Raw genomic sequence first — 143,359 nt, forward strand, 5'->3', positions numbered from 1 at the left:
GATGGTGAGGGAGTATGTAGCCGATCGCACGACCGTCCTCGGTGACGCCTCTGCCCCCTACAACTACTGGGTGTCGAAGCTGGACACGTGGCCTGAACTCGCGCTGTATGCCCTGGAGGTGCTTGCTTGTCCTGCGGCTAGCGTGTTGTCGGAGAGGGTGTTTAGTGCGGCTGGGGGAATCATCACGGATAAGCGTACCCGCCTGTCAACCGACAGTGCCGACAGGCTTACACTCATCAAGATGAACAAAGCCTGGATTTCCCCAGACTTCTCTTATTCACCAGCGGACAGCAGCGATACCTAAGCAATACGTAGGCTGCACCCGCGGATGGAAGCATCGTTCTCTATCACCATCAAAAACGGGGACATTTTTGCTTCATCAATCTGTGTATAATATTCCTCCTCCTCCTCCTGCTCCTCCTCCTGAAACCTGACGTAATCACGCCGAACGGGCAATTTTTCTTAGGCCCACAAGGCTCAGTCATATAATTTTTCTAAACAATTTTTATACGTTTCAATGCTCATTAAAGCGTTGAAACTTTCACCTGAACCAATTTTTATTTTAACTGGGCTGCCTCCAGGCCTATTTAACAATTAAGCCACATTAACCAAAGCGATTAATGGGTTTCACCTGCCCTCTTGGTTGGGCATGGGCAATTTTTCTGAGGTACATTAGTACTGTTGGTACACCAATTTTTTGGGGCCCTCGCCTACAGTGTAATCCAATTAATTTTTTGCCCACCTGCATTACAGCTGACGTTACATCAGCTCTGCTGGGCACTGCAATGGGATATATTTATGTACCGCCGGTGGGTTCCAGGGAGCCACCCATGCTGTCGGTCCACACAGAGTTGTAATTACATGTGTCCACTTCTAAAGAACCCCAGTCTGACTGGGGCATGCAGTGTGGGCCGAAGCCCACCTGCATTAAACATGACATTACCTCAGCTGTGATGGGCAATGCTATGGGATATATTTATGTGCCGCCGGTGGCTTCCTGGCACCCACCCATGCTGTCGGACCACAGGGACTTCACAATAGGGAGTTGTACCTGCCTGTGTCTATGAATTAAAAAGCCCGGTCAGGTTGGGGCATGCAGTGTGGGCCGAAGCCCACCTGCATTTAATCTGACGTTAGCTCTGCTGTCCAGGGCAATGCAATGGGATACATTTATGTACAGCCGGTGGGTTCCAGGGAGCCACCCATGCTGTGGGTGCACACGGAATTCCCATTGCGGAGTTGGGGATTCCCAGTTGTACCTGCCTGTGACTATTTATAAAAAAACGCTGTCTGACTGGGGCATGCAGACACCTTGACAGAATGAATAGTGTGTGGCACATAGGTTCCCCATTGCTATGCCCACGTGTGCAGCTCCTGATGGAGGTGGCACAGGATTATATTTCTCATTGCTTCTGTACAGCATTGTGGGCTTTCGCCCCGCCCCTTTTAAAGAGGGTTGCTGCCTAGCCGTGCCAACCCTCTGCAGTGTGTGCCTGCGGTTCCTCCTCATGGCAGACGCACTTATAAATAGACATGAGTGTGGCGTGGCATGAGGGCAGCTGAAGGCTGCGCAGGGACAATTTGCTGTGCGCTGTGGACACTGGGTCGTGCGGGGGGGGGGGTTGGGCAGCATGTAACCCAGGAGAAGTGGCAGCGGAGTGTCATGCAGGCAGTGATTGTGCTTTGTTGGAGGTAGGGTGGTGCTTAGCTAAGGTATGCATTGCTAATGAGGGCTTTTCAGAAGTAAAAATTGTTGGGAGGGGGGGGCCCACTCTTGCCACTATTGTGGCTTAATAGTGGGACCTGAGAACTTGAGATGCAGCCCAACATGTAGCCCCTCGCCTGCCCTATCCGTTGCTGTGTCGTTCCCATCACTTTCTTGAATTTCCCAGATTTTCACAAATGGAAACCTTAGCGAGCATCGGCGATATACAAAAATGCTCGGGTCGCCCATTGACTTCAATGCGGTCCGTTACTCGAAGCGAACCCTCGAGCATCGCGAAAATTTCGTCCCGAGTAACGAGCACCCGAGCATTTTGATGCTCGCTCATCTCTAATCACAGTATGATGTAATGGTATTACATCATACTGCAGGAGAGATCAAAACATCCCGATTTCTTGTCTCGCAAGGGGACAAAAAAAAGTAAGACTATGTTTAAAAAAGTTTTACTAATTATTAAAAAGCAATAAAAGTTTTTTTTAGGAAAAACCTTTTGCCATATTTCTAATAATCAATAAAAGAATCTTAATAATAAAACAAAAATACATATTTGGTATCGCTACGTCTGTAAAAGTCCAATCCATCAAAGTAATGCATTACTTACCTCTCACGGTGAAGGCCGTCTGAAAAAAAAATAAAGAAGGCCAGAATTGCACTTTTTTAGTAAGCCAGTCTCCAAGAAAAAATGCACTGAATGGCGATCAAAATGTTGTACGTATTCCAAAATGTTACCAATAGAAATTACAGGATGTTCTGCAAAGAATGAGCCCTCCCACAACTATGTTGACTGAAGAATAAAAAAGTTATGGCTGTCAAACGATGGTGGCCGAAAATGATTTTAAAAAATGTAATATCTTTGAAAAAAAATAAAAGTATTGCAGCAAAAAAACCTACATAAATTTGGCATTGTAGTAATTGCACTGACCCATAGAATAAAGTTATCAAGTCATTTTTGTCGCAGTGTCTATGTCCGTCATTTAAATGATGGATTTTGGTTCACTTTAAACTCATCCTTCAACCGCTGAAAGTCTGAGCAAATACATTCCATTTGAATGCATTTTGCTCATCTTTCAATAGACTGCAGGATGTTCTTCCCGTGGCATGTTTACATTAGCCAGGAGGAGAACAGTGTTGGCAACTGTTTGCACATGCTGAGCTCTACAAACAACTTGTGGAGGTCCTTTTACATGCAAATGAAGATGATAAAGTGTTAATGGCCAATAATGGCCATTAACACTTTATGTAACTACCTCGCTAAATCTTTCAACCTTTCATTTGTTTCAAAGAATATCTTTGCCTGTAAAATGGGCTTAAGTGAAGCCACATTACCAGCAAGAACTCCTCGCAAAGCCTCTGTGTTGAAAAATACACATCCTGAGTAGGTTAAAATTTGCAAAGTAACACCTTGACTGTTCCAAAGAGATGGCACAACATGTTCTAGACTGATGAAAGCAAAATTGTTCTTTTTGGGTCTAGTAGCTGCAAACAGTATGTCTGATGACTGCCTGTGAAGACAGTGAAGCAGAGTTGATCCTATTTTTTGCATACGAGGGATCATGAATCAGTTTGAGTTTATACAAATACTTGACAAGGTCGTGTTGCCCTATGCCAAAGATGAAACACCCTTGAAATGGGTGTTTCAACATGACAATGACCTAAAACACACCATTAAGCGAACAACTTGCTAGTTACAGACAAACAGGATTGAGGTAATGGAGTGGCCAGCCCAATGCCCTGACCACAATCCCAAACAGAGTTTGTGGAGTGACATCAAAAATGCAGTTTATGAGGCAAAACCAAAAAATACAGCAGAACTGTGGAATGTAGTTTATTCTTCCTGGACTGGAATACCTAGAGGTATTAGAGGTTCCCGAGGTTGCTGGACTCCATGCAACACAGATGTCAAGCAGTTCACTAGAATGCCAAAGTGGTGTGATTTCACCAAGGCCAAATCCTCAGCAAAATTCTGCCATGTGAACAAGGTCTTACGTGGGCAGACATTTATCATATTACATGGCTGATGCAGTAGAAAGGTTGGCTTACTGGCATTGATCAGCTGATCAATATCCATCAACTGAGGAAAGAGAGTCTGTGGCCTTCCATAATGCTGTATGGGGCTGCAGTTCTATAAATCTTCATTAGGCAGCACTATTAGGTAAGATACTGCATACAGAGTTTATTGCTGAACCTCTTAAAATGTACAAGTAAAAACGGTCTAAACATGAAATAACATGCAAGTTAACAATAACCAATTTCAGCACGGACTGCACTGTAGCCTTTACATTTAATAACTTAAATGTAAGCACAAACTAAAGTGCAATCTGTGTCTGAATTTGGTTATTGCTAACTATGATGTTATTTTATATTTAGATTGTCTCTGCGTGCATTTTTTTTCTAAAAGTGTAACTTTACTTTCAAAAAACTTTTGGCATGTCATAGGGAGATATCAAAAGCTTTGATCGCTGGGGGTTCAGGTGCTGAGACTGCACTGATAGCTAGAACAAAGCAGCAGAAGTGCTCATCCAAGACTCTACTCTGCTCTGTTGAGCCCGTCTTCAGCTAGTGGGCAGTGACAATGCTTGGTTGAGCACTTCTGCCAATTCATTCTAGTAATCAGTAGGGTTCTCAGCACCGGGTTCCCACTGATCAAAACTTTTGACATGTCAAAAGTTTTTTGAAAGTAGAGCTACTCTGTAAATGAAGAGGTTCAATGCTAAACCAAGTGTGCAGTTTCTTATCCAATTGTGCCACCAAGTGGCGATTTACAAAACTGCAGCCCTATATTGAATAGCAATTAATTGCTTATCCCTGTTAAGACAAAACTGTGTTTTCTTGTAAATTAGCATCTGATTTATTGAACGGGGGAACCTCTAAGAGGACAAAAGGAATTAAGTTCTGGATGACTAGAATAACTGTTATACTTCCTGATTGTAGTTGTAAGAGAAATAAATACTTCAGTGCTACAAGAATAAGGCCTCACTCATACGGGCAGATTTCAATTGTGGAGGATCCACAGCAAAATGCAGCCATTCTAAGGCATGTACTTTTGCTTTTTCGCTTACTCTTGCAGATACAAATTGCATATTCCACGAGCGGTGGAAAAATCTCAGCATGCTCTATTTTGCTGTGGACTCCATGTGGACGGCATCCATTGAAGTCAACGGAGGCCATCTGACCTGCAGCCCATACGCAATTAACATTGTGTGCTGCGAATACCCACGTCATCGCTTAGCAGCAAAATACAAACATTTAAAAAAACCTGTTCTGCACATGACCGACTGTGAGCCGCTGCGGTCATCTGCAATACAAAATATGCCCGTGAGGTACACAGGGTCGCCAGGCGGGCTCACAGGTGGAATACCACTGCAGGTCTCCTGCATGCGGAATCCAGTCTGCCCGTGTGAGCCCAAGAGCTTTTCATTATTGTGTGGGTGGTACTGTACCCTGCTCATGTGCGATACCATGCATTACCGATAGTTATATGATAAATCACATTGAATTAAAAGTTGCATTATTCTCTCTGTGTCTTTTATACAGGGTAAAGAAGAATTTGAAAAAACTCAAAAGGAACTGCTTGAAAAAGGAAACATTATACGACAAGGAAAGGGTCATCTAGAGCAGCAGCAGGTAAGATACAGATATGTACACTGTAAACTGGACAATCAATGCATTAGGAACGGCTAGTATGTGATCTTGTGATCAGTAATACGGTGCCATGGTATCACTGCGTCACGATCTACTCTCAGATAATATGCCAACATCTCCTCTGCGCAGTACAAGAAAATATTTGGCAGTCACGGATAAAAGTGGGGACTTGAGTGACTGACTGCAGGCAGATTGTTGGCGCCCAGAGGTGTGGTGCCAGGATTTCTGAAGCAGTCGGACTTGTTGGCTGCTCCTAAACCATGATATCAAGAGTGTACCAAGCCACGGGTGGTTTATCCCGGAAGCGAGCATGTGGTATCTCAGCAATGACATGCCACAGTGGACCAACCAACCCAGCAGTAGAACAGCGGTGAAGTTAGAGACAAATTTCTATAATGATCATGTGGCATCATATCTTGCATTGACTGGGGTTCAATAGCAGAAGACCAATATAGCTGCTCCTGATGACCCAGTGTCATTGTCAACAACGCCCTGCATGGGCATAGGAAAGATATCAATAGCCCTTGGACATATGGCAGAAGTCGTCTGGAATGACGATTCCCATTTTCTGCTGAACCATATGGATGGCCAGGTCCACATCTGCCGTAAACTGCATGAAGCTGTGTCCCACTGGTGCACTGTTGGGGTTCAACAGGCTGGTGGTAGTGGCCTAGAACCATTGGTCATCTTACCACAATCCTTGAATGGTGAACGCTCCTCAAGAAGAGCACAAAAAACAAATGAAGCGCACATGGATGAGATCCGAGTGCACTCCATTCTTCACTGATAATTGCTAGGGAATTTTAGAAAGAAAGCTAGGCTTTGTTCAGTTTTTTATGCATGTATAAAAAAACAGATGGCACATAAACAATGCGCACACAACGCATCTATATGTCCAAGCATATACACACATAGTGAAATTTGTCCATTTTTCATGGATTGAAATCGCACACGCCCTTGTGAATGAATCCTTAGGAGAGTCTGATAGAATCACAGATAGAGATCCAGGGAATTTCAAATTCACTGTAGCAGCCGAGTGGACTCATAAGGCACCGGCTGCAGTCATTGAATGGTCTAGCCCTGAGTATCAATATAATGGATGGATAATTGGATGGACGAACAAATAGATAAATAAATTAGACCTAGATGGAGCTATATCACTCCAATTGTATAAAGGATATCATGAGAGAATTTCCCTAAGGATCCATGCTCATAGCCATATTATGGAGCTAAAACCAGGGGTTTTATTCATGGATTCTGTGAAAATCCACCCCAAAAAAGAGTGCAATGCTTACTGCATGTTATATTACAGAAGGCACCATACAGTGACCGGCAGAGATTCAGTGTGTTGTTGTATTGGGCCCTTACATAAGATGTTGATGGGTGTATGAACCCTTAAGTTATGTTCACATGTCACTAATTTGCTGCAGATTTTCTTGCACATTTTTATGCAGATCTGCAGCAGATTTTACCTTCTCAATTGAATTCAAATTGAAGGGATGAAATATGCTGCAGATCTGCACCAAAGTCCGTGACAACATTTTCAGCACATCAGTGACGTGTGAATGATCCTTACTGCAATTTGATGTGAATATGAATAGAATGATTTTTGCAATGCGACAACCCACAGACCAGTTTGTTCAGTGGTTTCCACATGTTGCATCTGGATTATTGCCTCTCTGTAACTGATGGCTTAGTTTACCCTTGTGACTGCCCGCACCTCTGTGATTCTCAAAAGACTAAGATGTATCTGTTTTTTTAAATGATAGAAATAATAAGCTAAACGTGTTACAACTAAGAAAGTTTTCTAATTTATTCTGGTCTTAATACTTCAGCTGAAGCAGTTTGAACGTCTGGAAGAAGAGGTTGCACGGCCCATTGAGAACGATCTGTCAAACTGGACGCCACCACAACACTACAGCCAAGTTCGTAGCACCCTGAGCAACTCAGACCGGCAACTGCTTCTCTTCTACCAAGAACAATGCGAGGCAAACGTCACTACTTTGACCAATGCCATTGATGCCTTCTATAGCTCCATCAGTAGCAACCAACCTTCCAAAATTTTTGTGGCCCACAGCAAATTTGTTATCCTTAGTATTTATATGGGACACATTGTCACGCCAAGCCAAAGCTCAGGACATCCGAAACAAAGTCACCCACTACAGCAATCTTATGTGTGACAAGCTCAAGGAGATAGTTCTTTCCACCAAAACAGAAGCACTTCAATACCCATCTCCATCAGCAGCCAAGGATATGGTGGAGAGAGTCAAAGACCTCAGCAACAGCACTCAGCAGTTCAGGATGGTTCTTGGGCAGCTAGCCGCTATTTGAAGATGCAGTTGACTTTATTGTCTGGAGATCTAGTCCAGGTGTGACAAAGAGATACTGTGAGGAGCTGTTGGCTCAGCGAGTCAGCTGTAAATCCTCTGTAGAGACGTTTGATAGACTTTGATGCCATCTCTTTTAAGTAAAATTAATTTTAAGTGAACTGCAATTGGGATTTATCCATGAAACTACACTACAGCCTATGCTACATTTACGGAGGAATGTCGGACTACAATTAGCTCTTAGCTAAACTTGTAAATATTATTCTTGGATATCAGATTGAATTACTTGTCCATTCCATGTCCCTAATTGTCACCAATCAGACCATTTCTGGGGCAGTTCATTTCATTCTAAATTGTGTTTTGAGCTGCTTTAGCATAAACGCTTTCCCACTGGAAGACCTCCACCGCTGTGGGAAACAGGTGAAATACAGAGTCCGAGGCACTCATTCATTCTTCATAATAAAAGGGTTGTTATTTCTTCCACACTTGTCAGTGACGTACTATAACAGTTACCATCTTATGATATGTGAGACTGTAGGGTAAATTATAAGAAATGATAATGACTTACAACCAGAAGATGCATGCTTTGTGAGTTTTGAAGATGAAGGTTACTGTACTAATTTTTAAAGAGGTTTTCCATCCAAAGGTGAACATACTATAGAGGCAGCTATGGGGTCCTGGAACCAAAGATCCAGTCTAGGTCTAATAGCACCAGAAGGGAGCCCAATTTTCAACCTTCAACACCCTCCCCCCCCCCCCCCCCCCCTCCTGCTCCTGCTCCTTTCATATATGTAGGTTTGGTCTCCACCTAAATGTATTGATTAATATGGCAATAAGTGATAGTGAAAAGTATGGTTTCAGCACTGACAAGCCTTCTCTGCCCTTGGCTTAGTACCAATTTTCTTTAGGATAAAGCCCTGATAATTGGAGACTAGTTGCTTTGGTTTATGTTGCCTGGCATCCCTTATGTAAAAGGATGCAGCTTGTAGGCAGTATTTTCCTATCAACTACTCTGTCTTAAGTTGGCTTTACATTTTAGAAGGCTGTTGGCCAAATACTTTTCTAACAGCTATATATCCTGACCCCTCATAGAAACGTTGGCTTGTCCGGGTGTGTATGTGTTCTGAATAGGAAGAGGAGAGTCACTGTCAGACATCCCTCTTAGCAGCTTATCGGGTTGGGCATGTTGAAATCCAATTGCCTGATCCTTTTCTCCTCTGCAATTGGGAGAAGGTTGGGACTCCCCCATACACATTAGATGGCTACCGACTCCCACCAAAATCAGTGGGTTCAGCTGACATCGCTCTAATGTGTATGGGCAGCCTTAAATGTCAGCAGGGTTGGCGCAGTAGAGAAAGGACACAGCTGGCAACACTCAGGACATGCCATTCCCCACTCAGCCTGTGATATTTAGCACATTTCCAGTCTGAAAACCTCTTTACGGGTGCCTTTTGCAAACTATAACATTATATTTTTTTCCCCAAAATTGCGATTGAAGAGAATAGAGGTTAACATCTCTCCTCTATGTCGGTCCGTTTAGACGCTGGAGACCATATGTGTTTCCTTGGTATTTAGTCAAATAGGAGCAAATGTCTTCAAATACAGGTGCAGCTAAGAGGGGTTTGTCATTATAGTGATACCATCTATTGTTTTACATAAGAGTGCAGGTATCTGTACTGTACTGCAATATTTTAACTCGGAGAGTTATTACAGTGCATGCACAAGGCGGCTGCAAAAGTTAATTGACACATTCAGCTTTACTATGTCTATACTTAAAACCAATGCCATATGTAACTTTCCAAGATGTTCTTTGCAAAACTTAAAGGGGTCGCCTGGGATTAAGAAAAGCAAGTTTGAATTTTATTCCAGAAATAGCACCACTCTTGTCCATGGGGGGTATCTGGTATTGCATCTCATTCCCGTTCAACTGTATGGGGCTGAACTCAACAACCGGTACAGTCCATAAACTGAAGAGAAGATTTTATCAGTAATGAAAAGCAAAGGTTTTTTTTCTTATTCTGAGCCACCCATTTCGGTTAAGTGTTACTACAACAACAGCACAGAGTGGAGTTTTGGTTCATGCGTAAATGTTCATAGCCTTAAATGTACATATGCCAAATGCAACTATATCAATCTACACCAACATACATAGGCGTTTCTCTTTCCACTAAACCCCCACATGATAATCCAAGAAATCACACAGCCCTGCCACTCAGTAATAAAACTAATCAGTAATTATTTGGATTCTACACAGGCTATTACATGACAAATTACCTGGACATACATTGGTCTGTCACAATGCCTTAACCCTTTCTAATCCGCTGTCTGACGTCTAAAGACATTCTGATTGAAGGCTGTACAGCTCCGATGTCGGAACACGTCCGGCAGGGTATTCTTACTGTATATTACTGGCCCGCTCTGTTGTTGGGGGCCTCTCCAGCATGTCCCATACCGCAGTACTGGCTCTAGCCAGCAGATGGTACCGTTGTATATTGGCAGAAAGAGAAAACCACCTAGGAAACCCTGAATCCAAAATTGGATTGCAAAGGGTTAATCCACTTTTAAGAGGTGATGACTTAAATTAAGCCTTAGCCCATGCGCCCCACCATTACATTGACTCTCTAAGGCCACTCTCACACATGGCCCCAGCAAAGAGCTGTGATTTCAATCACGGCACTAGGCTGTGATTTTACTTTGGTTCCTGCCTCCGACAGCGGCTTTAGCACACCCCATTATCGATGAGGTGAACTAAACGCAAAAAATAAAACAGACAACGCTCGAAAATCCAGCGCCGCGTTCGAGCACGTCTGCAAGGCTTCATTGGAATCAATAACAGCGTCATACCGCGGTGTTCAAAACACTGCGGTAATCACGGAAAACCGTCTGTGTGAGTGTGGCCTTAGGGTGTAATTTTTCTTCTATATTTGGGATGACTTTGGTGTATTCTGATGTATGGATGCTATAGATTTTCTCTTTGTAGAGCAATATATTCTGTGAGAAGCTGATGGAAGGTAAAGGAAGTATTGCCAGGATAGAAGAACATATCTGTGTGCTGTGAATTCATTTGCTGGAAAACCAATCCCATATATTTTATTCTGAACTGAGGTCTAATGTCACGCAGAATCTCCTGTCAGTCCTGATTGTTGGGAGCTTGAAATGCCATCTGCCTGTATAAAACACATTTGTCGAATTGTGGTTTGGAAAAAAAAAAAAACATTCTCATGAATAACCTGCGGATGCCATCGACTAGAAACGTGGTTTATTGCTTCCTGACGTTTAAAGGCTTTACTGATGACGGATCTTTAGGCCTCATTGAGGGATGAAAACCAAAACAGAGTTGCTGAGATGTGTGAGATGTTCCATTGTACATTGGGCAACATTATGCTGGGAACCTTGGGTCCTGACATTCATGTGGATGTTATATTGACATGTACCACCTACCTGTTCCTTGTACAGACCATTGTACGCTCCTTTACCGCAGCATTCCATAAAGGCAGTTCCCTCTTTCACCAGGATAATGTGCCCTGCTATACTGCAAAAATTGCTCGAGGATGGTTTGAGAAACATCTCAAGGGGATGATTTCACTTCCAACTTCCTCCAATGACTTGAATTGGCATCACAGGAGCCTTATTTCGCAACTTACAGGATCTGCTGCAACTGGCTCAGAGATAGAAAGCAGAGGGCGCTAATAAATGGTTCATACTCTGATTGGGCCACCGTTGCTAGTGGGGTGATATATAAAATGAGGCAGCTCGGTCTGGGTGAAAATGTGTGTATCTGGGTAATAAACTGTCACAGGGATAGAAAGCAGAGGGTGGTAATAAATGGCTCATACTCTGATTGGGCCACCATTACTAGCGGGGTGCCACAGGCTTCAGTATTGGGCCCCATTCTGTTCAATATATTTATCAACGACCTTATAGAGGGGCTGCACAGTAAAATATCAATATTTGCAGATGACACAAAGTTATACAATATAATCAATGCAACGGAGGACAATGTGCGGCTACAAAAGGACCTAGATAAGCTGGGGGCTTGGGCAGAAAAATGGCAAATGAAGTTCAATATTGATAGATGTAAGGTTATGCACATGGGCAGGAGAAACAGATGTCATCAATATACACTAAATGGGGTACCGCTAGGGAAAAGTGATATGGAAAAAGACCTGGGGGTACTAGTGGATTATAGATTAGACTGGTGTAACCAATGCCAGTCAGCTGCTGCAAAAGCTAATAGAGTCTTGGCGTGTATTAAAAGAGGTATAGGGGTGAAGGATAAGAACATTATTCTCCCACTATATAAGGCACTTGTCAGGCCTCACATGGAATACTGCGCACAGTTCTGGACACCGGTGCTCAGGAAAGATGTTGCAGTGCTTGAAGGGGTTCAAAGGAGGGCAACTAAATTAATAAATGGAATGGGAGCACTAGAATACCCAGAGATGTAATCAAAATTGAGATTTTTCACCCTGGAAAAATGACAACAAAGGGGCAACCAAATAACAATGTATAAATACATTAGGGGACAATACAAAGATCTCTTCCATGATCTGTTTACGTCCTATGTCTAGAAGAAAGCAGGTTTCATCGCCAACATAGAAGGGGGTTCTTTACTGTAAGAGCAGTGAGACTGTGGAACTCTCTGCCTGAGAACGTGGTGATGGCAGAATTGATAAAGGAGTTTAAGAGGGGACTAGACGTCTTTTTAGAATGCTATGATATTACACGATATAGACATTAAATAACCAGCAGGGTTGTTGATCTGGGTCTTACAGACCGATAGGAACTATCAGAGGTTGATCCAGGGATTATTCTGCCATTATAGAGTCGAGAAGGAATTCCCCCAACCCCCAAAATGGGGCAAATGGGCTTCTGCCTCAAAGAGTTTTAGAATCAACAAGCAAGTGGGGAGGGGGGGGGGGAGTGGAAACAGACAAAAATGGATGGAAATTTGTCTTTTTTTCAGCCTAACATACTATGTTACTATCTTACTACCAGTTACCACCTTGCAAGGTCTTGTGGAGTCCATGCTTTAATAAGTCTAAAGGGCTTGTTCGCACCAGCACTCAGTCTGTGTTCAGACTTTACGTTTTTGGAGCAGAGAAATGGAATTAAACGATTCAATTTTTTGCCCATTGATGTCAATGTTTTATTTTTGAGCTTTCAGTTTGCTTCCATTCTGTTAGGTTTCTGTTTCTAATGGAATAAATAGCATAGTCCTTCTAATAGTGTCCGCAGGATTGTGTGACTGTGGACAACTTCAGCTGGGCAGGCTTTCGCCACAAGCTATTTTGTACGTGTGTGAACAAAGCCTTTGGATGGTTTTCCCCTAACTGACTATTGCCACATTTCGAAATGGCTGGGTTTCCATGGCAGTAGGGTGCTGTTTGGGCAGCTACTGCGTGGCAAAAACTCATGCATTTTACCACTGTTTTGTGATGTGGTTGTTGGCTACACGTTTTTTTGTAGGTGAAAGAGGTTAAATACCATCTTTCACCTGTAAAGAACGTATGGTTAATAAGCACAATTCACAGTAAAATATGTTCCTTTTTGCTACACAGTAGTTTGACGCCATTACCTGTATATGAAAACCCAGCCTAAGGCCAGATTCATACATTTGGGTGCGCAATACACAGAAAATAGAACCCTATTGATTTCAATGAGTTCGATCACTGGCGCATATTTGGTGTGAGCAATTCCATCGCACCAAAAAACAGCACACTTTTCTTTCTTACGCATTTATGCAGGCAAAGAGCACATATTAAACTCATTAGACTAATTGGCCATTTCAATGACTGGATCCATGGTTGTGTGTTTTTTTTATGCACGCACAAATACGCCACAACAATGCCACAAAAAAGCACAGCAAATGTGTATAAATATGGATATGTTCCTGTGAATCCAGCCTAAGACAAGTCACACTCTGATTAGTGGGGAACTTCTCACCATTGTATTGAATGACAATACAGATGTATCCTCCCTTAACATATGAAATGTGTAGCACAAATTAAAAAAAAAAATTGTACTGACATGAGAATTTTACATCTTTGTGTCATATGAGCCTCGTGTGGTGCAGAGTGTTAAGGCTGCAGAATGCAGTCCTAAGCCCTAACTCATGTCCTGAAGGTTGCAAATTCAATCCCCACGTGGTTCAGGTAGCCAGCTCAAGGTTGACTCAGCCTTCCATCCTCCTGAGGTTGGTAAAATGAGTGCCCAGCTTGTTGTGGGGGGTAATAAACGAATTACCTGAAAGCGCTGCGGAATAAGTTGGCGCTATACAAATAACAAGTCCCTTCATAAGAAATTAGAGCCCTTTTACTGTCAGAGGATTTTGGACATTTTGCCAGGACAATTTTGACACCTTTGATATGTACAGACAAATCCTAAAATATAAAATATTCATACTAATCTTCCATACCTATGTGTTTTATGGGAATAGACAACATGGTGACTGCAGCTGTCTTGATGATCTACTATTGATGACCTCTTCTGAGAAATACTGAGGAATAGGTCATAACAGTCCGTCTCCCATTGATTTCAGTGAGACCTGCACTTGTAGTTACAAGCGCAGGCCACTTTACAGAGGTCGGAGCAGAGACTTCCGCTGCTTCTGTTCCAACCCCTGTGAATTTGCGGTGCTGTCAGTGGGCGCATAATCAGCTGATCGGTTGGAGTCCCAAGTGACGGACCCAAGCAGATCAACTATTGATGAACTACTGTGAGGATAGGTCATCAATATTCTCCCTTGAAAACACCTTTAATGGAACTTCATGAGAAACTGGAATAATTTTTTTTATGCATTTGCACCTAAAACCCATAGCAACTTGCTTTATCAACTTCTACTTGCTGCACAGTATCTCAGGTCGTATTACTGATAGAGCATAGATTTTTGGTGCTTTTTTTCTAAACCAAGTTTATTATCTCTAAACCAAGAACTAGAGATGAGCGAGCATACTCGCTAAGGGCAATTACTTGAGCGAGCATTGCCCTAAGGCCTTAGTCAGACGGGCGTTTTTAGCCGCGATTTGCGCATGCGTCCGGCGATTTTATAAAACCATTGCTTTGCAATGGTATCGGACACATGAGCGCTTTTTATGCGCTCGTCCGATAAATTATAGAACAAAAAAATCGCAGATCGCACCTATCTGCGATCTGCGATTCCTGTTCTCTTCTCTATATGCGCTCAATGGGGCCGGTGGCAGCAGCGCCGACCCCATTGAGAACATATAGAAGACAAATCATTCTTCTCTGCCACAGCTGTAACAGCTGTGGCAGAGAAGAACGATGTTTGCCCATTGAATTCAATGGAGCGGCAATACAGCCGCTCCATTGAAAGCAATGGGCTGCCGGCGTGAATTGTCGGGAAGGGGTTAAATATATAAACCCTTCCCCGCAATTCATCCTAAAATGTGTTAAAATAAAAAAAAATTGCAGCCGGAGTCTAGCCGCGGCCGCTGTCAGTTCTCCTGAACTGCTTCTTGGCACTATTCAGCCGGCGGGGCTTTAAAATCCCCGCCTGCTGAATGATCTGCCTCTGATTGGTCAGGGCCCTGACCAATCGGAGGCAGGTTTCACTCACACACCGATTCATGAATTCATGAATGGGTGAGTGACTGCTGCCTCTCAGCGCTGAGCCAATCAGGGGCAGGTCTGACTCACATCCATTCATGAATTCATGAATGGGTGTGAGTGAGGCATGCCTCTGATTGGCTCAGTGCTGAGCCAATCAGGGGGCAGGTCTGACTCACACCCCCTCCACACCCACTGCAGGACGGCCGCGCGGAGCTCCGGCTGCCGGGAGAAGGTGAGTATACAATTTTTTTTTATTTTAACACATTTTAGGATGCATTGCAGGGAAGGGCTTATATATTTAAGCCCTTACCGACAATTCATCCCGGGCTCGCCTGCAGCGCATTGCTTTAAATGGAGTCGGCTCTATTGCCGTCTCCATTGAATGCAATGCGCTGGACAGCTCCGGCCCGTTTCTAATGAAACGCGGCTAGGAGCAGATTTGCGGGCGATTTGCGGGCGACTTGCGCGCACCGGTCACGCGATTTGCGGATGCGCATCCGTCATGCGATCCGCAAATCGCGCAAAAAAACGCCCGTCTGACTAAGGCCTTAGTGAGTACCTGCCCGCTCGAGAGAAGAGGTTCGGCTGCCGGCGCGGGTGACAGATGAGTTGCGGCAGTGAGCAGGGGGGAAAAAGAGGGAGAGAGAGATCTCCCCTCCGTTCCTCCCCACTCTCCCCCGCCGCCGGCGACCGAACCTTTTCTCTTGAGCGGGCCGGTACTCGCTAAGGGCAATGCTCGCTCGAGCAATTGCCCTTAGCGAGTATGCTCGCTCATCACTACCAAGAACACAATCAAAGCTATCTGTAATACAGCCTGAGATACTGTCTGTAGAACTACAGTTGAAAGTGGGGGCTACAGTGAGAGCTACAGGCATATGCAACTCCTACTTCAGCTATATCACAGGATGCATTGCTGATAAAACCAAGAGTCTTTTCTTTAAAACAAGAACACAACCAGGCTATATCTGCAATAGGTAATGGTGGACACATCTGGAAGGCTGTATTTACACAGGCATTACAAGTTTTGCCCTAGATTCTGGTGAACAACTTGCATTGCACAACACATGGATACTTGTCCCAATAGCTGAACGATGTGTCGGACACTGTACATTACATGTTCTATTCTCATACTTGTACAAAAACGGGACACGCAGTGATTTTTTCAAACGCGGACCATCAGTCTGATTGACAAAACACTCATGTACATGAACCCATTCACGTGAATTGTGATATGTATGGAATTAGCACAGCTAAAAAAACAATCAGATGGAACTCAAGAATATTTCATGTGCAAATATCCCTATGTGTGATAAAACTATCATAAAGGTCAGTAACAAAATTAAAAAGTCAATAACAAAACATGCCGTAAAATTAATTTATGGGTAAACTTCAAGCCCCTATTTCTATGGCTAATGGAGCTTTAACGACTGACTTAATCCTATGTAGGATCTGACAACCAGAACTTGTAAGAAAATAACTTTATTTTCATTAGAACAGGTGTATTGCTGACATACATTTCCATTAATACTTGTTTCTGTCTTTGGATTGTAATACCGTAATTTGTAATAACAGAATAATACACAATTTAAAACATTTTTAAAATATTCAACTTCTAAAACTAGTACATGGGAAAAAATTGGCACAGTTGCCCAGAGCACCCAGATTTCTACTTACATTTTCAAAAGGGTGTCTTAAGAAATGGGAGCTGGACTGTGACATGGGCAACTGCACCACTTTGCACATGCTCTAGTTTCTATAAACCTAACCCAACATACTTAAAACTATGTTTTCGGGTGGCTTCACACAGGCGCATGCGTAGAAATGCTCGCAATAGCGTGACTTTTTGGGTTATAAAGGTCGTGCTGTTGCGTGGAGTTTAAAAAGTATGAACACGCTTGTGTGAAGCCGCCCTTAGGCTGAGTTCTGATATGGCAGTTTCACCACAGGGGTCAGATGTCAGATGTACAGTGTTCCTGAATGAGGGCCTTTCAATTCCCATACATGCTTAGCAGCAGTTGCCACATATTAATGCAATGTGGGATTTTATAGCCTTTCTCCCTGTAAAGCCTCCAACCCACTGGCCATGTGTCCCAGTTGCGTTTGAGAGGCTTGGGCACAACTTGCATCCGAAACCAATATCCAAACAGCCTGAATATAGATGTGTATTTGCACGTCCTAATTCTTGTCTATAGGACATGCAATGAGGTTTTTTTTGTCCATGTGACAAAAGCAGCAGTGTACATAGTCCTATAGGCTATAATGGGTTTGTGTGCTGTTCGTCAATTAACACAGACAGCACACAGAGCCAAACAGCAGACTTCAAATCTAAAGTATTCCATTGATTTCTTAAGGGAATCCCCACCATAGTCTATACAGTGGAGTCATAATCCATCCATTAAAGAGGAAATATCTTTACGATTACAATATGTATAAAAATGATTTTTCAAAAAAAGACATTAAATAACAGAACGACGCATATACAGGACCCAGGTTCACCAATGGGTAGAAGACATTGATGTTTACTTACACATCAGTATATAGCTATCATAAATGTGCCTGTCGCATGAATAATAGAGGCATCGCTGTGTATCCCAAAAGTTGTTATAATAGAATACACAACATATAAAATCACTGCACTAAAGCGATGCCAGAGTATGCTGCCCACAGACAGATCCATGTGAGCCCCACATAAATGCCGCATGCATGTAAGCTAGCACTATTAGATGTTAGGAAATAGCTAGAGGGGTGTTTGGTGCCGGAGTTCAGCTCACTAAATGGGTATGGTCATATTATGTAGTGCTATCTTCTTTATCCCATACGTTTGTTTGTTCTGCAGGGATAATTGAACTACCTGTGTCTGTTGATGTGATTGAATTCTTTTAAGGCTAACTTCACCCGGCGAGTGCGATATCGCGCTCATCAACATGGTTTTCTCGCCTGTGTGCAGTTGGCATATGGGCAGTGTGTTATAATGCTGCTATTTTGTATATATTGGGTTAATTACTGCTAGTAGATAATATATATATATACTATGTGGGGTTTACTTGGACATGTTTGTGGGCATACACTTTTAGTTGCCACTGCAGCGTACTAATCTATATTCTATACATTGCCATGAGGTGGAAAGATAAAGGAAATAAATCCCTTTGAGCGGCCTGGCTGGATGCATGCGACAAGCATGTTTAGGATAGTTTTTTACTAATGTCTAATGCATTACATTCATGCGGTGGGATCTATTCATGTGCGACACACCGTTATACCTCTTTTATACATGTGACAGACACATTTATGATAGCCATTGGTGAACTGGGGTACTATATATGTATCATTTTGTACTTTATTTGAATGTCTTTATTGGAAAATAATTTTTATACACTTTGTAATAAAGATACTTACTCTTTAATGGATGGCGTATGACTCCATTGTGTGTTCTGGTTTCTAGTTTGATGGGAGTTGCTACAATATGTACAAGAAGGAGGTTATTGATGCACCTAGCCATGTTGTACAATCTCATGTCCTTGAGTTGTTGGCAATCATTACTTAGTCTATACAGTGCAGATGTTTCAATTTACATCCTTGATTTAAAAAAAAAAAAAAAAGAAACCTCTTCTTTATACAGAATCTGCATGCAGATTTTTTCCCATTGACTGGGCTAAAACCAGGACCTGCAACAAATTAGAACCTGCAGCAAAATTTTTGGACATGGCCAAACCGTGTCATTACTATTTTTACAAAAATACAAAGTAAACATTCAGGTAAAAACTGTTGGAGTATTAAAAGTTGAAAGAAGCCAGTCATTATATGATGTCCTTTGGTTTCTCGGCCAGGAACAGGCCCCAGCGCTGATCACCCAGGCTACAGCGATGAAGCTTTTCCTTCCAGCCTTCAATAATGTAGTTGTAATCCTCTTCAGAGAAACTCTACATGGAAGAGGAAGTGACAATTACTGGACATTACCGAGTGTTGTGTCAGGCACATTACACCGCCCAGGACTTTAGGCCATTACCTCTAGAAATTCCTGCTTTATCTCTCGTGTATGTGCAAGCTCCTTTTTCAGCACTTGTACAAATTGTTCTGTCCGATCCTGAACCTGAACTCTGACAAAACCAACTTTCTGCAAGAACTGAGGAGAGAAGTGAAAGGTTACAAGTAGACGGTCTACTATGGCACATCACTGCATGAATCCAACAAAGTGTTAGAATGAGCTTTATTAATCCAAGAACGTAAAAAGAACAAAGAATCAGAGTAGTGGAAGGATTCTGTACGGGAATGATAGATCCAAAGTATGCGGACAACATCAAGCTGGTGCAGATGATGTTCCATTAGGATGTCAAGGCTCTGGACAGAATGAGGGCAGCACGATGTCCTCATTGAGGGGATGAAGGGCTGACCTGGTCGTCTCGAAAGACGATTTAGCAAAGGATTCCAGTCGTCTATCGTGCTGTTCTTTAAAAGATGACGCATCTGCCAGGGACAGGGTAGTGCGTTTGGACAGTTGTGACGCTGGAGCATTCACCGGTGGTGAAGACCACCACCTTTTTAACTATGGGAGGGGTATAGCTGGTAGGAGGAGTCCACTCTTCCTTTGCTTAGTGTCCATATCCTAGTGGCAGGAGCTATACACAAGGTCTTCACTGTGTCCCCCAATGGCACAGCTAAGAAGTTAAATTTGTCTTATAATGTATGCCAATTTCTAGCATAAATTATAATAAATCTGTAAAGCTGTCAAGGCCCCACCTTCTGCAGGCCCCACACACTTTATGATTAGCGACAAGAGCAGTGTAAAATTAAAAAAGGTTCAAATTTTTGCATCATAAAGCTAGCATAAAGCCATTTATATATTGCCCCCCTCTAGCACAAATGTATTCCAGTTGCCTGCTTTTCAGTAAACTAAAAAGAAATGTGGTTCTTCAGATGGGAAAAGTCTTTTACCTTTGAAATACTAAGATCATAGCTACCATGTACTGAAAGATGAGCACCCATAGCAGCCCTACGTGTGTTCTCGAATTACCTTGCCATACTGCTCAGGTGTATATAGAACATAACCCCTCTTCTTCACATACTCCTCAAACACTGAAGACCACGGCCGTCCACCACAACAGTAATCTGTTATTAAGAGTTTCCCTCCTGGTTTCAGCCAAGACTGTAAAAGAATGAAAAGAAGAAAAAAAACATACCACATTTAAAGGGAACCTGTCACCGCTCTAATTCATCAATAACTAACTTATGGTGCTGTTAGGCAAGGTGACAGTGGCTGGATGGTGCATTTTTATACTCACCTGCTCCCTGCGGTGCCTGCCACTGAAGTCCACACTTTGCACAGAAATCTGAATCTTTTCAGATTGCGGTGCACATGCTCCTCCATAGACTTGTATGGGTGAGTGCATGCACAAGGCACTGAAAAGAGTCAGATTTTTGTGTACCGCACGACTTCAGCGCTGGGCACCGTGGGAACAAGGAAGCAGGGGAGTACAAAAAATACATCATTCAGATCCCTGTCACCTCGCCTAACAGCATCATAAGTTACTTTATGGTGCTTCAGGCAGGCCACCTGAGAGAAAAGACAAAATTAAATGCAACAGTCCTTAATGGGGTTGTTCAGCATTAACTCCCCTACAGTTTAGAATGAGTGTTGTTCATTCTGCAGAAGAGAGATATTACAGTTTTGGACAAACGCAAGTCGTTCTACTTCAAAGGGCTGTAGCTCCGGCTCTATCAGTGCTTTTAGTGTTGTTTAAAGGCATCTAAAAGTTTATACAGAAAATTTTAAAAAGTTATTTTTCCCTTACGCAATGCTTTAAATATTGAAAAAATAAAGATCCACTTTTGGAAAAGCTATGCATAGATGGTAAAGATAACTGCATATACTGTATCTAATCACTACCACTTTTATCTGATAATACAGTAGGAAAACTGGGAAATGGGGGAGTGACATTTCTGCCCCCCCCCCCCAAGGTCACTTAAGTTTTCATTTGGTCTTACATAGAACTTCCTGAAAAGTGCTCCTTTGTCATTGATGTGCAGAATGGTGTCTCGGCTGTACACCACATCAAATGATGCTTCAGGGAAGATCCTTCTTGTGGCATCTCCTATTTCAAACTGCACCTGCTAAAATAAGAAAAGGTTTTATAAAACCTTAGAAGGGCATCTTCACACATAGCAGAAATGCTGCAGAAAATCTCATAGCAAATCTGCATCATTTCCGCATCACAACCCCCATCAAAATCTATATAATTGGTACAATTTTGACTGGAAATCAGGTGCATGCCTGCAGCTGATTTCATCCTCGCCTGCTATCCTCTCATCTCAAAATACTGCGTGCTGCAGTACCCAGAACGCAGTGCATATGGGCAACTGCTAATGAGTGCCACCATCACCAATCATGTGATACTGAAGTGGCATCACAGGACTGTCTTAACACATGAAAGCCAGTGGTGGCGCTCAGCAGCAATTGCCAGTGCATACTGTGCTCTGGGTACAGCAGCACACAGTATTAGGAAGTGAGAAGAGCGTAGCGCAGGCTGAGATCAGCTGCAGATCCACAGCTGATTTTGAGTTAAAATCTGCAGCAATGGTGCAGATTTTGACAGGGTTTTTGATGAGGAAATGCTGGTAGTTAGGTCTACCAGAACACATGGTTCTATCACTGATTAAAGAGTAACTGCGCTTTTTCAAACTTTTGACATGTCAGAGGAACATGTTAAAATTTTTGATAGTGGGGGTTCTGCTGCTGAGACACCAACTGGTTGCTAAAACGAGGGGGATGCAGAGCATTGTGTCCCTTCATCTGTCTGTGCTGCCTGTTGGTTCCTCTCAGCGGCTGAACACGGATGCTTAGAGGTCTATAGAAAATATTGTAGGAGTGCAGTGTACAGATGGCTTGGAGAGGGCGATAGACAGCGATTCTGATACCTGAGAGAAAGAGAACATCTGTGAGGGTGGCAGAAACTAGATAAAAAGATCAGCTCCTACCACACACAGGGGGAAAAAAGCTGGCTGCTAGCCAGATAGAGACAGTCTGTAGGAGCAGCCATCAGAAACTTGGAGCCTAAGGTGCAGTTTGGACCAGTATGGGCCTGTCACCCATCTGAAAGAGGAGGATGCCCTTTAGATGCCCCGGGTGGGAGGTTTGTGATGGGGACTCTGTGGGTTGTGAACCATGGATATTGTATGTACCACAAGTTTTGCTATGCTTTGATGTGAAATAAAACTGGCAGGTGCCAGATTTTTAAAAAGTTCCTGTCTCTGGAGTGTTTGTACATTAAGGCCTTAGTCAGACGGGCGTTTTTTCGCGCGATTTGCGCATGCGCATGCGTCCGGCGATTTTTTAAAACCATTGCTTTGCAATGGTATCGGACACATGAGCGCTTTTTATGCGCTCGTCCGATAAATTATAGAACAGAAATCGCAGATCGCGCCTATCTGCGATCTGCGATTCCTGTTCTCTTCTCTATATGCGCTCAATGGGGCCAGCGGCAGCAGCGCCGACCCCATTGAGAACATATAGAAGACAAATCATTCTTCTCTGCCACAGCTGTAACAGCTGTGGCAGAGAAGAACGATGTTTGCCCATTGAATTCATTGGAGCTAGCAATACAGCCGGCTCCATTGAAAGCAATGGGCTGCCGGCGTGCGCGGGATGAATTTTCGGGAAGGGCTTAAATATATAACCCCTTCCCTGCAATTCATCCAGAAAAATGTTAAAATAAAAAATATATATATACTCACCTGCTCCCGGCAGCCGGAGTTCCGCACGGCCGGCCTGCAGTGGGTGTGAAGGGGGTGTGAGTCAGACCTGCCTCTGACTGGCTCAGCGCTGAGCCAATCAGGTGGCAGGTCTGACTCACACCCCCTTCACACCCACTGGAGGCCGGCTGCGCGGAACTTCGTCTGCCGGGACAAGGTGAGTATATATATATTTTTTATTTTAACACTTTTCTGGATGAATTGCAGGGAAGGGCTTATATACCGTATTTTTCGCTCTATAAGACGCACCTGATGATTAGACGCACCTAGGTTTTAGAGAAGGAAAATGGGGAAAAAATGATTTTGAACTCCCCCAGACCAGGCAGTGAGGGAGGTATTACATTAGGAATAAAGAGCAGTAGTACTGCCTCGGAACGAAGTATATACCATCAGATCAACCTGCCATTAAGGATCCAGGAAAGCTGAGTGTAAATGTAATGGTTATCTTTCTACTTGTCACCTAGCTTTCCAGGAGCCCTGAATGCCATGTTTGACTAGTTATAGCAATGCATGTTGTATACTTGCTTGAATAACTCTGGAGTTGGCATTCAGGATCCTGGAAGAGCTGGGTGACAATGTAATGAGGATTCCATTAGTTGTCACCCAACTTTCCAGGAGCTCTGCATGGTATGTCTCATTATGGTTATGTATGGAGTAGATATCTGTGCATAAATAGCCCAAAATGTATACAACATACAAGCAGCTCTCTCCCCTTCCCCCCTGCTATGTAGCCGGCAGATGTGATAGCTGTCTTTAACTACAGCTGATAGATAAGTCAGAGGGGGGGGCAGCAGTTCCTCTTACTAATCAGCTGTTTTATGGGCGCTGGGCTCTGCTATGGCACGCTGTCTGTGGGCTTCATAGCAGGAGCCGCTGGCTGCCCGACCAACTGTCGAGCTCCCTGCTGCTCCCCACCCCCACCAATCAGCTGTTTTATGAGCGCTGGGCTCTGCTATGGAGCGATCATTATCACACTATCTGTGAGCTTCATAGCAGGAGCCGTGGCCGCCCGTAAAACAGCTGAGCTCCCTGCTACTTCCCCGCCCCCACCAATCAGCTGTTGGGCCGGCCGCTCTGCTCTCCTGCTGTGTTGGCTTTGTACGCCGGCTGCACATTCGCTCTATAGGACGCACAGACTTTTTCTCCCCATTTTGGAGGGAAAAAAAGTGCGTCTTATAGAGCGAAAAATACGGTATTTAAGCCCTTCCCGACAATTCATCCCACACTCGCCCGCAGCGCATTGCTTTCAATGGAGCCAGCTGTATTGCCGGCTCCATTGAATGCAATGCGCTGGACAGCTCCGGCCCGTTTCTAATGAAACGCGGCTAGGAGCAGATTTTCGGGCGATTTTCGGGCATCGGTCACGCGATTTGTGGATGCGCATCCGTCATGCGATCCGCAAATCGCGCGAAAAAACGCCCGTCTGACTAAGGCCTAAGTGCCCATTCCCGACGGAGAGGTCGGCGATCTAGGATGCAAGTAACCCCAATCAGCCACATATGGAGGAGGATGCAGGCAAATGGGATGGTGCACAAAGCTGCAGAGTGCAAGCGACGTGTAAAATGGAAGTCCGCTACGAGCAGTGTTGCTAATTCTCCAACCTACCCAACAGGCTTAGTTACATAACTCACCTCAGGAGCATTCTCCTTCACAGCCCTCTCCATGGCAATTTCCACCATGTTAGATGACAGATCCATCCCTAGGACTTCAACCCCATACGTCTGTCAACAGTAAAAGAAAAAAACAAGCATATGTGGCCTAAGTGTTCAGAAAAGAGCTACTATTAATAAAGTGGAACTAACCCAGAGACAAAAAACGAGATTTCTTGCACTTACCATAAAATCTCTGTCTTATCTCATTCTTTGCAGTACACAGTTGAAGATCATGGGTATAGGTACTGCCACTAGGAAGCGGACACTAAACAGAAGAGTGTCAACTCCTCCTACCAAGCTTGTTAGGTTCTGCTGGAGTTTGCTGTTCTACAGGGTTCCAGAAGCACACCTGCACAGGTGAAGGTTAATTGAGCTGGCTGGGTGTGGTTGTACTGGTCAGCCAATCCCCTGTGTTTGGGGGTAGATATATACCCCAGCCCCCTGCAAGAGGAAGCTGTATTTCCTCAGTCTTTGTGCCTGTGTCATGTCAGCTTGTAGCTTGCTGTGTGTGTAGTGTCTGGTCAGCTTGCAGCTTGCTGAGTGCTTGGTGTCCTGTGCTGCCTGTTTTGTGTCATGCTAGAGCAGTGACTGCAAGACACAAGGAGCTTTGATCGCAGCCTTGCAGTTTAAGTTCATTGGCCAATGTGCAAACCAATCCCTCGTCTTTATATTCAGCTTTATCATCTGCTGTGGTAAGTGAGTTTGTGCATTTGTTTGGTCGTACTTGTCCTGGTTCCGTGTACCAGCAATTCTGGGAGAGCCAGGGCCGAGGTTCAAGCGTGGGGCCGCCTTTATTGGGACGATCGCTCTGCTTGTTAGGTAGAGTCTAGTCATCTTCCCTTTAGCACAGGGTCAGTTTCCCCTTCCGCGTTTTGTATGCCAGTACTGTCATTTTCCCCAGTCTGTTGCTTAGTGCTTAGGTGCCCACACTAACAAAGCTAATCGGTTTGTATGCAAGCAGTAGCAGAAGCAGAGTAGGATGAAAACAATGATACATTAAAACAGTAAACAGTAGAACACCATGCGGGTCACCGAGAATAAACACTTCAACAAAGAGCCAATTGCGTAGGTGCTGTGTTCCCAAATGAACAAGGTGAGAAAGATTTTATGGCAGTGCAAACAGTCTCATCCATGTCATTAGGGGACACAGCTGAAGACCAAGGGGCTTTCTAGAGCAGTCTGCAGGGGTGGTAATTTTAGAGAGGAAATCATGCAATCAATTATATAGCCATCTGCAGCACACACCGAGGAAGAGAGGTGTCAGCTGATGAAATTTGTGAACTTTGTAAAACTTTTGAAAAGTGTATAGAGGTCCATGTGGCAGCCTTGCAAATTTGAAGAGCAGAAGCACCGTTGCGTTCCACCCTGGAGGCGCCCACAGCTCAGGTTGAATGTGAAATGACACCCTCGGTAGCCTCAAGGTCACGTCTCGTACCATTAGGAATCACAAAAAAAGGGTCAGGACACTTGAAGGTGGATGTCTGAGACAAGTAAATTCACAGAGTATGAACTAAATCCAACCTATGGAGAGCTTGTGCCTTCGATGAGTATGAAGGACAGAAAGAGGGTAGAATAAGGTCCTCATTATTGTGGAAAGACAACACCACCTTCAGCAGGAAGGAGGGCACAGGGTGGAGGACCAACTTTTCCTGATGCAATACAGTGAATGGGGACTTGACTGACATGGCTGCAAGTTCGGAGACTTGGCGAATGGATGTGACAGCCAGCAAAAACAATATCTTGCAGGCCAAGCAGCAAGCCAGAATGTTATGCAAAGACTTGAAGGGATGTGACTGCCAGGCATCTAGGACCAGATTAAAGTCTCAAGATGGAACTGAAGAATGGTAGAGAAGGGCGGCATGCGCGACTCCATGTATGAACGTGCGAGCAGTCAATTTTGACACCAAAGGACTCCGAAAAAGAATAGACAAGGCCGATACCTGACCTTTTAAGGAAATGAGGCACAAACCCATGTCAAGACGCTCTTGGAGAAATTACAGGAGGTGGGACAGACAAAAATGCATGAGATGTAAATGTCATTGCTCGAACCAGAGGAAGAAAGCCTTCCATGCACAGTGGTAAACACGAGCGGATGTGGGTTTTCTAGCATCCATCATAGTATGGATGACAGGTTCCGTGAAACCATGGGCTCCCAAGATCACAGCTTCAACCACCATGTCATTAAACAAAGAGTGGATAAACTCGGATGTAAGTGGGGTCCCTGTAAGGAGATCTTCTCAAAGATGTAGACGCAACAGAGTACCACGTGTGTCAAGCGTGTCCGGAGCCACAAGGATCACTGAAAGGCCTTCCAGTTTGATCTTTTTGAGACGCTAAGAGATGAGTGGGACAGACAAACGTGAAATTTGACACGAGCATTGATTATGTCATAAATAGGAAAAGCTAATGGGTCCCAATTCGATTATTCAATTGTAAGTGCAAAACAATTAGCGTCAAAATTTTACGTACATAATCTAAATCTCTCACTTCCCAAAGTCATAGAAACATGTCGCCAGTCTTCAGTGTTTGTTATTTTCTCTGAATCTCAGAATATAGGGCTGGCATTAGACTTTCCCTGTTACCCTATGGAGGAGGCCGAACAATGTGGCGTTAACCATCCTTTTGCCTGTCCTACCCTCAGAAGAACAGGAGGCATGGTCGACCGCTAACTGGACCCTGACCCACCAGCCATAGTGTTCCTCTAGAACCAGAGAACTCCCTTCTCAAAGGCAGGTGAGCACTGGGGTGCACACTGCTGGACTCTCTACCCATCCCTTTCACTAGCAAATTTCATGCCCAAACTCTCCAGTGGACAATCCTCTCTAGGTGGAACAAATCTGCTCGCTTACTCAATAGAAAGATCCATCTACATTTGACACTGTGATGCTCCCTACAGTGATGCCTAGACTTCCCTCAGGCTCACCTGGGACAATCCTTTCGGGCACTTCAGTGGCTGGTCCTCACCATGGATGCCAGTCTTCTCAGATGGGGGGATATACAACACAATCTCACAGCACAAAAAGCGTGAAAAATGGCAACTACATCCCAATGTGTTTCAAGAACTTTGCCGAGGTTGGGGTTGCCGAGACGTCGACGTCATGGCATCCTGAGTCATTGTTCACACCTGAAGTCTGCTCACCTCACAGACAGAAGGAAACCCCACTCAGAAACACATGCATGCATAGCTAAAACAGGAATTAGTTCAAGTGTCCACACACCAAGAAATGGACTACAGAGTCAGACCCCAACCTGACGTAAAAGGAAACATGTTGTCAGATATCACCACCTGACATCATACAGGATATCAGATGTCTGGAGGCCGCACCTGATAAAAGGGAAGGGAGCAGGGGCCCATAGAACATGCAGACAGTGAGATCAGGTGTCCAGACCGTCTGCTAGGAAGGTGGGGAAAGCAACTCAAGATAGCAGCATACATGACACCAAGTACTGAAAAGATGATAATGGATTAATGACCAGCACCCTCTAGTAAGAGGGGCTAGTATTTATGTGCACAAACCGATGGCGATTGGCTTGCTGGAGAACTCCACACCGTCATTCAGCCAAATCAACCACATCTGCAACAGTGTGCTCCTGGAAACCAATAGAACTACATGTCCCAGGAGTGCAATGTGACAGGTAGGTCTTGCAATTATAAATGAAACCTTTTGGAAGCCCAAGTCAATCTATTTAGAATACATTTTTCCCACAGAATATAAACAGTGTTATGTAGATAAATAACTAGGACAATGTGGACCTACCTTGGCCATGTAGAAGTCTCCTCCACCAATGCCACAGCCCACATCAATGACTCGCTGACCAGGGACAAGGTTTAGCATGGCAATAAACTCCTACAAGTGAAAAATTGGCGTGTTTACAGAAAAGAGAATATTTCTTGCATCTTCTTAAGAAGAATATTACGTCCTACACCCCTAACTTTCTTCCCCTGAACATGTCTTACCTTAGTTGTTTCCAGCCCTCCGGTGCTCACAAAGCCATCCCCAAATATCTTTTCATATCTGAGTATTCCTTTCCGGGAATACTGCTGATTATCAAGGAACTGCTGGAATGTTGTATAACCCTGGTGACTATCAGTGCTCCGTGGGACCTTCTGCAGCATCCAGCAAACCTGGTTCTGATTTTTCTTTACCTGTAACACATAAATAATATGGTTATGATATGGAAGCAGAACAAAGGACGTCAAAGAAAGAACTAGTGTGATTACAGCGATATAAGAGGTATAACACAAAGGATAGAGAATAATAGGCTGCTCTGCTAAGAAAGAAGAAATTCCCGTATTGACATGTGGAGTGTATTCTGATATAGGGGAATACAATGCAAGTAAAATAATGCAAAAACATTTTAATTACGTGAGGTTTTATTCTTCATTCATGCTATCCAGCATTGTGGAGCTTGAATGGCAGCTAAATAGTTTGAGCTAAGATTCTGGGGTATGTTCACACATGGTGAAATATACGGTGTTTTTGTTTTTGCTATGGATTTGGATGCAGAAAATCTGCAGCATATTACAGTAAAGGCCACGTGGGGGAGATTTCAAGAAAAACAATCTGCAGTGTAAAGTGATATGCAGTGCAGATTTTATATCTGCGACATATCAATTTATGCTGTGGATTTTCACTGCAGATTTCACTCCCAGAAATAAGCGGGTTGAAATCTGTTGCAAATCTGCACCCATCATCCGTATTTGCATAAATTGCCCAGAGGAGCTTGCATGGCCATATAAGTCTCCTCACTCACCTCTCAGGTGCCTTCTCACACCTCTTCAGGGTGCTCTCCTTGGGAAGAGACAATGACATCCCCCGACCCACTCACCCCGTAGGTGTCCCCACACACATTTTGGGTGCTCTCCTTAAGGAGAGACAACACCCCTCTTGGCCCACATCACAGGCCTCTCACCAGCCAAGCCACAAACCTACTGCACACTGAGGAGGGGCAAACACCGTGAAACAGCTGTAAGTATATGGTTTTCTGGCTTGGTATCTAATTCCCAATTATTGTTATAAAGACCTATAAAAAGGGTCTGACATTGATTTGAAGGAATCCTGCCATCCAGTAGGTGGCGCTGCAGAGGTATTGTTCCATCTTTCTTACTTCCACAAATTACCCAGAGGGGCTTGCATGGCCGTGTAAGTCTCCTCACTCACCTCTCAGGTGTCTTCTCACACCCCTACTGGGTACTCTGCTTGGGGAGAGATGATGACATCCACTGACCCACTCACCCCCTCGGTGTCTCCACATACTTTTGGGTGCTCTCCTTAAGGAGAGATAACACCCCTCTTGACACAAATCTGCACCAAAATCTGTGGCAAATCTATATGCAACATATGTGGGCTTTACAGAAGATTTACTCCAAATTTTGCCATGTATCCGTAACAAAGTCCAATAGCAGATTTTTATTTTTTAACCCCTTCCCGCCCCAGGACGTACCGGTACGTCCTGGGAGCCTGGTACTTCCCGCAACAGGACGTACCGGTACGTCCTCGGGATAGCGCGAGATCACATATGATCCCGCGCTATCCAGCAGCGGAAGCCGGCTGTCAGTCACAGCCGGCGTCCCGCTGCAACAGCGGGGGGACATCGGAGATGCGCCCCCCGCTGTTAACCCCTTCCCTGCCGCGATCTAAGTAGATCGCGGCAGGGAAAGAGTTCACAGAGGCAGCGCGCTCCCTCTGTGTCTCCGGCCGGCTCTCGTGATGTCATCGCGACAGCCCGGCCTGTCACCATGGCAACAGGACGCCAGACACTGGCGGCCTGTATTGCCAATGCCTATGATCGCTGTATAAGTGATAAGGCATGGCAGAGCAGTAGCTCTGCCATGCCTTATGACAGCGATCATAGGCATAGTGCTGCAAGTCCCTCAGAGGGACTCAAATTGTGTAAAAAAAAAAAAAAAAAAAAATGTTAAAAAAATGTAAAAAAACCCCTTCTTTTATGCTTTTTCTAATATTAGCATAAAAGAAGGTAAAAAAAAATTAAAACACCACATATTGGGTATTGACGCGTCCGTAACGACGTGTACAAAAAGTTGAACACGCTTTTTATTTTGTACGGCAAAAAGCGTACCAAAAAAACGCTAAAAAACAGAGGCAAAATGCTAATTTTTAGCATTTTGCCTCCCAAAAAATGCAATAAAAGTGATCAAAAAAGCTGTACATTCCCCAAAATGGAACCAACAAAAACTACAGCTCGTCTCGCAAAAAATAAGCCCTTATAGAGCTCCGTACATAGAAAAATAAAAAAGTTACAGGACTTTGAATGCAGCTATAGAGAAAAAAAAAATTCCCAAAAAAAGGGTTTTTATTGCAAAAAAAGTGTAAAAACCTAAAAAAAAATAAGAGTTTTGGTATCGTTGTAACCGTACCGACCCGCAGAAAAAATTGAGTGTGTCATTTATGCTGCACGATTAACGCTGTAAAAAAAAAATCTATGGCAGAATTGATGCGTATTCTCTCCCTGTTATCATAAAAAAAATAATAAAAGTTTTACGATATAGCCTATGTACCCAAAATTGGCACCGATAAAAACTACAGCTCGCCACGCAAAAAAAAGCCCTTATATGGCCGCGTCGACGTAAAAATAAAAAAGTTATGGCTTTTGAAAAATGGAGATGGAAAAATACCAAAAATCGCTTGGTCCTCAACGCCAAAATAGTCCATGTCCTTAAGGGGTTAATCTTACAATGGACGGTCTCTTCTGTAATGGTTTTAGTAAGACACGGATAGGCGATTGTCTGTCCCAATCTATTAGCTGCCTAGCTTTTCACAGACCATTCACAGTAACCAACATGCTGTATAGTCATGGGGCTCTACTCTTTGTGAAGTTTTATATATGAAGTACAGAAACCTTCAGATGCAGTTAGGATGTTGGTTAAATTGATAACTGATCTATATACTGCCTGTGTGATTGCAAGAACAGGCAGATGTTGTCTCACCTTTATATATGTTTGCACTGACTTTGACATCACAATCTCAAAACCATTGTCTCCAGACTTCGAGTAAGCTGATGTAAGCAGGTGATTATACTGGGCAGGTGTACGGTAAACCGTGGGATTACAGGTCCTTTCACAGTCCCCTGAAAGCAAACAAACATATCCATTAATGTTTGACATTTTTTGAGGGGCTCGGGAAAGAATGATCAAAGTCCACTTGAAATGAAAATTGATTATTTTAATCTGAAAGTTTCTCAACTCGTCTAGCCTAAAGTATACAATGAGATGGATCTGTGAACACTGAATACATGCTGAAAACATGGCTGAAAGTTATGTAGCATACCTCAGCAGCATAAGAAATGAAAGCTGTGCTGTGATTGGTTGCTGTGGGCAATAAAGACTGATTATCTTTCAGACAGCTTTCATAAGAGTGAAGTGCAGGGCTACTTTTCCATGCCCACCCCGTATAAAGAAAATGTTTTTATCTTTACCCTAGGCCGGGAGCACACTACCGTATTTTGGCCACTGTTTTGCGTCCGTAATATAGAAGTGCATCTTGGCAAATGATCATAGTAATCATGGCATTCCACTAGCACAGATTATTTTAGAGCCTGCAGATCGGTGTTCTTCTAGCAACAGTATTTTCTTTGCACGGATCTGGAATGGACTTTGCATTTTCTTTGCATTTATCTGCCTTCACCAACAAATTTTACAATATTAATCTACAGAATAGAAGGTTCTGGTTAAAAACACAAAAACTTAGACTATCATTGTTCTTTTCCCAAGCCCTTCAATTGGTCTCTGGAATATCACATGGACTGGAATGGTAATTTTATATCGAATTGGATTCCTTAGCACAATCCTGAAATATCTGAATGAAAGATTAATTTTAAAGGCCCTTTAAGAATTTAGGAGAAGAGGGGTGGAGTGACTCCTATTAGGGATGTGATCCTAATATTCAGAATAGTTTTTGTAGAATAGTTATTAGGGTGCTGCCCGTCCAATAACAGTCACCATAGGTAACGGGGCATAGAAATACTTAATCGCAAAATGGAGAAATAATGGACCGTGGGTGCAACCCTTGTAATATAAAGCACATAAAAGCAAAGGGATTAACCCAAATTCTTCTTTATTAATGAAATTATAGCCAGCAAAATAACGCGTTTCAGGGACGCAGCCCCTTCTACAGAAATGGCCGGAATGAAATACTGATAAAACAAATGGAAAATAGAAAGTAGGAAGAACGAGAGACATCATGGTGCTCAGGATGTGAGCGCTAATGCCATGAGCTCGGAGTGTGATGCTGCGGTCTCTGATTGTCAGCAGCATCACCTGTCTTCTGGCAGTCGTCCGCAGACAGGGAAAGGATGGGGTAGCGGGAGCAGCACAGCTGGATACCAAGGGGGGAGGGCAAGTGAGTATACTGTCTTTTAGACTTACAGATTTTTCCTTATATCCATTTCCCTAAAGACTGTTCAAAAAAGTAGTTAAAGTACAGATTACAGCGGCCTTTATTTATTGTACTCTTCACAAAGTTATTTCCATGGCAATGAATAAATAAACATTGTCCTTCCTTGTTATTTTAGTTATGCAACAGAGAGTCATTGCTGAAATGAAACCATCACAGGTAGAAATGTCATTAAGGGCTAATGCCCATGGCCAGATTTCTGCCGCATTGTACGCGGCTGAATTACGCTGCGTTGCCCCGCAGTTTTTAAGGTCTATTGAACCTAATAGCTCAATGTTCAAGCTGCGGAATTCCGCAGCACGAAATAAACCGCTGCATGTTCTAAATACCGCGGGAATACGCGCAACCGGCTTCCATTGTAGTCAATCCAGCCTGGCCATCACACTATACTTCCGCTGTAGCACAGCGGAAGTATCGCGTGAATACTCAGCCCTGCCCACCGCGTCATCTGACACTGCTGGCGCTACATGCGCTGTACTGCACATGTGCGCCGGGCCTACATGCGGGACGGGTACAGAGGATCCGGAGTGGTAGGTATGAGGGTTTTGGGAGGCAATATGGCAGACTCCGCTGTGATGTTCTGCTGGCGGAATCCGTCACGGCCGTGGGCATGAGCCCTAAAAGGGGAAGAGATAACTTGAAAACAAACAAACCAAATCAGTATTATTATTATTATTAGGGTGCCTACCCACTTGCGATTTTTTTTTTTTTTTTTTTTTTTTTTTCCTGTGATGTTTTGCGTTTTTTCTCAAGAGCAATTAGTATAGAATGTGTTCTTGTCCATCTGGGTTTTTTTTCCGTTTTGTGGGGTTTTTTCACATAGGAACTGTCAGTTGCATATGTGTCCTTATTTTTCTCTTAATGCACCCATGATTGTCAATGGAGGGCTGCAAAAAACGCGCAAAAAACGCCGCGAAAAACGTGCAAAAAACGCGCGAAAATCAGCAACGCAAGTGGGTAGACGCCCTAATTGAGAATATGATGAAGTGTGAAATCCAGAGACATAACTATTGTGGGTGCAGAAGATGTAGTCACACCCTAGAGCCTTAGAATGCCCATAAGGTCTCTCTTCCTAATATGAAGAGACTGTACTATGAAGGAAGCCTTGGGCTTATTAACACAGGTGAGTGCGATCTGTGGCTGAGAAGCACGGCCCAATATCACTCTTGTCGACATGCGTTTTTCACAGTGATGCAAGGCGTTTTTGATTAAAAAATGCATCATAACACTTATGTGAAATTCAGATTTTCACACATGTGAAAAAAAACCTAAAGTGTTTCACGTTGGCTTTAACCCCTTAGTGACGAAGCCAAATTTTTGAAATCTGTCATGTGTCACTTTGCATATCCCAGAGATTCTGACATTGTTTTTTCGCCACATATTGTACTTCATTTAGGTGGTAAAAATAGACCTTTAGAATTTGTGTATATTTATTAAAAATGCCAATATTAGGAAAATTTTGAAAAAATTGTCATTTTTTCACATTTTCAACTGTAATATCTCAAATATGTGCAAACATACTGTACAAATTTTTGCTAAGATATATATTTCCATCTGTTTACTTTATTATAAATGCAAGTTTGAAAAACTTTCGTTTTTTTTTTAACTATTTAGGAGACGTACAAGTTTAACATTACTTTTCAGCATTTTGATGAACACTTTGTTTTCCTACACCAAGCCAAGATTACAAAGGCTCATAGGTGTCAGAATTATAGATACCCCTACAAATGACCCTATTTTAAAAACTACACCCCTTAATGTATTCACTGAGGGGGGTCATGAGTACTTTGAACCCACAGTTTTTTTTCAGGAATTAATGCAATTTAGAGGAGAAGAAATAAAATTTCATATTTTTGCAAATATGTCATTTTAAAGACATATTTGTTTTCTATAGTTTACATGAAAATGAGGATTTACACCCCAAAATGGATACTCCTGTTTGTTCTGTGTTCGGAAATATACCCATTGTGGCCCTCATCTTATGTCTCTATGCACAACGGGGCCCAAAATGAAAGAAGTAGTCAGTGTCCTTCAGAACAGAAATTTTGCTTGAAGGCCTTTTAGGCCCCATACCTCACTTGTAGGACTCTTGAGTGGCCGAAACCATAGAAAACCCCCATAAATGACCCCATTTTGAAAACTAGACCCCTTAACGAATTTATCTAGGGGTTTACTGCCCATTTCAACCCCACAGCTTTTGAATGAATTCAAGAAAAGCAGAAGTAAAAAATTGTGATTTTCTTTTTTTTTGGCAATTCTGACAATTTAAAAACAGTCTTTGGTTTTTTTTAACAGCACACATACGGTATGAATGAAGACTTGCACCCCAAAATGGATACCCCTGTTTCTCCAGTGTTAATAGACATACCCATTGTGACCTTAATCTTATGTCTGGATGCACAAAGGGGCCCAAAATGAAAGGAGCAGTAGGTGGCTTTTAGAACAGAAATTTTCCTTGAAGTCTTTTTTGCCCCATATCACACAGCAGAAGGAAAAGTTGTGTTTTAGGCAATTCTGTCATTTTAAAAACAGCTTTTTTTTGTACAGCACACACATGAATGAGGACTTGCACCCCAAAATGAATACCCCCCTTTGTTCCGTGTTCAGAAACATACCCATTGTGGCCCTAATCTACTTACAGGACACATGACTAGGCCTATAATGGAGGGAACACTCGTTGGATTGCAGGGCACAACTGAATAAATTCCAGGCCCCATAGAACACTTGTGCGGGAAAAACAAATTGACTCCTTAAAAATAATTCCCCCCACACACCTCCGCGCCCTTTTTGGCCTTCCCCCAATCTTAGATAAAAGTAATAATGTAAACCGTGTGTTTTTTTTCGAAGACAGGGGTAATTACGGGGGCCTGGCTGGGATGGGTACATGGGGCAATAAAATCTGGTATTCCCCCTCCTCTTATCCTTTTTGGGGGGTATTTCTTGACCCAGTGACAGGGACGGGGTGTAAAAAGTGGTGTTCTGTGAGTCTCTGTAAGCTTGATGAGGTGCGGCGGCCTCACACAGAAGGCGCTCAACAAGCTGCTCCTCGAACTGCAGAAAGGCGAGCGTTCCCGGGGCTTCTTGTAAATTAAGTATTACAGGCAGCGATCTGAATAACGCTGGGCTCACACGGCTGTATGTGGAATTCGCTTGCGGAGGCCCGCTGCGGATCCCAGCTGTGAGCCTGGCCGTGGCGCGTAATGTACTGCGTATAACTGCCTACTCACGCAAGCAGTCATGTGCAGTACACCTTTTTTTGTTTGTATTTCCCGCACCATCGCTTAGCGATGACACGGATCCCTGCAGTCCGTACACAACGTAGTTGCGTATGGGCAGCGGGTATATCCGTGACCATGGAGCACAATAGGCTCTATGCTGCGGATATCCGCAGTAAAATAGAACATGCTGTGTTCTGTTTTCTGTGAGTGGAATACACAATTCCAACCCGCTAATGTGAGCGGAATTGTGTAATCCAATGCGATTGATTTGCGTATTACCGCGGATCAGATGCATATGGGATCCGTAATTCCTATCCGATCATGGGACACCGACCTAAGGTAGATTGCTTTTTTTTATCCCGTGACCGGGGACCACTCAGTGCTCCAGGCTCTGGTCGCCAGGAGGAAGGAGATGTTAAGTTTCCTAGGCTCCCTGCCTCCTGCACATGGGTCCAGCATTTTGCCAGCGGTCGCATGCGCAGAATTTCTGGAAGGTCAACGGAGGAGGAACACGTCGGGATTCAAATACGGAGGCTTCCAGTAAAAAGTTTCATCTCCTCTCACTGATCGCATCGGTGAAGGGAGATGAAACTTAAACTTCTTTTTTACTTTTATTGGATAACGGCGAACACGTGACCAGGAACCGCTCAACGCGGCCGCCCATGAAAGTTCCAGGCTCTCGGCTAAATTTGTAGCCAAGAGCAGGAAGATTTTAAATTACCCTGGCAATCCACGGCTTTTGCGCATGTAGTTGTGGCGACAGGTGCATGCGCAGAAGCTGTGGTAAGGTCCGCGGATAAATCCGGGGCCCTTAGGTACGTAATTTCATCCTCCCTCACAGATATAATCCGCAAGGGGAGATGAAACGTCAGCTTTTTACACTTTTTTTTTACTTTATATAATCACTGTTATCCATTGGATAACAGTGATCATCTCTCTAGTGACATCTCTCTGCTCCTGATTACACATAGCAGCCAGGAGCAGAGGGATTTTGAATTTCCCAGGGTCTGAGCCCCTCTGTGCGTGTGCCCGATGATTGACGTCGGGCGCACATGAGCAGAAGGGGACTTCAGGTCCTGGGAGACCAGAACATCGCTGAGGACCTGGGGTGAGTATTTTCACCACCCCTCATGGATCCGATCCATGAGGGGAGGTGAAACTAACTTTTTAAAGACTTCTTTAAAACTTTTTCGCGATCGCCGCTATCCATTGGATAACGGCGATCACGGACCCAGGCACTGCTCACTGCAGTCCCTAGTGACATCTCCTGGTTCCCGGCTACCCTCAGGAGCTTGGAGCCAGGAGAGTTTTAAATTTACCGGGGCTCCCGGTCTTCTGCGCATGCGCGTGACGTCATTCGTCTGGCACGCATGCGTAGAACAGCAGCGCCGGGACCCAGAGGACCCCTTCACTGCGGGACACCACAGAAAAAGCGGGTGAGTAATTTCAGCTGCCCTGATGGCTCAGATCCATCAGGGCAGCTGAATCTTTAACTTTTTTAAAACTTTATTGCAATCGGCGCTATCCATTGGATAGTGCCGATCGCATTGCCAGGGGGTACTGCCCGCAGCCCAGGATGACAGCTCCATACTGTCGGCTACCTGCGGGCACCGACAGCATGGAGCTGTCACGTCCTCAGCCAAGAGGGCTTTAATCCAAAGAGAATGCATGTTTTTACGTCCTCTAGGATTAAAGCCCACTTAGATAGGACGTAAAAAGGAAATGTGGCCGTCACTAAGGGGTTAATGCAAAACATCGCACCGCACTCGCGGTGCACATCATACAGCATTCAAGTGTAATGCAACGTCTTTTAAGGTCTCATTAAAGAAAACATAAGTGACCATGCTGTATTCTAAGTGTACTGTCTTCTAAAGTGTGCTGCGTCTTAAGTGTGTGACTTGGGATTAGAGACCTTGGAAATGTAACTTTTATTTAATTACTGCTTATTTATTTGAATTTTTTGCATGTATTTTTAATCAAATCTATCTGTACAATTCCCATTCAGAATGTGCTTCATGATCGACAGTACCATTCAGTATACATCAAATTTGCCAACGACACAAAGCTAGGAGGGATAGCTAACACTAGGGAAGAGAGGGAGAGTATTCAAATAGATCTAGAAAAGCTTGAACAGTGGGTGGCAACTAACAGAATAGTATTGAACAAAAAGAAATGCAAAGTCCTACATCTGGGCAAGAAAAATGAAAAAAGCACATACAGAATGGGAGGAATTGGGCTAAGCAGTAACACATGTAAAAAAGACTTGGGTATACTAATACATCATAGACTGAACATGAGTCAACAATGTGATGCAGCAGCCAAAATAGCTGTCTACAAATATCTGACGGGTTGTCATACTGCAGATGGATCAGCCCTATTCTCATTTGCACAAGGAAAGACTAGATGCAATGGGATGAAACTGAAAGGGAGGAGACACAGATTAGATATTAGAAAAAACTTTCTGACACTGAGGGTGATCAATGAGTGGAACAGGTTACCACGGGAGGTGGTGAGTTCTCCTTCAATGGAAGTATTCAAACAAAGGCTTGGCAAAGATCTGTCTGGCAGTGTACCAAAATCTGCTAGTGTTCTTCCCTGGCTCTCTCCCTGAACATTTCCTAAGGGCTTCTAGATCTTCCTTGCACAAACACTCACAATAATCACTCCACATGGTACAAACAGGAAATACATGATACCCACTGCGGATTCTGCACCAATAGCCGTCCATAGACATGCTGTGTTAATGAATTCTCCCCTGTCCACGAGCGAAAATCACCTGCAGTATTCCGCTCGCGGGGGAGAATCGCAGCATGTTCTATTTCGTGCGGAATGCTTCCATTGTAGTCCATGGAAGCCGTCCGTCCCACAATACTTACACTGTGAGAACAGCGAAAGTATCGTAGAAATACGCGTCACCCCGCAGTGCGGCGGATCCGGAGAGGTAAGTATGAGGTCTCTGGGGGGCACTGTGTCGGATTCCGCTACGATATTTCGCAGGTGATACAGGTGGGCATGGAGGCTCTGGTACCCTGTTGGGTCGCCTCTAGTTTGGATGCAAGATATGATACGGGGGGGGGGGGGGGGGCATGGAGGCTCTAGTACATTGTTGTACCGCCTCTAGCTTGGATACAAGATGTGATATGGGCGGGCATTGAGGCATACAGGTTCTGTTTGGTATCCTGCAGCATATTGCTCCACATTTGCTATATCTGAGGCTCTAGATCGTGTAAACTCATAGGCTGTTGAAGTTAGCGTCTAAGATGGTCCCATACATGTTCTGTTGGTGATAAACCTGGTGACTGGGCAGCCACGGAAGTGTGACAATGTTGTGGGGACATTCCTGTGACCCCCACTTGTGTGTGCGGCTGAGCATTATCCTGCTGCCTCTTGGAAGCCGCCATGAGTGGAACACATGTGGCTACAGGATGTCCTGAACATATCGCTGAGCTGTCATTATCCCTCGTATCACCACTAGGGGTGACCAACTGTCGTATTCGATGGCCCCCCCAGACCATCACACCAGCAGGGAGCAGTGTGCCGCTCCACAACAGAGGCAGGATTGAGGTGCGCCCCCCGAAGTCTACAGACATGAACACTGCTGTCGTAAGCGCCCAAATAAACCTGGATTTGTCGCTAAAGACAACCCAGTTCCACTCCGTAGTGTCCAGTTTCATCATTCAAAACACCACTGCCGACACTTTGGGAGCGGGCTAATGGCACGCCAACACTTGGGGGGGCGGGTTAATGGCACGCCGACACTTGGGGGGCGGGTTAATGGCAAGCCGGCACTTGGGGGGCGGGTTAATGACACGCCGACACTTGGGGGGCGGGTTAATGGCACGCCGACACTTGGGATGTGTTATGCATTGACACTTGGGGGACAGGATAATAGCATGCTGACAATAGCAGGCAATGTATTCCTTTATATCTTTGGTGATTCGTGATGTCACATTCAGTATTTGACGCTCATTCTCTTTTGCTGATTTTAGCAAGTGAGTGCTATATCGGCCCGAAAAACTCAGATCAATATGGCGACTGATAAAGATCTGAGTGTGATTCGCTTAATGAGAACAACGCATTGCAAGGTGTATGTGTATATACATATATATATATATATTAGCAGTATCAGACGGCTGTTGGAGCAACTGCGCTTGGCGCTACAGAGAAAAGTTACACCTGAACAAGGTTTTTCGTCGCCTGTTCAAACTTTGCACCAGAGAGCAGGCATTTGGAAACAATAAAAATGCATTCACTATGTGCGAGAAGGATAGGGAAGGTCCTATCTTTTCTCAGTCTAGTATTAATTGCAGAGAATACTGCTAGTGAAAACAAAACCACTGAAATCCTATTGAAATCAGTGGCTTAGTTTTGTCCTAATATACGGCCGTGATAATCATGACTACATAAGGAAGAAAATTACATTTGCCTGAAACCGCCCATATACACACAAACACATAGATAGAGAGATACAGATAGGGATAAAGAGAGATCGATAGATGATACGATAAATGGATAGATAGATACAGATAGTTTTATAAATATATAGATACAGATAGATAGAGATATATAGATAGAGATATACAGATAGATAGATGATACGATAAATGGATAGATAGATTTAAAAATATTTAGATACAGATAGATAGAGATATATAGAGATATACAGATAGATAGATACAGAGAGATACTAAGATATAGTTATAAATAGATAGATATAAATAGATACAGATAGATAGATAAAGATAGATAGATAGATAGATAGATAAATAGGGGAAGATAGATACATACATACAGAGAAATAGATAGATACAAAGAGAGAAAGATGCAGATAGATATAAGTAGATCGATAGATGTAGATAAATAGAGATATAAATAGACATATATAAATAGATAAAGAGGAATAGATGTAGATGTAGATAGATAGATAGATATAAATAGATGATATAAATAGATGGTTAGATAGAGATAGATACAGAGAGATACAGAGGCATAAATAGATAGAGGTAAATAGATATATAAATAGATACAGAGGGATAGATAGATGTAGATAGATAGATATAAATTGATAGATTATATAAATAGAAGGGTAGATAGAGATAGATACAGAGAGATACAGAGGCATAAATAGATAGATATAGATAGAAGTAAATACATAGATATATAAATAGATACAGAGGGATAGATGTAGATAGATAGATAGATAGATAGATTATATAAATAGATGGATAGATAGAGATAGATACAGAGAGATAGATATAAATAGATACAGAAGCACAGATAGATAGAAATAGATAGAGGTAGATAGATATATAAATAGATACAAAGGGATAGATAGATGTTGATAGATATAGATATAGAGGGATAGATGTAGATAGATTATATAAATAGATAGAGAGAGATGCAGAGAGACAGATATAAATAGATACAGAGGTATAGATAGATATGGATAGATACAGAGAGAGAGAGATAAATAGATAGATTATATAAATAGATGGGTAGGTAGTCATAGATACACAAAGATATACATATATATAGATAAATAGATAGATATAGATAGAGAGAGATAGATAGAAAGAGACAGACAGATACAGGAGGGATAGATAGATGTAGATAGATAGATCTAAATAGATAGATTATATAAATAGATGGGCAGATGGATAGAGATAGATACAGATAGATCTAAATAGATACAAATATAGAGATAGATAGATATAAATAAAGAGGGATAGAGAGATAAATAGATAGATATAAATAGATACGGAGGGATAGATATAGATAGATAAATATAAATAGATAGAGATAGATAGACATAAATAGACAGATTATATAAATAGATGGGTAGATAGAGATAGATATAAATAGATGCAGAGGGATAGATAGGTAGATATTAATAAATAGATTATATAAATAGATGGGTAGACAAAGATAGATACAGAGAGTGAGAGACACACACAAAAAGATGCTGATGCATAGATAGATGTAGATAGATATAGATAAATAGATAGATATATAGAGAAAAAGATGCAAATAGAGAAAGATGTAGATAGATATAAATAGATACAGAGATAGATAAATAGATAAAAAATATATAGATAGAGAGATAGATATAAATAGATGTAGATATAGCTATAGGTAGATAGATAGATAAATACAGGTTTATAGATAGATAGAAAAATAGATTACTAGATATAGATTTAGATAGATACAACGAGAAATAGATGTAGATAAATATAGATAGAAAAATAGATATATCTAGCTATAGGTAGATAGATAGATGGAAAAAGATAGATAGATAAAGGTTGATAGATAGATATAAATAGATAGAAAAATAGATTAATAGATATAGATTTAGATAGATACAAAGAGAAATAGATGTAGATAGATAAATAGATATAAGTAGAAAAATATAGATCGATAAATTCAGAAAGATAGATAGATACAGATAGTTAGAAATAGTTAGACAATAGATAGATACAGATAGATAGATATAAATAGAAAGAAAGATAGCTATAGAGAGATAGATAGAAATAGATAGATTATATAAATAGATGGGTAGGTAGTCAGAGATAGATACTGAGAGATAGATATAAATAGATACAGAGGCTTACATAGATATAGATAAATAGAAAGCTAGATATGGATAGATACAGAGAGATAGATAGACAGATAGAGGTAGATGGATAGAAATAGATACAGATAGATAAAAATAGATACAGAGGCATAGATAGAGATAGATTGACAGATAGATATAAATAGACAGATATAAATAGATGCAGAGGGATAGATATAGATATATAAATATAAATAGATAGATTATATAAATAGATGGGTAGATAGATACAGAGAGATAGATAGATATAAATAGATGCAGATAGATAGAGAGATAGATGGGTAAACAGATAGAGATAGATACAGAGAGAGAGAGAGAGAGAAAGAAAAATATGCAGATGCATAGATAGATGTAGATAGATATATATATAGAAAGATAGATATAAATAGATATAGAGAGATAGCTAGATACATTCAGAGAGATAGTTAGAAATAGATAGATATAGATAGATGCACACACACATTATATAATATATATATATATATATATATATAATATATATATATATATATATACACATACACACACACATACACATTTGAGCAGGCATAACATTGTTCATATATATATATATATATATATATATATATACACGTGCGCACAAAAACACGCGCCTATTAGAACCACTGGTTCCCTATGGTGTGTTCACATGTCCGTGCTTTACATGCGTGCAAACACACGGACCTGCAAAACAGAGGACATGCGTGCATCATAAGTCCGTGATGTGCGTCAATATACCCCACCAATCAGTGATCAGTGCCAAGGGGACTCCCTGCGGGGAGTAAAGAATCCCCTGCTACAACTGTCACAGCTGTGGCAGAGGATTGCAATGTTCTTCCATTGCTTTCAATGGGATCGGCACGTCTGCAGTCCCATTGAAAGCAATGGGCTTCTGGCAAGCCCTGTAGGGATTTTCGGGGAAGGGCTTAAAATCACCCCTAGAATGTGTTAAAGATGAAAACAAATTATACTCACCTCTCCTCAGCTGTCGGGGCTCAGGCGTGTCTAGCCTGTCTTCTCCCTGCACTGCTCTAAAGCTCTTTCAGCAGGCGGGGATTTAAAATCCCTGTCTGCTGAGAGGGCTGTATCTGATTAGCTAAAGCTCAGCCAATCACGGGCAGCTCTAAGCCATTCATTGAATGACAGCTGAGTGCTGCCTGTGATTGGTCACAGCACTCAGCCAATCACAAGCAGCACCTGGCCATTTATAGAATTCAAGAGGATTCTTTACTCCCCGCAGGGATGAAGAAATCTTCTGCCACAGCTGTCACAGCTCTGGCAGGGGATTCTTTACTTCCCGCAAGGAGTCCCCTTGTCATTGAACACTGTGACATGGATAATTTTCAGGGAAGGGTTATATTTCAAGCTCTTCCCTGAAAAATCAATGCAGGGGTTGCCGACATCCTATTGCTTTCAATGGTACTGCTGGCTGCAGCCGCGGCCCCATTGAAATCACTACTGAACGGAGCAGCATTCATGCGTGTTTGTGCACGTACGTGGGTGCGCGGCTTTGTGCGCAGCTGTGTACGGCACACGCAAGATTTTTTTTTGTACACACATATTTTATATACACACACACACACATTTAGGCGGGTAGCAGGACAAGCTTTGTTTTGTCTATTGGCTAATAGAAATGTATTTTGCCTGACAACAATGTCAGGGATACATTTCTATTGGGCGCTGTGATGGCTAGATCTCGGTCTAGCCCGTGTGCGCTCCTGATGAACTTGATCGTGCCAAAGTCTCGCACATGCGCGCTCGCTCTGAAGTCTCACGCATGTGCAATATTACAGGCTGCTACTAGTGACAAAGCATACATTGACCAGCAGAAAGCAGAAGGTAGCGCATGTATGCTACCTCACCGGATCAAGAAAAATCACGTGACCCAAGTGGGAAGAGGATCCAGAAGATCGGGTAGGAGAAGAAGAAGCAGGCTGCCTGGGGAGCCATATGGAGGGAAGTATATCATTTTTTCTTTTTAATGACAGAAGGCCTTTAAGGATGCGACAATTTTTTTCTATTTTCATCGCTGCATTCCAAAAACTGTAACTTTTTTTGCTTTTATTATGGCATAGCTTTGTGAATGTATTTTTTTGCAGGACAAGGTATATGTTTCAATGACACCATTTTGGGAAAATGAATGGGAAGCATATAGAAAAAACTGAAATTCTGACATTGTTGGCACTTGACCTTGCAATCTTCTGAATAGCTTCTATAATATGCTGTAATACCCCTGTATTGCACTGTATAGTATATCAGTGTTACACTGAGAGGCAGTCTACCGTATTAGGTTCTACTTTGGCAGGGCATATGAGACCTAGTGGCCATGACAACTCACTAATAACTCATGATCAATATAGGAGTTGCTGATGAGATTACAGGGGAAGCTTGTTGCCTCTATAAAACCATTTAGGTGCCTCAGCCAATATTGACTACAGCATCTAAGAAGTTAAACAGCTGGCATTGTAGTTATTGCCGATCCTGACCATTAGAGCAGGGTGACATCTATAATAAGGTTAACTCCTGCAAGTGATGGGGTGGTCATAGCTCTTTTGCCTGTACCATCACTGTGCCATAACGAGCCACTCACTAGGGTATATTACTGCTCAGAGCAAGAAGGGTTTAATTATCCCTGTTCTGTGACATCAATGTGTGTATTATCCTGGTATTAGGATGTTGTACTGAACAGCTCTGTGCAGTGACATCACTGCACACATTCATTAGCTATGGCAGGGGGTTATTCGCCTGGCATCTCTCACTTGCGGATCGCCCACCTCTCAGACTAGAATGGGCACCACATATGTATAAAAGGCTCCAGGAGACTTCACTTTCTGGCGCCTGCCCGTCTTTATTTCATAGCACAGCAATATAGGAGCACAGCATACAACACAGTTCAGATGTAATGTCCTGGGTACACAACCCACAGGGTCCCTGTCACTAACCCCCACCTGGGGCATCTAGAGGGCGCCCTCCTCTTTCAGACCGAGTGACAGCTCCCACACTGGTCCGCTCCCGACCTCAGGCTCTGAGTCCCTAACCCGGCTCTTCTGACTGCCTCTCTTCTGGCTAGCAGCCACCTTTCTTTCCCCTGAGTCTGGCGGGAACTGGCTCTTTTGTATTGCTTCCTGTCACACCCACAGCAGCCAGAATGCCTTACTAACACCCTCTGCAGGCCATTCTGATACTGCACTCCCACATATCACAATGTTTATTATGTGTATTAGACTTGACACTGGTTATTATCCATACTGTGACATGAATGTGTTTGTGACATCATCTTGTGTATTATCCTTGCCTGTTACAAACGTAGCATTGGGGCCAAGAAACTGCAAGCTATGTGCCTCTGATATTCTGGCAAATAAGCATCAAGAAAGTTGGGTAGAAATAGTTTGACTGTACTGCGGATAACTGGGAAATGATAACTTAAAATGCTAATTATAGTTTAGGAGATTAACAACCCTATCTAGTTGGCGATTTAAGTAATCACTTCCTTTCTGTAAGCATGGGCAGTCAAGGTCTGTATGACACCTAGTTATCTGTGGCTAGCTTGAAGCAGGATACAGGTGACAATAGTACTCAACAGTAACGAATCCTAAAACATTACTGTACTTACCTGATGGATAAAAGCAAGACTCTCTGAAGAAGAGATAGCTACCAGGTCTAAGCCATCCCAACATCTTTTGAGTCAAAGCTACTATTTCTTCATCAGTCAGGTACATGAAGAGCCAATTTGAGAAGATGAAGTCATAACTGAGGAGAATGAGAATAGGTTTATCACATGATTCTTGAATGTTCATCAGTTACATGATGCTGTGTTAGTCTCATGTCACAACTCACCGATCATTGGGTAGGTCCAGAAGAGTGACATCAGCTTGCAGAAAAGTAATGTTTCTTCGATAACCATTCTTTTCACGATTTTTGTCAATGAAGTTCTGCATGAAGTCCACCGCAGTAACTTGGCTTGCCAACTCGGCCAGGTGTCCTGTATAACGACTGGGCCAAATATTAGGGTAAATGAAAAGCTTTGCATAGGAAATTAATTTTCTCACCAGCCAATAATGGGAAATGGCAGCCATCACTCAGACCTAAAGAAAGGCTATCCTACATTCACTATTTAAATGACAGACACTAAAGGGGGCTACATGCATTAGATGAACATTGTCCAAACTCATTAATTTTGGCTGACCACAAATGGAGGCCTCCCAAATTTCTTGGAAGAAAGAAGAATTGCATGGCTGAATTTTAACATGCCTAATCCTTTCGTTCCCAAGACAGATAAGCTGTCACTAGAGGTGTTTGGCAGAGGTTAATTTCCCTCAATCCACTGAGCATACATGCAGCCTTGAATATATATGTGTCCAAACAACTATGTATGTGTATGGCCAGACTAATAGTTCTTTTACATGGGACAAGCTGTCAGGCAAATGATGCCCAACAGCTCATCCAAGTGATGCTTGCTCCTGTGCTTTTACATAGGAGCAAGTATCACTAGCATTGCTTAAAGCGCTGCCGGCATGGTGATGGAGTGGCCGGAGAGTGTTCTCTCCTCACCCGCCTCCATTCACAGTAAGCAGACAGTCATTGAATAGTCATTGAACAAGTGAACAACTGCTGTTTATACTGAACGACACGTTGTTCAGTTTTCTGTATGCAGATTGTCGTTCAGTCGCTGCGTGCTAGGTTGTGCTGCTGGGACCTGCTATTCTACAGGTTTCCGGCAGCACAGCTTCACAGGTGTGGGATAACTGAGCTGGCTGAGTGTAACATAGTAACATAGTTCGTAAGGCTGAATGAAGACAATGTCCATCTAGTCCAGCCTGTCTAGCCTCCTGTTTTGTTGATCCAGAGGAAGGCAAAAAACCCCAAGAGCAGAAGCCAATTAGCCCTTTTGGGGAAAAAATTCCTTCCCGACTCCCTAATGGCAATCAGACTGTTCCCTGGATCAACCCCTAACAGTTCCTACCTGCCTGTATACCCGGATTAACAAATAATCTTAGATTTATAGCCTATAATATCCTTCCTCTCCAGAAAGACATCAAGTCCCCTTTTAAACTCCTCTAAGGATTTTGCCATCACTACGTCCTCAGGCAGAGAGTCCCACAGTCTAACTGCTCTAACAGTAAAGAACCCTTTTTATGTTGGTGATGAAACCTGCTTTCCTCTAAACGTAACGGATGCCCTCTTGTTACCGTTGCAGTCCTGGGTATAAACAGATCCTGGGAGAGATCCTTGTATTGTCCCCTCATGTACTTATACATGGTTATTTGGTCGCCTCTTAACCTTCTTTTTTCTAGAGTAAATAATCCCAGTTTTGATAGCCTCTCTGGGTATTCCAGTCCAGTCATTCCATGTATTAGTTTAGTTGCCCTTCTTCTCCAGTCAGCCAATCCCCACTGGTCTGCTGTAATATATACCAGCCCCTCTGCTATAGGATGCCAGTTTTCCTACACCCTGGCGTTTGGCTTTCAGGCATGATGTGTTGTGTATGTCTGTGCGGGTGGCCGGACATGTGTGTGAACAGTCATGTATTCTATTGGGTCTGTGCTGGTGGCCAGACATGTCGTATGTCCAGAACAGTCTTGTTCTGTGTTGCATGCAATCCCTGGTGTGTGGGTGTGAACTGTGTCCCATCCTGCTTTGGATTGTTTACCATCTCTGGGCGAGTTAGGTCCCTAGGTTCCAGCGAGGGGCCATGCCTATTGGGACGATTGCCCCACTTGCAGGCAAGACTCCTGGGGAAAGTGGTCTTGTGAGTGTAGAGTTCCGGAAGACGAGGACCCTTGAAGTTGGCTCGTGGGCTTAAGCATCTTGGCCAAAATACAAACTAATACCTCGTACATGCTAAAGTTATTCCATCTGGCTATGTGTGCAAGTATGCTGGTGAGTGTTTTGAGCATTTGTCAGTCATGATTTACGTCTGTTTGCGAGTTCCGTTTGTAGTGCTTATAGTGCGTGGTTTGCATAAAGATTTTGGGTTCCAGGGTGTCCTGGTGGACGTAATAATGCATTTACATGGGATGATTATCATTTAGATTTCCATGGGAACGTGGGAATCTGAACGCTTCTCAAAGATCGTCCCATGTAAGAGGGCCATTACACTGAAAACGGTTTGTGCCTCTTACCCTATCCCAGCCCCAAGCTCTAAGACATTTAATCCATCCAAGCATGGCAGCAACAAGACAATCTCCTCTGTCTCTTCTTTGGATAGGAGCTGAGCACCTGAGTCAAGCATCATCTCTTCTAGGCTTGCATCTCGTGAATGCTCTTCCCAAAACTTAGTCATTGTTTGCCTCATCTCTACAAGGAAAGAAGATGTGAAATGTTAGTGTGCTTTATATGACTGAAATGGGGCATCACAAACAGAAGCTGAGTGAGGATGGGGTGAATAGAATGTATCAGTCACCAAATACTCATATACCTGCACTGCACACATTAGATGGGAACTGCTCTCCAAAACACTGATATTCTTTAAGGCCTCATGTGCACTAGAAAAATACAATCCGCGCAGAATCTGCCGCGGATTTCTGCGGCGGATTCCACGCGGATTTGCTTTAAATGGTATTTTTTTGCATGCAGATATCCTCACACATTGCTATCAATGTGATAGCAATGTTGCCGATCCTCGGCAAAATGGATCATGCCGCGTTTTTTCTGCCGCGCGTGAAAAACGCAATTCTTTTAAAATGCCATCCGCGGGTGCAAAAATCAATTTAATGGACCGCGGATGGCCAATCATTCCTTATGGGCAAAATCCGCTGCGGATTCCGCAATTCCATTTAGCTAGTGGACATGAGGCCTAAGGGGTTCACCATGATATAATAACTCATTTATTTTGAATAAACTCTCTGCTTACTTTACTATAAAAACTTTGCTGCAGCCATGGCTTGGCCCATGTATTTGTATAGCACAAGATCTATTGCACAAAGCTGCCAAATGCTCTGATATGCTCCATTCAAAGTTAGGGCAGAGGAGGGTTAAGAACAAGTATAGGCTGAGCCACCTATGTAAAGTGCACATGTGACCAAGGGGCGAGGCTGTAATAAAGTCAGACAATTTTTTAATAAAAATCAATCAGTTATTTTTTTTAGAGATGACCGAGCATACTCGCTAAGGACAAATACTCGAGCGAGTATTGTCCTTTTCGAGTACCTGCCCACTCATGAGAAAAGATTCGGGTGCCGGCGGGGGAGAGCAGGGGGTAACAGGGGGAGATCTCTCTCTCACCCCCCCCCCCCCCCCCGCTCCCTCTGCTCACCCCCACCGGCACCCGAATCTTTTCTCACGAACGGACAGGTACTTGAAAAGGACAATACTCGCTTGAGTATTTGTCCTTAGCGAGTATGCTCGCTCATCTCTAAAAGAATAACTGGTGGCTTTTTATTAAAAAATTGTCTGATTTTATTACAGCTTCGCCCCTTGCTGACCATGGTCACATGTGCACTTTACATAGGTGGCTCAGCCCATACCTCCAATTTCAACCTCCATCTCAACCTCCAATTTTTTTATTAAACTGTTTTTTAAATGACTGGGAATGTCTTGCACAGCAATGTGTTTGAAGGGTGAAGAACTGAGCCAGATTTGTGCAACTTGAAGACCTTGAGACAAGCAGGTTGCAGAATCTGATGACGAGTTAGACATCAGTTAAAAGGAGTCTATGGTTTCCTCACACTTTCCAAAAACATAGATTTACATTTCAGAGTCCAGTGTGGGATTGCACCTCCGGACTCCGCATCAAATCCAGCCCATAGCATGCAATGTAAAAACGCAATTTCTTGCCCATGAGCGGAAATCGATTGAGAATTTCTGCTCGCGGAGAAGAAATCGCAGCATGCTGCAATTTTGTGCGGGCTACGCACTGATGGCTTCCATTGAAGTCAATGGAAGCTGTCCGTCCCCCAGCCATTCTACAATCATGATTGCAGAATGGCCGCAGGAGCAGTGTAATCGCCTAGCGACGGCACAACATCCTCTTTATTGCGCATGTGTGCTGGAGCACAGGCGGGCACACCGGCATCACAGAGAAGACGACACCGGATGGCATCTTCTTCTCTGTGCTGTGAATGTGCTTGCCTGCGCTCCGGCACGCATGCTATGGACAGGAGGTACGCATGGCTCACCGGGTCCAACTCGGGGTCCAACCTGCCCGTGGACAGAAGCCCTTTGCGAGTCTGCATATTGGCAGACATCTGCAGTACTAGTGCATTATGTCACCACCGGAAACAATGGGTGGCCACATGGGCTTTCTGGGATGAGTGACAGGGAATGCATACATAGCACCTCAGCTGTGATCAGCACTCCCTGGGCGCTATGGTGGGCGGCCCTCACAAGGACTGACAGCCGTGTTTTGCCATGTTCCTTCCTGTGTCGCCAGATTGCTCTGCCCTTAGCGGCCTCTGGACCCCCATCACCGTCGGGGAGCATACATAAGCTCGCTCTGTGCACCCAGCGGAGAGCTCCATCAATGTCGGCCTGTGGGTCTTTGCGGCATCAGTGGGGTAAGAGTCATGCCAGAAAGGTTTTATGTGCAGCCGGCGGGGAGCTTCCTTCCCCCTGGAGGAGGATGCGACATGAAGCATCAGTACAGTTATCCGTGCAGCCGGTGCTAAAGTTTAATGTCCCCAGTTGTCAGTAAGATCCCCACCGCTACATCTGCACATGTGCCGCTATTTCAGCATCCACTGATGGGGGAAAGTGGTCACTGTACTGTGTGTCTACCACAGGAGCTTATGGGGGTGTGCCCTGGGAGTTTCCCGTCACTAAGCCTGGCAAACCCATGTCTCAAACCTATAGTTCCAGTGGAAACATATTGCACTAGTACCGACATCTGCTAATGTGACATTGTTGTGGCAGCAAACTCCCGCCACATCACATCTTAAGGGTGTCAATTGTTTGCAGCTTATTGCTCTAAACACGACCCTTCAGTAAACTCCACAAGAAGAAATCAAGTGGGTGTCAGGTCTGGCTATGTTGGCATCCACAGATTTTTAAAAGTTAATTGGTTACCAAAATAACTTTCAATTTTCCTCATTATTGCATTAGAGCTGCAGCACGTTGCACCATTTTGTTGAAAGTAACACTCCGTTAATTAGTGTCAAACTATTCCAACAACTGGTGAATAGGAGGACTTTGTCGGTACACTTCCTTCACCAAACTTATTCTGAAATACCCTTTGACATTGTTTAATATATTGATTGCCATACTAGAAAGAAAAAAAATTCTTGGGCCCACAGTGTTTTATTACAAAAATTGAGTAAGAACTTCAAAAACCAAATGATCCTTTCTAATTGAATGAAAAATTTGCTATTTTGTGTTCTGTTCATGAGTTCTATGCAACTCATGTGATACTAGCATACATTTTTACACTGCATGCCACGCGAGTTGTCTGCGACTCACGACATACTGAATTAGTTTCTGAGAATTGAGTATTTTGTCATTCTACAGGTATATAGTTGTGACTGGAGTGGGCCTTGGGTGTTCCTGGATGCCAACCTCTGAATCATAAGTGTGCAACAATGTCATGTTGCCACATACTATAGTATCGATTTTGTTCAAAGATCCGCAAGGCAAACATTCAAGGTGAGCAATTTATTGTAACCATAAGAACTTCAACAAGTACCAAATCAGGACCCAAACTACAGGGTAAGTGCACATAACATGTATGTTACAGCGTGAGGTGCCTGCATACCACATGACTCCCAAGGTAAAGAGATGTGGGCTCAAAACTGGCATGAGTTAAATCCAACTGTGGGTGAGGAGGGGTTACATCAAGAAGGTGAGTGAGGAGACGTATAAGGCCATCCATGCTCCTCTGGGTAATATACATGGCAGGTCATGTGTTAAATGAACCTCTTCACCAGTATTCACAAGCAATAAACACATGCTGTTCAAGTGAGTACATGCTTGTGACACACTGCTTGTTGGCGGTTGCATGTCAAAATCACGGGTACAGTCTGCTTCGCTGATAGGTGTTAAAGTTCAATAGACATGGGGGGGAGATTTATGAAAGTGTCTAAAGCAAGAACTGTCTCTGTTGCCTATAGAAACAAATCCAAGTGTAGTCTTCATTCCTCAAAGTGCTCTTGAAAAATAAAAGCTGCTCTCTGATTGGTTGCTATGGGCAGCAAAGATAGGATTTCTTTCAGACAGTTTTCACAATTGTTCATAAAATCATCCAGATCTATTTTTGTAGAGAACCAGACAAAAATGACAAAGTTGTTGAGGAATGTTTGGGTTTCCTAGCGAGAGAATCATCCCTGTACAACCTTCTGATAGATGCCGCACTTTACCAGCTTAGAACCACAATGGCATAATTATTCCATCTAATTTGGCAGAGACCCGTATAATGAATTTACAGTCAGGACACAACACAACTGGCAGTAAAAAGAGGCACAGCTGCTGCCCGCCGCCAGCAAACATTCCAGGAACTCATGAGAGCGAAGATAAGAGCCCAAGATAACCAGAGACTGCATCGTAAGGACTTTTATTATCTCTGCTGAGTGTTGCCAAGGAAAAGAATGGCCACTCCAGCTTCCAGCCAGATGTTGGCTGGCACTGCCAGCAACCAGCAGACGTTTCCAGTGGTTTGCTTCAGCTGCAGGAATCTGGCATGAATGGCATGCCACAAACAAGTGAACTGATATAAGCACTTAAGACAAGTGGTCTGCACCTTGCACTTTTCCAGTTGTTGAGAAACTAGATATCCGTGTTTGCCCTGAAAAGAACTGCTGGGAGTTGTAGTTTTCAAACACTAAGGCTACATTCACACAAGCGAGCCTGCCCAATATCGTGCTTGCCAACATGCGTTTTACCCGTGGATGCGAGGCATTTTTAATGCTGCTGTGAAATTCCAATCCTCACAAGCGAAAGAGGATCCTAAGTGTTTACCATTGATTTCAAGGGGAAATATCACATCGCACTCACGTTATGAGAAAAGCGAAAAAATAGCACATGCAGCAGGTTTTTTTTCCATGCAGCATTGCAGACATCAGCGGTCACAGACTCTGCATTGCACCGCTGGAACAGAGCTGCAGGCGGGGTGAGTAGAATTCCTTTAAAGGAGTTTTCCAAGCAGTGCCCGCCAGGATACCCTAGGGTCTGAGCTGGGGTCCCACGATTTCAATGAGAGCTCCGCCTGCAATTACACGCGACGGCCACTACACGGGTCAAAGCAGTGCTTCTACTCCAAGCCTGGTGTATCCCGGCGGCCACTGCCTGGATAACCCCTTTAAGGTTCAATGTACAGCTTATGGGCCACATAAAATGAGGCAGCGGGCCACTTTTGTTTGACCTGAGTGCCCTAGAGAGAAGCCTATTGGAAAACATCAGAGAAAACTGCCATACCCAGAGCATAATGCGATTTTGAAAAATGTCACAGACCAAAAAAACACAACCAGCAGTTTAAAAAAATCACCATGAATAAAAAAAAAACTACACTGTTTGCAGTGTGGTTCATAAATCCCTACTGACCTACAGCTAACGTCTGGACGGGGCTTTTTTTTTGCCACAAAAATAAGCAGCATTAAAACCACAAAAACGTGTGGCTCCGGTCTGAGGTTTGCTGTGATATAGAATGATGTTAAGCTGCACAAGATCCGTGAACATACGCTAAAGTTATACGTCTGAAGAAAGCGTGGTGGTCACCTAGGTATTGAGGTCAAGGAATAACTACCCATCCCTGCACCTCTAGGGAATAAGTTCAGTACACAGCTGGGGGGCTGAGGACACCCTATTTTCTTACAGGATATAGACGCAGTATAGTATACATAGTATCTAAACCAAACTCAAAGCATGCCATAAGATGAAAGGATCACACTACGTCTTCATCACCACCCATCACCTCTTCTTAACAATACACATCGTAATCTTTATTAACACAAATCTTCCGACGCAACAAACCATGTAAATATAAACCTACTAAAAAATAACGCTTAATAGAAGGTAGGGGCAGAAGACAGGTGAAGGACAAAACTATCACAGCACATCCAGTAGGAGCCGATACTCAAAAAGCCGCCATTACAAATTCCGCTGGCCAGCAATATATAGTAATCGCCAATGTAAAAATAGAGTAAATGGTTTACTTACTGAGACTATGAGGGTCTTCAAACGGGCACATATTATTCATATACTCATGATATATCTCTTGATCTCTAAGAGAGTAATCCATACACTTGTCCAGTATAGGGTACATAGGCATGAGAGGTGTTAAGAGGAAGCTATCCTTACACGCAACCTAGACTTACCCTACCGGACAACAGATCGCCCTGGGAAGAGCATCCTTGTTTAACTGATGGCTCTCCACTAGAGATGAGCGAGCATATACTCGTTAAGGGACAATACTCCAGTACCTGCCTGCTCATCAGAAAAGATTCGGGTGCCGGTGGCGGTGAGCGGTGGGTTGCGGGAGTAAGCAGGGGGGAGAGAGAGAGATGTCCCCGCCGTTCCCCCCTGCTGGCACCCGAGTCTTTTCTGACAAGCAGGCAGGTATTCGAAAAGGATGATACTTACTCGAGTATTGTCCCTTAACGAGTATTTGCTCGCTCATCTCTACTCTCCACTATAATGCCCTTATTCTAACAGCAGCATCCTCTAGTAGGAAGTAAAACAATCATATATATATATATATATGTCCAAACGTGTTTCCCCCCAAAAAATAAAGAGCCCCACCCTATAGTCAATAATCCTGATAGAGATGTTGTCCCAACCTTCTATGCACTCCCCAAGATACATAAGAGACTTCATCCTTTAAAGGGGGGACCCATTACATCTGGGGTGGATTCCAACATTCAAAAGCCTAGTGTTTATAATGATAACGTCTTACGGGAATTTGTATGGACATAACCCTCCTATGTGTGCGACTCCTTGGATCTTTTACAGAAACTAGGCGTCCCAGTTAGTGGAGTGTATTTAGGTCTTAGATTTATTAATATGTCTGCTCTTGTTGTGTCAGAAAACTTCCGTTAATGAAGATTGCCGCCTACACACGGGCGGAAATCCCGCCGCGGGACTTCCCGTGGGATTTCTGCCACTGAAAGTTTGCATAGGAGTGCATTACAATACGCACTCCTATGCAGACGGCCGCGGTTTGGCCGCGCGAAATCTCGCGCGGCAAACAAACCGCGACATGTCCTATTTTTGTGCGGGGCACGCACTCACCCGGCTGCCGGCTCCGGTCTGCGCATGCGCCGGCTGCGCGGCAGCCGGCACTTGAAAGAGCTGGGGCCGCCAGGCGCGGGAGAGTACGCGCTCGTCCCTGCAGGCTCTCCGGTCGGGTCCCGCGGCGAGAATTCTCGCTGCCGGATCCGACCCGCTCGTGTGCAGGCGGCCTTAAGGCTGCCTGTCCACGGGTGATCTGTCACTGCGTTATCGGCGGCGATATAGGCTAACTATGGAAAGGGCAGCCCAACGTCCACGAGCGGAGAATCTCCGCGGTGAGCCAATCTATTAGATAGGCTCACCACGAAGACCAGTCAGTGCTCCCCCCTCCTCCCCCGCGGCGGAATATCGCTAGCAAAATTCTGTCACGGCCGTGGACAGGCGGCCTAAGGCTCCCACACACTTCAGTTTTTTTACCGCTACGTTAACACTGCATTTTTTTTACGCGAATGTCAACGGGACTTTCTAATGTTAAAAAACACATCGCACACAAATCACAAAGCGCAAACTTGTGATGCGTTTTTAACATTAGAAAGTCCCATTGACATTTGGGTAAAAAAATGAATAAATAAAAAAAAAACGTAGCATTAACACAGTGTTAAAAAAACACACGTGTGTGGAAGCCCTAAAGGGAATCTGTAACCTGTTTCTAGCCCTATAAGCTAAGCTTACGAGCTAAAAGTAAGTGACCCATTGAGTCCGGGGATTTAAGTGTTAAACCTACCCCTCTTGTCGTTCCACTGGTGTCAGCGCTGGAATCCGCTGCTGCAGTGCACTTAGCGGCGCTGCTAAGAAGTGCCCCCCACCCCCACCCCCCCCCCCCCGTTCTAATTTTTTAAAAGGCTGACTACTTAGTAGCGGCTTCCAGCGCTGACACCGGGGGAACGACAGGGGAGATAAGTAAAACACATCCCTGGACGCAGCGGGATACCTACTTTTTGCCCACCCATAAGCTAAAAACTTATAGGGCTAAAATCAGGTGACAAGAGTCTCTTTAAAAAAAGGTGACAGGTAATAATAATAATGGTTATTTATATAGCGCCAATATATTCTGCAACACTCATAAAAACAGGGGGATACAGAAATGCAAAAGTACAAATATACAAAAACCACGGTTACATGTAGTAATCAGTTGATGGAAACAATGGGGGTGAGGGTCCTGCTCCAACGAGCTTACATACTACAAATAATGGGGTGATACAGAAGGTAAAGGGGCTGGAGATGTGCACGGTATGGCAGGGTGGGGAGTGAGGGATGCTATACACATAGACAATGGTCAGACATAAGCAGTGTGGTGGCTGAATCAGTATGACTGCGGGGGGCGGTTGATTGAGGCTAGCAGGGTTTGCAGTCAGCAGGACAGGCAGCATGTTATCAGGTGGAGTACAGAGGGGTTTGGTTTAGGGGATATGGTATGCCTCCCTGAAGAGGTGCGTTTTTAGAGCACACCTGAAGTTTTGTGTGTCAGGGATTGCCCAGATAGTTTTGGGTAGCGCGTTCCAGAGCACTGGTGCTGCTCTGGAGAAGTCTTTGAGGCGGGAATGAGAGGTTCAAATTAAAGGGGCACTCAGTCTGATTTTGTTAGCGAAGCAGAGGGCGTGGGCTGGGTGGTGGATTGAGATAAGGGAGGCAATGTAGGGCGGGGCGGTGCTATGGAGAGCTTTATGGATTAAGGTAGTAAGTTTAAATTGAGTTCTGTATTTAACGGGCAGCCAATGCAGTGACCCGCACAGGGCAGAGGCGTCCGAGTATCAACTGGACAGGAAGAGAAGCCTGGCTGCCGCATTCAGGCTGGATTGGAGAGAGGAGAGTCTGGAGCGTCGGCTAGTAGAGGGTAGAAACACCAGTTTTTGAGAGGTTCAGTTTTAGGTAGAGAGAGGACATAGTGTGATAGACAGCGGACAGACAGTCGGTGATGTTTTGGAGGAAAGGTGCAGAAATGTATAGCTGGGTGTCGTCAGCGTAGAGATGGTATTGGAGGCCAAATATCCTAATGGTTTGGCCAGTAGGGGCTGTGTAGATTAAAAAAGGAGGGGGCCGAGGACTGAGCCCCAGGGGACCCCAACAGCAAGGGGAAGAAGGGGGGGAGGTGGAGCCAGCAAAGGAGATGCTAAATGAGCGGTCAGATAGGTAGGAGGAGAACCAGGAGAGAGCAGTGTCCTTTAAGCCGATGGAGCGAAGCATACTGAGGAGGAGTTTGTGGTCAACAGTGTCAAATGCTGCGGAGAGGTCGAGTAGGATCAGTATGGAGTAATCGCCCCTCGATTTGGCCATCAGGAGGTCATTTGACACCTATGTAAGGGTTTCTGTCGAGCGTAGGGGCAGAAGCCGGACTGTAGGGGGTTGAGAAGAGAGTTTTCTGATAGATAGCTTATAAGGCGGGAGTAACCAAGGCGTTCTAGTAGTTTGGAGATGAAGGGGAGATTTGAGATGGGTCAGTAGTTGGCAGCAAAGGTCGAGTCAAGAGTAGGTTTCTTTAGCAGTGGGGATATGATGGCGTGTTTGAAAGAGGAAGTGAAGAATATACATAGTATATAGCAGTGTATAAATTCTAAATAGTATATGGACACAGTAGAGTATGGGCTCATGCCCACGGCCGTGACGGACTCCACCAGCGGAATATCGCAGCGGAGTCCATCACACCGTCCCCCCAAGGACCCCATACTCACCTCCCGGATCCACTGTGCGCGTCCCGCCTGACACGCCAACCCACATGCGCAGTACAGGGCATGACGCGGCCGGCAGTGGGGTCGCATATTCACGTGATACTTCCGCTGTGCGGACAGCGGAAGTATAGCGTGATGGCCGGCTTCCATTGACTGAAGTGCTGAAACTTTTCTCTTCTATATAGCAATACAGTATGTAAAGAATATATAGTATACAGACATAGTATACAATAGTATAGTGTATATGGCATATGGACCCAGTATATTATATAGCAGTGTAGCATGAAAAGTATATATAGTATATGGTCCCAGTAAAGTATATAGCAGTAGAGTATGTATAGCAGTAGTATATAGTGTGTGAATACACTGTAGTATATAGTAGGGCAATATGTATGGTGTATATAGAAGGATATGTAAAGTATATATTTTATTTGGACACAGTATAGTATATAGCTGTATAGTATGTAAAGCATATAGCAGTGAAAAAATGGACAGTGCATAGAGTATATAGAAGTATGCGTAAAGTATATATATTATATGGATACAGTATAGTTTTACATACATTGTATAGCGTATATATAGCAGTACGGTACGAATTGTATATAGAGTATAGAACTATACAGTTTACATAGTATAGAGGAGTACAGTATATATAGACTATAGGAGAACAGTATGTATAGTATATACAGGTACAATATGTATAATTGTATAGCAGTACAGTATATATAGAGTATAGGAGTTGAGTATGTATACTACCATACATAGTTGTACAGTGTTGTATATAATAGTACAGCATGTATAGTATATAGCAGCACAGTATGTAGGCATATACATAATATATAGTAGTATGGTATGTATAGTGTATACAGTATTGAGCAGCACAGTAAGCATAGTATATAGCAGTACAATGTATATATAGAGCACAGTATGTATAGTATATATCGCACAGCATGTATACTATATGGGTTTACAGCATATACATAGTATATACAGTGTATATATAGTATATAATAGTACATATAGTATATAGCAGGACAGTAAATAGTCTATAGCAGTACAGTATTGTATATCGTATTTAGCTTACAGTATGTACAGTGTATATATAACAGTAAGTATAGTATATAGCATGATAGTATATACAGTCTATAACATTACATATTATATATAGTAAACTGTACAGTGTATATATAATGTATATATATACATACACACACATATATATGACAGTATATATGATATATAGTATTTAGCTGTACAGCAGATATAAGTATATAACAGTAGGTATGCTATATAGCAGGACAGTACATATGATTTATACAGTATATAGCTGTACAGTGTATATAATGGATAGTAAATAGCTGTACAGTATATATATATAGTATATACAGTATATAGCAGTACAGTATGTATAATATATAGTATATAACAGTACTCTATGTATAACATATAGTGCATGGCTGTACAGTATGTATAATAGTATTTAGCTGTATAATATATATTATATAACAGTACATAAAGTATATAGCAGGACAGTATGTATACTATATATATGATATATAGCTGTCTGGTGTATATATATATATATATATATATACACATACACCAATGTTATAGCAGGACTGTATATACAGTATATATAATCGTTGTCTACTAAACACTATTCTGTGGAGAGTTTATATCCCCTGCTACTCTTTTGCACGGCAGTAGAACACTTTCCTTCTGCGATGACAGAAGTTTCTAGAACAACTTGTACATAGAAGGACGGAGTGCAGAAAGTCTTGTAACCATCATGGATTAGGGAGGAGCTGGACCCCATCCTGTACACAAACCCCGCGGCCCCAGGACTCACCATTAGCCATGGCAGCAGCTAGAGTATGACGTCACAGGATAAGTCACAAACCACTGGTCCCTATAGCAGGCTATTGCGCCCCCTCTCCAGTAATGCAGCCTCTCTGAGTATTTATTAGCACTGTCTAGCTCCTTCTAGAAGCTCTCTATGACGTAATAAGAGTGCAGCTCCCTCTATCACTGTGCGTCTGGCCACTGTAGTGCAGCTGAAGCTCCTGCTGTATCTATTTACCCTGCAGCCGCCGGACCTCTTGAGTACAACTCCTAGAACACGGCTAATATTCGCTATTTGTAAGAGCGGCGCGCACCGCCTCTGGTGTGAGAGCGACATGCATTACGTCACGGCAGCTCATCGGCACGGAACGCCCATCCGAGCGCTGATTGGTTAACTGGCGCTCAGGCGCTAACAACCCAATGTGTCAACGGCTGGGCGTGGCTATGTAGATGAGCCGCTGCTGGAGGGTCATTCAGTTTAACGGCAGAGATGGCAGAGAGTTGTGTGGGGCGCTTCAGTGAGGGCAGCTAGATGGCTGAGCACTGTACTCCTGCCATTACTCTCAGCCTCTTGTGCTGGGGAGCAACTGGACACCGCAAAGTAGAGGCCCTTCACAGATATGTGAAAACTGGTTGTTGCCCATAGCAACCAATCACAGTGCAGATTTCATTTCTTATAGGGATCTTGAAAAATAAAAGCTGTTCTGTGGTTGGCTGTCGTGGACAGCAAAAGTTTACCTATTAGGCCGTCTATCCATCCCGAAGGGCGAAAGAGAAGTCAGATGGAACCTTAAACAGTCTACAAACATTTGCCCTTGTAGGTCCATGCGATGGATTTCTGCACACAGGGGGACATCAATGTCTTTATAGTAGCCCATTGACAAATATGTCCCTCCGGCTGAACTGCAAAACTTGTACTGGGACACAAATGTACACAAAAAGTCCAACCTGCTTTTGTCTTGAGCCTTTGCTAGATTCATCACCTGGGGCGTAGGCATTTTTGATGAATTTGGCGCATGTTGAACAGAGGAAACATGTCGTTCGCATGATGCATTAGTATTAGTAAGACCAAGGCTACCCATTGGATGTGTCGCATGCAGCATCACATCAATGGTGCCCTGCTGCCACCAAAGACAACTGCGACGCAAGGAAACCCAACTCCGTTCAATTTGGGTTACAAGTCGCATGTGGCTTTTCGAACCAAAGACATCAATGTAAGTCATGTGACTGCGAATGTCCTGCAGTTTGGCAGTTTCTAGGGCTACACGGTTCCGTTTCACGTGAAGTAACATGTCTGATCATTGTCAGTGATCGCCGATGACACGATAATGGCAGAAAATTCAACTCAGTTGGGTTTTGATCGCAGGCTGCCAGTTGCATGAGACTTTTCACCATAGAGATCAATGTATGCTGCGTGCGACTGCCACCTTCCTACAATTTTGTTGTGATTTGGCTGTTTTTTTAACAGTTCTGAGCGATGTCATGCAACAGCAAATCACAGGCAGGTCACACAACTATTTCTGTTGCTCAACTTTCATGCAACTTGCTATTGTGCAACGTGTCGTCTTGTAGCCTAAGGCCTCCATCACACAGGCGTTCAGCAAAGCGCCGCGATTTTACTTTAGCTTTCGGCCGCAGTGAGCTGCGGAGACAGCTGGGTTTAGCATACCTCATTACTGACGTAAAAATAGAACAGACTCCGCTCAAAACTCACGGCGCTGTGAAGTGCCGCAATCGAGCGACTGTCTGAGAGGCTCCATTGAAAACAATGTGAGCGTTATACTGCGATTAGCACGGTGCTGAAAACGCCATCTTAGTCACGTAAAAAAGCATGTGTGTGAGGGAGACCTAAGGCTAGCCATGATATCGCACTTTCCACTATGTGAAAGCCCTGTGGATGTGAGGCATTTTCATGTGAAAACAGCCTTGCATCATCACTACAGGAATCCCTTCATCCCCATAGGGAATCCCCTCATCCCTGCAGGGATTCCCCCAGCCACAGCTCAAGGGATTTCCCCAGCCACTGCTGTTACAGCTGCGGCAGAGGATTGAAAACAATGGGCGATATCAAAAAGATATAACATGCTGCCATTTTATTTCAACACAATTACGTGAGCGAAAACATCGCAGATTACGTGAGAAGGAAACCACTGGAAATCATTGTTTTATAATTCTGCGTTTTACTCGCTTTTGCATCGGGTGAACCCACCCTAAACCTCTCCCATTCTGTAGTTTTCAGTATGCTTCATGATTTGCGAAAGTCATTGGAAACTGAGAAAAAATATCCTTTTATACCGATGCAAGAGCGGAGAAAACGGGAGAATACAGGCGAAAAATGGGGTGAAAACAGCCAAACAGAGTAAGGACACCGTTTATAACGTTTTTTATGTACACAAAGAACACTTTTTTTTAAGTTTTGCTTTTGTGGCCGCATTCCAAGAGCCAAAGCATTTTTAATTTTCCCAAAGACAGAGCTCTATGAGGCTTGTTTTATGTGGGATGAACTCTAGTCTTCATTTATCCAATTTTTGGGAAAATAACCTTTTGATTACTTTTTCTAGAGGCAGAAGTAACAAAATCTGCAATTCTGGCACGCTTTTAATTTATTATTTTAACAGCATTGACAGTGCTGTATAAGGGCTTATTCACATGAGCGTATATTGGCCGCTGTTTTCTAGGCCGGCCGATATACGCTACCATCTGATGCATTGGATTCCAATGCATCAGATTACACAGGCGCTTATACATCGGGCAGGAAAGATAGTCCTGGAACTATCTTCCTGGCCCGACTACGGCTACTGCCATAGACTCCTATGGGAGTCAATTACAGTAGCGTAACTGCTAAACTCCGCTCCCCCTTCTTCTCTCTGCCCCTTGCCACTTTTTGCAATGGGAGGGGGCGGGATGGGGCAGACCTAAGCTCCGCCCCATCCCGCCCCCTCCCATTGCAAAAAGGTCAGCACACTAGCTCCTGCCTCGCCTCCTCTCCTTGTAGAAAGCCAGTGAGGGGGAGGGAAGGGGAAGACAGCCCAGCAGATCTAAGCTGTCTCCCCCTGCCCAAAGGCATATACGCCGAGCCTGTGCATCAGATGGTAGCATATATCGTCCGGCCGTGAAAACACCGTCTGATATACGCATGACTGCTAAACTCCCACCTAACCTTCTCCGGCCGCTGTTATAGGCTCACATAGGAGTCTATGCAGCGGCCAACGTATTCTGATCGGGAAGATAGTTCCAGGACTCTTCCCTGTCCAGCGTGAAAGCTCCTGGTGCTGTCTTTGGGAATATACACATGGAATATGCTGGTGTAATCTGATGCATTGGAATCCAATGCATCAGATGGTAGTGTATATTGGCCGGCTGTGAAAATGGCTGCTGATATACGCTCGTGTGAATAAGCCCAAAGGCTGAGCATCATAGATCACTGTAGCTAGCAGACCCACAGGCTATATTGAAGCCTCCGAGTGCCATAGCAACCAATCAGGACCCCATTGCATGTAAAGGGTAAAAGAGTGACCCGGCACCCAGTCAAAACCGCGCACGCGCGGACCATCTCCATTAGTTTTGACTGGGTGCCGGACACGGGTAAGGGCAAAGACCCTGATGAGCAATAGGTACGGCCCCTTTTGTGACGTACATTTCTGACATCAGCGGCACACGTGTAGCCTCGTGAGGGCATGAGCGCAGCCCTCATTGGCTGATGACTCGCGTCTGCGCAGTGGGGTGGTTTGGACGCTGCAGACAGCAGTGTTTTGTGAAGGATATGAACTACCCCACCTTTCCTCAGGTGCTACTTTGTATATGCTCTTATCATTTTTATTAACATCAGCTGAGCTGCCTACTCCTGGCCCAATGGTTACCGCTTGTGGGTGGGTACATTGTTGTGTCTATGTTTGCTATTGGTTATGTGTATTTTACTTGTGGGTATATATCACTGTGTTGTCTGTATCTTCACTTATGCTTGATAAAGATCCGATATAGGAAGAAAACCCTGAAGTGCTGATCTGACTACACATTTATGGACTTCTCGTTTCTTGATCCTTGGGTCCGGATCCTTTATTGGGATCGTGCACTGAAAGCCTGAGTGTGCTTTGTTAAAGTGGTTGGACGTGCTGCTACTCACATATCTTTCCTCTGGTCGAAGGTCTCTTCAGTCCCCACTATTAGAGTAAATGTCCGGCTGCCGTCCGACAGCTGAGCACCCTCTCCCCCCAATACCACACGCTGGACTTCTAATGTTGCGCCGTCTTTCGACTTTCTTATCTTTGGACTTTTTAAAGCCTCCCTCACACAGTCGTTTTTGTACAGCGTTTAGCACCGCATTTTCAACCCTGTGCTAAACGCTGTACAACGCTCCCATTCTTTTTAATGGGGCTGCTCACACAAGCATCAAAACGCTGCGCTTTGACAGTGATGCATGTTCTATCTTTGGCCGTTTTCAGCCCTGCATCGCCCTTTGAATTGAATGGGCAGTGTTGGCAGCTCTGCTAAAAACACGGCACAGCTTGGTGCCGCGCTTTGGGCAGCACTAAACGCAGCGCTGCCTGGTCCCTGGCGCTGCTTTCCAAGACTACGGGCACTTGTCAGAGAATGTTTTGCTAGTGATGGGGTTTGAAGACCCCACCTCCAGCAGGAGATTGCTGATTGGCTAATCCAGCACCAATCACAGCCAGCCCTGGATGCCCCAATCACAGCCATTCAATGAATGAATGACTTGCGGCTCAGCCAATCAGAGCAATCTCTTGCTGGAGGCGTGGTCTTGAAACCCAGTTACCAGCAAGAGATGCTCTGCAGGCACAGACAAGTGCCTGGAAGCCTGCAGGGATGGCGCCTAATAGGTGAGTATTTGATTTTTTTTCAGCTTTCTGGGTTGCGTTATCAGATGTGCTGAAATCGCAGTAAACGCGCTGTTAAAAAAAACGCTTTTACTGCAAACGCCTATGTGAGAGAGGCCTAAGGGTGGTTTCACATCTGCAGCAAGGATTCCGCTTTCCTGCTCTCTACAGATCTGCGACAAAACCTCCATCGCAGACTCAGATGTGAAACCGGCCAAATTTAATCATTAAGGTTCATTTTGGCCTTTATTTAAAGTAGGAGGGTGGCAAATCTTGCATATATTGGTTACGGTGAATTCACCTGGGCGAATTCCGTCCGAATGCCATATGGACAGAACTCGCACTTAAAAATAACACATTGATTTCAATGTGTTTATTTACATGAGTGCTTTTTCTACAGTGATATTGAAAAATCGCTGCATGCACTATTTTTAGGTGATTCCTTGCAAGGAATCGCTCATTATTTCCTATTGCATCTTTAACCCCTTAATGCTGCAGGACGTACAATTACAACCTGCAGCTTCAAGGTATGTATGAAGGGGGATTGCGGGTCGATCCCGCTCCATGCAATGCGGGTGCTGGCTGTTTTTTACAGCTGACACCCGTCCACAAGAGCTCCGATAAGCCACGGTGTTTAGAGCTGTTAACCTTCAGTCAATTCTGAGAGCAGCATTTAAATGCCCCGAACGATGTTCAGCCCACCCCACCCCCGTGATGAGATTGCAGGTTGTGGTGCAGTTTTCATGGCAGCCGGGGGCCTTCTGAAGTGCCCTAGGGCTGCCATTGCAGAGTGCCTATCAAGCCATGTCTGCGGCGTGGCTTGATAGATCACAGTATGATGTAATGGTATTACATCATACTGCAGGAGAGATCAAAACATCCCGATTTCTTGTCTCGCATGGGGACAAAAAAAAGTAAGACTATGTTTAAAAAAGTTTTACTAATTATTAAAAAGCAATAAAAGTTTTTTTTAGGAAAAACCTTTTGCCATATTTCTAATAATCAATAAAAGAATCTTAATAATAAAACAAAAATACATATTTGGTATCGCTACATCTGTAAAAGTCCAATCTATCAAAGTAATGCATTACTTACCTCTCACGGTGAAGGCCGTCTGAAAAAAAAATAAAGAAGGCCAGAATTGCACTTTTTAGTAAGCCAGTCTCCAAGAAAAAATGCACTGAAGAGCGATCAAAATGTTGTACGTATTCCAAAATGTTACCAATAGAAATTACAGCACATTCTGCAAAGAATGAGCCCTCCCACAACTATGTTGACTGAAGAATAAAAAAGTTATGGCTGTCAGACGATGGCGGCCGAAAATGATTTAAAAAAATGTAATATCTTTGAAAAAAAATAAAAGTATTGTAGCAAAAAAACCTACATAAATTTGGCATTGTAGTAATTGCACTGACCCATAGAATAAAGTTATCAAGTCATTTTTGTCGCAGTGTCTATGTCCGTCATTTAAATGATGGATTTTGGTTTACTTTAAACCCATCCTTCAACCGCTGAAAGTCTGAGCAAATACATTCCATTTGAATGCATTTTGCTCATCTTTCAATAGACTGCAGGATGTTCTTCCCATGGCATGTTTACACTAGCCAGGAGGAGAACAATGGAATGTGTTGGCAACTGTTTGCACATGCTGAGCTCTACAAACAACTTGTGGAGGTCCTTTTACATGCAAATGAAGATGATAAAGTGTTAATGGCCAATAATGGCCATTAACACTTTATGTAACTACCTCTCTAAATCTTTCAACCTTTCATTTGTTTCAAAGAATATCTTTGCCTGTAAAATGGGCTTAAGTGAAGCCACATTACCAGCAAGAACTCCTCACAAAGCCTCTGTGTTGAAAAATACACATCCTGAGTAGGTTAAAATTTGCAAAGTAACACCTTGACTGTTCCAAAGAGATGGCACAACATGTTCTAGACTGATGAAAGCAAAATTGTTCTTTTTGGGTCTAGTAGCTGCAAACAGTATGTCTGATAGCCTGTGAAGACAGTGAAGCAGAGTTGATCCTATTTTTTGCATATGAGGGATCATGAATCAGTTTGAGTTTATACAAATACTTGACAAGGTCGTGTTGCCCTATGCCAAAGATGAAACACCCTTGAAATGGGTGTTCCAACATGACAATGACCTAAAACACACCAGTAAGTGAACAACTTGCTAGTTACAGACAAACAGGATTGAGGTAATGGAGTGGCCAGCCCAATGCCCTGACCACAATCCCAAACAGAGTTTGTGGAGTGACATCAAAAATGCAGTTTATGAGGCAAAACCAAAAAATACAGCAGAACTGTGGAATGTAGTTTATTCTTCCTGAGGTTGCTGGACTCAGAAACAATGGTTATGTCACTAAATAGTTTAGTAATTCAAAGTAAGGTAAAATAATAAACCTTTTTAAAGCTTTTTCATCACATTTGTGAGTTTTTAAAGCAAAATACCAGCACTGTTATTTTTTTTGAACAGATAAAAATTCATCTTTGTCTGGCTGCACACGACCGGGTCGGATTCCGCATGCAGGAGCCCACAGCGGAACCCGAGCCTGTGCCTGGCCGGCGACTGCGCATACCTCTCATTCAGCTGCCTCTTTTTTTTAAACCCATTTTTATTACCATTTTCCATGGTGTACAAAACATGAGCAGACAGTAATATTGCTATAACATCACATCAGAATCGTAAAGTAATGTGTCAAGCTCTCATTTACATTATCCAAACCCTGTTTTTAAACACAATTTTTTAATATAAAAAAAAAATCTGCAAGACGAGGAAAAGAAAAAAAGATAACAACAACAAACAATAATAAAGATTCATAACTCTTAAAGGGGTTGTCCCGAGGCAGCAAGTGGGTCTGTACACTTCTGCATGGCCATAATAATGCACTTTGTAATGTACATTGTGCATTAATTATGAGCCATGCAGAAGTTATAAAAAGTTTTATACTTACCTGTTCCGTTGCTGGCGTCCTCGTCTCCATGGTGCCGACTAATTTTCGCCCTCCGATGGCCAAATTAGCCGCGCTTGCGCAGTCCGGGTCTTCTGCAGTCTTCTATGGGGCTCCGTGTAGCTCCGTGTAGCTCCGCCCCGTCACGTGCCGATTCCAGCCAATCAGGAGGCTGGAATCGGCAATGGACCGCACAGAAGAGCTGCGGTCCACGGAGGAAGAGGCCATCTTCAGCGGTGAGTAGAGAAGTCACCGGAGCGCGGGGATTCAGGTAAGCGCTCCGGTGAGCTTTCTTTACCTCCCTGCATCGGGGTTGTCTCGCGCCGAACGGGGGGGGGGTTGAAAAAAAAAAAAACCCGTTTCGGCGCGGGACATCTCCTTTAACTAACTAGCAAAGTACCTCATTAGCGATCAGCTCCTTACTATGTTATTTTATGTTATCTTTTAGATTCCCAGCCAGTTCATGTCCACTTGACTATAGTATTACGTTGTGTTGGTCAATTGTTTCATACATTCAGTGATTTCAATAGGGTTACAAAACTTTTCTGTAAAGTCTCCATTTTTTGAAAAATTTTGTGGTCTGCGATTCTGCTCGCCGTTCTATCTCCACTCTCTCCATTCTCTGGAGATATTTTAGTTGCTGTATGGTATCATTTATCCCCAGGGTTTGGCTTGCAGCCAGTTGTTTAATAAACACCTCTTGCTAATCTAGAGAATGGTGTGTATCATATTAAAGGAGATGTCCCGCGCCGAAACGGGTTTTTTTTTTTTTAAACCCCCCCCCCGTTCGGCGCGAGACAACCCCGATGCAGGGGTTAAAAAAACCACCCGCACAGCGCTTACCTGAATCCCGGCGGTCCGGTGACTTCAATACTTACCGCTGAAGATGGCCGCCGGGATCTTCTACCTTCGTGGACCGCAGCTCTTCTGTGCGGTCCACTGCCGATTCCAGCCTCCTGATTGGCTGGAATCGGCACGTGACGGGGCGGAGCTACACGGAGCCACTCTCTGGCACGAGCGGCTCCATAGAAGAAAGCAGAAGACCCGGACTGCGCAAGCGCGGCTAATTTGGCCATCGGAGGGCGAAAATTAGTCGGCTCCATGGAAACGAGGACGCCAGCAACGGAGCAGGTAAGTATAAAACTTTTTATAACTTCTGTATGGCTCATAATTAATGCACAATGTACATTACAAAGTGCATTATTATGGCCATACAGAAGTGTATAGACCCACTTGCTGCCTCGGGACAACCCCTTTAACCTTTTCTGCCTGATCCAGAAGCGAATGGAATATGAAAATCTGCGGAGAAAACTGTAATAGCTGCCCTCCAAATCTCGCACTAGTCTCTGAATCTCGATCCAGTACTCTTTGATCTTAGAACAGTGCCAGATGCGGTGCAGGAAGTCGGAGTTTGGCAGAGAGCACCTGGGGCACGCTTGTAGTCTAGTTGGAGCATTTGGATACTGAGGTTCATTGAACCCATAGATTACACTATGTATAATCTTAAAATATGTTTCTCGCCATCTTTCATTGGTCACGGCTTTTCTCACGTCCATCCAGCCTTTAATTAGTTAGTAGCTCCGAATCTCAGAGGTCTTTTGCCCCTTTTTTGAATAAAAGAGAATTGTCCTCATCCATCCACCCCTCTCTAAATCTAGAGTACAAGGTTGAGATTGATTGTTTATGTGAGGAATTTTTAACTAGGATATCAATCAGATTTAGTATCGCTTCCTTAGATACCTCGACCAATCTTTCATGTAAAAAATTTCGTATCTGTGCGTATGGAAGAAAGTGAGATGTGGGTAGGTTGTATGTCTCGCATATTTCCCCAAAAGTCTTGTATCTGAGTGCTTCCGGGTGGAGTTGATGTTGTACCTTCGTAAAACCTTTATGACTCCAGATTTTGAACATTTTATTGTACCTTCCCTCTTTAACTTCTGGATGGTTTCATAAGTGCATATGTTTAGAAATATTAAAAGGTAGGCCATATGATCTACGGGATATTTTCCAAGCTCCTATTGTGTCCCTTGCCATGACCGAATGTTTTATCTCAGCTGAGAGATTGGTGGAGCTTGTATGTAAGAGGGCATTTAGACTCCATGGGTTGAACATTTTCGATTCTAGATTGTTATTTGAGAAGTCATTGGAGCCCCGTACCCAGTCTAGGGAGTGTCTCATAAGGCTAGCTACATTATATGTGCGGATGTCTGGAAAATTGAGACCTCCTCCGCTCTTGGGGAGCGTCAACTTCCTTAAAGCAATGCGCAGGTGCTTTCGTGTCCATTTAAAAGCCACAAAAGCCTATTTAACTTCCCCAAATCTTGCAGTTGCAGTAAGAATGGTATCCAGCCACCTCCTTTGTACTGCAGATGGTCCGCATGGCTTGCTGTTGGACATGCGCAGTACCAATTTTTTATTTTCTTTATACCCCTGCTTTTTCTGCATCATTGCCTAGTGAAGATGCGGAATCTGCAACCTTTCCGCAATATCAATTGCGGAAGGGCCGCAGGTCGGACGGCTTCCATTGCTCAAAAATAGGAAAGAGAGAGACAGCTCCCCGAATCTTTTCGCTCGAGTAGGTAGTTACTTGAAAAAAGCAATGCTCGATCGAGTAATTGTCCTAAACGAGCACGTATGCTCATCTCTAATTGCAGGACTTCTTTGCTGTAATGCTTTATAATAGCGATCATATGTGTTATGGTACAAGTCCCCTACAGGGACATAAATAGTGTAAAAAGAAAAAGTAAAAAAGCACCCTTTTTTCTGCTTTTTACCCTATTAGTATAAAAAAAATTAAATTAAAATCCCACATATTTGGTATCATCGTATCGGTAACGAATCGTACAACAAATTGAACACACTTTTTATTCTGCATGGCAAAAAGCATTTAAAACAACCCTAAAAAAACTCGGGCAAAATGCTCTCACGAAGCTCCATCCATGAAAAATAAAAAAGTTTTAGGACTTTGAATGCAGCAATTTAGAAAAACAAATAATTTCCAAAAAAAAAGAGGTTTTATTGTGGAAAACCCCCCAAAAAATAGATCTTATTGGTATCATTGCAATCGTACTGACCTGCAGAAAAAATGTATTGTGTTATTTAGGCTGGATTCACACAAGCGTATATCGGCCGCGTTTACATGCCCGGACGATATACGGTGCCACTCTGATGCATTAGTTTAGAATGCATTAGTTCACATGGGCGTATTTCCGCAGCGTATAAGCGCCAGGCCGGCCAAGATAGTGCATTTTGGCCGGGCGCTTTACGCCGGCGGTGGCTGCATAGACTCCTATGGGTCTATCAGGGCAGGAGGCTATATCACTCTCTATCTTTATCCACAATTAGCCTAACAAGTGAATTGTTCTCTCTCTCAGTTCTGATGCTCAGTTTAGACAGCTTAGCTATATGGTCATGATTGTTTGACCCAGGCTTTAGCTAGCTATAGTAGCAAACTATATCACTTTTCTCTACAATTAGTGTAAAAAGTGAAATGCTCTCTCCTCAGCGCTGCTGCTAAGTCTGGATAGCCTATTTACATGGTCATGATTGTTTGACCCAGGCTTTAGTTAGCTTTGGTAGCAAGTTATTTGAACTGTCTGCAGCTGCAGATTGAGCTTTAGGGGTATTGCTCCCTTTCTTAAGCACTGAGATCCTAGCTGGGATAGCCTGACAACTGTGTCACTATTCTAACGTCTATTGGGTGGCATCATCAAGCCACTTAGACTAAGTGGTGGCATCATCAAGCCACTCAGACCAACGTCAGGTCAGCTAGAGGTGAGCTACATTATTCTTACTTGGACTAATTGTTTCCCTATGACACTGCTATCTGTCATATGGGGAGCTCCAAGTGTAACAAATGAGCATCACCCCATAGTATACCTCGGGGGGAAAAAACAATCTCGAGGTTCTAAATTTAATGTTTACCAACACTAAGATATGATAGGCACCAATTCAGACAACAACTAACTATCTTAATGTTATAGGTCATACGTCTGTTGAATACGGATAGACCTATGCATGATCTTTTACATCTGACCACCCGGTTCTTGAAAAGTCGTTGGTTCGACTGAAATGCATTGAACCTTGAACGAACTACGTACTCTGAATGAATTAGAACCTTGAATCTCTTCTAGTGGAGATCATCTCAATTCACTAGGGCCTATTATATCGGCTCATCTATTTAGGCTACTTTCGTATAAGATTAGAAAGTGTCGAGCCAGAGTGCCAACTAAATTAAAGGGAAATTGAGCAAGTTGGTGTAATATATCATACTGACCTCTAACTATAAAACTCAAATACCCCAGATTCATATTGGACTCAACCTGAGTTACTGGCGGCCCTCTGATCTTATACTCCTATAACACTGTGACGTCTATGAGCACATGTGTCTCGTCCATTGTCTGTTTTTTGTTTATGTTTTGTCCCCATTATTTGGAGACTGTCTTGAGCCCAATGTTTTTTAACGCATATTAATAAAGAATTATTGTTTTAGGGACCTTCTGTGATTAGGGCTTTTATAAATTAGTTTCCTCTGCCTCTGTGATGACTCCTATGGAAGCCTATGACAGCTGCCAGAGAAGGTAGGTGGAAGGGAGTTTAGCAGCGTGACTGCTAAACTCCCATCCCCTTACCTCCTCCTCTCCGCCCCTTACTGGCTGTTTGCAATGGAAGGGACGGGAGTGGAGCTAGTTGCTAAGATCCCACCCCGTCCCGCTGCCTCTCCCATTGCTGGCTGCGACAATGGGAGGAGAGGGGGTGGGAGCTTAGCACACTACCTTCCATTCCGCCTCCTCTCTGGCAGAGCTAAACTGTCTCCCCCCGCCCTACGGCATTGCTGGCTCGCCGTATATGTGCAGGGCCAGGGCCGTCTGAATGGGCGTACAAATATTAGATTTTTCATGCCCGTTCACTTGTTTTTATGTCGCTGGTGGGCAAACGTAAAAACACCAACGCCCGTGTGAATAAGCCCTTATGCTGTATAATTAACGCTGTAAAAAAAACAATGGCAGAATTGATGTGTTTTCTCTCCCTGCTATTGAACTGGATCATATTTTCCTCCAGCAGGTTTCAGGGTATTCTGTAGCTTCCTAATTGTATAGTGTGCACACATAATGAAAGAAACCAATCAAACACAAGTCATTAGCCTTGAATCTCAACCAGCTCTCTGAGTTATAATCCTCAGAGCCCTAATTTTATTGAAACACATAATACCTGCCCTTTATGGGCGTTTAACAGATTACATCAGTAACATATACATATTCTTATTCGCTGGGTCATATAGAATTCCTCGCCTCCCTTCCCACCTTCTCTCAAGTCCAGTGTACGTGTGGACTTTGTCCTCTCAGCATGCGGTCAGCAGAAGGAATTCCTGTGTACGTGGCAGTCTTTGTTTAAGAAGTTTCAATGTTGTTTAAGAAGTTTCGTTGTGGGGTCAGGGCTGGGGGAACACCCAAGATGAATACAAGCAATACATATAGTATTGTGATTTAACTCTTAGAGGCTGTTATGAAACTTTGTTTGAGTCTAAAGTTATGAAACACACATCTTTCACCATGCCATTGTCCAGCAATTACCATAATGAAATTATGCAGCCATTAGCCTCTATAGAGTTAAAGTCACTACAGCTGCGTAATACTTCTAGTTTATTACAAATCAATAGACATTTTACGCTAACTAATTATCATGTCTACTACACTATCAAAATAGGTCTGGCGTGCCAGGGGATGACAACCCAGCACCTGCTGTAATAGTGGGAACCGAAGAAACCATGGCACATAAATGGTTGACAGAGGAAGGGGGCTCCCTCAGTCACCCATCAGACCCCCGCAATATGATCGTGGTGTCCCAATGGATTGCTATGGCACCCAGAGGCTTTACTCTGGCTAATTTACATAGTATAGCAGTGTATTATAAAGCCTAAGGCCGCCTGCAGGCGACTGGGACAGATCCCCTGCGAGAAATCTCGCAGCGGGACCCAACCCGCGCCACTGCAGGAACCAGTGCGGATCTTACCTTCTCCCGCAGCTTCGGCTCTGTGATGTGCCAGTTGCCAGTCAGCCGGTGCATGTGCAGAGCAGAGCCGGGCGTGACATTTCTGTACGGGTCTCTGTGAGACCCGCACAGAAATAGAGCATGCCGCGGTTTGTTTTCCACGTGTGATTTCACGCGGACAAATCGCGGTCGTCTGCCTAGGATTGCGTTTTGCAATGCAATCCTATGCAGGCAGGGGCGAAAATTCTGCGGGAAATCCCGCCACAGAATTTCTGCCCATGTGCAGGGGGCCTAAAGTATAGTAGTGTATCATAAGAATAATGGAAAGTGGTGAAATTCACATCCCACAAAGTAAAAGATAGTAAAAAATAAAATAAAGCCAAAACCTCACTTTTTTTCCCTTAGGTATAAGCGTCTTTATGTGCGCATTTGCACCCCGTAGTTGTGCAATTGGTGTTGCGTATTTGCGTGTCTTAAGGTCCATTTACATGGATCATTTTGCATAAACTATTAAGTAGCTACTGAGCTACTTAATAGCTTTTTAGCGTGCAAATGAAGCCTTTAGCTTATCGCTCCGTGTAAATGGGCCTTTACTGTACTTTTTGCATGTAAAAAAAACACACAACTTTGCTCCTATTCATTAAAATGGGCAATTAGTGTAATTAGTTCAATATCTGCTCTTTCTCTGTGCAAATACGCAGGAGAATAGAGCACGCTGTTGGGGGGTTTTATCAAAGAAAATGTGTGCCCAAAATACGCTTGTGAGAATGAAACAACGGAAATCAAGGGGTTCTGTTCACTGCATATTGCGCTCGCAAATTTTTCATGTGTAATACGTTGCGCAAATAAGTCCATGTGAATCTGGCCTAAGTGTATTAAAAAAAACAAACACACAATAAAAAACTATTGCCATGTTTGTAATGACCCAAGTAAAAACGTGGTACGTTATTTAACTCGCACAGTGCAAGCTGAGAAAAAAAATACAAAAACCATGGAGAATATAGCTAATTTTGCCCATTCCCCTTACAAAAAACAGAAAACAATCAAAAAGTTGTATTGAACAAAAGATGATACCATTAAAAAGTACGACAGTATCGCAAGAAATTAAAAAACCCTCACACAGCACCATTGACGAAAAAAGAAAAATGTTAGTGGCCTATGAATGTGGTAATAGGAAAAAATATATATATATTTATTTTTGTTAAAAAGGGCAAAAATATTGCAAAAAAAAGCTATATAAATTTGGCATAGACTTATTCATACTGACCCACAAAAACATATTGAATAAAAAATGTATCAAAATGTTATATGTTCACAAAAATTGGGTAAATGAAGACTAGAGCTCAGGGCTTATTCAGATGTGCGTATATCGGCCAGGTTTTCATGCTTGGCTGATATACGCTTTCCCTCTCTGCAGGGGGCCAGGGCAAGAGCAGTGCACTGAGCTCCCGCCCCCTCTCTCCGCCCCTCACCAATATTTGCAATGGGATGGGAGGAGTGGGCAGAACTTAGCTCCACCCCTGCCCCTCCCATTGCAATTAGTGGCGAGGGGCGGAGAGAGGGTGGAGAGGGGGTCGGGAGCTAAGTGCACTGCTCCTGGCCCGGCCCGCCTCCTCGACGAGAAAACCTGGCCAATATACGCACGTGGGAATAAGCCCTCATCCTGTAAAAAACAACCCTTCCAGAGTGTGGGTAGATGGATAATAATGTTTTCTGACACTTTTTCTGACACAAAAGTATTTTCAGTGTGCAAAAATAAAAAACATAAGAAAAACTGTATAAATTTAGTATAATCGATATTGTCCATTCTGCATGTAAAAATATAAAAATAAAAAAAACAATGGCGGAATTTCATTCTTTTTCAAAATCCCCCTAAAAAAATGAATACAAGTTATACAGTACATTATATGCACCCAAAATGATGCCAATAAATAAATAGAACTTGTGCTGCGAAAACAGCCCTCCTATGGCTATGTTAGTGGAAAAGTTAAAAAGTAGTGTTCTCTCACACAAGCATTTTTTACAGTGTATTACACTAAGGTTTTGCCAGCGCAATACGCGGTAACTAACTTACATTACTTTCAACTGTGCCTGTCGCACTCAGCGTGCAGGATGCGCCCACAAATAAGAGCACATACATGCTAAAATAGTGTGTGGGGATTTGTCGGCACGCAGGAGAAAACACTCATTTGAGAGAGCCCTAATGGCTCCTGCAATGCAACACTAAAAAAAAAATGAAAAATTGGTTGGTCATTTGGGCATAAAATGGACCCTTCACTAAGGGGTTAACATAAACTGGATACATTTTGTTATTACATATGTAATATTACCAGTGCATTTGCATGTATGGAAAGAAAAGTTACAATTATTTTGTCCGTTGTTCGCCTTTTCAAACTCGCTGCTATTTTTTAACATTACTGAACAAGTACAAATTTATCAAAAATCTACCTAAAAACAGCAATTTGGGGACTTCCAAGGGAAATATTGCCTAAGACATGTAGTTCTACAGCTTCATTGCATTATTGCTGCCTCTAATTTTGCTGCAGCGTGTAGAATGATAAGCCCAGACAGAGGAGCTTAGTGGAAAGTCACAGTTATCCTCCCCTCCCTCGTCTTGTTTGTCTTTTGTTAACTTTCAGAACTGCAACCAAGCAGTGTGGTTACATCAGAAAAGGCCAGATCACAGTGACTTGACTGCAGGAGAGCTCAAAGCCTGCTTCATATTACCAGGATGGGCACCGCAACCTGATGTTGAACGTTATTGATGTCATTTGGACTTTCCAAATTTACAAAAGTGTCTTAGTTCTGTTTCCAGTCACTCTTCACACGTGTTTTGGACCTATACCCCTGTACGACCTCATCATGTTGCTGAGCAAAGTTCATTACAACTTCCTGGAGCTGAGAACTCTATGAAGCTGTAATCTGCAGGAGAATCAATTGGCCTAATAGGTGTTCCCAGTTATACATGATGTCACCATAATCTTATTGTCAAACTCTAAAGTTTTCCTAATGTCTTAATTTTGGCTTTATTTATCATATTTTAAAAAACCAAAACGTTTATTCTCATACAATGTAGTACAAATATACAAAGGAGGAGACATCAGCAGTATTTTGTAAACTTCAGTCATCAGAACTTTTGAACTCTCTGCGTCTATTAGAGCTACATATACCCTTTTATCCCCCCCCCCCCCCCCCAAATAACAAAACCCAAGATACCAAACCTGAGAAATCATAGTAACTAAACATAAAACCACAACAGTTTTACCCACAATACGAGTGTCGCTGCACATTCAGCATCCTTGCGCCTAGAGAGGAATGAGAAAGAAGAGACCTTCAAGTTGCCCCTGACCGAGAGGTTAGTCAGCTAAGTCTGATGCGGTATTAGGTAAGTTAACCCATCGGCCCCATATCCTAGCAAATTTGGCAGGGCAACCTTGGGCCATCTATGTCAGTTTATCTAGAGGGAAGACCCTATTTACTTTGTGTTGACAAGCAGCCCTAGTAGGTTTTTTGGGTGTTTCCAGTTGAGCAGCACCACTTTTTTAGCATAAGAGAACAGCAATTTGTATAGAGTGCGTGTTACTGTGTCTACTGGAATGCCTTCCACAAGGCCAAAGATACAAATTTCAGGATGCAGGATGCGCAGCGCCCCTAGGTGCGTCTCCGTAAATTCGAACCATCCCTCCAATATGTCTGTAAAACATAAATTCGAACCATCCCTCCAATATGTCTGTAAAACATGACATTCCAAAAACATAAGCATGATTGTGCCCACACTCATCATTCATCTTGGACAGTCTGCATTGGGAATTAGGCCCATGGTACACAAGCGAGTGGGAGCATAATAGATTCTGTGCAGGAACCTATCTCGTGCACTAACCAAAGTCCTAGAAAACCCCTTGAAGAAAAAGTATTTTTGACCACTCAATATTTTGAGTTAAGCATGTGCAAAACAGCAAGGTATTCCAAACATCTAAAGTGCTGACCCTGTGGGTTAGGATCCATTGTAGATGCTGTAAAAATTATGTCTTCGAACCACGGCAGTTGCCATGAAATAAGGCTGCCTTTATACGACTGGGTTGGATTCCATATGCGGGATTCCGCAACGGAATCCGACCCTGCGCCTAGCCGGTGACCCTGCATACCTGTAATTTCTTGTCGTGTGCAGGCGGCCCTCTGTACTGTGGATGGTCTGGCTGGTGAGCCATCGGACATGCACAGTACAGATTTTCCTGTCCCGTCACTAGGTGATGACACGGGTCCTGCAACCTTTTTCCGCAATGTCAATTGCGGAAGGGCCGCAGATTAGACAGCTTCCATTGACTTTAATAGAAGCCGTCCGTGTGGAGCCCACACGTAACTAGAGCATGATGCGATTTTTCCTCCACGGGTGAAAATCTGCAGTTGCTGTCCGCTCGTGTGAGCGAACATGCGTATGCTCCATTGGTTTGAATTGGTGTGGCATAATGTGGATTGTCCATGCGTCAGATGATTGCAGATTCCGCTATTCAAATCCGGTCATGTGCAGCCAGCCTTAGTATTGAAATTGTTCTGCAGGAATATTGCGGACAGGAGAGCTACTTAAATTACATAGAGGTATTGACATGCTCTGCACAGCTGACAAGAAGGGTTCATCAATTCAGGCTGGTTGTTGCAAATTCTGACTTTCCAATCAGCATGGTGCAACAGAAATCTGGATTCATTTGACCGGGCAATGTTTTATGATTGCTCCTTTTTTGGCAACTGGAGTCTTGCTTTCTGTTTCTCAATGGTACTCAAACTGGTCATCTGCTGTTATAGGCCATCTGTGCTAAGATACAGCAACTTGTAAATTCGAATGCATTAGTCACAATAGTTGGTTCTCCAGCATTGTGCTTGACTACAATTTGCTTGACTGAACTAACCAACATCTAAGCATTGGTGGTTCAGTGCTCACCTGCTACATGGGAGGCCCAGGTTTGATTCCTGGCCAATGCAGGGTGCCACATTCTCTGGGACTATAGCAAAAGAACAGTCAAAGATGCTTACATGATGAAAATGGTGAATTGGTTAAGAATGATGTTGAGAAGGCTGAACTATTAAAATTCTTGTCTTGTATCTGTTTTCTCTCAGAACATCAACTGATCTTCCCTGAGCTATTGGGGAAATAAAAGAATGTGGGCTATCTATAAGCAGAGAGATGGTGATGGAACTCTCAGCTAACTTAAATGAATTCAAGTTTCAAGGTCCAGATGAATAACATCCTAGAATACTAAAGGAAGCAGCAGAAGGTAACTGAAGAATAGAAGTCCCAGAAGATTGGAAGAGGGCCAATGTTGTCCCTATCTTCAAAAAAGGGAAGAAGGTGGATCCAGGAAACTACAGGCCTGTGAGCTTGACTTCTATACTGCGAAAGGTCTTTGAACAAACTATTAAACAGCATGTATGCAAGCACTTGAATAAAAATGGAGTAATTAACCAGAGCCAGCATGGGTTTGTAACAAACGAGTCATGCCAGACGAATCTAATTTCCTTTTTATGTCAGAATCACCGACTGGGTTGATCAGGGAAATGCGGTGGATATAGTATATCTTGACTTTAGTAAAGCATTTGACAAAGTATCCCATACCATACTTATTTAAAAAAATGACCAAATATAAGATTGACAAGGCAACTGCTAGGTGGATTCACAACTGGCTGAGTGATCGTACTCAAAGAGTGGTCATAAATGGCTGCACATCCAAGTGCAAGAATGTATCAAGTGGGGTACCACAAGGCTCTGCCCTAGGCCCAGTGGTGGTCAACATTTTTATAAATGATCTGGAGGAGGGAACTGATGGGAAACTGATCAAATCTGCCGACGACACAAAACTAGGAAGGATAGCTAACACTAGAGAAGAAAGAGAGAGGATTCAAAAAGATCGAGAAAAGCTTGAACAATGGAAGGCGACTAACAGAATGGTATCCAACAAGGACAAATGCAAAGTCCTACATCTGGGCAAGAAAAATGAAAAAAAAACACGTACAAAATGGGAGGAATTGGGCTAAGCATCAGCACACGTGAAGAAGACTTTGGTATACTAAGGGCTCAGTCACACGGGCGTTTTGATGCACGAATTTTTGTGCGCATAACGCATGCATTTAAAAATTCGTGTGACCGAAGTGGGCAGCATGCAGGAAAACCGGACTTGGCCACATTTTTTCCCCACAAAAAGAGTGCTGCCCGCTATCCCCTGCTGTGGCTGTGACAGCTGCAGCAGGGGATTCCTTGGATGGGAGACCCCTGGATGCTGTAACATCCAGGGGTTTTACTTTTGGTTAATAGGGTCGGTGGCAGTAGCGGTAGCCCCATGGAAAGCAATGGACTCCCTGCAAGCCTTGCAGTGATTTTCGGGGAAGGGCTTTAAATAAAAGCCCTTCCTTGAAAAATCATGCCTAAAAGGTGTAAAAGATAAAAAATATATATATACTCACCTCTCTGCAGCTGCTGGGGCTCAAGCGCTTCTAGCCGGGTCAGTTCAACCAACGCTCCCGGTCGACCATCTCAGATTTCAATGAAACTTTGCACAAAGATAGACCCTGACCCTAAACTAAGAGAGCCAGAATATTAGACTTCAAAGTGCTTTGGTTCACGAGCTACAGGTCTTAATCTAGGGGGTTGTCATGTGATTACAGCACGCAACCTGAAAAAAGTGGCGATTTCAATCCATTGCCAAGCCAATTCCAATGACTCTAGAGCAATGAAACTTCACACACTAGGGGAACTTTTGGTGCTGAATCCAGCTAACCTACTCAGACTGCCACTCTTATCATCATTCTGCCACCATTGCATGTCAAAGTAGCTGAAAAATTCTATCGCGCAAAATAAAATTCATATTTTAAGCAGTAATAACTCATAATCAATGCAATCCAACTCAGCTATGAATTTATCAATGTGTACTCCATAGAAATGTTTCTCATTATTCACATTATGGACCCAAAAGGATGCATAGCTCTTAAGATACGAGTAAAAAATGGCAAAAAACAGTTTTATGCAAATTTTTCCTTTTCAAAGGCGAAAATCGGAATGTACTCCATTTTTTTTTTTCATTTTTGTTCTATTTGAAAGATAATTTTTTGCTCTACAAGATTTGATGTATTTCATTTTGTTACCAGACCTTCTAGAAGGGAAAATATCAATGTCTGTGAAGGTCCTATGCACTCGCGGAGGTCAAATAATAAAATAAGTGTAAGTTTTGCATGGATGTATAATTAGTTTAGAAATCATGAGAAGGTAAATTATTTTTGCAATGAGACAACTTTTTGTGCTCAAGAAACTTATGTGATCAAAAATTGCATGGCGAGTTCAGGTGAGCCACAAGCTTTGGCTTAAGATGGTCAGAATATCATTGAGTGTTGCATAATGATTGTGGTATATTACAGTGATCACTGGGCTTATTTAGCACTCTATCCATATTGGATACTAAGATTATCTAAGGCTAGCATTTGTGTAATAAATAACTATAGTTTACAAGTGACTGATTGTGCACCAGCAAAGATGAAGTGAAAAATGAGCAGAAAGGAAGCGCAACAAGCCAGCTCCCCCACTACTGCACAATGCATCAGAATTGTAGTCCCCCACTACTGCGACAGCATTCAGGGGTTTCACAATCAAAAAACACTGATGCCGCAGTTACCTGCAATTTCAACGATGGTGTGCTATAATTTTCAAGGCAGGCGGTTTTCCGCACGTGAAATTCACATATGTGATTACTGCCGTTGAAAAGCATTGGGTCTATTTAGAGCGATCTTTTTTACGCTCGAAAAAACGCCCTTGTGACTGAAACCTTATAGATCATAGACTGAACATGAGTCAACAATGTGATGCAGCAGCCAGAAAGGCAAAAACAATTCTGGGATGTATTAAGAAAAGAGTCTAGATCACGTGAGGCAATTATCCCCCTCCAGTCTTCCTTAGTCAGACCTCATCTGGAGTAGTGCGTACAGTTCTGGGCACCCCAGTTCAAAAAAGACATAGACAAACTGGAGCAAGTTCAGAGAAGAGTTACCAAGATGGTGAGCGGTCTGCAAATCATGTCCTATGAGAAACAGTGAAAGGATCTGGGAATGTTTAGCTTGCAAAAAAAAATGGCAGAGAGGAGACTTAATAGCTGTCTACAAATATCTGAAGGATTGTCACACTGCACAGGGATCAGCCCTATTCTCATTTGCGCAAGGAAAGACTAGAAGCAATGGGATGAAACTGAAAGGGAGGAGACACATTATATATTAGAAGAAACTTTCTGACAGCGAGGGTGATCAATGAGTGGAACAGGTTACCACAGGAGGTGGTGAGTTCTCAGTCAATGAAAGTGTTCAAAAAAAGGCCGGACAAATATCTTTCTGGGATGATTTAGTGAATCCTGCACTGAGCAGGGGGTTGGATCAGATAACCCTGGAGGTCACTTCCAACTCTACCATTCTATGATCTGTTCGTCAGATTGATTTCTAACATTCTCCTCTGACAACTTTTGTCAACAAACGGTTTACGTCCACGGGATGCCCTTTTACGTAGTAACATAGTATGTTAGGCTTAAAAAAGGCATATGTCCATCCAGTTCAGCCTATTACTCCCCCTCCCCCTCAAATGTTGATCCAGAGAAAGGCAAAAAATCTCAGTGAGGTAGAAGCCAATATTCCTCATTTAAGGGAAAAATGTGTATTCTCAACTGTAGTCTGGCAATCAGAATAATTCCTGGATCAAGAACCCTTCTGAAGTAATTAGTAAATATAACATATATTATTGCAATGCTTTCGCCTCATGCACATGGGCAGATTTTTGCTGCGGAATCCGGAGCGGGTGTCCACTTCCAGGTTCCGCCGCAATAACCCTCCATAGCATGCTATGGAAAAATGATTTTTCATGCACATGAGCGGAAACCAACTGTGGTTTCCGCTTGCAGATGAATAATTGCAGCATGCTCCAATTTCCTGCGGTTCCCGCATGGATGACTTCCATTGCAGTCAATGAAAGCCATCCGATCCGCAGCCTGTCCACAACTGACATTACTACGGACCATTTGCAGTACAGAGAAGCCAGCAGAAGACAGGTCCGTGCAGACACCAGCGAAGATGACAGGTAGGCAGGGTCACCCGCCGCTGTCAGGGCCAGATTTCCTGCAGGATTCTGCAGATGGAATCTGGACCTGCCACGTGCATGAGGCATCCAGGCCCCTCTTGGACTCTTTAATTGAAGTTATCGTCACCACATCCTCAGGCAGAGAATTCATTATTCTCACTGCTTTCACAGTAAAGAACCGCCTTCCATGTTGATGTAGAAACCTCCTTGCCTTTAGAATTTAGAGGATGTCACCTTGTAACAGTCGAAGTCCTGGGCACAAATTGATCTTTGGAGAGATCTCTGTATTGTCCCCTGATATATTTATAAATAATTATTAGGTCTTTTTTTCTAAACTAAATAACCCCAATTTTAATAACTTCTCTGGATATTGTAGTCCGCCTATCATGGTGAGAGTAGAGGGAGAGATAGGGGGGCCCCGAGAGATCCTGCCTCTATCACTTATTGTCACAGATCGACTATTCAGAACGCTCTCACCACTGTGAACACTTGTCACGGCAGGGCCTTGATCACTCACCCTAATGGAATTGCAAGCGTGAAGTCATTAAATACAGGCGGATTTGTATCCAGCTTTCCCAAGATTATGCATGCATGCTTCCAAATGAAGGCTCAAATCACCACCTGATCTGGTCTAACGGCTCCAGCACTCTACAATTCCCATACACACACGCTGCCACCACCAGCTTTTGTTTCCTCAGGTAAGCTGAAACCCACATTTATGAATTATGGACACAATTTTTGGAGTTTTAAAAGGGACAAGGTTTGACTAATAAATTGCAGATTTATTCTAGAAAAAAGACTTGCAGTGCTAAATATTTATATATATATACAAAAATATACACAAAAGGATGTTACAGTGGAGATAAAAATTTACAGGCATATGCAACAGACAGTACTTAAAATAAATAGGGAAGAAAATAACAGAAAGATATCAGATTTGGGATGTTCGGCCCAAGGTTCTAAATTGTGTGGAGTCGCAGGAAGCAATGGGAAAGTCCTTATGCTGCAGCATATCTCCAAAAGTGTGACATCCGGCCTCTCTGAGCCCCTAGTTTTAAAAGTTCCCCCAGAACACACCTCTCCCATCTCCTCTGAGGTCATTCAGAGAAGGGAGGGGTAAATGTGTCGTATATGTGAAAAAACATAATTTTCCTATTTTGGCCATATCTCCTCTGATCAGGAATATATGCTTGGCATATTTACGGTCATGATTTTATCTACTCAGTGATATCAAACACGTAAATTATTACCCAGCTACATGGATACGCCATTTGGAAGTGTACTGGGCCCTGCACCCCAATAACTTTAGATGCATTTTGTTAAGCTGGCCCACCCGATTCTGAAAATATAATTCTTATCAGGGTAGGACTTTCACACGACCAATAATGCTTATTAAAATATTTTTCCCTAATTTGAATTTCGGAGCCAGAACATCTGTGAGAATCCATGCACCTAGTTGAATAATTTTCCGTAGACTTCATTTACAAGTAAATGATCACACAATGTGGTTTCCTCATGCTAATTCCAACACAAACCGACAGCTGGGGACATGAGCAAAGAAGAAAGGAAGGGTCTTGTTTACATCACAGCTCTTACCCAAGGTAAGGTAAGCACAGTTGACTTTCTAAATGCGAATATTCAAGAGACAGGAGTGAGGAAATGAGTGAAAGGTCAACTGAAACTACAAATGCAATCTAATAAACAAAATGGATAACACGCAGTAAAATGGCTGACACCCCACCAGTATATATCACACCGCCCATTCCATTTATTAGTTTACTTGCCCGCCTTTGAACCCACTAAAGCTCTGATCCACCCCATGATTCTATTAGCCTTGGCAGCAGCTGCCTGACACTGGTTGTTCCAGTTAACTAAAACCCCCCAGTTCTTTTCCATATCGATGTTACCCAGTGGTTTCCCATTTAGCATGTAATGGTGACATGCATTTCCCTGCCCATGTTCAGAACCTTACATTTATCAATGTTAACTGTCATTTGCCATTTTTCTGCCCAAGCCCCCAACTTATCCAGATCCATTTGCAACAGCATTCTGTCCTCTCTTTACATACTTTTGTATCATCTGCAGATATTGATGTATTACTGTGCAATCTTTCTAACAGGTCATTAATAAATATATTAAAAAGAATAGGGCCCAATACTGCCCCCTGTGGTACCCCACTAGTAATACCCAATCAGATAATGTACCATTAATAGCAGCCTTCTGGTTTCTATTACTGAGCCAGTTACTTACACACATTCTCACCTAGACCGAGCATTCTTATTTTATATACCAATTCTTTATGCGGCATAGTATTAAATGCTTTGGAAAAGTCCAGATACACAAGATCCAATGATTTTCCCCAGTCCAGTCTAGAACTTACCCTCTCTTAGAAGCTGATCAGATTGGTTTGACACGAGTGACCCCTCATAAACCCATGATAATATGGAGTTATAGAGCTATTTTCCTTGAGGTACTTCAGGATAGCTGGAGTACTTCAAGGAATATGGCTCTATAACTCTGTATTAGCATCTCTTAGAAACCCTTCAAACATTTTACCCACAATAGAAGTAAGACTTACCGTCCTGTAGTTTCAAGGTTCGCTTTATGACCCTTTTTGAATATTGGTACCACATTGGTTATGCACCAATCAAGTGGAACAGACCCCGTCACTATAGAGTCCTTAAATATAAGAAATAATGTTCTGTCTATCACATTACCTAATTTCATTAGAACCAGGGGATGTATGCCATCAGGACCCAGTGATTTGTCTATTTTAATCTTTTTAATCATGTCTGCACTTCTCCCTGGGTTAAACTGGTGACATTTTGTGGAGAGTTCATTCTGCATTTCATCTGATATTTCCTTTTCCTCTGTGAAAACACTGGAGAAAAAAGTATTTAATAGTTTTGCTTTATCCTCATCACCCTGTACGATTTTTCCTACATTAGTTATTAAAGGGCCAACACTTTCAATATTAATCTTTTTACTATTTATATAATTGAAGAACAGCTTAGGGTTAGTTAGTTAGTTAGTTAGTTAGTTAGTTAGTTAGTTAGTTAGTTAGAGATTGGGACAGTCTTCTCTGTCTCCACCTCTTCTGCTTTTACCTGACGGTTGTTAGTGCTCTCTACCTTCTTGTTTTAGTATGAACTTCTCACAGTAAGTATTTAAGATGTTTTTAAACATTTCCCATTTATCGTCTGTATTCTTATTTTGAGAACATTGTCCCAGTCAATAAAGTTAAAGACATCTCTGAGTGATCGAACGTTTCCCTTCCTAAAGTTTAGCATTTAGAAAATCAAGTTGAAATTTATTATTTCATAGTCACTATTTCCCAGGTGTTTCTCAACTTACACCCCTGTTATTCTGTCAGGTCTGTTGGTTAATATTAACTCCAAAATTTCCGTCCCTCTAGTTGCGTCCTGTACAAGTTGGGTAAGGTAATTATCTTTTGCCATTGACAGAAACTTGTTACCTTTATGAGATCTGCAGTTTTCAGCTTCCCAGTTTATTTCCAGATAGTTAAAGTCCCACATAATAATTACCTCACTGTGATTTGCTGCTTCTTCTATTTGCCTCAGTAATAGACTTTCAGTGGCTTCTGTTTTATTTGGTGGCCTATAGAAAGCCCATATGAGGATTTTATCATTTTTTTTCACTCCAAGTATTTCAACCCATAGAGACTCCACATGTTCATCTCCTCCACATAAATCTTCCTACAGTGTGGGCTTCAAACAGGATTTTACATAAAGACAAAACCCTTCCATTTTCCATGTTTTTATGATCTCTTCTGAGCAGTCAGTAAACCTGTGAGTTCAACACCCAGTCACAGCTTTCATCCAACTAGGTCTCAGTTACTCACACTATTTCATAGTTTTTTTTAGACTTTATTACTTCCAGTTCAGCAACCTTATTGGTCAGACTTCTAGCATTAGTCACCATACAGTTTAGAAGGTTTTGTTCATTTTTATATTATGTGTATCCCTATTAACTGTTCTGCCATTTCTAACCTGCTCCACCCCCATTTTCATTACTTCATCCTAGGTCACTGTCTATGCTGTCCTCCCCTTTATCTCTGTGATTGCCCTCCCCCCAGGTCCCTAGTTTTTTATCTGGTTGTTTTTCCTTAGTCGCACCATTCTCTGTATACTCTCCACACCATTGCACGAGAAACCCCCACATGATTGGCAGTGAAATCCTGGCCCTAGCTAGTTTAGCGCCGATAACCAGGCCTCATAGGAAAGTGAAGCAATCTGAGCAACTTCCAATTTAAATGTAGAATCACACTGAAACTCATCCACCAAAAACATACTTGATTTTATGCTGCATTCAAGAGTCACAGGTCTAATTTAAATACACAGAAATTTGAAACTTAATGGGCCAGGCACTCTAATGAAGTGGCCATTTAATGTGTGTCTTATAGCCAATGGAAAGAGTCATATTATCTCTCTAATCAATTGGTACTGCAGACTATAAGTTAATATACACTTATGTAGAGGTAACTCAACAATAAGATTTAGAAATGGGTTTTCCTATAATATTGTAACATGGAAGTACATGGCAAATGACCACATCTTTATAGGGGTTGTCCTGAGATGAGAAACCTACAGCTGTTTCCCAACCACCTCACTGAGTGCTACGGAAACAGCTGAGGCGGTAGTCTTATGCTGTTTATGTAATCCCATTCACGTAAGTGGGTGTTATAGAAATAGTGTAGCACACAGTGCTACGCTGTTTGTATAACTCTTCAATGGGAGTTCTGAAAATGGCTTAATACGGCTGCCTTAGTTGTTTCCAAGGTGGTGAGGAATCAGCTGTAGTTTTTTCATCTTAGCCATGAAATGCAGAGATGGGACAACCCTTTTAAGGTACCATCTCCTACAGTGGAGTATTTGTACATGTAGATAGGATTCTTTGAAAAATCTGTAGCAGATCAAGGATCATCCAACAGATCTTGTGTTAGAGAGTCTTTTGTGCTGTCCCTCTCCTCCAGCCGCTGGTAACAAAAGAAAAAACTGGAACCAGAGTCCCTAAGCTTTGCTTTTATCTCTTGTGGCAATGCATCAGATGGCAGCATTTCTTGATCCCCACCAGAGTGCAGGAAAATGGAGTACTCTCCTGGGTTACAAGGCTTGAACTTGAGGGCACAGAGATGGGTAAGGTCAGCTACAGTCTGTGATGGCTTCAGCAAGATAGTCTTAGTAGTGCAGCCATTAATTGGGTCTTGGTGAGCAACTCGTAGAAAGTTCTAGAAATATAAATGATTATGAAAAGAAGACAACATAAGTTTATAATTTATCTCCAATTTGTTAATAAGTTCTCATATTCCCATTTTCGTTTATACAACACAATTGTTTCTGTTACTTCACAAGAACCTGGTACATTATCCTACCAAAAGTAATTGGATCACCTGAGCAAGAATCAAAAGTAGCATTTATGTACGAATGTTAATACTTAGTGGGACCTCCTTTGGCCCTGATGACATCAGATACTCTCTGTGGCATATTTTCTACTAGTGTCTTATATAGGCACATATATAAAACAGGGTCACATGCCATACAAAAGTTACATTTCCAGACATAACCCAGACATGCAACATGAAAGACACTGACCACATGTAGGCACAAGACGATTGCATTCATGCGTTATGGAGGGACCCCGCTATTCCGGGCCACTACACATGCACCCACTTAGCTGATTGGTCAGGGTCCCGAACGGTGGACCCCAGCTAATCAACTATTGAGGACCTATTCTGATGATAGGTCATCAATAGTATTCCCCTGGAAAACTCCTTTAATTTTGGTAATATAGTGTATATTATATGGCTTTACCTAAGTGTTAACATGAAACCATTACAAATTTGAAGAGAGGACTGGATGTGACTGCCAAAAAAAAACATATTACTGAAGATGACTGTCTATGTAACACGCTGTAACTATTTACTAATTCTACTTTACTGCAACTGTCTTTTATTTATGAAGTCCTTCTTATTAGAGATGAGCGAACCTACTCGGCCGCGCCCCTTTTTCGCCCGAGCGCCGCGATTTTCGAGTACTTCCGTACTCGGGCGAAAAGATTCAGGGGGCGCCGTGGGTGAGTGGGGGGTTGCAGCGGGGAGTGGGGGGGGGAGGGAGAGAGAGAGGGCTCCCCTCTGTTCCCTGCTGCTACCCCCCGCTCTGCCACGCCTCCCTCCGCCCCCCCCCCCCCCGAATCTTTTCACCCGAGTACGGAAGTACTCGAAAATCGCGGTGCTCGATCGAGTAATTACTCGAAACGAGTATATTCGCTCATCTCTACTTCTTATCATTGCATTTCTACCGTAATTTACATATATGTTATAGCTTATACAGTATAAGTGAAATACCTGTAGGTCATTAAGAGATGGAAGACCATGCCTCCGGCGATGCCATTCACGCAACGATAGTCCAGTATCCTGGGGATGAGTGTGTAGTGAGGAAAGGACAGAGAGCGCAGCGGACACACTGGTAAGGTAGTATCCACCTATTAGAGGAAAGAAAAGGATGGAGAAAGTTACTAGCAATTTGTGAACACGTGTTGTGGTGAAGTCAAAAAGACAAAAGAGAGGTCTAAGCACAAGAGTATTGCACTTTAACCCCTATATTTTTTTATGTTTTGCTACTTTAAAAAAATAATTAAAATTTATAAAACAAAAATTGCTTTTCGTCAACTGAATAAATATAAGTTAGACAGGCGGTGAAAATAGAAATAAGGCACAGTAGACCAACAAATGGTAAATGTTTTACTAGTTTGTGTTACAATTTTTTATATCTTATTGTTAAAGGTTAATAAAGAAAATAATGTTAATGTGATTTACGATGTAAGCAAGAAAAAATACTGTACGTAACTGTATGCAATATTTGTTTATAATCTGCAAATAAACAAAGCAAAAAAAAAAATTGCTTTTCGTCGCCATAATCTCAGAACCATAAATTTTTTATTTTTACCTTGACTTGGCTTTATGAAGGCATGTTTTTTGCAGGGCAAGCTGTATTTTTTATGCATACATACATCTTTTTGATCACTTTTTACTCCATTTTTCATGGAGCCAGGGTAACACAAAAAACACATTTCAGCTTTTTTTTTAATGGCGTTCACCATGTGGGATAGATATAGCTATATTTTAATAGTTCAGACTTTATAGACATAGTGATACCAAATACAGTATGTGTGTTTTTTTACTGTTTACATTTTTTAATGGGAAAAGCGGTTTATTGAATTTTTTAAACTATTTAAAAACATTTTATGAAACCTTCTGGCCGGGCTGACACGAGTGGGTCGATTCCGCATGCGGGAGGCTGCAGCGGATTCCGGCTGTGAGCCTGGACGGTCACCCTGTTTACCTCCTATAAATATATTATAATATAAATATATTTTTAGGTTTGCAGGTAGTCATGCACAGTACAGTTTTTCGTTAATTTGTATTTCCTGCCCCATCACTTAGTGCTAACACGGGTTGACATCAATAGAGGCCGACCGCGTGAATTCTAAAGCAAATACAGACTATCCTCGTATCCGCGAGTGTGAACGAAAAAGCATGTCTTTCAATGCCCTTGTTAACCGTGGATCACCAGTGCGGACAGCGATTGCAGAATCTGCAATACAAATCTGCCTGTGTGAGCCTGACCTTTTCTACATTTTTATTTAGTCCCTGTTTTTAAATGGACTTGAATTTGTAGGCAGGGCTTGATAGGCATCCATACATGGCAGCTCCTAGAGCTTTCACATACCCAGCTTGCTGGGGGGTAAAAAGATGGCTGGGGAAGGCAATGGAAAACTACCCCGCAAATACAGTCTGCCAAGAAAACGTCACAATGTGATGTCACCCTAGAAGTCAGTCATGACTCAGTGCTTGCACCAGGGGACTTTACCTTTTATCTAGTAGAAGAGGACACACAAAGTGTTTTCATCAATAGCCTGCAGCCTGGCCCTTGCCTTGGACTAGTGGTTTCTGAACTCTGTGAGCCAGTAATACACGCTCAGGCCTGTTTGGAGATGGGGCCCCTGCAGTGTTGTCAAGAAGACGTGGCCAGGAGGTAGGAAGGGAGGATACATGCTGGTCCATCAGTGCTCCTAGATGCCGTCTCAGCTAGCCCATACATCTGTATATCGTAAATAGACAAACTTGCCAGTTTCCTATATGGAAGTATAGGTTGTACAGAGATGTGTATGCTGCCTATTAGTTTGTAGTGTAAGTGGGTGGGTGGCTGGGGGCCAACTCCTGCTCAGGGCCCACTAGTTATCTCAAGAGCCAGTCTGAGCTTGATGACAGGGATTGTTACCTTCTCCTATGAGAGCATCCTGAGGCAGAAGTTCTGTGGTGTAGTGGATGTCAATTAGAAGGTGGGGAAGGTCACACAGCGCCAAGACATAGCACAGAGCGGGGAGGAACTCATCGGCACCACATGCATCATCTGCTGAAGACAAAATCAAACTTAGAGTCTTTTAAGAATCTTCAGCGGTCAATGCAGAATAATATACGGTATATAGAAATCAGCGGATCCAGCATAATGGTTTGGTAAATAAAATGGTTGTATTATACACGATGCACTGAGACGTGAGGAGAAGGTATATTCTGCACAGGACACCTTGTCCTCATGCAAGACCCGGCAGGAAGATTAGAAAACCTATTCTGTGGGGGAAATATCTGGTTAAACAAATAAAATAAATAGAAGCCAAAGAACAGAGCTCTGTATCCAGGTATGCAGATAGCTAGGACAAATTTCCCTAGCAACACCTCTAGCTGCATATGAGCTACTACTAAAATATACAGAATAAGCTGATTAAACATATTGCAAAAATGCTTCTAATCACCTATTCTCTTATACATTTAAAAAATATTCAGTGTTGGTTACACTTTAACACCTTCTTGACAGGAACCAAACATGTACGCCGTAGCAGGACAGTAGTTCCCACATCTCACCATATTTGTATAGTGCTTGTTTCAGGGGGTTCAGAAACTAGATCCCCAATAATTGTAATTGGATCACAGCTTTAACTCACAGCTGGAATTCCACTGCAGCTGCCAGCTAGCTCTGATCCCAGTCTTTAACCACTACAGATACCTCAGTATATGCAGTCACCCCATCGGTACACCCACATTGGTTACCATAGCAGATGAATGCCAAATAATGGCCTTTGGGTCTGCCATCCATGGTGGCCTGTAGTAGTCACTTTTTTCACTGACCGTAATAGGCCTTAAGCCGGTTTCACACGGCTGAGAAACTCACATGAGATTTGTACGTTGCAATACCCACAAATCTTGCCCGAATGTTAACTGCACTCTTTAGGCCTCATGTCCACGGGGAAAATAATAATTAAAATCCGCAGCGGATCACCCGCGCGCGGATCCGCGCCCCATAGGAATGCATTGACCACCCGCGGGTAGCTAAATACCCGCGGATGGTCAATAAATGTGAATTAGAAAAATCATGGAGCATGAAAAAAAATGGACATGCTCCATTTAGGTGCGGATCACGCTCCGGATGGCCCCATTGATCTCTATGGGGTGCGGGAAATCCGCTGCGGGTGTTAAATGCCATTTATTTGGGTGCGTGAAATCTGCATGCGGATTACAAGTTTGGCTTCTTTTTCAGTGGCCTTGCATTCTTTTTCACGCGCAGATGCAAAAATGCCATCCGCGTGCATACACGCGTGAAAAAAAACGCATCCGCGTGTCATCCGCATGCAATAAAATACTATTTTAAGCTCATCCGCACTGCATCCGCGGCCCAAATCCGCGTTACAAATCCGGAGCAGATTTGATTTTCCCCGTGGACATGAGGCCTTAGAATGGAGTCTTATACATGAGCAATGTTTTTACACACTGCAATAGGGTGCATGAAAAAAATAAAATAAAATAAATAGATGCATGTCCTATCTTTTCGCCTTCCTGGAAACACATCGCCCATCTCATGGGATGTGCACCCGAAGGAGATGTGAGATTTCCAATTGAAAACAATGGGAAACACTTGCCGATCCTCTAACGTAGCTGAAAGCCGCAGCGGGGGGAAACGCTACTTCACAGAAGCGATGGAAGGAGTTTTTGCAAGAGAAAGGCCTGGCATAGGCGTGAAAACAACACGCTGCCGAGTGCAATATTAGGCCAAGTTTCATAGCCCGATATCGTGCTCACCTGTGTGTAAGTAGCCTTAGGGTGCTTTTTGATGAAGCGAGAAATCGCTCATTTGCTCAGGCGTTCAGTTTAAACATACAGATAAATCATTTTTATTTTTAGAGGATCATCCAGTTGTTATAAGTGAATGAGAACGACTGAACGATCAGTATTTAAATGAAGCAAATAGCGGACAAGTCAGCGATGATTACACTGCATGATATCGCTCAAATTCAAACGATGCAGCGATTGTTTCAAACAATTATAATTCCATATAAAAGCACCTTGAGGCCTTAGTCAGACGGGCGTTTTTTCGCGCGATTTGCGCATGCACATGCGTCCGGCGATTTTTTAAAACCATTGCTTTGCAATGGTATCGGACACATGAGCGCTTTTTATGCGCTCGTCCGATAAATTATAGAACAGAAATCGCAGATCGCACCTATCTGCGATCTGCGATTCCTGTTCTCTTCTCTATATGCGCTCAATGGGGCCGACGGCAGCAGCGCCGACTCCATTGAGAACATAAAGAAGACAAATCATTCTTCTCTGCCACAGCTGTAACAGCTGTGGCAGAGAAGAACGATGTTTGCCCATTGAATTCAATGGAGCCGGCAATACAGCCGGCTCCATTGAAAGCAATGGGCTGCCGGCGAGCGCGGAATGAATTGTCGGGAAGGGCTTAAATATATAAGCCCTTCCCTGCAATTCATCCAGAAATGTGTAAAAATTTAAAAAAAAAATATACTCACCTCGTCCCGGCAGACGGAGTTCAGCGCGGCCGGCGGCAGTCCTCCTGAACTGCTCTGAACAGCTGTGAGTAGTATTCAGCAACCGGGGATTTAAAATCCCCGCCTGCTGAATGAGCTGCCTCTAATTGGTCACAGCCTGACCAATCAGAGGCAGATCTCACTCACACACCCATTCATGAATTCATGAATGGGTGAGTGACTGCTGCCTCTCATTGGCTCAGCGCAGGGACCAATCTGATTACTATTATACTAAGCAGCCACTCACCTCAACATGTAATAGGTGTGTGAGTGGTTGTTCATCAGTTAATTGTACCTGTGCAATACTCCATCCATATATCAGTTTGGCTGTCTGCATGCTGAGGGATGTAGTTCTATACCTGCCCTTGTATTTTGTATCAGTATATTACTAAGTATCAGGTTGGGGGGGGGGGAGCTGTATGCTGGAATTTTAATGCAAACGGCACAATAATTTGGATATTGAATTACATAGAGACCTTGACTGTGGCTAAGTACTCTGTCTTGCAGTACTAAATAATGTAGTAATAAAGAATACAATCCGGCACTATGAAATTGACCACTTGGAATTTTAATTGAGTTAGAGTTGGGAAATCTTACTTATCACTTATAAAGGTTGTATTATATTTTAGTTAATGAAGAATAAACTCGTGAACATTTACTCGTCATGACGTTACGACTAGTTTTATAGAAAGACTTGTGCTCAACATTCAACGGATAGGAAATGCTCCCGACATATGTGTATACATAGTAAGGACTTCTATTCCTGCTTGATTCACTTCTAGCTTTACTTAAAAAAAACTGCATGAAAAGTGCTACAAAAACTTGTGTGTAAGGCCTCTTTCACACGGGTGACAGAGATATCTCTGTGAGAAAATTGCAGTGATATTGCATCTGTGTTCTGTGCGATAGTGCTGTGTTTTCTCGTTGTGATATTGCGATTTTGTGTCGCTACAAAGTCCCGCGACTCTGGGAGGTGAGGAGCCTTGAATTATAAGCCCTACCTCGAAAATAAGCCCTTTAAAAAATTGAATACATCACCTAAGAGGCACTGTCTGGCTCTGCAGCACGTCTCCTCTTCAGCTCTGGCAGACTTGCTTGTAGTTTTCAACAAACCCTTCCTGGCTTGGAGGTTTAAAATCCCCGCCTCCAGAAAGCTCTGTCTGTTGGTTCTCGAGCACCGTGACTCAGCTAATCACTACAGTGTTTGATGAACCAATTACAGCCATTCAATGTGATGGCTGTGATTAGTTCATGGAGCGCTGGCTCTGATTGGCTGAGCCACAGCGCTCAAGAATCAATCACAGCCAGCACTTTATGGAGGTGGGCATTTTGAACCTCTAAGCCAGTAAGCGTTTGTTTAAAACTACAAGCAAGTCTGCCGGAGCTGAAGCGGAGAAGTGCGGCAGACCCGACAGCGGCTGTTAGGTGATGTATTCTTTTTTTTTAATGCAGCCAGGGCTTATTTTAGGGCTTTTACAGTAGGACTTTCTATTGCATTTTCGTGTGATGCGATGCAACAGAAAGGAAGGCTCCATAGGAAAACATGCAAAACTTGCAAATCGCATATATATTCAGCAACCTGCAATTTTTTTTCTTGCAATGTAGCAGCCTACAAAACATCGCTAATGTGAAGGAACCCATTGAAAAGCACAGGCTTCACATGCATGCGATTTGTAGCACCGTCGCATCGCAAGAAAATCACACGATTTTGACAACCGTGTGAAACCGGCCTAAGACCGCTCTTATTGCATATTTGGGATTTTCTATTGAAGTCAACGTGCAAATTCTACAACAAATCCATGACTGATAGATGATAGAAATTGGGATGCTGTGCATTTAAAAACCTGCATGGCAGGCGAATTTTCTTTTGATAAGATTTCCACAGCTTGTGGACGAGAAATCTCATCCGTTCGTGTATCACTTTATTACACTGCAGATTTTACCTGCATTAATCTACACACAACCAAATGTGACCCGTGTAGACCTGTCTTTAATGTTTTTAATGAACAATGCAGCAAATTCTGCTGTTTAGGGGTCACATGCAGTTTACGATGATGCCATTCTGTCCAGCATCCAACCATCTGGATATAGAAATGTGTCTTCGTATTGCTGCTCCCATGAAAGTTTCCATGTCAGAAACAAGAGGAGTGGCACACTCAGAAGTAAGGACAGGCAAGTAGTAATAGAAATGGTGCACTGTGAAAATGATCTTTGAGTTTCCTATATATCAGGAGAATGGTTTGCCTTGACCCCTGTTTGGTACTACAGAAAGGGTTATATAAGTAAGACTGGTTGCACACGACCGCAAAGCCCACAGCGGAACCCGACCCTGTGCCCAGCTTTTTTTCTTCTTTTCCTGTACTGCGTATGGTTCGCACGACATGTGCAATACAGTTTTTTTTTGTTTTTTTAAAAATCCTGGCTTTATGGAAGGGCCACGAGTCAGACAGCTTCCATTGACTTCAATGGAAGCCGTCCGTGCGGAATCCGCACAGAAATAGAGCAAGCTATGATTCTTCCTCCGCGAGCGGAAAATCGCGATTGATTTCCGCTCGTGTGGAGGAAAAAGCGTTTTTACATAGCATGCTATGGGCGGTATATGCTGTGGTATCCGGAGGGGGACGCCCGCTCTGGATTACGCAATACAAATTCGCCTACATGTAGCCGACCTTAGAGGTGGCTATCTATGCATGCAGCTCACTGCATTATAATTTATGGGAGATGTGAGATGCTAGGTTATTACCACTACCTTCATAAGAAGTGGAACCTACAGCAGTCAGACATTTTCAGTATAAACTTTTGATATGCCGTACACATCTCAAAAGGTAATACCCCTTTACGTTTTATCGAGACCCTTGAGAATGAGGTCCATAGATAAGGTTGTGCTACCCTAGTGTAGCAATTCAGGTTCACTTCCTTCATTACCTGTCCATGTTAATACTACATATTAGCCATCTATGTATCTTACCATGCAGTGTGTCCATGCTCCTATAAACACCCCTGCAGGCCCGCAGCAACATAAGCACTTTATCACAAGGGGAATATTTTTCCTGCATTCTAAGCAATTTCTGACGAATTTTCTCCAGATCTTGAACCACAGGAGCTTTCAGCTTCACACCAAGAAGAGATGGGCCACCCCTCTTTACTGCTTGAATATTCCTCCCAAGCCTTTCCAGCTCTCCATCTTCCTCCATTCCTCTTTGAATTTCAGAAAGTAGATACGGCCTCAGAGGCTTTAAGGTAAGGCGGTGCAATGACTTTTCTAAGACTCGTTCTGAAGTAAAAAAATATAATTGTGACTTTGCTGTGACATACTGAATGATGTAGACACAACAATTTAAATATTCATGACTGATCAGTATCCAAAACCATGATCAGTTGTCAAGAAAAGATGAGTGCAAAGGCCCTTTTACACGCAAAGATAATCTTTAAAACAAGTGAAAGATTGAAAGATTTAGTGATGTATTTGAATAAAGTGTTAATAGCTGTTAACACTTTATCATCTTCATTTGCATGTAATAGGACATCTAGGAGTTGTTTGCAGAGCCCAGCATGTGTTTAAACACTCTCCTAACTTTGCAAACAGCTGCCAGCAGATTGCATTATTCTCCTAGCAGCTGCCGGCAGATTGTATTGTTCTTCCCGCGGCTGTCATCAGATTATATTATTCTCTCCCGGCTAGGTAAACATGCTGCGGGCATAACATCGTGCAGTCTTCTGAAAGATGAGCGAAATACATTCAAATGGATTAACTAAAATCCATTGTTCAAACGAAAAGTGCACGATGGCAGCGTTTACATGTAACGATTATCGCTTATTTACTGCAGCTTGGACAAATTTTGGGCGATAATTATTGCGTGTAAAAGGGCCTCAAGTCCTCATGCACACAGTAGAGCAACGCACATGATGACTACAGCAGTGCATAGCGGTCCACAGCTCCTTAGTAGGAAGCCATTTGATCTCTCTGTGCTGCTGTGCAGGCTCTGTTGGGGTACTGCATGTAGGAAAGAAGCTGTTCTTCCTTAAAAAACATTTCATGTGACAACTTTGCAGTAGTACCAAACATATTATTCTGATTGCCAGATTGGAGTCAGGAACGAATTTTTTCCCCTTAAATGGGGAAAATTAGCTTCTAACTCATTGGGTTTTGTCCCACAGCTACATTAATGGATCAATAAAAGAGTTCTGATCTTTTTAGCATTGGGGAGACGAAAATGAAAAAAAAAGGGCTGTGTCCTTAAGGGGTAATTTGGTTTTTTGCCATCTTTAAACCTGCTCCAGCTCTGATATGTTCTTCTTGAGTACCGCTTCCATGTCAGTGGTTTTACCCAATGGTTTCCCATTTAGTATGTAATGGTGACATGTATATTTCCTTATTATACTTATGTTCATAGTACCCTGCACCTACTTCTAGCTCCCTTATCTAGCATTTGGCCTTTCTGCTTCCACCGAGAGGTTGTGTATCATGCCCCCTTATCTGTGTCCTACTTCTATTTTTGGTAAGTCAATTAGGCCGTCATTCCCTGTGATTTCGGAATTTTCTCCCTTTTTCTGTGACTTTTTATTATAATTAGAATTCAGTTAAATTAAAGAAACCCTGTCACTTCTTCTAGCATGTTCAATTTAGTAAATACTTGTATTTCCAATGGTATAAAAAAACATTCTGGAGCATCTTTTCTATGATCTCTGCATGGTGCTGTTCCTCTGATATTCCTCCTAGCAACTTATAAAACAATTTACAACTGGGTGTTACCATATGGGGTGTGTGCCTACACCATCTGACCCTCTCCAATCAATGCTGATAATGTCTGACTGTAGGGACACGCCCCATTGACAAGGAGCATCCACTTGTAGCATCCACTTGTCAGTTCATTCATAAATATATAGGAGGAATAACAAGAATAGCACAACTTAGAGTTATGAGACAAGATGCTCCAAAATTGAATCTTCATGAGTACAGTATTTATTAAACTGAGATGTCAGGAGTAACAGTTCACAGTTAATTCATTAATAGTATCATAAATATAACAGGTTTAAACCAAATTACTACCATTATATTATTGTGTAACTTTAGTCACCCAAGACTCATCATATCTAATATCAGTTGTAATTGAGCAACACTGTACAACTTTTACAAGGTGACTATAAAAGAAATAGACATTTTCAATGTCATATAGACCCAAAACCATTAAATAGGTAGATATGCAATACGTGTAATAGTATAGAGTTGGGCTGAAAGTTTTTGCGACTACAGCTTTCCATGACATCAGCATCATTGTGCCTGTGGAGAAAGAAATTTCAGAACACTGGTTGGTTATGCTAAGCAAAAAGCTGTAGCAGAGGAACAATTCGATTGTGTTCATGAATAGGCTCACACATGGAACACTAAAAACATATACTTAAGGCCTTTTTACATTCAACGATTATCGTTCAAAATTCGTTCAAACGGCCGAAACTGGGTGATAATCATTACATGTAAACGCGGGCATCGTGTACTTTTCGTTTGATAGATTTTAAGTTAACCTTAAAATCATCGTTCATTCAGCCACTGAGAGATAAAGCAAACACATTTATCTCTTAATGCTGTTCTTTCCTCGGTGTGTTTACACTAGCCGGGAGAGAACAATGTATGTTTGCACAGCTGGGCGTGTGTTTAAACACAGGCTGGGCTCTGCAAACAGCTCCTGGAGGCCCTTTTACATGCAAATGGCCTATAACACTTTATGCAAATAGATCGCTAAATCTTTCAATATTTCGGTCATTTGAAAGATTATTTTGCATGTAAAAGGGCTTTAAAAAAACATCTAAGTGTTTTGGCTATGTCTATAACGCTTTAGTTTCTAAAAAATGTTGAAAGTGTCTATTTCTTTTATAGTAACTAAGTATTTATGTTTTACCTATAAATATGTGTATGTGATGTGAAAAGAACCTAATAAATACTGTAGATCCACCTCCATAGCTGTCTTGCTATACCGCTCACCTTGTTCTTCAGATGTAAGTGCTTCCAGGTGCTTATCTGCACTTTGTCTCAGCATATGCTTCATTTTATCCATAAAAGCTCTGACTTCCTTTAATATGCTCAGGTAATTTTTTCCTTCCTCCTCTATTTTATCCTTATTTGTATTGATATCCGCTTTTTGTATAAAGGTTTGCAGCTCCTTCCCAAATTCAGTTGTAACATCTTTGCCCATTTCTTCAATGAAAATAATCATCTTGCGTTCTGGCGATAAAAGGGACAGGAAGGCTCCACTGACTGCCCGAAATGAGGAACGACCACTTTTCTTTTGTTTTCTTCTTGCAAGTTGAGGAGAAAACTTTCCTCCATCCTCTGATGTCCCACCTTCTGCACTGCTTATGGAACCACTATCTTGCTCTTCCAAAGAATGCCCACCATTTAAATAATTCTCTTTCCTATCTTCGGTTTCTTGTGTTCTCACAGCTGAGACAGGAACATTGTAGTCAGCCACATCTTTGGAACGCATTGGTGACAATTTAAGTCCAAAATCACGACTGCCTTTGCTCAGGCTCTTTCTCAGACGGTGTCTAAGAGAAGAGCGAGGTTTTCTATATTCTTGGACTTCTGGTATCTCCTGTGCTTGCACATCCTTGTTGACCTCTGATTCTTCAACTGGTGCGTCTTCCTCTTCCTCTTCTACACATTCTTCACAAGGTACAGGAGGAGGTGATTTTAGAGGTGGAGAGAGGGAACCAGAATTTTCAGTGGATACCCTGACCTTAATGCTTTTCTGGAAGTGAGAACGCTTCAATGCTCCAGAGTCTTTGGATTTGAAGAGAGGGTTTGAAAAGAAGAGTGCCCCCTCTTTTCCTTCTAAGGAAACTTCTTTTGGGCTTCGAGTTTTCAGTGATGGGATAAGAGTCGGACAAATTGTATCTGGTAGGTCTGGATGTAGCGGAGTCAGAGACAGTGTAACAGAGGGATTAGCAGTTGTGGCTGAGGAGGCATTTCGAGCATTGACAGAGGAATTCCAAAACTCTGAGCCACAGAAAAAAAGAAGGAAAATGCATAAATATTAATATGATAAAATATACTTAAACTATTCCGTCTATGCTCCTAGAATTATTTACCATGTCCTAAATGAGAAATGGCCTCAAGCTCCTTCCGTGAAGTTACTTTCTCTATAGCTGCGGGAAGTCTAAGTATGTAAGGTAGAACACCCCTGAAAAAAAATGTACGACCATTACATATCGTCAAACAGGTAAGAGAAAATAGTAAAAATGTATTCAACAAATTATCGGTGGTAGTATTTTTATTAGCTGTCTAAATTAGCCCTCCTGGTAATTTTTACTTCAGATTTAGGCTTCATTTGCGCACACTGTAACATTTTTGGGGATAGAAAAAAAATGCCGCAAACTTAATGTGTTTTTTTTACAAGCGTCTTTTGTGTTTTCCTTTTTTTTTTTCATGCGTTTTTTTTTATATTTAGTTTGGTTCTGCTATAGAGAAATCTATAAAAAAATACCATACCTGCAGCATGTGCTGACAAAAACTGCAAAGAACAGTAAACCACCACAAAAAAAAGCATTCTTTTCAGTGCATTACATAGTTCTCTATTAACCTACAGTGGAAAAGATGCTTTAGGGACAGCGCCCTGTGTATGCGGAAAAAGTGAATATATATATATATATATTAGATTTTATCTACACATAGTTCAGTTCATGTCAAGGATTAGTGATAGCCAAATCCACAGCAAAGGAAGGGGAAAGAGCACAGGACAGATCAGTGTACACCGGATGGCATGAAAATAGACAACAAATAGGCTGCTGCCGCCGGCCCCATTGGAAATGATAGGGCAAGATCGCAAAAAGAAAGGACATGCCACGATTTTGTTTCAACGCTGCATTGCAAGCGTTAAAACATCGCAAATGTGCGTGGAGCCATTTGAAGCCACTGGCTTCAAATTTTTGCGATTTCTCGCAGTGCTGGGAAATCGTGCAATTTCATTGCCAGTGTGAAGGCGCCCTGAAGCTGATGATCTGGCATGCGAACAATTGTACAAACGTTTGTTCCTGATCATAAAAGGGCCTAAAGGCATGCTATATATGAACAAATAATGATGAGGAAAAAAGACCGGGAATAAACAAAATCACCTTTCAGTGCTGTAATATGACACAAGCTTTATAAGATCGGGAAAGGAGATTGGGGAGTTTTCCAGAGAGAGACCTGTATAGAGACAAAAAGCTATAATCATGAACTGTGAAAAACAAGAGTCCAGGGGTTGGACAGATCAAACCTACTACACTTCCCATATCAAAGGTGTTGTCCTGTTATATTTTGACGTAATGCCTTTCTAACGTGCCCCCCGAGATATAGTACTATATAATATACACTCCGTATCAATGACCTGTCATTGCTGAGTTACACCACCTAATTCTAATCCAATTCTCCTACATGCTGTTAATTCCTCTGATGCGCCCCTCACTTCAGAGTACTTGGTTTGCTGCCAGTACTTCAAACAGAGGGTCATCAATGACGTCATTAGAGAAGGTGAGCTGAATTTTCTGAAACTCTGTTTTGGGTGACAGACAGCAATGCGGCATCACATCAGCATGTAGGAGAATTGGATTACGATTAAGCGTGATGACAGGTCATTGGTACGGAGTGTATATTATACAGTACTATATCTTGGGGTGCACGTTAGAAGGGCATTACATCAAAATGTAACCAGACAACACCTTTAAGTAGCATCAGTATTTAATGGAATTTCATCCCCATAAACAAATGTACATTTTTCTGTCCACAAGGTGGCAGCATAGTGTCATCATGTTCCTACAATGTATAGTTATGCTTCTAGTTTAGCTTACAGGATGAATGTCTTCTCTGATTCATTAGAGTTTTCCCAATTCTCTTATGAAGATAGAAAACGAGCATTTAGAATACATTTTGGTTCTACAATGTTCCTACCTATTTCGTTGTACATACAGACATGGCTGCTGCGGCCGGTGACCGGAGCAAGCACATGCCAATACAGCACTGGGCGGCAGCGCCGCAGTATGAGCTCTTTCACTTATGTTATTGCATTTACACTTGTCAGAAAACAATCCGATTTTTTGGTCCAACATTCGTTTGAGTGGTCGGAGGTCCATGTTATTATTATTCATGGCCGTGGTGGTCGGGACTATGGAAACAGCTGAGTGGGCTGCATTATGCTATTTCCACAACTCCTGATGAATTGAGCGGGAGTTACAGGAATAAGTTAGCACAGCGAGCTACGCTGTTCCCACCGTTTCCAGGTAACGAAACAATGTAGCTTGCTGTGCTACACTATTTCCATAACTCCCATTCACTTCTAATTTGGTTATGGAAACTGTAAATCAGACGCTCAGCTGTTCCCATATTTCTGGCCACTGCAGTGACGTTATACAGAGGAGTATTCTCATCGTGGCCATGACTTGCTGAGGTGGGAATATCTCTTCAAAACATGATATTGATTCTTTCTTCAGTCACCACTAGAGGGAGCTCAGGAACATTCTGATAACTTGGAAGGTTTATTACATTATAACACTTAATATGAAATTAAATGTACATTAACAGTTTTTTTTAATTTAGCCCTCCTATTCAGCAAAAATAACAAGGCTTTTCATTGACATGTTATCAAAAATATGAATTCCCATTGAACTGAGCAACAGAGCTTCTAAATATTTGTATCAAATCTGTTTATGGATCCCCATCCTTCACACCATGCTTGGTATACGGAGGGTCATCAATGACGTCTTCAGAGGAGAAGGGGCTGAATTTCTGAAGCTCTGTTCTGAGTGACAGACTGTGATGCAGGCACCAGCGTATCAGCCGAAGAAACAGCATGTAGGAAAATTGGATTATAATCGGTGGCATAACTCAGTAATGACAGGTTATTGATACAGAGCGTATATTATACAGTACTATATGTCAGGGTGCACATGAGAAAGGTATTGTGTCAAAATGTTCAGGATCTAGGCCTTGTTAGGCCCTGTTCACCTGCAACTGTCTGTACTCATATATATAGACAGAATAGTGCAGCATGTCCATTAAAAATGCGACCTGATGTAAGACCGGTGGACCCCATTAGCACCATTGGGGTCCATAGCGCCCCATTGTTCCTGTAAAGTGACACATTTATCCCAGGCTGACAATCCGTTTTCCTGTTCTGGTACCAGAACAGGAATACAGAACACCACAACACGGATATGAACAAAGCCTAAATAGTCCATAATAAAAAGATACACAAAATATGCTTGAGAGTGATAACAACCTAGCACCGCATTATCTTACTTTCAGCAGTTGAAAAGCTATTGTTATCTTATACCAATAAGGCCACTTCCACACGGGTGATGTAATATGGCATTGGTGGTCCATGAAATATTGCTGCATTTTCTTGAGGCGATAATGCGATTACGTAGTGCTACAAAGTTGCACAACTTTGTAGCACCACGTGCAAGGATTTTTGGGGGTAAGAGGCTTGAAATATAAGCCTTACCTTGAAAATAAGCCCTAGCTGCATAAAAATTTTTTAAAAAATCACCTAAGAAGCGCTGTTCGGCTCCGCCACATCCTTTTCCCAGTCTCCGGCACTTGTCTTCAGGCTTCATGTCCACAGGGAAATTTGGGCCAGCCATCCGTGCGGGAAAACCGCACAAAATGGAGCATGTTGCGGATGGTTTCCCGGGCGTGAGAAAAGGGAAAAATGACATCCACAGGTATTTAATTATCTGCAGGTTTCCGGTGATTGCCAATTGCGCAGATCACGCATGCTTGAGACCCACGTGGTTTTATTAATTCTATTTTGCCCATGGACATTGGGCCTCAGGCATCTATTCCTGGCTGGGAATTTGAAAATCCCCGCCTCCAGGAAGTGCCTTGGCACTCAGGCAATCAAAGCCAGCACTCGATGAACCAATCACAGCCATTCATTGAATGGCTGTGATTGGGTAATTAAGCTCTGTCTCTCATTGGCTGAGCGCCTTAGCACTCAGCCAATCTGAGGTAGCACTTCCTGGAGGCGGGGATTTTCCAATCCCTGACCAGAAGAGATGCCTGTAGACAACTGACGGTAACCAGGGAGAAGACACAGCGGAGCCGGACAGCGCTTCTTAGATTATGTATGTGTTTTTTTATGCAGCTAGGGTTTATTTAGGGATTTTACAGTAGGATTTCCTACTGTAAAAGTTGCATCGCACCGCAAGAAAACCACAATTTCGTGCAATGCGATGCAACACAAAGGAAGGCTCCATAGGGAAACATGAGCTACAAAACATCACAAATCACGGCTGTCTCGCAGTGTTGCAGGCTACAAGACATCGCTTGTGTGGAAAAACCTATAGGAAAATATGGGCTCCAAATACATGTGATTTGTTGCACTGTTGCATTGCGTCAAAAACCGCGCAAGAAAATCATCCGTGTGAAAGTCGCCTGAAGGTCAGTAACCTGTTTCGGACCAAGCACAGTAAATATACGGCGCCTGGTCTTGGGCTTAACCCCTTGAGTGGCACGCCCGGAAATTTTCCGGGACGAGCTCCACTGCTCATAGTGACATAGCCCGGAAGATTTCCGGGCTATGTATCACTATGGGAGCTGCAGAGCACAATGCCACAAGCTGTGACAGTGTGCTCTGCCTGCACAGACCCACACAGAGCAGTGCAAGGGCTTTGAAAAACCAGCAGAAGATATTGCCGATATGTCGGCAACCTCCTGCTTTGTTTACAGGTTGCCATAGAGACCATCGGACTAGCTCTTACAGCAGAGATCAGAGAAAACCTCCGATCTCTGCTGTGTTAACCCTTTACATGCTGCAGTCTATGTGACTGCAGCATGTAAAGGGCTGTCACTGCAGCATGTAAAGGGCTGTCACCATCGGACCCCTGGAATGTGATCAGGGGTCCTGATGAGTCCCTGTGGAAGTCCCCTAAAGGGACAAAAAAAAAATTTTTTTTAAAAAAGGTAAAAAATTATTTAAAAAAATTATAAAAACACTTGTCTCCCTTTACTTTGTAAAAAATCAAAAATACAATCACACATGTGGTATCCATGCGTCATAATGACCCATAGAAGGAAGTTAATACATTATTTAACCCCTTAATGACATGGCCCTTTTTCTTTTTTCCCCATTTCTTTTTTTCCTCCCCCCTGTTTAAAAAAAATCACAACTTGTCCCACAAAAAACAAGCCCTTATATGGCCATGTCAATGGAAAAATGAAAAAGTTATAGCTCTTGAGACGCAACTGCAAAATTAGTTGAAATTCAATGATTAGACCATTTAAAAAAACCTGCCCTGGTGGGCACGACAGGGTGGCAGGAAACCCGCCACTCAAGGGGTTAAAGCCCAGCTGTATGTAAAATTACGGCAGGGATTTAGGCCTCCTCCCTCTGAAATCAATCAGAGGCAGGATTGGTTGTCAGCTGTTAGTGACACCTGATAACCTGGAGGAGAAGAAAGGAGGGTTTTTTAACCCTTTCTGCCTTTTCCTTCCCCGAGTACACAGTCCTCAATGAGCACTGTGTTCTGAAAAGTGAAAGTGGAAATGTAACTTCCAGTACGGGAGCTGGGGGGTCACGTGACCACCGGGGTTCCCTGCTACAGCAGAGATGGAGGGTCATACCAGACCCTGGCCAGCTCTGCCAGTGACTAATGTCACTACAGGGGTTGTTTTCCCCTGTAACAAGGGCTCCTATGGATGCCCCAGCTACAGTGGGAAAGTGTCAAATTAAAAAAAAAACATGTGAATGTCTCCCAGAGGTCTTACATGACGACATGGGGACATAGATAGTAAAAAAACATAATTACATAAGTAAAACAAAATTACAGAATAAAACAACAATACATCCATAAGAAAGAAAATAACCCAAAACCAATGCCAACCAAAACAGTCGCTATAAGCGCCCTGTAATCCGGAACCATACATATATATCAAAATGTCAGAAGCAAAATGAGGAACCCATTCCTCTACTTTATTTTAGGGTAAATATACTAATTAAAAAAATAACTAGAAATGTTAAAAAGTCCTTAAGGGATTAAAAAGCTACTGAAAAGGCAAATAAACTTTGGCAAAAAAGTTTTCTTAATTATTCTATTACATGGATAATCTTCCTATGCTGACTGCCCGACAATGAGCATATGAGCATATCATTCATAATACCCAGAGAGGTTATCAATATAAGGATTATTAAATTTACAAAAAAGACGTCTGAGGGCGACCTAATAACTACATATAAATACATCAGGGGACAATAGAGAGATCTTCCCCATGATCTGTTTACACCCAGGACTGTGGCAGTAACAAGGGGGTATCCTCTATGTCTAGAGGAAAGAAGGTTTTTTTACACTGACATAGAAGGGAGTTCTTTACTGTAAGAGCAGTGAGACTATGGAACTCTCTGTCTGAGGATGTGGTGATGGCAAATTTGATAAAAGAGTTCAAGAGGAGGTCTGTACGCCTTTCTTGAGTGTTACAATATAATGTGTTATAGTCAATAATTACTTCAAAAGGGGCGGTGACCCAGGGTTTATTCTGATTACCAGAATTGGAGTCGGGAAGGAATTCTTTTTCTTAAATAAGGAAAATTGTCATCTACCTCAATGTTGTTTTTTTTTGCCTTCCTCTGGATCAACATTGGGGGTTAATAGGCTGAAATAGATGGACATATGTCCTTTTTCAGCCTAACATACTATGTTACTATGTACCATGCACATCAAAAACATTGTAGAGTGTACATTGGAACATGCTACAAGCACATGTTGGAATGCAGCTTTAATATCCTGTGGAGCCACTTTCCATTGAAATGAATGACATTTATGAAAACTATGAATGAAAAACTGGCCGCCCTAACAGTTCATTACCAGTAAGAGTGGGTTCCCAGCTGCTAACATTTCTGTACTGTCTCAATGACATGTTATAAAAAATTTTTAATAGAAAAAAGCTTAAAAATTACTGATTCTCCATAAGGCCATTCAGCCTAATTTTCTTAAGCTTAATCTTTTAATGCCACAGGGCAGGGTGGTAGTTAACCCTGTGGATGGCACAGGCTCAACAGTGGGCCTCTGTCATCCCGCAGCAGGAGCCAGCTGTTACTTACAGCTGGCCTCCAGCTGCAACAGCAGGATAGATGAGAACACTGATCCCTACTGTTTACCCCTCACATTCGCAGCCCCTCTGTGACGTCAGCAGCCCTCCGCAATGTAATCACAGAGGGCCGATGGGTTGCCATGGCCACTGGATGCCAGACATTGGCCTCTGATTGCTATTGTGAGCGATAATGCATTAGAATGTAGAAGTACTGCAATGCATTATTATAGCGATCAGAACGTTTCTGGTTCAAGTCCCCTACTATGGACATAAATTGTGTAAAAATAAATAAAATAGTGTAAAAAAAATATGAAACTACTTTCCCCTCTTTGTTTAAAAAAAATAAAACATAAAAAAAAAAACAACATATGTGAAAAGACAGCCGTTTCAGGGGTTTTGCCCTTTGTCAGTGTGCAGTAGGTTTCTGGCTTGGCTAGTGTATAGGAAGGGTATCATTTCTGAGGGGCAATCACCCCAAAACAGCTGTCTGTGTATGGCTTCTGGCTTTGGCTTACAATTCCCAGTCATTGTTACAAGACTTGTTTAAAAACTCTAACACTGACTTGCAGAAATGCTGCCTTCCAATAGGTGGTGCTGCAGAGGTATTGTTCCATCTTCCTTTTGCATATTTCCCAGAGGAGCATGGATGGACTTATAAGTCTCCTCACATACCTTTTTGGTGCTCCCTTTAAGGAGAAATGATACCCTTCCAGCCCCTTGTCTGTAGGCCTTTCACTAGCCAAGCCAGAAACCAACTGTATGCTGATGAGAGGCAATCCCCCGAAACAGCTGTCTGTGTATGGTTGCTTTGGCTTACAAATGATTGTTATGAGGTTTGTTTAAAAAGTCTGATATTGACTTGCAGGAATGCTGCCTTCCAATAGGTGGCGCTGCAGGGGTATTGTGCCATCTTTCCATTTGGCCTGCTATAAGACATGCATCATCAGATATCTGCCTGTTAACTTACCTGAAGGCCCTTCATGTATATACGACTGATGAATGAAACTTGGTCCACAGTCATCTGATAATCGCACACACAGAACCATCTGCTGCTGAGTGTTTGATTTTCTCACAAGAAAGGTCTGTAAAATAACATTTTCACATTTATATCTAAGCAGCCAGTACACATACTGCAAACAAGGAGACGCTTATAATCAGAAATTATTCTCAAGCCTGAATGTACGAATATGATGAAATGATGTTTAGTTAAATGTCATACCATAGAGGCAGCTCCTGTGACTACGATGGGGCCCATGGTGGTGGGATAATTTATTGTTATTCATATAGCGCTGATATATTCTGCAGCACTGTTTCCATCTATTCCTTTCCCCATCTATCACTACAGTTACAATTTCATAAGAGCCATTTTCTTTATTACAATGCCTTGATTCTTCATATCTGTATTGCGGATGTGCCGGCCAGCACGCCGGCGCACATTCGCAGTACAGATAATGCTGCACTATCGCTAGACAATGATGTGGATTTTGCGGCCCGTCCGTAGTGTCAACTGTGGGGGTGAGTGTTGTCTTATGCTACCCATAGAAGTCTATGGAGAGAATAGGGGGAGTAGGAAGCTGCTGCACAGGAAGAGGGAAGTAAAGAGACCCTACACAGATGTAGCTGCAGCTTAAAGTAAGTGATTTAGCCAGTAATAGTTATCACGCTGGCTACTATACTGACACACATTGTCTCAAAGTGTGGTAACCATTTAGGTGACTACAGGAAAAAAATCACTTATTTCTGGTAATACATGTTCTGGAAAGACAATATTTTTTCCATATAATTTTAGACTAGTGGTGGTTATCCACCAATGACACCACAGATCTAACAAGTACCCTATGGCTCATGCACACGGGCATGGAGCCTGTACAAGTACTTTAGTAATGAACAGTAAAGCCTTCATGCAGTGATGTACTGGCTCCAACGCACCCCTTGTGTACAAAGATATTCAACCTTACGGTGCATTTAGACAGAACGATTCCAAAAATCGTTCAAACAAACAAAAGTGAACAATAAGTATTCAGTTTAAATGCGAGCCAACGGCTGAATAACCAACCAGAATTGTGCACTTCTCATTTATCGCTCACTTTCAGCTGGGATACAAATCATCGTCGGCTCGTTGCGTTTAAATACTGATTGTCCGGTGTTTCACAGGAACATGAAAGAATGAAGTGCATGAGAAGTTCATGATTCCCAACAATGATTTGCCTGTGTAAACAGGATGTTTGAGTATAATGATGTCATCGGCTTTTCGCTCTGCCAAACAAGAATCGCGAGGTTCTTGTATGGTATAAAAGAATGATGAGAAGCCGTACTACAGGTTTTTTCTGTTGGATTTGAAGGCATGCCGATCTACAGTAGAGGGCTCCTGCACATACGGGGCAACCCTATTATGACTCCATACAAGATTGAGTGGTAATACCTTCCATGTGCATGAGTGCTTAGGCGTTATAAAAGACTTGGCATCTGGAACTCTTGTCAGAAATGGTTGGGGTTGTGGTGGTATCTAGTGGTATCTGAACAGGGCCTGATTTTTCCCTTGTTATGGGGCCCTGGCACACTGTGCTACTTAAATCAGTCCCAATCATCCAATGTTCTGCCCAAAAGTCAGAATCTGTTCATTGTGAAATGTATCTATATATATAAAGCTGAAAGCCCTCACTGACTCACTCACTGACTCGCCAAAAGTTCTCCAACTTCCCGATATCGTAGAAACATGAATTTTGGCACGAGCATAGATTATCTCCAAAATAGGAAAAGTAATTGGGTCCCAACTCGATTATTCAATTCTAGCGCAAAAGAATTGGCGTTGAAATTTAACGTACATAATCTAAATCACTCACTTCCCAATGGCATAGAAACGGGAAATTTGGCACGAGCATTGAATATGTCATAAATAGGAAAAGTTAATAGGTCCCAATTCAATTGTTCAATTCTATGCGCAAAGGAATTGGCGTCAAAATTTTACGTACATAATCTAAATCTCTCACTTCCCAGTGAAACGTGAAATTTGGCAGGAGCATTGATTATGTCAAAAAAAGGAAAAGCTAATGGGTCCCAACTCGATTATTCAATTCTATGCGCAAAAGAATTAGCGTCCAAATTTTACGTGCGGAATGTAATTTTCTCACTTTCCGGTGTCATAGAAACGTGAAATTTGGCACGAGCATTGATTATGTCATAAATAGGAAAAACTAATGGGTCCCAACTCGATTATTCAATTCTATGCGTAAAAGAATTAGCGTCCACATTTTACGTACGGAATGTAATTTTCTCACTTTCCGGTGTCATAGAAACGGGAAATTTGGCACGAGCATTGATTATGTCATAAATAGGAAAAGTTAATAGGTCCCAATTCCATTATTCAATTCTAGCGCAAAAGAATTCGCGTCGAAATTTTACGTGCGGAATGTAATTTTTTCACTTTCCGGTGTCATAGAAACGGGAAATTTGGCATGAGCATTGATTATGTCATAAATAGGAAAAGCGAATGGGTCCCAACTCGATTATTCAATTCTAGCGCAAAAGAATTGGCGTCGAAATTTTACGTGCGGAATGTAATTTTTTCACTTTCCGGTGCCATAGAAACGTGAAATTTGGCACGAGCATTGATTATGTCATATATAGAAAAAGCTAATGGGTCCCAACTCCATTATTCAATTCTAGCGCAAAAGAATTGGCGTCGAAATTTTACGTACGGAATGTAATTTTTTCACTTTCCGGTGTCATAGAAACGGGAAATTTGGCACGGGCATTGATTATGTCATAAATAGGGAAATCTAATGGGTCCCAACTCAATTATTCAATTCTATGCGCAAAAGAATTAGCGTCCAAATTTTACGTACGGAATGTAATTTCTTCCCTTTCCGGTTTCATAAAAACAGGAAATTTGGCACGAGCATTGAGTATGTCATAAATAGGAAAAGCTAATGGGTCCCAACTCCATTATTCAATTCTATGCGCAAAAGAATTAGCATCCAAATTTTATGTACGGAATGTAATTTTTTCACTTTCCGGTGTCATAGAAACGTGAAATTTGGCACAAGCATTGATTATGTCATAAATAGGAAACGCTAATGGGTCCCAACTCGATTATTCGATTCTAGCGCAAAAGAATTGGCGTCAAAATTTTACGTGCGGAATGTAATTTTTTCACTTTCCTGTGTCATAGAAACGGGAAATTTGGCACGAGCATTGATTATGTCATAAATAGGAAAAGCTAATGGGTCCCAACTCAATTATTCAATTCTAAGCGCAAAAGAATTAGAGTCCAAATTTTACGTACGGAATCTAATTCTCTCACTTCCTGATGTCATCTATATATATAAAATTGAATGTATGCGTGTCTGTCTGTCTGTGTGTTTGTCCTTTATGCGCTACTACACCATTCATCCGATCGCCATGAAACTTTGGGAAGTTGTTGAGTACACTCCTGGGAAGATTATAGGCATAGTAAAACTATCCTACGATAAATGGCGCGCGTGCAAGCGTCGTCGACAGTTGTGCCCCCCCCCCCCAAGTAGATTGTTTGATTTCCATCACTGCCACTAATTCTCTCACTTCGCGATGTCATAGAAACTTGAAATTTGGCATGAGCACTGATTATGTCATAAATAGGAAAAGTTAATAGGTCCCAACTCAATTATTCAATTCTAAGCGCCAAAGAATTAGCGTCCAAATTTTATGTACGTAATCTAATTCTCTCACTTCCCAATGTCATAGAAACTTGAAATTTGGCACGAGCCATGATTATGTCATAAATAGGAAAAGTTAATAGGTCCCAACCCGATTATTCAATTCTAAGCGCCAAAGAATTAGCGTCCAAATTTTACGTACGGAATCTAATTTACTCGCTTCCCAATGTCATAGAAACTTGAAATTTGGCACGAGCATTGATTATGTCATAAATAGGAAAAGCTAATCGGTCCCAACTCGATTATTCAATTCTATGCGCCAAAGAATTAGCGTCCAAATTTTACGTACGGAATGTAATTTTCTCACATAGAAACTTGAAATTTGGCACGGGCATTGAATATGTCATAAATAGAAAACGCTAATGGGTCCCAACTCGATTATTCAATTCCATGCGCCAAAGAATTAGCGTCCAAATTTTACGTACGGAATCTAATTTTCTCACATAGAAACTTGAAATTTGGCATGAGCATTGATTATGTCATAAATAGGAAAAGCTAATGGGTCCCAACTCGATTATTCAATTCTATGCGCAAAAGAATTAGCGTCCAAATTTTACGTACGGAATCTAATTTTCTTGCTTCCCAAGGTCATAGAAACTTGAAATTTGGCACGAGCATTGATTATGTCATAAATAGGAAACGCTAATGGGTCCCAACTCGATTATTCAATTCTATGCGCAAAAGAATTAGCGTCCAAATTTTACGTACGGAATGTAATTTTCTCACTTCCTGATATATATAAATGAATGTCTGTCTGTCCTTTATGCATTACTACACCATTCATCCAATCACCATGAAACTTTGGGAAGTTGTTGAGTACACTCCTGGGAAGATTACTGGCATAGTACAACTTATCCTACGATAGGTGGGGTGCGTGCAAGCGTCGTCGACAGTTATGCCCCCCAGACAAAGATCTTTGATTTCCATCTCAAGCACGAAAGCAAAAGGCATTACGAGCAACGGGATGCGTGTTCAACCAGAAAATGATGCACCCCCGAACGTTTCGCAAGACAATTGCTGGATATTGAGAATGCTGAGGTAAAATGAAAGCTGTGCTGTGATTGGTTGCTATTTCTTATACTGCTGAGGTAACATGAAAGCTGTGCTGTGATTGGTGGCTACTTCTTATACTACTGAGGTTGCATGAAAGCTGTGCTGCGATTCGTTGTTATATATTATACCACTGAGGTAACATGAAAGCTGCGCTGTGATTGGTTGCTATATATAATACCGCAGAGGTAACATGAAAGCTGCGCTGTGATTGGTTGCTATTTTTTATATTGCTGAGGCAGAATAAAAGTTGTGCTGTGATTGGTTGTTATTTCTCTTACTGCTGACGTAACATGAAAGCTGCGCTGTGATTGGTTGTTATATATTTTACCACTGAGGTAACATGAAAGCTGCGCTGTGATTGGTTGTTATCTAGATATATAAAAACGAATGAATGTATGTTTGTCTGTCTTCGCAGCAACGCGCGACGGGTAAGCTAGTTTTATATAAAGGAAACGTCGCATGGTTACCTCCCCGTGGTATTTCCTGGGTAACGCAGAGAACTATGCAAAATGGTGAACATATTTTTTTTCCTCAGTATCTCTAAAGTAACCACGACTTCATAAGCTTTTCCGTGTGAACACCAGATAAACACCAGTACCAAATTAACTCGGGCGAAGCCGGGTATATCAGCTAGTATTTTATAAAGAGCGAATGGAAGTGTGAGGTACTTACCCCGGGTGGCTCCCTCTGCAGTATGTGCAGTGCAGTGGCTGAGTTTACACTGAGATGAAGCCAGACACTCTGTGTGAGAAGAAGCCTCTCTGAGATACTGAGAGAAGTTGGGGACCCTCTGGGAGATGGGGAATGAGATATTTTGGGGTGTGGATAATCATACACAGGTTCATGAGTACTGCAAAGAGAGAGTTGGTTTTCAAGTCAATAACTGTGCTGACATGGTCCATGTTTTGCCGTACAGCTCAAAAACAGTTGTGGCAACATCTACATAGAATTGATGTCTACTGTCCATACTAGGCTGATCGCAGATGACCCTGATATAACTCTCCGAGGGACTGCAAGCTGTATATTTTATTAATATCCTGAAATTAATGAGTTTCGCACTACTGCTCCCAATTCTTACACATAGAAATGCAAACCCCTGGGACCTTACTAAAGTTACATGCATTGGTTTATAAAGCTAACTTTGTTGTACAAAATAATGCATTTAATTTTTAATTCAAATAATTGTTATTGGTTTTTACATTAAAATGTTCGTTACAACACAAAAAAAACAACCCATTCTATATTAATGGGAATCTGTCAGCAACGTCGAGTCCTATAAACTAAGCTAATGGGCTCAAAGTGGCCAACCTGCTGAGTAAGGGGCTGTACGTTTTAGTCCGGTTTCACATGGGGCAACAAAATCGTGCAATTTTCTCACAATGCGACAGCGCTACAAATCGCATGTATGTGAATTCCAATGGGTTCTTTCACATTAGCGATGTTTTGTAACATGTGACATTGCGAGAATACAACATTGGGGCAAGCTCTGTAGAGCCACGATTTGCGATGCTTTGTAGCCCATGTTTCCTTATGGAAACATGAAAACGTGGTCTTCGTGCGGTGTGATGCAACTTTTACAGTAGCAAGTCCTATTGTAAAAGCCGTAAAATGAGCCCTAGCTGCATTTGAGGAAAAAAAAGAAAGAATACATCACCTAAGAAGCGCAGTCAGCTCCGCCATGCATCTCCTCTGCAACTGGAGCAGACTTGCTTGTAATTTTCAGCCAGCGCTTTCTGATTTGGAGGTTCGAAATCCCCACCTCCAGGAAGCACTGGCTGTGATTGGTTCTCGTGCCCCGCGCTCAGCCAATCAGAGCCAGTGTTTGATGAACCAATCACAGCAATCACATTGAATGGCTGTGATTAGTTAATTGAGCGCTGCCACTGATTGGTTCTCAAACTCCGCAGCTCAGCCAATCAGAGGCAGCGCTTCCTGGAGGTGGGGATTTCGAACCTCCAAATCAGGAAGCGCTGGCTGAAAACTACAAGCAAGTCTGCTTATATTTCAACCCCCCCCCCCCTTCCTGAAAATCCCGGCAAAAGAGCACTACAAAGTCGTGCGACTATGTAGTGACACAAAATCGTGATATTGCTGTAATATCTCTGTTGCCCGTGTGAAAGAGGCCTAAAGCCTCCACATAACCGAGTATACAGATTAGTGAAGTGAGGTTACTATTAACCATATATGTCGAAGAGGTTACTACCTCTTACCAGTATTGTTGCAATTTTGGCACCTCCCCAACATATGCAACATATCTGCTCATTGCATCCCATAAGCCTATTTTTTTCTTTGTGTTAAGGACTCCTTCTCCTGGCGATCACGATATCGCTGCACCTTTCTTCATGCGATTTTTGAGCATCAGAGCTGCTTTTTTCCACAAAAACATCGCTGCCACTTGCGATTTTGTTGCACCTTTTTTGGTGCGATTTTACAGCAATTTTTTTTTGTGCAAGAGTCAGTAGGACTTTCTAATGTTAAAAACGCATTGCATCTCACGAAAATAGCAAATTCGTGCTTTGCGATGCGCTAAAAAGGAGACTCCATAGAGAAACATGGGAGATTTTAAAAAAAAGCACAGAAAGATAGGGCATGCTGCGATTTTTTTTCTTGCAATATCGCATAAGTGAAAACATACGCATGTCCTTAACGACAGAAAATGTCCAAAAACTTTTGGAAATATTGCAAAATGAGATTCTGGATGTTCTTAAGGACAGAAATGTCCAAGAAGGTTGGGAAATGCAGTTAAATTCTCAAAGCACGATCATTAACAATCCCTAAAAGAAGGAAGAATGGAAAGCATATAAAAGATACCAGGATGGATGAACACATAACTTGCACACATGTTAAAAACAAAGAAAAATATGTTTATGAAATGGAAAGAGGGGAAATATATAAAGAAGAATATAATGCGGTCTGCAGAAACTGTAGGGCAAGTGTCAGAAAAGCTAAAGCTTATAATGAATTGAGGCTTGCAACAGAGGCCAAAAGCAATAAAAAAGGATTTGGGGGGTTTGTCAAAAGCAAAAGAAAAGTCAAAGATGCTATTGGATGCTTACAAGATGTAAATGGTGAATTGGTTAAAAATGATGTTGAGAAGGCCAAACTTTTAAATTCCTATTTTGTATCTGTTATCTCTTAGAAAGTAGATATAACATCAACTGATCTTCCCTGTGCTATTGAGGGAATAAAAGAATGCAAGATATCTATAAGGAAAGAGATAGTGAAGGAACACTTAGCTAACTTAAAGGGGTTGTCCCGCGGCAGCAAGTGGGTCTATACACTTCTGTATGGCCATATTAATGCACTTTGTAATATACATTGTGCATTAATTATGAGCCATACAGAAGTTATCAAAAGTTTTATACTTACCTGCTCCGTTGCTGGCGTCCTCGTCTCCATGGTGCCGACTAATTTTTGGCCTCCGATGGCCAAATTAGCCGCGCTTGCGCAGTCCGGGTCTTCTGCTTTCTTCAATGGAGCCTCTCGTGCAGGATGCCGGCTCCGTGTAGCTCCGCCCCGTCACCTGCCGATTCCAGCCAATCAGGAGGCTGGAATCGGCAATGGACCGCACAGAAGAGCTGCGGTCCACGGAGGAAGAAGATCCCGGCGGCCATCTTCACCGGTAAGTATAGAAGTCACCGGAGCGCGGGGATTCAGGTAAGCGCTGTGCTGTTTTTTTTTTAAGTCCCTGCATCGGGGTTGTCTCGCGCCGAACGGGGGGGGGGGGTTGAAAAAAAAAAAAACCTGTTTCGGCGCGGGACAACCCCTTTAAATGAATTCAAGTCTCAAAGTCCAGATGAATTACATCCTAGGATACTAAAGAAAGCAGCAGAGGTAATTGCTGAACCACTCGCTATAATCTTTGGAAATTCCTGGAGAACTGGAGAAGTCCCAGAAGATTGAAAAACGTCAAATGTTGTTCCTATCTTTAAAAAAAAGGGAAGAACGTGGATCCAGGAAACTACAGGCCTGTGAGCCTGATTTTGATACTTGGATCTTTGAACAAAGTACTAAACAGCATGCATGCAAGTACTTGGATAAGAATACCGTAGAGTAATTAACCAGAGCCAGCATAGGTTTGTAACAAACAAGTCATGCCAGAGAAATCTAATTTCCTTCTATGACAGAATCACTGACTGGGCTGATCAGGGAAATGCAGTAGATATAGTATATCTTGACTTTAAAGCATTTGACAAACTATCTCATACTATACTTATTGAAAAAATTACCAAATATGGGATTGACAAGGCAACGTGTGGATTCACAACTGGCTGAGTGATCGTACTCAAAGAGTAGTTATAAGTGCGAGAATGTATCAGGTGGGGTACCACAAGGCTCTGTCCTAGGCCCATTGTTGTTTAACATTTTTATAAATGATCTAGAGGAGGGAATTGATGGGAAACTGATCAAATTTGCTGACGACACAAAGCTAGGAAGGACAGCCAATACTAAAGAAGAGAGAGAGTATTCAAAAAGATCTAGTAAAGCTTGAACAGTGGGAGGTGACTAACAGAATGGTATTTAACAAGGAGAAATGCAAAATGCTACATCTGGGCAAGACAAATGAAAAAAGCACATACAGAATGGAAAGAATTGGGCTAAGCAGCAGCACATGTGAAAAAGACTTGGGTATACTAATAGATCACAGACTGAACATGAGTCAACAAGGTTATGCAGCAGCCAAAAAAGGGCAAACACAATTCTGGGATGTATTAAGAGAAGCATAGAGTCTAGATCGCGTGAGGTAATTAACCCCCTCTACTCTTCCTTAGTCAGACCTCATCTGGAATACGGTGTCCAGTTCTGGGCACCCCACTATAAAAAAGACATAGACAAACTGGAGCAAGTTCAGAGAAGCATTACCAAGGTGGTGACTATAACAAGAAAAAACAAACGCTCACCCTCTTTCCTGCATACACTTGATCCCTGTAGCTCGGCTATGTATCCATCCTAGGCAGTTCGTGTAGTCCTTCATGATATCCAATAGGAATTTAGTAAAAAGAAAGTCCGCCTTCATAGGTATGGAAAAAATCTTTAGCCTTTATTAATAATCAATATCACAGCATAATAAAAACTTGGAGCGCGTTTCGGTCAGATTCCGACCTTGTTCAGCCTATGCTATACAAGAAAACACCGAATCTATTTATAATACACATACGATTAAAAACATTAGAAACATGTGAGATGAAACCGCTGACCGAAACGCATTACAAGTTTTTATTATGCTGTGATACTGATTATTAATAAAAGCTAAAAACTTTTTCCATACCTATGAAGGCGGACTTTCTTTTTACTAAAATACCAAGATGGTGAGCGGTCTGCAAATCATGTCCCATGAGGAACGATTAAAGGATCTGGGAATGTTTAGCTTGTAAAAAGAAGGCTGAGAGGAGACTTAATAGCGGTCTACAAATATCTGAAGGGCTGTCACAGTGCAGAGGGATCAGCCCTATTCTCATTTGTACAAGGAAAAACTAGAAGCAAAGGGATGAAACTGACAGGGAGGAGACACAGATTAGATATTAGAAAAAACTTTGACAGTGAGGGTGATCAACGAGTGGAACAGGTTACCACGGGAGGTGGCGAGTTCTCCTTCAATGGAAGTGTTCAAACATAGGCTGGACAAATATCTGTCTGGGATGATTTAGTGAATCCTGCACTGAGCAGGGGGATGGTTTCCTTCCCATTAGCGATGTTTTTACTCATGCAATGTTGCCAGAGCCAAAAATCGTGGCATGCTCTATCTTTTTGCGATGTGCAAATTTTTTTTTTATTTCCCATGGTTACCTATGGAGCCTCCTTCTTATTGTGTCACAGCGCACAAACTTGCATTGCGATGCGATTTTAACATTAGAAAGTTCTATTCACTTTTACAAAAAAAATCACAGCAAAATCACGCAACAAAAAAAGCGCTCAAAAATTACAAGCGGCAGTGATGGTTTTGCGAGAGAAAGCAGTGCTGACGCTCAAAAATCACTATCACTCATGTGGAACTAGCCTAAGAGATGCTGTATATAAGAGGCTAATTTCACACGGGCAAGCAAGGTACCAGGACGTGAAACTCGCCGATGTGAGGCGTTTTTGTAACAAAAATGCCTCCCATCACTACAGATAAGTAGCGATACTGCTGGTATAACCTAGGTATCTCCTGCATATAATTATATATGTACAGCTGGTATAAGTTATACATCTGCTGTATATACCCTGTCCCCCCCCCCCCCCCCCCTCCCAAAAAAAAGAAAAAATAATCCCTAGCTGCATAAAATTTAAAAAAGCTTGCATTGTGATCTGATTTAAACATTAGAAAGTTCTTGCATGATTTTCCTTGCCGGGTGAAAGCATCTTGAGACAGCGTGCTACACTGAGAGATAATTAGGAAGCATCTGTACAATACTCTACCATTGCCTAAGCTCTATGGCATCTACATCTCCTTACCATTTATTTTTCAAATTAGACAAGTGTTGTTTAACAAGAACTGGTACAGTAAGAATGGAGACAGCGACGGGCACACCTGTCGCAACAACATATTCAAATATTTTATACCATATCTTGTGGTTGTCTACAACTGATAATCCACTTCCATGAAAAGCATGGTTCTACTAGGCTCTTCAAACAGCAGAGAGGAACCAAAGAGACCATTTTCTTAGCACTGCTGGCTCTTAGTGCTAGCGATATCGCTCTAGGATTTTATTGGACATTACTGATCTAGCCTAGAAAGACTATTCTTTTTTTAAAAACTCAGAGAGAAAATTCTGCTTTAGTTACATTAATCAGCACCCTGCACTGTTTTATTGCAGCACTGAAATGAGTGGGGAGACTGTACTATAGAAGTGAGAATACATTAATAATTATACATTGATGGAAAATGACTCGGCTGAATACTATACCTTGTAGTACTGGGTTCGGATCTGCTGTCCATGCCAGTAAATCCAGCTTGCCCCCTCCTATGTAAACGATGCTTGTTCTGAATTTAGGAACAGGATTAGAGAGTCACGTTACAATGAAAGCAGAAAGATTAATATTTCCCAGCTGGACTTTGGTAAAACCAGCGGAATACTCTGCGGTGACTAACTCCTTGTACTGCTGGCTGTGACCAGTCATCACATGTAACTGCGTACGGTATGAAGACTGCTCGATTACCATCTTGCCTGTATATTTTCATGAAATAACCTCTCTCTTATGACTGTCTAGTTACCTTTCACCATTGATTACTGCACATGTTAAAAGTAATATGTCTTTACTTACCTTCTGCCTTCTCTCGGGACACAGAGTCTGGAATCTCTCTCACCCTCTTTTTCCCACCCCCTATGGGCGTTATCAGCATGACTAAACCTCAGGATGTTGCAAGGTGTATACGCAGTTCCTTCACTCAATCTTTCCATTTCTCCTCCCCTACTCACCTTTCATTGTATATCTCACGCTGCCTCTTCTCTCCACATGCCTGCTCTGCACAGACTTGTGAAATAAGTCAGGCTTCAGGGATTCCAGGTGGAAACTATTTGTAGTGACAACAGACTCCTTCACAGTGTGCCTTGCAACACTTACCGCTGTCTAGGTTAACTATCTAATTACTTGTCAGACTAATATATCATAGGTTGGTCACATATTCTCTGTGACACAGAGTTAAGGGGTCAAAACATTTTAGCCCATTGTATACAGCATTGAGTGAACTGAAACAGCCGGACCTTGTTACGGGTCGAATGTTGATAAAAGTTGGTTGGGGGAGAACCCAAACTCAGTTGGTTCTGCTTGGCTAAACTCGCTAAAAGAAAAAGGACAAAGAAGGAGCAGAAGGAAAAAGAAGAAGGCAGAAGGACAAGGAAAGGAGCAAGAAGAAGAAAATAGAAGGAAGAAGAAGGGAAAAATAAGGAGATGAAGGAGTTAATGGAAAACAAATCTTTTTCCTTTTCTAGGTGGCCCAAGAGTGTAATGCAGGGCTTTTGTGACTCCTAGACGGTGTTATACACTGAACTTTTCAGAAGTTTGCGTATTGCTACAGTTTACCCATTAACAAACAATAATTAGTGCTATGCTCAGTAATAGTACGGTAATGTAGTGGCCTGAAACACCTATTTCCAGCCCCTCCATAATTGTCATACATGTTATGTCTGTTATATGGATGCACTGTGCAAAGTGTCTTGTCTGCTGTTGTGTATTGCACAGCTGCAGCATGCAAGAGGTTAAAGGGGTTGTCCCGTGCCGAAACGGGTTTGTTTTTTTTCAATAGGCCCCCCGTTTGTCGCGAGACAAACCCAATGCATGTGTTAAAAAAAAAAACGTTTAGTACTTACCCGAATCCCCGCGCTGCGGTGACTTCTTCCTTACCTTAGCAAGATGGCCGCCGGGATCTTCACCCACGATGCACCGCGGGTCTTCTCCCATGGTGCACCGTGGGCTCTGTGCGGTCCATTGCCGATTCCAGCCTCCTGATTGGCTGGAATCGGCACACGTGACGGGGCGGAGCTACGAGGAGCAGCTCTCCGGCACGAGCGGCCCCATTCACCAGGGAGAAGACCGGACTGCGCAAGCGCTTCTAATCGGGCGATTAGACGCTGAAATTAGACTGCACCATGGAGACGAGGACGCTAGCAACGGAACAGGTAAGTGAATAACTTCTGTATGGCTCATAATTAATACACGATGTACATTACAAAGTGCATTAATATGGCCATACAGAAGTGTATAACCCCACTTGCTTTCGAGGGACAACCCCTTTAATGTCTGAAAGTGGCTGGGATATGTTTGGGAAAGTATCAAGATCTGTCTAATCACGTGATGTCTTACCTTCTATAAAAGTGAGTGATTGAAAACTACAGTGAGTCTTTCATCATCTTCAACGGTTGTGAGTGGAGTAGGAGTGCCGGCCACATGGGGGTACCTTCAACCCTCATGTGGTGAAGTTGCAGGATCCCAAAGGGCAACTCAGGACACGGGGCACATGCTGAGGAGCTTGGAGGGTAAAGCTGTCACTTGTCACAGTGGCACTTACCAGACTCCTCCCCAGAGGGATACACGCAGCCTCAGCCAGAGTATCACTGGGCCTCTTCCGGACACCTCTAGGAGAGGGATGGCCAATATACATGCCGAAGAACTTTAGATTGTCACGTGACTCCACCTCTGTGATAATAAAGAGAGTCCCCACACGATTTAGTGGTTAAGTACCTCAGTCCCTAGGAACAGTCAGGGCCTGGCAAAACTTTACTTGCAAACCTTTAACACTTTACAGCTTAAGAACACACCAATGCAGGCAAAGCAGAAGAAGGGAGGTCAGGATAACAGTTTTCGTTATCTGTATGGTACTGCTCCTCGAAGGGGAGACTTTCTCTAAGAGTATACTCAGGATGATATTGGCCCTACAGTCCTCGTTATCTGTATGGTACCGCTCCTGGAAGCGGAAGGGCAAACTCTCCACAAACACTCACTTATGAAAGTACCTCTGCACAGTGGTCTTGACTTTCCTCTACTCCTCTCTCTCTTTTGCTCCTTGCTCTCTAATAGCTCCTGGCATCGAAACTTCAGAAATACCTTTCTTCCTCTTCTATTTTTCATCATATGAGGGTTGAAGGTACCCCCATGTAGCTGGCACTCTCTCTCTCAGGAACCAAGAAGGACGGAACCCTTTCACACTCTCAGACACTCATTTTTATAGTCTCCAGCATACCACATGAGAGGACATAAATTGATACATTTGCAGACATCTCCTAGTCTCATGCAGACCTTAACCCTTCATCTGCTGCAGCTGTGCTATACCCATAACAAGAGACTAGACAATTTGCACAGTGCATCTACACCAAAGACATGACAGGTATTATTGTATCTTGACGCCACCAGGAAGTCCTGGTGGAGACAAGAGTTACAGGATGGTCACGTCCCCTCTACCTGATTGTCTGCAGACAAGGCTCCCCTGCAGGTCCTGGAAGGCCCTTATTCTGCAGTCCCGGCTGCAGCTGTGAGTATCTGTGCCTCTTCCCCGCTGCTGTTGTTGCCATTGTGCGTACCTGGGAAGTCACTGATTTTTTTCTGCTGTATGGGCTCCCAGTCCTGAAGGAAGCTCCACGCTCATGGTGTCACTCTGCATGCCCACCCCAGGGCCACGCTGTCCTCCTGCATTCCACCTCCCAGCCCTGAAGTAAGCTCCCTGCTCCTGCTGTCACTCTCCATTGCCTCCCCGGGGCCACGGTGTCCTGCAGCATTATACATTTTGTGCAGCTGTGTGGCACTGTGGCTTCCCTGCTTCCCATACTACCCTTGGTGAAGGGGAGCTGTCAGGTAGCAGAGGCAGAGGGCCACTGGCAGGGGAGCTGCAAGTACCAATGAGGGAGCGGAGTAAGAGGGCTGCTGGCAGGGCAGCTGTAAGTACCTATCAGGGAGTGGAGGCAAAGGGCCACTGGCAGAGCAGCTGTAAGTACCTGTGAGGGAGTGGAGGCAGAGGTCCGCTGGCAGGGCAGCTAGACTGTATCCAGACACTGGTAAAGGACCTTCCAGCAACTTGACGAATGCAGCCAATCGGGAGCTAGGAGTGTGAGAGGGGGGTTCCTCTGTCAAACCGCTAGTTTCCGGTGGCATCAAGGTACAATAATAGCGACATGACATTAATGAGGGGGGCCAGGAATAGGTATTCTGGACCACTACAAAGTGATGGAGGAAGAGGAAAGGTACCCCGAGTCCTTCCATGCCAGGAACCACCTCTGAGGAGAGAAAGGAGTAAGAAGTCCACCGTGCAGTCGTCTTCAAGAGTTTTGAGTGAGTGTCAGTGGGGTGTCGTGTTTTTCCTCCAGAGTAATTCAGAGTCCTGGAGCGTGGGTGTCCAGGAGCGGAGCACTGCAGATAACGGAGACTGTAGGCCCGGATTCACACTGTGTTCTCCTCCCTGACCAATCACCAAAAAGCCTTCTTTCCTGCACGTGCGAGTATGCAAATTATACAGTAAAGTTCACTGGTCATTGCCCATTTCCAGTGACTGAGTTATCAAGTTCCAATCGTGTGTGTGGACTCTCTTTATTCAAACGCCAGAACGCAATGGTGTGAAGGAACGGTGGTGCCATGCGTGACAGCTTCAAGTTCACCACACTTATACAGATAACCGTTGTCCCAGCGTTGACTAAAAGAGGCGTAGCGGTGACCTGGCTGTGGTTCCGTGCGTCACTCCAGGGAGGAGTCTGTTAGAGCTATCCTGACAAGTGACACCTCTACCCCCGCCAGCTCCTCAGTGTGGGCCTCGTGTCTTGGTCGCTGTGGGGCGTTGCAGGCTAATCACTAAATTTACTTTCACATAATTTTTGCCTTGTCATTAAAGAACATTAACATAACAGAAGTCAACCTCAACCTTTTTTAACTCACATATGAAATGTTGCAGATAGTGTTGAGCCACACTGGTTATTAAAGGAGAATTCTGTTAGACATGTAAGGCATACCCAGAGGATCTATCATAAATGTCTAGTAGATGCAAGTCCCACCTGCAATTCAGCCTGTGAGGTACAGGCTGCTGCATCCAAGCAGAGTGAATATGCTCAGCTCTCTATTTACTACTATGGCAATCATCCCCATTGATGGCATGCAGATCTGTTGTTCTGCATGAATTAATTTTCAACCATAGTATCTGACTATGTGCAAAAAAATATAAACACAATAACATAGTGTTTAAGGCTGAAAAAAAGACATATGTCCATCCAGTTCAGCCTATTATCCTGCAATGTTGATTCAGAGTTAAACAAAGAACCCCACTAGGTATAAGCCAATTTTCCTCATTTTAGGGGGAAAAATTCCTTTCTGACTCCAAACCTTGCAATCAAAATAATCCCTGGATCACCGACCCTTCTGAAATAATCAGTGACTATAATATGTACTATTGTTACACTCAAGAAAGGCATCCAGGCCCTCTTGAACTTTTTAAGTGAGTTCACCATTCATAGTCTCACTGCTCTTACTGTAAAGAACATAGAGTGGTCTATGTTGGTGTAGAAACCTTCTTTCATAGAGAATGCCCCCTTGTTATAGTCACAGTCCTGGGTATAAATAGATAATGGGAGAGAACTCTATATCGTCCCCTGATATATGTATACACTATATATCATCTGCAAATATTGGTATTTTACTGCACAATCCCTCCACAATGTCATTAATAGATATATTAAAAAGAATAGGGCCCAATACTGAGCCCTGTGGCACCTGACTAATAATAGTGATCTAATCAGAGTATGTAATAACCACCCTCTGCTTTCTATCACTGAACCAGTTATTTACCCACTTACACACATTCTCACCCAGACCAAGCATTCTCATTTTATACAGCACAATTTAAAACAATTTGGAAAAATGAAGATATAAAAGATCCAATAACTCTCCCCGGTCCAACCTAGAACTTACCTCCTCATAGAAGCTGATCAGATTGGTTTGACAGGAGTGACCCCTCATAGACCCATGTTGATATGGAGTTATACAGCTATTTTCATTGAGATTTTCTAGGATAACATCTCTTAGAAACCACTCAAACATTTTACCCACAATAGAAGTAAGACTTATCAGCCTGTAGTTTCCAAGTTCACTTTTTCACCCCTTTTTGAATATCTTAACCAAATTGGCTATGCACCAATCTAGTGGAACAGACCCTGTAACTATAGAGTTCTTCGCTATAAGATAGAACCATATATAGAGCAGCGGACTATCACTCCAATCAAGAAGGTTCTAAAGAGAAGGTTGCTTTTAATGTGATACAGGAATGTAAAAGGTGGGAACACCCGTCAGGTGACAGGCATCCACACCGTCAGCCCTGGGAGGCCTTATGGGTAACATGCAAAGGAGCAGGATCCCTAATCTGTAGGGGGAGCGTCTGGGGAAGAGGCCGCAGGTGAAGATGACCTTGGTCGTAAACACAATAGAATAAGGTAGAAAAAAACCAAACTCCTTAACCGTTTGGATAACAGACTATGGATCTATTGATGGTAATAGTGATGATAATTTTAGTAGAATGTACTTCATAGAGGAACCCTGTGTGAAAACAGGACTGCTCTAAATCCAGGTTCATCTTCAATAAGCCAGAACAGGTCTTGGAGGTTTTCAATTACAGCTTGTTTATTAGCATCAGCATTTATTAGCGGTCGTCTATCACATTATTTAATTCCATATGACCCAGGGGTGCATGCCATCAGGACCCTGAGACTTTAATCTTTTTAAGGTGCTCTGCACCTTACTTGGTTAGACAAGTGTGATTTAGTTAAGAGTTTCCTTTATCACTCTGCATTTCATCTGGCATTTTGTTTTGCTGAGTGAATACACTGGCAAAAAAACGATTTAAAGTTTTGCTTTCTCCTCTTCACTGTCTACAATTCTTCCCTCATTATTTTTTAAAGGGACAACACTTTCTGTTTTAATCTTTTTACTATTTATATAGATGAAGAACAGTTTAGGGTTAGTTTTACTCTCTTTGGCAAAGAGTCTCTCTGTCCCCACCTTTGCTGCTTTTATTTGCTTTTTACATGATTTATATTTTACCTTATAGGTTTTTAGTGCTTGTTCACTACCTTCTTGTTTTAGTAATTTAAATGCTTTCTCTTTATTGAGCCAGATTGGTTGACTCCTATTCCTAAACTTTTTATTCCTGAAGGTATGAACTGCTGACAGGGAGTATTTAAGATGGCTTTAAACATTTCCATTTATTGTTTGTACTTTTATAATATAGAAGATCAGTTTTTGATAAATATCTGCTATTGGGGGGCATCGTTCACACTCGGTCACGTCACGAAATGATACAGATGATCAGCAGAAAGTGATCTAAGCCGTCCCTTTAGGCCATTTAGAATCTCTATAGTGTAAGGTCAGCCTTAGTCTATTTAATCCCTTCCCATGCTGTGCTGTATATGTATGGCAGAACAGGCAAGTTGTTTCCACAAACTGACGTGTATGTATGCTGCAGTGATGGCATGGACTTGGAGCAATAAAGATTCTAGGAAAAGCCATAAAGCCTATAAGGCTACAGGCAGAGCCAAAAGGCTATAGGCAAAACCATAAAGCTTACAGGTTAAAGGTAGAGCCATTAAGGCTATAGACAAAGCAATAAAGGCTATAAACAAAGCAATAAAGGCTATAGGCAAAACTATAAAAGCTATAGGCAAAGCAATTAAAGGGGTTGTCCCGCGCCGAAACGGGTTTTTTTTTTTTTTTCAAACCCCCCCCCCCCCCCCCCCGTTCGGCGCGAGACAACCCCGATGCAGGGGTTAAAAAAGAACACCGGACAGCGCTTACCTGAATCCCCGCGCTCCGGTGACTTCTTACTTACCTGCTGAAGATGGCCGCCGGCATCTTCTCCCTCGGTGGACCGCAGGGCTTCTGTGCGGTCCATTACCGATTCCAGACTCCTGATTGGCTGGAATCGGCACGTGACGGGGCGGAGCTACACGGAGCTACACGGAGCCCCATTGAGAAGAGGAGAAGACCCGGACTGCGCAAGCGCGTCTAATTTGGCCATTAGACGGCGAAAATTAGACGGCAACCATGGAGACGAGGACGCCAGCAACGGAGCAGGTAAGTGAAAAACTTTTTATAACTTCTGTATGGCTCATAATTAATGCACAATGTACATTACAAAGTGCATTAATATGGCCATACAGAAGTGTATAGACCCACTTGCTGCCGCGGGACAACCCCTTTAAGGCTTACAGGCTACAGACAGAACCATAAAGCTATAGGTAAAGCCATAAATGCTACAGGCAGTGCCCATAGAATATAGGCAGAGTTATAAAGGCTTTAGGCAAAACCATAGAATCATAGACAGACGTTACGTGGATTCACAACTGGCTGAGTGATTGTACTCAAAGAGTGGTCGTAAATGGCTGCACATCCAAGTGGAAGAATGTATCACGTGGGGTACCACAAGACTCTGTCCTAGGCCCAGTGTTGTTTTTATAAGTGATCTGGAGGAGGGAATTGAGGAAAAACTGATCAAATTTGCATCCAGGGGGGGCGGAGCTAGCTTATGGCAGTGGAAGTTGTGCCCTGAGTGAGCTCCCGCGGCAACGGCCCTAAAAGCTATTTACCGGCACAAAGAACAAGCCCAAACAGGCAAGATGGGACGCAGGAGAGCCCAGAGTACCTCTGGACACCTGCTGGGACGAGAAAGAGGAGGACTGGAGCACTTTCTGCGGCCGCAAAGAGAGGCTCCCGACCGCGGCGCTGAACCCAAGATGGCGCCGGCGGGGGAGGGGAGCGCGCGGAGCGGCGGCGCGGCCGCCGAAGGACGGGCTCTGACAGAGGTGCACAGGGAAAAGAGCCCAGAGATGGAGGGAGGCGAGCGGCAGGCAGCGGGGGCTGAAGCGGTGCAGCACTTCCCACGGCCGCAGAGAGAGGCTCCCGACCGCGGCGCTGAACTTAAGATGGCGCCGGCGGGGGAGGGGAGCGCGCGGAGCGGCTGTGCGGCCGCTGAAGGAAGGGTACGGGCAGAAGCCCATGAGAAGTACCCAGAGACGGAGGGAGGCGACCGGCAGACAGCGGAGGCTGAAGCAGCGCAGCATTCCTCACCACAGACGCTCCACTCCAAGAGGCAGAAGGAGACCATCGGCCAGATACAGGAGCAGCAGCAGCATACAGGTCAGACTACTACCACTCACCCTGCAACCCACAGACACCCAGAGCAGTACCCAGCGAGGGGGGGGGATGAGCAGGAGACAGCAGACCCTGACCCTGCAAGACACTCACCTTCATCAGTGCCCCTTGACAAGAGACTGCCACGAACACAACAGCAAACAGGGCAGTCCAGGCCCATACACCCCGCAGCCCACAGCCATGCTGAACAAGATAGCGGTCGGAGGGGAGACAACAGCGAGCCCGATAGCCCCTCAGAGTCCCCCTACAGAGGTACACATGTATCCAGACAAAAATGCAGCCCCCAGCACAGCGCTGCAGACAACAGCGACACAGGAGAGGGATGGGACTGGAGGGCCCATTTAAGATCCCTACCCACAAAAGGAGACCTGGACGGTGCCTTACATAAGTTAGAGGCGTCCCACAAGAGAGACATTGCAGCATTACAAAAGGACATCGTCCACGTGGGCCAACGCCTGACCGAGGTGGAAGATCTCCAAGACAAAATTCTAGAAACAACTGAATCCCATAGAAAAGTTATCCAGAAGCAGGCAGCGCAAATTGAAGAGTTGTTCGTGCATCTGGATGATTTAGAAAACCGGCATAGGAGGAACAACCTGCGAATCAGAGGCCTAAGCGAGAAGGTGGAAAATCATCAGCTGGAAGCTTGGGCCCAAAAATTTTTCAATGACATTCTACAGAGACCGGCAGACAAATTTATCGAAATAGATAGGATTCATTGCACGCTGGGCCCGAGAGCCTTAGATCCGGCGAGACCTCGCGACGTCCTATGCAGGATTCATTTTTTTCAGGATAAGGAATTGTTAATGCGCAAAGCTAGAGAGGCCGGGGAGCTGATTTTTCAGGGCAACCCCATCCTCCTTCTTCAGGACTTGTCACGACGTACACTACAGTTAAGAAAAGCGCTGAAACCTCTGCTGTTAGTCCTGAGAGAAAAAGAAATACAATATCAGTGGGGATACCCGTTCCAACTGACGGCAAGAAAAGGAAACAAGAGGGTCTCCTTCAGAGCTCTGGGGGACTTGCCGGGCTTTTTAGGCTCCTTGGGACTTCCGATGATAGCCCTCCCGGACTGGCCCCCCCAAGAGGGGATATTGGCCCCTGCCCTTCACTCCCCCTGGCAGAAAGTGGGAGCCAAGGACAAACGCTGATATCATAAGTCTGAGTCTAATGTGATGTAACGCTTGCCTGTTTGGCGGGTTCTTGTTTGCTTTATGTTCTAGGTTCCAAGATGGCAAGAACCCCTCGCTAAACGTCATTTTCACATGCCGGTAATGTGCTAATATCTCAATGCATAATGTTTGTCATTTGGCCGAAGCCGCTAGGGATGGCGGCCCTGCTGTCGGTTATCACCCCCCCCCCCCCATAGGGGCTATAGCCTATGTGCTATATCGAAATGGCATTTCGTACTGCTGTGTGGTTTAGTTTGAGAGGCCCTAAGCCTCATGTTTCTCTGGTTTTTTCTTCCCCTCCCCCCCTCCCCCTCCTTCCTTCCCAACACCCTAAAGGGGCGTGGATGCTGGGATTTCATAAGCTTCTAATCGACAATCCCCCCTGATGGCTAATGTATCTATGTGTACTTTCAATGTCAAGGGGCTCAATACCCCAGAAAAAAGAAATCAGATTCTGTATCACTTGCATAGAAAGAAGATTAAGGTTGCCATGCTGCAGGAGACCCATTTTAAGGTAGACAGTGTTCCACGCTTTTCTTCCAGATACTACCCAATATGGTTTCATGGCCCCCATCCTGAGAAAAAGGCAGGAGGTGTCTCAATAGGGTTACATAAATCTCTGCAGCACACTGTGGTGGACCATGAGACAGACCCGATGGGACGCTACATTTTTATCAAACTGGAAGTTACAGGGGTAATACTAACATTTGCTAACATCTACTTCCCCAACCAGGGCCAGGTTCCTTTCGGGATAACCACGCTGAGAAAGTTGGAATCATTCGCAGCCGGATCCCAGGTGATACTTGGAGGGGACCTTAACCTAGTAATGGACCCGGAGCTGGATACATCGGTGGGTAAGTCCCCCATCTCACACACAGCACGAAAAGCACTGAAAAGGGAGCTAGATAGAATGCACCTAACGGACATGTGGAGGATCTTGCACCCGGGTGTCAGGGACTACAGCTTCCACTCGGCAGCCCACAATAGCTATAGTCGCATAGACCACATTCTAATATCCCATAGCCTCCTGGACCAGAACCCGACATGCTCGGTGGGGCCCTTCCTCTGGTCGGACCACGCCCCAATATATGGGGGGTTGTCGGATCTGGGGGGACGGCCTCGCTCGAACCTATGGAGACTTAACGAAAACCTCCTTAACGACCCACTTTGTGTCGATGACATTAAAAAAACAATAGCGGACTTCGAGGCTACCCATAGTAATGACACCACAGACCCCCCGGTTAAGTGGGAAGCGCTCAAGTGCGTTTTGAGGGGAATATTCATCTCGCATGGGGCTCGCCTGAAGAAATTTAGATCAGCCAAGCTACAGGGGTTGTTGGGAGAGCGGCACACAAAGGAATCCCGTAATAAAAGCTGCCCCTCGGACGTAACAAAGGCAGAAATCTCAGTGATTCGCCATCAAATCCTGCAAATTTTAGACCAACGATCCCTCGGGGCCAGAGAAAGACTACGCAGATGCGCATTTGAATACGGGGATAAAAGCGGAAGGTGGCTATCGAGAACATTGCACCCGAAAGCCCCCATAAACCACATTCCCAAAATACAGAAATCAGGGGGCGTAGCCCACGCGACCTCCGAGATATTGGAGGTGTTTCGAACCTATTACAAGGACCTATATAACCTTAAATCAGATTCAGAGAGAACCAAGGAGGCGGATGAGGAGGATACCAGAGATTACTTAAATAATTTTGCCCCAAAATTAGCTAATGTAGATGAGCTGGGGGACTTGGAGGGGGACTTCTCGACACCTGAATTAAACAGTTTAATAAAAGAGCTTAAAACGGGTAAGAGTCCGGGACAGGATGGGTTCTCCTCCAAGTTCTACAAAATGTTCAGGAATAAAATCACCCCATGGTTGCTGGGAGCGTTTAACTCGGTGAATGGGAGGTGTGCCTTTCCAGCTCAGGCTATGCAGGCGCATATAGTGGTTTTACCAAAACCGGGAAAAGACCCTGCAGTCTGTAGTAATTACAGTCCCATATCACTCCTGAATGTAGACATTAAGCTCTTTGCCAAGCTGATTGCGACCCGTCTGCAACCCTTCATCCCGAAATTTATACATAGGGATCAAGTGGGGTTTGTCCCAGGAAGGGAGGGTAGGGATAATGTGATCAAATCCATATCCTTGATCTCGAGGGCACGGGAGTCGGAGACCCCACTCTGCCTCATGGCTGTCGATGCCGAAAAGGCCTTCGACAGGGTGAGATGGAGCTTTTTGGAGGCATCCCTGCGGAGCACGGGTCTGGGACCCCGCATGTTAGAGAGAATTAAGGCCTTGTATACGAACCCCACAGCTAGGGTGAGGGTCAACGGGGTCCTGTCGGAATCCTTCTCTATCCATAACGGAACTAGACAGGGATGCCCACTATCACCCACCCTCTACATATTAACGATGGAATCGTTGGCTAACGTGATCAGAGGAAACGATTCCATCAGAGGCGTCAGAGCAGGTCAGGCGGAATACAAACTATCCCTATTCGCTGATGATTTCCTGGTCTACCTGTCCTGCCCAAGCGTCGGCATCCTGGTAGTGCTACAAGAGTTCAACAGATTCAGTAAAATTAGTAATTTTAAAATTAATCTCCAAAAGACAGAGATTCTGAATGTCACGGTCCCTAGGGCAGAAGAACAAAGGCTGAAAAGGCAATTCCCATTTAGGTGGCAAAACAGCGCTATAAAATACCTGGGTGTCCAGCTCCCCGCCAACCCCTCACATATATTCAATCTAAATTATAAACCATTCATAGAGAACCTTGACAAAGACTTGAAAAATTGGAACCCCTTATTCCTGTCTTGGAGTGGCAGAATCAACACGATAAAGATGGTCTCGCTTCCAAGGTTCCTTTACCTTTGCCAGGCCTTCCCCATACGCCTTCACAGACAATACCTGATGCACATACGCTCCCTAATCACTAAATTTGTGTGGCGAGGACGCAGGCCCAGATTAAAGCACAGTACGCTAATTAGAACCAAAATTAGGGGAGGACTGGGTCTCCCAGACTTCGCCCTATACTATAAGGCTAATATAGCTAGGTGTGTACTCGATCTCCTTAAGAGTAGCAGATCCAAAATCTGGGTGGAGATGGAGATGGACCTGGAGCCGAACCGGGCCCAAGGGATGTTCTGGATTCCGGGAGGCCTAATTAGAGACCTGCCTAGAGTATCCCCGCTGTTGAGACTGCTGTCTGAGGCATGGTCGAGCTTCGCAAGGCGAGATGGGTTGGTCTCGATCCCGGGCCCCCTCACCCCTCTTCTGGCGAACCCTCAATTCGCAGCTTTCGAGCAAAATAGAACCCTGCTACTAACTCCAATGATCCAGGTACCTCGAATAAAGGACGTAGTGGGTCACTCGGGGATCAAAACCTTAACGGAGTTCTTCAATGAGACTAGGGCTCCGCCGGGAGCCTGGATGGTCTACTTACAGCTGAGGGGCTCACTGGACGCCCTGGCACCCGGGTCGGGTCTACACAAGGTCCTCACTCCCTTCGAGGAGATGTGCATGTCTACTGAAGCCCCGAGACACTTAATTTCCCGGCTATACAAGCTAATGCTGGATCGTGAGATGGGGGATGAACTCCCGAGGTTCACGAGAGCATGGGAGGATGAGCTGGGGAGGGGCTTTTCCGCTGACCTTTGGCGGAAGTCCTTCACTCTAACACACAAGGCCACAGTTCACTCAAAACTACATGACCTCAACTACAAGGTCCTATCTCAGTGGTACACAACCCCGGAAAGAATGCATAAAATGTTCCCTCAATCCTCCTCCCAGTGCTGGAGGTGTGCAAATGGAAGGGGTAATATGGTACACATTTGGTGGGAGTGCCCTCCGATAGCGACATTATGGGGTGACGTAGAGGCCCTTTACAACAGATTGAGCGGAACGAGTATTGTGCTCACACCCGAGATGGCCCTACTATCCATTTATCAGGAACCCACGACCCACGTTAAAAAAGGGCTCCTAAGATTCTTCATAATGGCTGTGCGGCAGATCATTCCAAGATTCTGGCGAGCTACCTCGGGACCCGCAAGGTACCACTGGGTAGAAGCTGTCAATACCTTGGCCAGATTCGAGGAAATGAGGGCGGAAGAGGAGACAACGGTAGAGAGGTTTTACGCAACATGGCGACCGTGGCTGGACTTTAGACAGTCACCGGGATTGGGAGAATGGGCCTCCTGGTAGGCAAATTTGACGCAGCCACGCGGCTTTTCATCAGCGCCGCACTTGGTGGTTTGGGAACTCAGGCCCATCTTGGGGGCTGAGACCGGTGAGGTATTCTGAGCTCAGGCCCGCCCTCCCTGAGGAGACACAATTCTGAGTTTGCTAAATTAATTCCCGGCTATTCAGAAGGAGGGCCACTAAAGTCCCCTAAGGCATCCACTCCCCCCCCCCACCTATATCCCCCCTCCCCCCCCCCCCTGCTCGCCAGAGCCATCCTATTGTTTACCCCCTCTCTCACTTTTTCTTTTCTCTTCGTTTATCTCTTTAATTTCTTTTATCCACACCTCCTGGTCCCCTACCCGGAGGTGGGGAAAGAATATATTTGTTATTGAAAAGTTTAAAAATGTTTGGAATGAAGACTGATAAGCTGCAGTCTCCACAGAGATGTAGGAGTGGAGCAGGCAGGGGATGCAACTCAATTATGCATATGTTTTAAAAGTTTCAAAGCCTGATATACACAGTATGCTGATACGATTGATGTATGTCTTTTCATTCCAATAAAAACCTATTGAACCAAATTTGCAGCCAACACAAAACTTGGAGGGATAGCTAACACTATAGAAGAGAAAGAGAGGATTCAAAAAGATCTATGAAAGCATGAACAGTGGGTGGCGACTGACAGAATAGAGAAATGCAATGCCCTACATGTGGGCAAAAAAATGAAAAAAGCACATACAGAATGGGAGGAATTTAGCAAAGCAGCAGCACATGTAAAAAAGACTTGGGTATACTAATAGATCCCAGACTGAACATGAGTCAACAGTGTGATGCTGCAGGAAAGAAGGCAAACACAATTCTGGGATGTATTAAAAGAAACATAGAGTCTAGATCATGTGAGCTAATTATTCGCCTCTACTCTTCCGTAGTCACACCTCATCTGAAATACTGGGTCCAGTTCTGGTCATTCAATTAAAAAAAACATAGACAAACTGGAGCAAGTCCACAGAAGAGATACCAGGATGGTGAGCGGTCTGAAAATCATGCCCTATGAGGAACAGTTAAAGGATCTGGGAATGTTTAGCTTGCAAAAAAGAAGGCTGAGAGGAGATTGTGCCACACATCAACAGACCCCGAAACCTCGCCTCCTGCTATCAAAGCAGTCAGCAAACGGAAAATGAATGAAAAAAACATTTGAACACTCACTGCAGCCATTGGCCAAACGCCAAACAGTTGTCTTGCCCATATGGTAAGAAAAAAAACCTTTAGACAGTAGGGGAGGCTAGCATCCACCTGTCCCATTTACAGGACAGAAAAACACTAAAGGATTATAGGGGTACTGTTCCTATATAAGGGAGTGGGAGGCAGGGCCTTGTATTATTTATTAATTATGTCATTAAAATGTATCTGTCCTGTCAGTTCACAGGGGCAGAATACTCTATCACTGTGCTGCTAAGGAATGTAAGAGAAAGAGTTAATAAAAGTAAATCAATATGCTATGGGTACCCCAAAATTACAACTCAACTGCAAAAAACAAGAAGTCATATCACTAGGTCAACAAAAAAACGAACAGAAGTTATGGCTTTCGGAATGCAACAATGAGAAAACAAAGTAAAAAAAATCACTGTGTCCTTAAGGCCCAAAAGAGCCGCATCTTTAGAGACCGATCACATTGAAAATTACAATCCAGTCTATGGGCAGCATGTTATGAAGCTGGAGAACTGAGAAGATTGATTTACATATTTCTGGGATAATTTTCAGTATAACTAGTAATTTATTTATTTAACTCTCGGCTCATTCTACACTTAGGAGTGTAGTGGGTGGTCCTACTCCGTGATTGACAGCCTTACCTTTATGTGTGTGTGCAGCGTCCAAGGAGCAGGCCCCAGCCTAGGCATAAGTGGGGTAGAGTTTGGGCCTTGTCAAGATGGTTCTACCATCTCCCACCCGGACAGTAACCAGGGACACGTCCAAGGGGCCGAGAGCTATTAAATAGGTTAACCTATAAGTGGTTTACCTTAGTCCGTTTGTCACGTGTGACACCATCATTCCTTCCTCTGCGGTGAATTCACGATGATAGAATAAAGAGTCCACACGCACAGAGTTGAGGGTTAAAGGTAGAACGGTCGGTAAAGTCATTTACTTGAACACAACTTTAACAAATCCAATCCAGTCCAGAACAATTTACATCCACTGGAAATACGCTTAATGCAGAAGAACACGTGGTATGACAGGGAGGAAACATGGGAGGACAGAGTAACTTTCACAGGCTAAGTTATCTGTGGGCCTCTGTTCCCGGACACCTTCTCATAAACCCTCACCAACTCTCTACTGGTACACACTTACAGAGTAGAGGAATGCACACAGCGCTGCACAGTGGGAACTTGCACTTCTTGCGGCTTCTTACTTTCTTATTCCTCCATGCAGGGAAGAAGAAGGGGTCCACAACACTCGTCCTCTATCCTTTCAGCCTCTTCCATATTCTGTACACACAGACTGAAGGTGTCTGTGTGCAGACCAGCTCCTCTCAGGACAGACAGGTAGATAGGACAGACTCCAATAACTCACTCTCCTCACTCATGCACCTTGCACTTACATATATAAAACAAAGTCACATGACAGAAAGAGATACTTTTCCAGACATAACCCATACAGTAACCCATTTAGTGCTGCAGCTATGCAATACACATCATATTCACTCACATAGAACACATTGACAATACACATAAGCACAAGACAACATAGATCACTCAGAAACATCCAGAAGTTTCGATGCATCAACTTCTGTACGCTACATGTGCATACAGAGATAGTTCTCAATTACTGATTAGCAAAGATAAAAAGAATAAAAAGGGGATGGAGCAAAACCCACTGAGAGTGGTGAAATGATTCTGGAGTAAAAAGTGTTTTGAGTGATGGATGTGCTGCCAACCAGACAATGCTCCACCAAGGTGGGTGTGAGTAAAGCGAAAGGGAATGTGATAAAATACTGGCGGTGAAGTTTCAACACTAAGCTATTTGAAAGCTAAATGTTCAAGATGCTATAGTGAAAAAAGCACTTCTTTTTTATTTAATAACATAGAGAACCAGCAAGTGAACACATGTTTCGGGGTGGAGCTCTGGATTCGTCAGTTCTGGATTAAACACGAAAGGAAGTCTGGGGGTGACACAATTCCAAAGGGTTTTAGATGTGCCAGAAGTCCTGTATGTGGCAGGGGGACAGAGAGGAAAGAGGTGTTTTGGCATCATGCTGAAGCCCCTCTTTCCTCCCTGTTTCCCTGCCTCATTTTACTATTGCATCTTGGACCTTTAGTTTTCAGCTAGCTTAGAGTGTTGCGTCTTCACCAGCAATTACTGATTAGGACCGCCCAGTTGACACCTAGGACCAGTATAAGTAAAGCTATAAATGAATTACTAGTTCTACTGAATCTTTTTCCACAAAAAATACACTGACCTACAAAACAAAACTTTTTTTCTTTCACAAGAATAGTTAATGGTAGTAGTATTTCATCTGTCAAATATATTGTTAGAATGTTTTTTTTAACATACATTTTAAGTTTCAGAAAATTAGTACTTAAAGGGGTTCTGTCATTAAAAAACAATTTCTATACTCACCTATTCCTCACCCATCAGTCTACTTACAAGATCTTCTCCCCGCCGATCTTTTCCTGTCTCCTGCAGTCCCGGGGGTACATTAGATACATTCACAGGCAGTCTCCTTCCTGCCTGGCAATGTACGCTACGTCACTATATCACAGTCTGGCAGGGAGTGCAGAGCTATTGCAGAGACTGGTCATGCGTGTCGTCTCTGCAATAGATCAGCATTCCTTCCTAGCCAGTGAACGCTACGTCACAGAGACGTGACCTTCACTGACTTGCCGGAAGGAGAATGCAAGTAATGCTAGCTTCATAACAAGGAGAAGAGAATCCAGACGGCTTGCGGTGAGCTGACACGTGGGCCTGGTTAAGATCAGTGAGGAGAAGATATGGTAAGGAGTCTGACTGTGGAGGAAGAGGTGACTATAGAATTTTTTTTTTTTAATGACACAACCCCTTTAAATAAGTCAACATTATGTGAAATACAGTTTACCTAGAAAGTTTTTGATGATAATTGCAAATTGACAAATTGCATCCCAAAGCTTGGGATGATTACACAATATCATTCACTAGATCACAATAGTTTCTGATTTTTGATTTCCATGGAAAGAAAAGCAGACATTTTTGAATGGCAACTAGGCTGGGTTTTGCAATGGATTTAACAGTTCCTGACATTTCTCATTATCCATCACTGATCTTATTTGTGGTCCTATAAAAGTTCCTTCTTTCAGTTTTGCATCACTAACTTTGGGAAATTTAGATTTCAAATGCATAAATGCTGCAGAATTTCTATCAACTGGTTTTCTAAATTTTTTTCATCAGTCCCAGTTGTATATGCAGTGGAGGCAAATACACTTTTTCAGGAGATTCAGTAAAGACACATTCGACACATTTTTTTGTCCAGGAATAAGAGATGCACGTTTAGGCCATTGTTTTTGAATATAGTGAATATAGTAAAGAACATCTAAATTAACCCCTTAGTGACCACCCTATAGTATTTTTACGTTCTGGTTTAGTGGGCTTTAATCCCCAGGGCTGTAGAAACATGTTCGCTTTGAGCATTAAAGTCATGTGGGCTGTGGACGTGACAGCTCCATGCTGTTGGCTACCGGAGGTAGCCGACAACCTGGAGCTGTCATGGGGAGCTGCAAGAAGCCCTCCCCCAGTCACATGATTGCTGGTATCAAGTGCATATCGGCGATTGCATAAAAGTGTAAAAAAAAGTTAATAAAAGTTGAAGATTCTGCTCCCCTCATGGATCGGACCAATGATGGGAGCTGAAAGTACTCACCTCCGTCATGTCCTGGTCCTTCCAGGACCTTAAATCGCCTTCTGCGCATGCGTGCCAGACGTCATATGTCGGGCGCGTGCAGAGAAGGGCTCGTGGACCAGGAAATTTAAAATCCCTCTGCTCCCAGCTGCCATGTGTAGCCAAGAGCAGAGAGATATCACCAGGAGCTGCTGTATGCAGTTCCCAGGCACATGATCGCCGCTATCTAATGGATAATGGTGATCATGTAAAGTAAATAAAAAGTGTAAAAAAAAAGAAAAAAAAAGTTTCAGTTTCATCTCCCCTCATGGATTGTATCTGTGAGGGGAGATGAAATTACATATCTAAGGCCCCCGGATTTATCCGCGGTCCTTACCACGGTTTCTGCACACGCGCCCATCGCCAATGGCGGACGCATGCGCAAAAGCCGAGAATTGTCGGGGTAATTTAAAATTTCCCTGCTCTTGGCTACTTAAAGTAGCGGAGTGCCTGGAGATCTCACGGGGAAGCCGTGGTATGCAGTTCGTGGTAAAAGTCTGAAAAAAGCTCAAGTTTCACCTCCCGTCATGGATCCGATATATGTTGAGTGGTGACATTACTTACCTACGGCCTCCAGTGATGTCCCCCGATGGGATCCTTATCTGAGGACCTTTCCCCAGCTTTGGCGCATGTGCCCGTCACCAAAATGGTGGGCACAAGCGCAGAAGCTAGGGAGGACTCGGAAAATTTTAAATCTCCTTGCTCCTGGCTATCCAGGGCCGCGGTGAGTGGTCTCCAGTCAAGTGATCGCCGTTATTTAATGGATAATGGCAATCACGTAAAAGTTAAAAAACAGTTGACGTGTTGTGCATGCAGACATAATAATCTAAAAAAATTGGTATGTTTATGAACACAGGACAAACAGGGGTATCCATTTTGGGGTGAAAGTCTTCATTCATATGTGTGCTGTATTAAAAAAACCTGTTTTTAAAATGACAAATGTAAAAAAAATTAAAATCATAATTTTTTCCGTCTGCTTTGCTTAAACTGTGGGGTCAAAATTCGCAGTATACACCTCGATGAATTTGTTAAGGGGTCTAGTTTTTAAAATGGGGTCATTTGTTGGGGTTCTCTGTCGTTTTGGCCTCTTAAAGGCTCTACAAGTGGGCGATGAGGCCTAAAACACCTTCATGCAAAATGTCTGTTCTGAAAGCCACCGGCTGCTCCTTTTTTTGGGGGCCCCGTTCTGCATACGGACAGAAGATTAGGGCCACAATGGGTATGTTTCTGAACACAGGAGAAACAGGGGTATCCATTTTGGAGTGCAAATCCTCGTTTTCATGTGCGCTATAGAAAAAAATTCTGTCTTTAAAATGACATATTTGCAAAAATATGAAATTTTATTTTTTCTCCTCTAAATTGCATTATTTCCTGAAAAGAACCTGTGGGGTCAAAATACCTATGACACCCCTCAGTGAATACCTTAAGGTGTGTATTTTTTAAATGGGGTCATATGTGGGGGTATCTATCATTCTGATACCTATAAGCCTTTGCAGTCTTGGCTTGGTCGAGGAAAACTAAATGGTCTACGCGGGTATCCTGGCTCTAGACGGCTGCGTAGGAAAGTTAGACAGTCAAAGAATTGATTAGTACCTCTGCACTGGCCTTGTCTGGAGAATTGCTTACAAATGCTCTCTCACTAATGGAGCTCACTCCACTCACATTCAGTATTCAGTCATCACAGTGCTTCTATGTGGCTCTGTGCTAGAACTCTGTTGCAGGCAAGAAGGAAGTCCTCTTCCCGCTTTCAAACACTCACATTTATAACCCCCCTTGTACCACATGACAAGACAAACTGATACATCTACATGCAGGCAGTGATTTTATTACCGTTAACCTCTCAAGTGCCGCAGCTGTGCAACACACACACTGGATATGACAGGACAAGCTTTGCACAGTGCCTCCACATAAGAGAAAACGTATGACATTTATGGAGGGGACCAGGATGGTGCTCTGGGTCACTACACTATTTATACCTTCTCTTATACCACATGACATGACAGACTGATAAATTTACATGCAGGGAATGATTTTATTAGGCTGGGTTCCCACACGGCGTATTCCTGGCGGAAATCTTGCTGTTTGGCCACAGTGAAAAACCATGAGATTTCCGTCGGGAAAGCACTGCTTCAAAATCAGTGGCACTTAGTCACTTGGAGTGGCTTGGCTGCATGCTTTTCCGCTGCAACGGGAAAAAAAAAGAATGGATATGATGCTGCCGGTAAATCCGCGCCGCAACGCTGGCTTCTGCCGGCTTTGCCACGACAGATTCGCTGTCCCGTGACGACGAGATTTCTGAGAAATCTCATCCACATGACCGGCTAATCCCAGGTTAAGCGCCGCAGGTGGATTTCCCGCGGCAAATCCGCCCTGTGTGAACCCAGCCTTAAAGTTAACCTCTCAAGCGCTGCAGCTGTGCAACTACACACGGAAAATGACATGACATATTTGCACAGCGCATCTACATAAAACAAACATGTATGACATTTATGGAAGGGACCGGGATTATGTGCTGGGCCACTACACTGCCAGCCCAGACTTCTGCCCATTTCCCAACTACCGCCCTATTCAGACCTACAGATACTGTGCCTCAGCCCAGCGCAACATCAGCAGCCACACAACTGTGTAGCAGCTTTGTTTGCACAATATTGTTCTCCGGATGTTAGTTCTACTTAGAATAAACCTGAGAAGGATTTTATTAGGAAACCAGATATCAATCTGCCATAGTACAACCTTCTTATAGCTTGAAGTCTTGCTTCTAAGCCTCTTCATATAGTTGACACAGCATGCTCAGGGCGGCTTCAGACGACCGTATATCGGCCGGGCTGATATACGGTGTCCCTCTCTGTATGGGGAGGAGACTGGAAGAACAGGGAGCAGTGCACTGAGCTCCCGTCCCCTCAACACTATTTGCAATGGAAAGGGGTGGGAGGAGGCGGGGCTGAGTTTTGGGACCTAGCTCCGCCCCACCCTGCCCCCACCCATTGCAAATAGTGCCAAGGGGTGGAGACAGAGACGGGGGGGAGGCGCTCAGTGCACTGCTCCCAACTCCAGCCTCCTCCCCCTACAGAGATGGACACCGTATATCGACCGAGCGTGAAAACCTGGCCGATATACGGTCGTCTGAATAAGCCCTTACTTCCATTTCAAATTGAAGGATATCCAACAGTTCCAAGAGCTAAGAACTGACAGAAATCAGTGGGACCCAGGCACTCTAGTATACCATTCAGAGAAGTCTGGTCAGAAGTGGTTTTCATAGAAGAATTGCGGCCAAAAAAACCATACCTTCGACATAGAAACAACGCCAAGCAACTCAACTATGCACAAAAACATTGGAACTGGGGCGAAAAAGAATG

The 143,359-nt window shown here is 43.2% G+C and overlaps 2 protein-coding genes and 2 long non-coding RNA genes across 5 annotated transcripts; 2 read left to right on the plus strand and 2 right to left on the minus strand.

Moving 5' to 3' along the window:
* The first annotated feature begins 4,887 nt into the window (after positions 1-4,887).
* On the plus strand, positions 4,888-8,173 carry LOC136582617 (uncharacterized). Its single transcript, XR_010787204.1, has 2 exons — positions 4,888-5,347; positions 7,201-8,173. It is a non-coding gene; the product is annotated as an uncharacterized lncRNA (long non-coding RNA).
* Positions 8,174-16,753: 8,580 nt separating this feature from the next.
* Positions 16,754-60,826, minus strand: LOC136581637 (uncharacterized). Its single transcript, XM_066582256.1, has 12 exons — positions 60,572-60,826; positions 49,027-49,201; positions 46,742-46,897; positions 46,518-46,654; positions 31,612-31,751; positions 28,621-28,809; positions 28,421-28,510; positions 24,642-24,731; positions 21,247-21,372; positions 20,276-20,407; positions 19,271-19,387; positions 16,754-19,184 (listed from the first exon to the last, which is right to left on the minus strand). Exons 1-12 carry the CDS (start codon positions 60,579-60,581, stop codon positions 19,062-19,064), a joined length of 1,485 nt encoding a protein of 494 aa, XP_066438353.1. The 5' UTR covers positions 60,582-60,826; the 3' UTR covers positions 16,754-19,061.
* LOC136581639 (uncharacterized) lies at positions 25,154-79,806 on the plus strand. Its single transcript, XR_010787076.1, has 3 exons — positions 25,154-25,354; positions 52,346-52,480; positions 79,459-79,806. It is a non-coding gene; the product is annotated as an uncharacterized lncRNA (long non-coding RNA).
* Positions 79,807-87,309: 7,503 nt separating this feature from the next.
* Positions 87,310-121,488, minus strand: RIN1 (Ras and Rab interactor 1). Of its 2 annotated transcripts, none has more exons than XM_066582258.1 (11): positions 121,397-121,488; positions 121,039-121,115; positions 114,824-115,001; positions 109,372-109,486; positions 102,455-102,527; positions 101,432-101,523; positions 100,326-101,339; positions 97,314-97,619; positions 91,744-91,875; positions 89,808-89,944; positions 87,310-88,691 (listed from the first exon to the last, which is right to left on the minus strand). In XM_066582258.1, exons 2-11 carry the CDS (start codon positions 121,068-121,070, stop codon positions 88,377-88,379), a joined length of 2,394 nt encoding a protein of 797 aa, XP_066438355.1. In that variant the 5' UTR covers positions 121,071-121,115; positions 121,397-121,488; the 3' UTR covers positions 87,310-88,376. The 2 variants fall into 2 exon arrangements, with proteins under 2 accessions (XP_066438355.1, XP_066438354.1); XM_066582257.1 differs by having other exon boundaries at positions 91,744-91,878.
* Positions 121,489-143,359: the final 21,871 nt, after the last annotated feature.

This window comes from Eleutherodactylus coqui, chromosome 11, assembly GCF_035609145.1.
Source record: "Eleutherodactylus coqui strain aEleCoq1 chromosome 11, aEleCoq1.hap1, whole genome shotgun sequence".
NCBI lineage: Eukaryota > Metazoa > Chordata > Amphibia > Anura > Eleutherodactylidae > Eleutherodactylus > Eleutherodactylus coqui.

Coding starts and splice junctions, on each gene's coding strand:
- RIN1 (XM_066582257.1), bottom strand. CDS start 121,070: ATGGACAGCAGATCCGAACCCAGTACTACAAG. Junction 102,528..109,371: donor TATACATGAAGGGCCTTCAG/GTAAGTTAACAG, acceptor GTCTCTATACAG/GTCTCTCTCTGGAAAACTCC. Junction 101,524..102,454: donor TCATATTACAGCACTGAAAG/GTGATTTTGTTT, acceptor ATTTTTTTTCAG/GGGTGTTCTACCTTACATAC.
- LOC136581637 (XM_066582256.1), bottom strand. Junction 20,408..21,246: donor CACTTTTCAGGAAGTTCTAT/GTAAGACCAAAT, acceptor ATTCTTTTACAG/TCTTGGCTGAAACCAGGAGG. Junction 19,388..20,275: donor CACCTGAGCAGTATGGCAAG/GTAATTCGAGAA, acceptor TTCTCTCCTCAG/TTCTTGCAGAAAGTTGGTTT.